The following is a 136395-nucleotide window of genomic DNA, read 5'->3' on the forward strand; positions in this document are numbered from 1 at the left end:
CCTCGGTGCCTGAGGAGACATTTTCCCGCAGAAACCATCAAGCTTCATGAAGGAGAGGCGCCATTTCCCCTCAGTTCTCCTGAGCGGCTGGAGAGTAGCAGAAAAGAGTAGCAGAAAAGGAGAGTAGCCAGCCGGACTCACAGTGGGGCAAGAGGGAGGGAATGTAGGGTTGCCAACCTCCAGGTGGTATACCATACCAGAAGGGGAGTGGTACCTGGAACACACATATACATAAAGTACCACTGATACACTGAATAGAATGGTTTATGTAATTTCAAAAACGTGATTTCCAGCAAATGATTCGAGTTATGGAACCAAGCAATCTTTTGTTGGAAATCACATTTTTGCAACTACCTAAACCATTCTATTCCGTGTATCAGTGGTACTTTATGTATATGTGTGTAATCCCAGGTGGTGGCTAGAGATCTCCTGCTATTACAAGAGATCTCCAGCTAGCACCTGGACGTTGGCAACCATACTATGTGCACTGAGAGGGGTGCCTCTTCAGTTCCTTTAAGCAAGAAAATTCTTCTCCATGGCCAGCCTGTGCAGGTGCAGTCCCAGTATGGGATTGCACAGAAGAACAAAGAAGTAATGTTTCACTGGTCCAAATTCTTCCACCATTGGAGATTTTGGGCACAACCCAAGCCCCTGTCTCTGGTTGCTACCTACCTCTGCAGCCAGTGGCATGGAGAGTGGGGCTTGGGGAAAGGATCTTAACAGGAAGAGGATCTTAATTTGAAAACCCAGCAATGAATGAACTTGGCTCCAGACCTTTCAGCAATAGCTTAGAAAAAAACATTTTCTCAGGATGAACCTTCTATGCCAGTGAGGTCAAACATAAGGCCCGGGGGCCGACTCTGGCCCCTTGAGAGCTCTTATCCGGCCCACGAGATTTGGGCTGGCAAGACGTGCCCCGGCCCAACCAAGTGACATTTATGTCATATCCGTCCCTCGTAACAAATGAGTTCAACACCCCTGTTCTAAGCACTCCACTGTGCTAATACCTGATGCTTGAAAAGTCACTTTCTCGATTATAGAGTTGTAAACCTGGCTTCAGTGTTTGTCTGCCTTGATGTTTTATTTTTGTTTGTGTACAATTCACTGAAGCCTCTCAACTCAGTTCACTTAAATGTAGCTTTAGCAGGTCTCCCAGAGAACGAATCCTCTGGTGATTATTTTAGAGACTCCCCAAAATAGTTCCATATCCCTGCCAAAGTTAACAGAGTCACAGTTTCCATGAAAAACAGAGGTGCATGTCGGGGGGGGGGGGAAGGTATGGGCCTTTGGAGGAATACAGAATAAATTTGGCTTGTATTCTAGTCGTCCATGCATGTGCTGCCACCTAGCAACGATTGGTTGGATTTTAGCTTGCAAACAAGTAATTGGCAAGTATAGCAACTGTTGTACGTTTAAAAATGCAGAGACCTCAAAGCACATATTATAGGCTTCCTCTTTTTTGCGTTTTTTTAAAGTTTTTTTGTGCATAAGCATGAAGTCAATGTTAACCTTGCCTGTTCTCATTAGGGTTGCCAGCTCCGGGTTGAGAAATACCTGGAGATTTTGAGGGTGGAGCCTGAGGAGGGCGGGGTTTGGAGAGGGGAGGGACTTCAGTGCCATAGAGTCCAATTGCCAAAGCGGCCATTTTATCTAGGGGCTGATCCCTGTCGCCTGGAGATCAGTTGTAATAGCGGGAGATCCCCAGCCACCACCTGGAGGTTGGCAACATCTCATAGGCAACATTTCCCATTTTCAATTTGTTTCTTTTACAACACTGTTAATGCTGCTTTTTCAGCACATGTACACAAGTGACACCAAAATAGGCACAGATGTTACTGGCAATATGTCTACCAAAGTTTATTAGTACAGATGAGGATAAGGATGACTGAAGTTTTATCTTGGGTGTGTAGAAACGACAACAGAAATTCAAATTTTCTACCCGAACCAGATGCTAGGCTTCATTGGTCTACAGGGGAAGTAGGATTGTCCCCTACTACTGCTGCTTTTTTGTGCTTCCCACTCCCCGTCTCAGAACTGGGAGTGAAAGAGGTTGCTACCACCTGGTTTGTTCTCTTCCTGAAAGCCTGGCTCTTCCCGCATGGTCTGGGGCTTCTTTCAGACTCCTTCTTGGGTCAGGAAGGAAAGGTGCTTCTGTGGGTTCCATGTTGCTGGGGTAACATAACAACTGGGCCTCACTGAAAAACTTCCGCATTTTAAGCAGAATCTGAAATATGGTCCCAAGTCAACAGTTTAATGCCCAGAAATGTCTCCTATGCATGCTGAGTGAGAAGGTTCACAGAAGTCAGCTAAGGCAACTTGAAAATGTGCGGAAGAAAAATAAATTGCTGTTGTTGTCTTTGCCCAGGAAGATCCATCCTTGATTGATTATAGTGATATTATTTGCACTAAAGTCTCATTAGGAAAGAGCTTGGTCTTGGCTCGCTGCAGTGCCTTTCATTCTGTACATAAGAAAGGCCCTGCTGGATCAGACCAAGGCCCATCAAGTCCAGCAGTCTGTTCACACAGTGGCCAACCAGGTGCCTCTAGAAAGCCCACAAACAAGACGACTGCAGCAGCACCATCCTGCCTGTGTTCCACAGCACCCAAAATAATGGTCATGCTCCTCTGATACTAGAGAATAGGTATGCAGCATGACTAGTAGCCATTCTAACTAAAAGCCATGAATACCCCTCCATGAATATGTCCACTCCCCTCTTAAAGCCCTCCAAGCTGGCAGCCATCACCACATCCTGGGGCAGGGAGTTCCACAATTTAACTATGTGTTGTGTGAAAAAATACTTCCATTTATCTGTTTTGAATCTCTCACCCTCCAGCTTTAGCAGATGACCCTGTGTTCTAGTATTATGGGAGAGGGGAAAAAACTTCTCCCTGTCCACTCTCTCCAAACCATGGATAATTTTATAGACCTCTATCATGTCTCCCCTTAGCCGCCTTCTTTCCAAGCTAAACAGCCCTAAGCGTTTTAACCGCTCTCCATAGGACATTTGCTCTAGACCTCTAATCATTTTGGTTGCTCAGTTTTGCACCTTCTCAAGCTTTGCAATATCCCTTTTTAGGTGTGGTGACCAGAACTGTACACAGTATTCCAAATGTGGTCTCACCATAGATTTGTACAAGGGCAGTATGATATCAGCAGTTTTATTCTCTATTCCTTGTCTAATTATGGCTAGCATGGAATTTGCCTTTTTTACAGCAGCCATACACTGGGTTGACATCTTCATTGAGCTATCCACTCCCACCCCAAGATCCCTTTCTTGGTCTGTTGCTGCCAGCACAGATCCCATCAGTGTATATGTGAAGTTGGGATTTTTTGTCCCAATATGCATCACTTTACACTTACTCACTTTGAATCTCATTTGCCATTTTAATGCCCATTCTTCCAGTACGCAGAGATCATTCTGGAGCTCTTCACAGTCCAATTTTGTTTTAACCACCCTAAATAATTTGGTGTCATCTGCAAACTTGGCTACTTCACTGTTTAACCCCAACTCCAGGTCATTGATGAACAGGTTGAAAACCACCGGTCCCAACACAGATCCCTGAGGCACCCCACTGCTCACATCCCGCAATTGTGTACCTGATAGCGCCACATTTGCAGACTGGAGATCTGGCCAGAGATCTTTGAATCACCTTAATCCATGAGAAGGCAGGTTAAGCAGGTTGTGATGAAATCTCTGAAAAATCTTCATGGGTTGGTCTTTCAAACAATTGGTACATTGGTTTTGTTAAAAGAGTGACTTTAATTAGAGAGTTAAACAGAAGTGCTTAATAAAGAATAATTGTATTAAATATTTATTAGGCAAATAGGATATGGCTGATGTTATGAGTAGGAGTTCTGGTGAGTTGGGAAGGGAGCCTTCCCCTCTTTCTTATTCACCCCCATCACTTCTTCTCCCTCTCATCCAAGAAAGAGGCTGCTAGAAAAATGAGCTGCAAGCCTCATCTCCAGCCAGTTTTCTAGTTCCATCATTAAATTCTAACTCAGGCATAATAAAAGTACTGGAGTGTGATGGAAATAGAGAACTGGGGTGCCTATGTGAGAACAGATACAGTATATTGCACACACATGTATTTATAATTATATGTACATCTGTATGTATATTTATACATATGTATTAGACATGCACAGACAAATAGGACCCAAAATCTTTAACAAATAAATGTATGTCTGTCTATGAACATTAGATATACCTATATATGTTGTGATTGGTTTGGTCCACAAATTTCGTGGTACATGTGGTAAACGTCTAACAATTCCTCTTTTTACTACCATTTAAAAATAACCACCCCTTTTGATTTCAAATATCCCTGTGCACCTTTTAATAACATGTACTGTTTCATTTTTATAATGCTGTGTATACGGTGATTATATCTTAATTATTCGTGTTTCTTTTTTGCTTAAACAGTTATATTACTTATATGAATATTTTTTATTGTTTCATCTAAATGTAATTTACACATTTCTTTTCATTTCCCCCCTATTTTTTAAAATGTCAGTCTTTTAGTTACTATAAATTTATGTTCGATTCATAAAAAATCTATGATTAATCATGCAACATATAACCATCACAAACTGCTATATTATCCTGCATAATGTTTTATTCTTTTCCTCCCAAAATAAAACAGACTACTAAGCATCCTTTTTATGGTGTTCCTCAACTCTTCCAAATCATCACTTTTTAAACCTTGCAATAAAACTGCTTCAAATTCTAAACTGTGCAATAGTTGTTTTTCATACTTTCATGAGTCATTTTGTTTCTTTAAAATTCACTTTGACTTCATCTATTAAGCGTATAGCCCTGACCTGGATGGCCCAGGCTAGCCTGATCTCGTCAGATCTCCGAAGCTAAGCAGGGTCAGCCCTGGTTAGTATTTGGATGGGAGACCACCAAGGAATACCAGGGTTGCTGTGCAGAGGAAGGCACTGGCAAACCACCTCTGTTAGTCTCTTGCCATGAAAACCCCCAAAAGGGGTCACCATAAGTCAGCTGCGACTTGACGGCACTTTACACACACACACACAATCAATTGACTGAGATAAGAATTGTATTGGGGACATGCCAACATCATATGAAGTAGTATGTCAACTCTCTTCAGATCACTTGGACAATGTCTATCTGAATAAGGTAAGTTCGCTGGGATGGTGATGCCAGTAGGCAGCTTCCTGACTCCTTTCAAGCCGGGAATGCCCCCTCACTGTTCAGTGGTGCTGTGCCAGGTTTTTGCTGGCTCAGCCTCACTTTTCTCTATGGGGCAACTTTCCCCATTTTCTATTTTAAAAAAGGCTTTTTTAAGCCTTGCGGCAGCCGTGAAAATTCTTTGGAGGCACAGCGGTGGCGCCTCAGCTACGTTGCCCTCAGCCTTTACTGGAAGGATTTTCTTTTTACTTATTTGCATAGAAATATGTTATTATACAGTAAAACTATATTTGTTTACTTGAGAGGAAATTCAAGTTGAATTGGTAAGACTTTCATCTGAGTACACATGCACACAGACTAATTTTGAATGTTAATGTACCTTCTTGCATCCCACCCAGCTTCTATCTCTTGCTGTAGTGTTCCATCTGAACAAAAATCAAGTGTTTAGCCAACTTTTATTTCCCAACCTTTTCCCTGAGCCTCTGTATCACTTTTAACCTCTGGTGCTCATCTGTTAGAACCCCGTAGGTTAGCTAGAGTTGCAGGTCTCCTACCCCCAGCCCCTGTTTCCTGCTGATCCTTAGAGCAGTGGTGAGAGACAAATAAAATATGGCTGCCAGCCCTATGGTGTGACATCACTTCTGGGAAATCCTGGAAGAAATGTCATGCCTCTCTAGGAATTGCTGGAAACTCTATCGTAAAAGCATAGGATTTTACCACAGCGATTCAGTCAATTCCTAGAGAGGCATGACATCACTTCTAGGGTTTCCCTGAAAGTGACATCATGCTGTTGCTGACCACCCTCATGTCCCTCCCCCCAGTCTCTCGCTGGTTGCCAGTCCAGGCCTGGCAACTCTACCCATAACCCAATTTTAATGGCAATGTTCCATGTTGGAACTTTTGTGAAATAGAAAAAAGTGAAGAGCACCTTTGAGCTTATGAATAGTACCTTTCATTATTGCTAACTAAAGCCTGCCCCCCCATATCTGGGACTTGGGGAATTGCTTCCAAGTAAAAGGGCCCCTGCATGTCTCATTTTGGAAATGAAGTACAGTTCTAAAGAAATGCTCAGCTTGTAAAACTGATGCTACCCAGGAACTGTGCAAAGCAGTTGCTACACTAATTTGCTCTCGTGTGACCACATATTGTTGACTGACCATGAGCCAGTGATGAATTCCTCTTTTTAAAAAATGTTTCTATGCTTTAGTTAGTCACAAAAATTAAGCAGGTGAATTGTGTGTACTTTCCTTGACCTCATTGCCCACTTAGGCAGTGTGTCACAATTCTGTTACTCACTGAATGTTCCTTGCATTTTACAATCTTGAAAATCTTGAATGTTCCTTCACCTCCAATTCACATTCTGGCAACTCTAAAATGCATAACCTGGAAGTATTAAAATTCGGTTATGTCTCTGTAAACACTTGTGCTATCATTCAAGAGCGTTTTATTGCTATAAAAGACTGACGCAAACACATTTCAGTACTGCTGTGCATTTTAGCAGAAAGGAGAAATGTGAATGACACTATAGATTCCTGGTCAGGATTAACCCTATTCAGCCTCTTCTCCTCAGCTCCCATTATCATTGTGCACTACAGTGGCCAAGTCCCTCTTCGCCACCGGCAGGAGGTTTTGGGGGCGGAGCCTGAGGAGGGCAGGGTTTGGGGAAAGGAGGGACTTCAATGCCATAGAGTCCAATAGCCAAAGCGGCCGTTTTCTGCAGGTGAATGGATCTCTGATGGCTGAAGATCAGTTGTAATAGCAGGAGATCTCCAGCTACTACCTGGAGCTTGGCAACCCTATTGTGCATGCTTTTGTCTCTGTTTATTCCTGTGGTTACAAGGGCCATAACTGCATCCCACACCTAGGCTTGCCAGGCCCCGTAGCTCCACTGGCGGAAGCTTTGCAGGGCTGTGGCCGAGGTGCGTGATGCGCGCACGCACCTGTCACGGCACATGTGCGCACCCTGTGCGCACCCAGCGCACCTACATCACTTCTGGTTTTACCCGGAAGTGATGTGGACATTCTAGTGCTCTCGGTCAAAACTCTATGGTTTCCATAGAGTTTTAGCCAAGGTTGCCAGAGAGTCCACATCACTTCCGGGTAAACCTGAAAGTGATGCGCACGCTGCGTGCCCATGCACACAGTGCCTGCAGTGCCCACTGGCCCTCAGCTGGTCGGCGGGCAGCCCAGTGGATTGGCGGGATTTTACCCGCCACCACTGGGCACTTGGCAACCCTACCCCCACCCCCAGTAACATGTGCACATATTCTCCATGTGACCTTGTGACTAGTAACACTCTCACCATTCCTCACCAAAAGGCACATGGCCTGTGTGCTATGTGTTATGTGCCTAAGTAATGGCAATAATTGTTAATTATAGAGCTAAGCCAGAACAGTCTTTTAGTTCCTTTTTAACTTTCATCATTGCTGAAAAGTACTTCTGTTTTTTGGTGAGCTTTCAACTGACTTCTTGATATTTTGCATAATTCCATTCCAGGAATTGGACACTTGAAGGACATGTGCAATGCTCCCAAATAAAAATTGGTTTTTCATGCTCTAAGCAAGGCCATATCAAGAAAAAAGGGGTGGCTATTAATTCTAACTTCAAGTCACTTTTATAGGACTAAGTCAAAATTTTATATGCGGTGTGCAAAAACATGTTCTTGCTGGCTACATGATCCACCTACCCAGCATGATTATTGGGGTTCTATTGTTTGTTGCTTGGGTGCTTTTCATCATGTAATGTAAGTCTCCTTGAGCCATGGGGAAAGGGCAGGGTATAAATGTATAAATAAATATGTTTATTGGTTCTTGTAGGTTATCCGGGCTGTGTAACCGTGGTCTTGGAATTTTACACAGCCCGGATAACCTACAAGAACCAATGAACTCTGACCGTGAAAGCCTTCGACAATAAATATGTTTATGGCGTGACACAGATAATCAGATCAGGCTACATGATAAAACTACAAAGTCAAACTATGCCGAGAGAAGCACTTCTTCATGGGGATAATGTGGTAAAGCCAGTGTTGTGTAGTGGTTACAATATCCAAATTCTGGAAGGCTGAAGTTTAAATCCATGCTCAGCCATGAAGCACAGTGAGTGACCTTGGATCAGTCGCTCTCAGCCTAATATATTTCAGAATTGTTGAGGGGATAAAATGGGGGAAGGGTAGGGTTGCCAACCTCCAGGTGGTGGCTTGAGATCTCCTGCTATTACAAGTGATCTCCAGGCGACAGAGATCAGTTCCCCTGCAGAAAATGGCCGCTTTGGCAGTTGTACTCTATGGCACTGAAGTCCTTCCCCTCCCCGAACCCCTCCCTCTTCAGGCTCTGCCCCCAAAATCTCCAGGTATTTCCCAACCCAGAGCTGACAACCTTAGGGAGGGGAGAGATACGTGCATCCCTTTGAGATGGAGGAAAGGAGAGATAAAACTATGTTTATAAATATTAGCCCCCCACAGCGAATATCACCAAAATGAGGGCGGTTGCTTTTCAGAAAGTGCGATATCTCACAAACCATAACCTTTTTCATTTTGGCTTGGCCCTGGATCAGTACAGTTATCTGAGAACAGAATCTTCAGAGCGCTCTTTCTGTGCCAGATATATAAGCAGAGTGGACACTTGAAGAAACATTCCTGGCAGACTATTACTGCAGAAATGATGTAAGATATTTTTATTTGGTGTGTATTTAGAGGGCCGGGGACACATAGGTGCTTATTTCTCTCTCTCTCTCTCTCTCTCTCTCTCTCTCTCTCTCTCTCTCTCTCTCTCTCTCTCTCTTACACATGCACAAACACACACATGTATGTGCACACAATCTTTTTGCGTTACATTTTTTGTGGCTGTTGGAACATTAAGACTAGATGTCTTGATTGGTTTTGCTGGGTTTTTTTTTAAAGGTTTTTTTAAAGCACTTAACCTGATAAATTATATGCCCCACCAGACACCCACTATACACTCCTACATTAATTTCTCTATAGAATTCTTAGTGCAGGGATTCTAGTTAGACTGTTTGTGCTGAGGCCAGAGCAAATATGAATGGATCCCCTGAAATATATGGCGGAGGGAATCATTTCTCTCTGACTGCCACCCTGCCAGACAGCATAAGAAGCTGAAAGCTCAAGGCAATCTGTCTCCTTTATGTTCCAATCCACAAGGGCTTAAGTGAGACAGGTGCAGAAAATGTGTACCTTATAAGGCCAAGGCACAGGGGGATCCTGTCGCTGGCATGAAGATGGGACCTGATGTTTAAGACTGTGGAACCAGAGCAAAGGGTATAGCTTAGTGAAATGAGATACCGCCGCTTCCATCCTTAGAGAGCAGTCCCTGTCAGAGCCTCTGGCTCATTAACGATGTGTTAATCACTGTTGGTGGTCGAGAGTCAGAAATGAATCATCGCCGCTCATCTCCTAAATCCAGGATATTAACATGCAGAAACTTTCTGATCGTTCCTAGCACTGAATTCAGATGACTCTATTTTTATGCTTTCTCCGCGTTGGTTGTAAACGCTTAAGTGTGGTAAGAAATGGGTGAGAAGGAGGGGGAAGTGATAAGAAACAGAAGCATAACAGTCCATTCAGCTGAACTACTGGCACAGTAAGGAAAGATTGTTGGTGGCACTTTAAAGACTATAACTCGTTATACAAGTGTGCATGAACAAAACTGTTACAAGCACACTGAGCTTCAGTGGGCCAGAGCTCGCGTTTAGGTGGGCTATGGCCCTTGAAACTGTAGGCTGTTACTGCAGTTGTTAGTTGTTAATGTGCCTTCAGAGCTCTGTGTCAACTTTGCTGAAACAGATTGATGTCTGTGATTCTTGTATATTGGTACAATGGACATAATGGATTGGATCCAACCAGCTGTCCCACAGGTGAAAAAGGGAAGGGGAAGGTCCCCTTTATCCATCAAAAAGGCAACGCTGGGGATTTATTTATTAATGTAATAATTTATATCCCACTTTTCTCCCCAAAATAGACCCAAAGCAGTTTACAACGCTAGGAAAAAACATACACAATACAGATAACAATATACTACATACAGGCTGTGAGCCGCAGGCTAAGAGCCAAAGGGCCAAGAGCCTTTTTGCTCTTGCACTTTGGCTCATACCCAAGGGTTTATGCCTCTGTCCATGTCCAGCCATTTTATCTGGAGCTGGAAAGGGGGGAAAACACAGCCAAGACAGTGTGCAGCTGGCAAGATGTTCCCAACAACAGTCCCCCTCCCTGGGAACCAGCTTGAACAAATAGGACTATAAAGAAGTAAAACTGGCCCAAAATTGGGTGAAAAGCTGATTGCATTGAATCTGTTTTGATTGTTCAAAGCCAACCTATAATTTATCTTGCAACAGGTAAGGAAGTTGATACTGGGTATGGGTGTGTACATTAATCTTTGTATTATCTGCAGCTTGTAACCATCTTCTTATGTTTGATGGTTTCTGCTAAAGTTGTGCAACAATAGTATGTATGACTGTAGCTGATGATAATGCTCTTTGCCACAGCATTCACATGGGTTGCCAGGTCCCCCCGGCCACTGGCAGGGGATGGTGGGGAGGGTTGTCAGATCCACATTGGGAAACTCCTGGAGATTTCGAGATAGAGCCTAGGGAAGACAAGGACCTCAATGGGATATAATGCCATAGAGTCTACCCTCTGAAGCATCCATTTTCTCCAGGGGAACTGATCACTGTAGTCTGGAGATGAGCTGCAATTCCAGGGGATCCCCAGGTCCTGGCTGGAGCCTGGCATCCCTAGCATCCAATCACCTTAAGGAATTTTGCACAAGACTGTACCCTTTTTTGTTGTTGTTGTTGTTTTTTTGGCTGGGGGTTTAGAAAATGTTGCATAACGCAAGTGCTCTAGTTTTCCTGGCTAAAAAGAAAAGAGTGCCCTGAAATAGACCTGTATCACTTTCAGGCTGACCTTTTCATGCCACAGTGAAGAGTACTCTTACTATGTGATCAAATCACACCGGTCAAAAGTTTTGCTGGTCTAATCTTTCTATGGTTGTTCAATATCAAGTCTGTTGTGCACACACAGAAGCTAGAGATCTTGGATAACTTGTGACTGAGCCCTCTTGTTGTCAGCGAGATTGTTTAAAAATTTCACCATTATCAGTACATTGTTTAGAATTAATCAAGCATATAAATCTATGATACTTCTATGGGTCATGCTATGGCCCAATAGTGAATCAATCCTTTCCAGTTATGTCCTGTTTATACCATTTAGATTGCAGTCCCCATTGGGCACAGGCCAATTTGTGTTCTGTTACAGTATTGTGTAATTTGTTGTTACTAAATTAATGTGAAGACACTTCTTATTCAGTGATTAATCTAGCTAGGTGTACGGTAGCTAGGTGTACGGTAGCTTTCAACACATTCTTTTATTTCACTGTTGTGATAAGTATAATGAGACAACCTCTTGGGGTAGGAAGACGGAACCTCCTTTCAGAACATGGTATCGGGTGTTTTGGAATGCCGAATTATTTCATGTGCTTTTGTTTCGAAGAGTTACAGAAGACTCAGTATGGCCTTATTGTTTCAGTTTTGAAAGCAATCAGCCACTAATGCTAAAAATAAATGCCAGAAGAGACAAATGGATAACAGTGGCGACTGCAGTCTTCCGTTACTTATCTGAACTTGCAGCTACTGGAGCATTTAAAGAACTAGGGTGATCTCATCATCTAAGTAAAACTAGTGACATGAATTCTGAGGAAATTTTTGGGGAGCAAATTCTATAATGAAAATGTGGCCAATATTTTCCAGATATTCTCTGAATGTGCAAATATATGCCATATATTCACTGAGTATTTACTCAAATGCTAGACTAGGTTTTTTCACAGGTATGCCATAAAAAAGAAGTAGAAGAGGGGGTAATTTGGTCTCTATGTTTATCAGATGATTTTTTTCCCCAAATGGAGGTTTTGATCTGACTTGGCATCCAAACTGGAGCATGTGTGTGCTTTGGAGTCTTTACACAATGCCATCCCCTAGTTGTCCACTTTCTGGATTTCCCACTGCTTTGCTGTGATCCTGCCCAGACCTGGTTTGATAACATCTTTCAGGAAAGATCACAGTCAAAATACCTTCATATGCCATGTGCATAGGAAGGAGCACATCTTTTAAGGTTCCACCCACATCAGCGTCAATTTCCTTGCCTCAGCCCTTTGCAGCTACTATCTCCTTACCCAAACCTGTGTAGGCTTTTTAAAAAAAGGTAATTGCTAGATCACTATATTGTTATAATGTACCAATCTATTGCCATGATCGACTGGTTCCTCTGAATTCCCAGTCTGCTTTAAAAAAAAAAGTTTTTAGCCTGTCTCTTCGTGACTGTCTGCAATGAAAAGGACTAAAGACTTGCTTTTTATAAAGTAATGCTGGTAATGCAGACACATTAGTAGATCACAACAGATCGTTATAATGTTGTAATGCTATATATAGCTCAATACTAATTAAAACTATTAGAACAGAAATTAAACTTAATCCAATTTTTTTTCCAAGGCCAAAAACACATGGTACCTTAACCCACTTTATTCCTCATTTCTGCCAGGATCAAATTGACCCGGGCTGGGGGGAAACTGTACGCATTACCTGAAAAGCAGGGACAAAACTGTGTACAATTCCTGTTTAGCTTGCAACACCCCCACTCCCGGTGATTAGTCATTTCCCGGGGCAGGAAAGGCCTTCATTGGCCAATTTGAAACGACCAATCACCGGGGGCATGGGGTGTGTGCCAAACTAAACAGGAACTTCATGTCTCCTGCACTTTCTGTTTACATGGATCAATTGGCACAGTTTCGTCCCTGCTTTTCAAGGTAATGCGTACAGTCCCCCACCCCCCCAGCCCGGGTCAATTTGATCCTGTCTGAAACTGGGAATAAAGTGGGTTAGGGAGCATGCATTTTTGGCCCAAGTCTGAAAAAGCCCTCTCGTGGTGCAGCAAAGGGAAATGTATGTTAAAATGGCAGCTAATGGAGAAAATGGACTGAGGCTGTTGTACTTTGGTCACATGATGAGAAGACAAGAGTCACTGGAAAAGACAATGATGCTAGGAAAAGTTGAAGGCAGCAGGAAAAGAAGAAGACCCAACAAGAGATGGATTGAGACTATAAAGGGAGCCACAGCCCTCAATTTGCAAGATCTGAGCAAGGCTGTTAAGGATAGGACGTTTTGGAGGATATTGATTCATAGGGTTGCCATGAGCTGGAAGCGACTTGATGGCACCCAACACACACAATGGAGGAAAATGTGCAAAAAAACCTCAGAATGAAACCAGTAGTGATGACATGTAAATGGAGAATGTGGATGCAGTCCTTTACAAGTGGGGAACCTGTGAGACTTGTCAGGGAGAAATTTCGGCTCTCCCCACCGCTTGGTCCTTTGGCCAGCCACTTGTCGGCCAGCCCAACTACCTGCAGTACCACTGCCTCTACCCGTCTGGTCCATGGCCATGCAGCTCCCCCCTCTCTTTTGCTCCCTCAAAATGGTGGCCAAGGTCTTGTGATGCAACATCTTGAGATTTCATTTTTCTGTCCTTGCATTAATTTTTTTAATTGGGGGGGGGGCTTTTGTGCAAACCTGGAGGCTGATCCGGGTCTCTATAAATATACTCCCAGTCTGTGCCTGACCCCAGTTTGAAATTTAATGATCTACACACAGAGATCCTGGCTCAACATTAGATATATGATTTTGCAAGTAGGAAGGTGTTTCTTAAAATACACTTTTTTCATCGAATGAGATTTATTTACTCCTTGTATCTAGTGCTGATAACATAAATCAAGCACTCATTTCTTCAGCATTTCAAGAAGTGACATTTTACTATTCCAATATTAATCTCTTCTTCCTTGGGAACTCTATGGAACATGATTTTTTCCCCATGCAACTGTCCATCAGAACATTAGTGTATGTTTCCATTTGCAGCCTTAATGTTTGGAATGCTTTTTGATGCCTGTCTTCTCATTCCAAACCTTATATGTACTGTCTATTTTCTTTCTTGCTCTTTCTCATACAGATGCATGTGTGATGTTTCCTACTAACAAAATATTGCAAAGGATGCAATGAGCTGTGGTAGTAGCACAAATTGACTGTGTCATACTTCACCCAGCATCCTTGAAACACAAACAGATGTAATGCAAATTATGTGAGTGATGAGTGTACAGCTACACAAAGTGAACAGCAGCCCCCCCCCCCCATTTCTACATCTTTGGGGATTGTCCTGAGCAACCTCTGGCATGTGATAACAAGTAATTCCCACAGGCAAAGAGGGAGGGAAGGTTCATTTATGTATATGATTCCTCTTCTGACCACATATGTAAGTTGAAATCAATACATGTATTGGAGAAACGATAAAGTACGCTGGCTCCACCCCTGTCTATGCAATCATGAATAGTGTTCGTGATCATTAGGATGGCGCCTATGTTTGTCATCTTGGTATGCATACACACATATAAAAGATGGGATGTAAATGTAATAAATACATAGTTAAGACTGAATGTGCTATTAATTTGGGTCAGTCAATGTTTATTTCTGATTTTCACCAAAAAACATTCAGTTGGTTTTTTTTTTTTTTGCTGATTTATGGCGACTTTTAAGGTTGCCAGGTCCCTCTTCACCACCGGTGGGATGATTTGGGGGCAGAGCCTGAGGAGGGTGGGGGTTGGGGAGGGGAGGGACTTCAATGCCATAGAGTCCAATTGCCAAAGTGGCCATTTTCTCCAGGTGAACTGATCTCTGTTGGCTGGGGATCAGCTGTAATAGCAGGAGATCTCCAGCTAGTACCTGGAGGTTGGCAACCCTAGCGACCCTGTTGGGTTTTCAAGGCAAGAGACGTTCAGAGGTGGTTTTCCATTGCCTCTGCATCACAACCCTGATGTTCCTTGGAGGTCTCCCATCCAAACACTGACCAGGGCCAACCCTGCTTAGCTTCTGAGATCTGACGAGATCAGGCTAGCCTGGAGCTATCCAGGCCAGGGCTCCCTTGGGTCAGAACAAAGATTTCAAGCCCTGGATTTTGTCACAAAACTCTAGGATCACTTTTTAAAAGAAATGACAATATATGGCACATTACAAATAAACAGCATAAGCCAAAAAGGTGCAATGTATGTATATATCAAAAAATATCACAACCACAAAGTATATGTCAATAACACATATTAACAGACAGAGCAATACACAAAGATGCATCATAAGGGAGCATAAGGGTATTCTAGTTTTCTAACAATATATGGCACATGTCAAAATCAATACAGTTTGATTTTTTTTCTTTCCTTAAGTGCAGAGACATTGGTCATACTCTGAACAATTCTGCAATCATCTTTGGAGATGCATCTATAGAACACAGCTCCTGGGAAACCTGATCTTTATGTTCCCAGCACAGAGTTACTGTGATTAGGAAAGGGGCTATGTTAATCCTCTCAAAACCGGGAACTTTGGCCACAGCCTCCAAATTCCATTCTTTCTGCACGAAGCTTAGCCCAATGGCTTAATTATACAACTGTAGTGTTGTTGCGTTCCACCCTCTAACAAAAAGGAGGAATTTGGAATGCTTTGCTCAAGAGCTAGTAATAAGCTCTCCAGTACGAACCCTGGGTCTTCAGTTACTGCCAAGCCAGTGTGAGGGAACGTATCACGCAGAGCTAATTTGGAATGAATAAGGATGAAAAGATGAGAGATGTTCCTCCCCCACACACACACACACTCAATACGTTAGATATAATGATGCAATTGAAAGGAAACAAATGAGTGTGTACATTTTGACCTTTTTAAAAAACAATTTGAGATGTGAACAGTCTAATATCAGGGCAAAGACTCTAAGCTCTTTTATTTGGAATTTCCACTGAAAGCTGAAGCGCATCTTTTTGACCCGGCTTGGTTTGTTTTTAAAAAAAATCTTACTAGCTTTTTAAATGGTTTGCTTTGTTTTATGGATAATTTTTACATTGTTTATGTCCAATGGCTTGTTTTTAATGGCTTGTTTTTATAACATGATTCTGTTTTAATTGTAAGCTGCCTCAAGCAGGACTCTGAAGAGATGGCATAGGAATATATAAATAAATAAATTTGGCTTTACATCCTACAGTTGTAGATAGGGTTGCCAACCTCCAGGTACTAGCTGGAGATCTCCTGCTATTACAACTGATCTCCAGCCGATAGGGATCAAGTCACCTGAAGAAAATGGCTGCTTTGGCAATTGGACTCTATGGCATTGAAGTCCCTCCCCTCCCCAAACCCCGCCTTCCTCAGACTCCACCCAAAAAAGCTCCCGCCAGTGGCGAAGAGGGACCTGGCAAGCCTAGTTGTAGATGTTTTGGATCAGGAGTGCTATAGTAGCACATAGGGTTGGGCCTACCATTAGTTACCTTATCACAATGTCACAAAAGATAATGGCATACAACAGCATAACTACTTTAGAAGGATTCAAATTAAAATCAGATTCATTGGATAAAGTGAACTCTAATTCACAAAAGCTGTGTGCTACAATAAATGTTATTTGTTTTTAAGGTGCCAATGGATCCCTGTTTTAATTTGCTGCTACAAACTCACGCTATCTGAAATTATTCAAGGTTAGTTTAATTGCTTAATTGGCACTCTTTGGGTTTGGTTGCAGTTTCTGGGTTATCTTCATGGGCAGCTCAGGGTAGAGCACATTATAGTAATCTACCTGAGAGGTTACAAAAGCAAGGATCAACATGGCCAGACTGTTCAAGTCTAAGAAATGAGAGAGTTGGTGAACCAAATGCAACCGATAGAAGGCACCCTTGGCCACCATGCCAACCTGCTTTTCAAACAGTATTATCATTCACACAGGGCAAATAAGAATGTGCTCTACACTGAGCTGCCCATGAAGTTAACCCAGAAATTGGAACTGGTTCAGGATGTGGCAGGCCGATTATGAGGGTGGGAGGGCCAATTAGGAGGCTAGCCAACATGAACATATTTCACCTATTTTAAAATGGCTACAGTTTATTTCAGGTTCTAGTTATGGCCTTTCAAGCCCTTCATAGTTTAGAACCCACATATCTAAAGGTCCAACTCTTCCCATATGTCCCAGTGTGTCAACTATGATACTCAAGTTGCCACCTACTGTTTATTTCCCTGTTTAAGGTAATCCACCTGGCATCAACCAGCTTTTTTGACAATAGCTCTCATGAGCTCCCTGAGGAGATGAAGGGGCACCGTTCTTAGAAGATTTTAGGAGAGACTGCAAGGCCATTTTATTCACTAGGTTTCTAAAGAAGAAGAGTTGGCTTTTATACCCCCCTTTTCTCTAACTAAAGGCGTCTCAAAGAGGCTTACAATCACTTTCCCTTCCTCCCCCCCACAACAGGCACCTTGTGAGGTAGGTGAGGCTGAGAGAGTTCTGAGAGAACTGTGACTGGCCCAAGGTCACCCAGCAGGCTTCATGTGGAGGAGTGGGGAATTGAACCTGGTTCTCCCGATTAGAGTTCACTGCTCTTAACCACTACACCACACTGGTATAGGCTGTAGGCATTGGGGGGATTACTTGGGGCTTTACTGTAATTTGTATATGTTTCTTTTTTTTATATATATAAATTTTTATTGGATTTTATACTAAAAATTTTCCATTGCATTATACAACATCTATGACAATATAAAATTTCAATTCTAACCTAAAGTTGTTATAGTTCCATAACATATAATAAAGAAAAAAAAGGAAAAAAAAGAAATGGAAAATTTTGACTTCCCCTTCACCTCTATCTTCCTCTTAATAAAAAGTTCATCTCGTCGTAGTTAATCTAATCTTAATAAACTATCAATATCCTGTATAAAAAAAACCATAATCTGATAGTAAATATAACTATGCTTATTCATTATAAAAAAAACCAAAAATAATCCTCTGGATCAGATTAGAAAATATTCTTCCATTCTTCCCATTTTTAACTCATATTCACAATAATGCATCCACGCCTCCCATTCCCCCAGAAACCGAACGTCATTTTCTTCATTTAGAATAGCTGTGAGTTTTGCCATTTCTGCCACTTCAAACATTTTAACAATCCAGTCTTTTTTCTCAAGAATTTCTAGCCCTTTATTCCCAAAATGATGTCTTAATCTTAATTCCACTACATCATTAATAGCCATGCCACCCGTCCACACTATCAAAGCCTTTGGATCCAGCAATCATGTTTAAATCAATCCTTTAACCATGGTCTAATACTTCCTTCTGTAACTGAAATAGGCCAGTCAGGTATGGGAACAGGATTTCTTTGTTCTCTCTCATTTCCTCAGACAGGATACGTATCCAAAAATAACTCTTTCTGGGCTTCATCTCCATCGTGGCTTCAATCTGTATTCCTTGACCTGCTCTCTTCTTCCTTATATCCACACGTCGTTCCATGACTTTTTTAAATGAAAAGTCTATTTCTTGTATGTCTGATCTCTTTATCGCCGGCTGGTTGCTTTCTTGAACTTCTGTCTTCTTCTTTGTATCCTTGTATTCTTCCATGACTTTTTGGGCAGAAGAGTCCATTGCTTGTATGTCTGTATTTGTGGTCATCGTTTGAATTTTCAAGACTTTTATGTCTTCTATAACCAGATCCAACTTCTGATTGCCTACCTGTGATGATTGGTCAAGAGTCGTCATCATTGAAATCAGTTGAGCCATCTGTGTTGAAATCTGTTTTAATTGTTTAATTGTCGCCTCAGAATGTTTAGCAAGCATGTCCTGTATTTTTTTTTCCATGTTTGAATTCTGTAAAATTCCCTTTGATTTCATAGGAGCAGGGCTATGTATTAAGCCAAAAGAAGCTGGTAAAATACATATGCACAGACAGGGCCTTTAAAGTTCTAATTAAAAGATAATAATTCAAACATCAGCCTTATAATTTTTTCGGGTTGAAAAGAGTCGAAATTGGCTCTAGAATTGCGTTTTAAAGTTTTGAAATACCAGTGAGTTTTTTTTCGGTCGCTCTAGGTCGGGCTGATCAGGAAGTATACAGGAAGTTGCTAGTGCCGTGGACCTTCTACCGCCTCTTCTCGATGGTTGTTCCTTCAGGAATGATTTCCAAGTAACTCGAGTGCGACGCGTAATCGGTCCTACAACTACTTCCTGTTATTTTAGTTCCGATGATAGATAGGTTGTTATAGAGGGTCTTCCGTTCCAGGCGCTCCCTTACTGCAAACGTGGCAGGATATTCTTCGCCGGAAAATCAGGAAGAAAAATCACCCTCCCCTTCCCTTGGACCCATTGGTGATAGTTCTTGTCAATCAAAAGGTATCCTTCCGACTCTTTATTATGGTTTAGGCTGATCGGATTGATAAGGCTCCTGTCGCTAATCCCGATGGCTAACTCAGATCAAACTTTTTCAGTTCGGATTAAGGAGGAATGGGGGTCCCAGAAATATTCTTATCAGCCCCCCGTCTGTTCAAGTTTCCAGTAAGTAGACGAAGAGTTCTTTTGTACTCACTTGGGTGTCAAGAGGTGAGGTTCTTTTCTTTATGTAGTCCTTATGTTGGTATTAAGGTGGTGGAGGGTGGAGCTTGATGCCTAAGTTGCGTTTTGGCGATGTCCTTCCCTAGTGCCCTCGCAGGACCGGCGTCCAGGACTCCGAGGGGCTTAAAAAGCCCCCTCAGAGTACCTAGGAGGTCAAACCGCGTTTGCGGGCTGCAGGGAATTCCTGCTTTCCAACCCACTTGCAAGGGTCGGATTGGGGTATCTATGTACCCCAGAAATAACGCAAACTTGGATTTCTCCCAGGACAGCCTGGGGAAATGGAGTGCTCTCCCCAGCAGCACCACCGGAAGTCTCTGTAATTTGTATATGTTTCATTGAACCACAAAGAAAAGGTGGTATATAAACACTTCAGTATCTAACTAACTAGAAGTCACTACAACATATAGTAATAAAATATACTCTAAGTTCAGTGGAGCTTAGTCCCACGTGTAGGACTGTAGTTAATCTAAATTCAGATGCGTTGCAGGCATTTCAGTACCATTGTTTCCTTTTACTGGCATCCAAAATGGTGTCCCTAAGAGAAAGAATATCCTCTTTGCAGAGGAGCCTAACCTGCCCTTGCTTGTGGAGAAAATGTTCAACAGAAAAACCACTGTGTGAGTCAATAATCTCCATGATACGGCCAAGGTCAGTAAGACCAACAGTACAGTGGATTTGCTGAGCTAGTGCTGGATGTACAGTTTTCAGTTGCTACGATGGACAGTTTTCCTGACATCCCCAGTTTTCCTCTTCCAAGTTGTCAACACTTTTTTTTGGGGGGGGGGGGAATGGAAATACATAAAAAGATGCTTGTTTGAATCAGCCCTGCTCTCTCCACTTCATTTTTAGACCCTCTTATGTGCATGCCTCAACAACTTCACACAATAGATAATGAGAAGGTTGCTGTGTTGGCATAATTCTTGTGAGACATACAATGCTGCTGCTTTATATTCAAGCCACACACACAAAAAAGAGAAATGCAAGGTCAAAAATAGAGACCTATTCAGAGTGTTCACAGCCATCCAATGTAGTAACTCCGTGAGTCAATGGAGGATCATATATAAAAGTTTTTCTGAACTGGCTCAGAATTATTGTGTCCTTTTCAAAACACTTTTTCAGTACCATTAAATATCACAAGGAATTTTTCCACTGGTTAGGTGGGCTAGGGTAACTGAGGTGGTTTTCATTTTGATCCCCCCACCCCTTTGGCTTTCACTTCAGCCTGTAGTTTAAATCTCTTACCTGAGTCAATTGAAGCCATTTGCCCCAGGGGTCCTTGCTCGTGAAACAATGTGTCACATGACATAGACTGATCTGTAAGGGAATTACAGGACAGGGCGACATGTATTGTTAGCAATGTGTATTCCAACTCAGTTCTTATACCATATATTAGTAATCAGTTTAAGGTGGTATGCAATTGGACACTGACGAGCTAAGACTGTTGCAATGTTAAGTTGGGCATGAGGAATCTCATTCATAGTTGGGTGCTGCTGCTGCATGAGCTGTTTCCGCAGCCATTTGACTAGATGGTAGTTTTGGCTGGGTTCTTCTGGCAATGACGTGGGATGGTGCTGGTGGCTGAGCTGCCCAATATGGGTAGGGTGGTCTGGAATTGTGCCCAGCCCTGAATGCCATGTGCCCAGCCCTGATCCTAAATTTGTGGCCCCAGCGCCAACATGCAGGGCCGGACACTGGTCTCCGGCCACTGCTGCAGCAGCACCGGGCCCAAACACCGCCGGAGCCTGCCACCGGCATCCAAACACCGGCAAAAGCCGTGGCAGCATCCTGGGAGGCATTCCCTGGGCATCATGGCGCCGGCCAGGGGGCACGGCCGCGGTTAGGCAGCCTCCTGAGCCATTACGTTTTGGGAACGCCCCCCTTTTTTTGCCCAAGATACGCTTAGGCACGCCTTATTTCCTCCCCTCCAGCTACGGTCCCCGTTCCTCCCAGAGCCTCGCCGCTGATCATTTGTTTTTTCCAATCAGCTGTTTCGGGCAAGGCAGGAGGAATGGATGGGGGCCCCGCAGTTTTCCAGCCTGTTTTGCCTTCCTTGCTCATGCGTTGGGGTGGTTGTCTGGGGCTGCTTTTTTAATCCGCAGCCCCAGTTGGGCTGCTGAGGATGGCTCCCCTTCCCTTTCCCCACCTACTTCCACCCGCCCACAGCTGTCGTGGTGCAGGCAAGGAGCGAGGGCTGGAAGCTGGAAGTGTAATCTGGGGAACAGTCCTAGGTCATTCACAGTTCAGGCAAAGTACAAGATCTCAATACCGGCAAGGGAAGTCCAAGGCATTAGTCAAAGCCAGTCCAAGAAGTCAGGATACCAGGAATCCAAAGGATAGCAGGGAAACAAGGCCAGTACACAAGGAGGTTGGTGACAAGTTACTTGCACCACAGCCAAGCTTAACTGATGGCTTAAATCCCTTCCCCTGCTGCTGTAGCAGAGCCAGCTGATGCTGATTAGGCTGAGTTCACAGGTGGTGCTTCAGCCCTGTTCTTCCTCATCACTGCTACTGAGGAGGTTCTTCTGTAAAGCCTTCGGTCTAGCACTCTGCCGTCTCTGCTCCATTGCCAGACGGACCTGTCTTCTTCTCTGCTCCAGTGGCCTTGGCGAGGCCTCTGGAGACACTGCATGTTGCAAGATGTCAGGTCCAACTGGAGTCCTTGAGCTGGCAGGCTGCAGGCATGGTGAGTCATCTCCTGACTTTGGCTGATCCTCTATTCTGGCAGGCTATGGGACTTCTGCCTGAGGATGTCCCTCTGTTCTGGCTTCTATTTCCCCTTCGTCAGAGGAGGTCTCTGCAGGCTGACTCATGACAACAGCTGAGAGTGGGCGGGCAAGAGGAGCAATGGCCGGTAGATTACCCACCATGAGCAGGCACTTGGGAACCCTAATCAGGGAGACACTCACGGATTCATCCGAAACACTATTGGTTTGACCATAGTTTCACATGAACCCTAGAGCATCGTCCTGACAAGGTGACATCACTTCTAGGTCTTCCCAGGAAGTGATGTCATGGTGTTGGCATAATACCTGGAAGTGATGTTGTGGTGTTGGCATTTGTTTCCCCATTTCCTGCTGTTCCTCGGAGCAATACTGAGAGCCTGGGAGTCCAGAGTGGGAGGTCTCCCACCAAAGCAGGATAACTGGCACTGCTGTTTGGGGGAGAGATTGAGACTAGTTCCCTAGAAGTTTAATAATCAAGCTTTGAGCTTGGTTTGTTTTCCTGACAATAAGTACATGATTGAATTAGATATGGAAAAAGCGGGTTGTTGAAACTATTGTAGAGAAGTGTGTCAGGGAGAAGAATAACTAATGACCGTATAATTAATAATCAGCGCAAATGGTGGTCGTCTAAAAAAACATATTAAAGGCTAGAAGAAATTCTCAAATGGATTTATTACGATGGTACAAAAGGGGGGCAACACTTCATTGTGTTGTTGCATATGCATGGATATGAATGTTCAGTTTATACATACAGCCCTCGTTTCAGTTTGCACACAATATAGTCTAATGGCTTAAATCATGCAATTTACCAAAAGGTTTTGAGTTACACAAATGCCAAGACAGTTATAATAATGAATCTGTTACAAAATGCTATGGCCCTTTGGTTCACATAATTATTTTAATACTTTGCTGCATCGCCTGGAGTAGGCAACAAGCTCAGCAGCCTCAAGTCTATTAAGAAATATTCTGTAAGCTTATATGTAGAATACATCTTTTGTCATGCTCTCACAATTTATGATGGCTGTAATGACTGGTGTAGTCATTAGGGTGTCAGCCTAGGATCTGGGAGACAGAGGTTCAAATCCCAACTCTGACATGGAAGCTTGTTGTATGGCTAGGGTTGCCAACCTCCAGGTACTAGCTGGAGGTCTCCTGCTATTACAACGGATCTCCAGCCGTTAGAGATCAGGTCACCTGGAGAAAATGGCCACTTTGGCCATTGGACTCTATGGCATTGAAGTCCCTCCCCTCCCCAAACTCCACCCAACTCAGGCTCCGCCCCAAAAACCTCCGGCCGGTGGCGAAGAGGGACCTGGCAACCCTATGTATGGCCCTGGGCCCGCCACTCTCTCTCAGCCTAACCTACTTCTCAGGGTCAGTGTTGTGAGATTAAAATGGAGATGGGAAGGATGATGTTGTAAGCTACATTTGGGGCACATTGGGAAGAAGGGTGGGCTATAAATAAATAAAAACAAGTTCTCAGGGTACCATGGGCAGGATCAAAGTATGGGAACTGGAAATTGGCACTAAGGAACAGCTTGCAATTCCCAGTTCACCGATGACCCCTTGCCTCTGGTATTCCTTGCTCCTGTACCACCTGTCTCCCTCAGCTTCTCCACTTGCCTTTCTTAATGCTGATATGGATGTGCACTTTTTAAAACAGGCCGTTTTCTCAACCATCATGTGCAACAGATAGTAAATTTTAAAATCGCTCGGCTTAATTTACTTGAAATAACAAAAGGGACACAATGACCACTTCAGAGCTGATTTTTTGGTGTCATTTTAAAGAATACCTAGATAGCTATAGTATGTTAGACTGTAATGCTGGATCTGGGATTGTACAGTGACAGCTCTTCCTTGTACGGGTGGAATATGTCACCATTTTTTAAAAAAATTGTGATTCTGCTGAACTGTCAGCGTTGCCACCTGCCATCTTCCTCCTGAGACTATGGAAGAGAAATGGCAGGGGGGACGACAAAACTGATTAAATATTTGACCCCTTGCTGGGAGACTGCTGTGGTATGTCTGGCTGCCTCCGCTGCCTTATCTAGTTTCTGAGAATGAGGCCATTCTTATATACCAAGAAGATTGCATTAGTCTGTTGCACAGAGACTGCATCAAACTCGTGGTGTACCGTATATATTGTATATATTTCTGACATGTTCTTATTTATGTATTCCACTTTATTTTGTCATTGATGTTCTATGTTTAACTTCCAGGTACTAGCTGGAGATCTCCTGCTATTACAACTGATCTCCAGCGGTTAGAGATCAGTTCACCTGGAGAAAATGGCCTCTTTGGCTATTGGACTCTATGGCATTGAAGTCTCTCCCCTCCCAAAACCCTGCCCTCCCAAGGCTCCTCCCCAAAAACCTCCCACCAGTGGCAAAGAGGGACCAGGAAACCCTAGTGCAAAGGTGCCCTGAAATCTTCCTCCACCTTAGCATCCAACTTGATGGAGTATTCTGAGGAACTCAAAAGCTTGCATTCACTGTTTCCCAATATTTTGGTTGGCCTTTAATTTAAAAGGGTCAGAGCTATAGTAGTTAATAGGCTTACCAGGTCCCTCCTGTCCTTCGGCGGGAGGTTTTTAGGGTGGAGGTGAAGTGGGATCATGGGTGTGCGCGGCCACGATTACGTCACTTCTAGTTTACAACCAGAAGTGCTGCATCAAGAGGCCTTTACCATTCAAACTGGGAGTTTGAACTTTTTAAAGTTCAAACTTTACCACTCAAACTCCCAGTTTAAGTGGTAAACGGCCCTTTGTGACGTGTTTTACAACTGGAAGTGCTGCATCGCAAGAGACGTTTTCCATTCAAACTCCCAGTTGTAAACTGGAAGTGATGTACCGCTGCGGGCAGGAGTGCATGCACGCATTGCACGCCGACCCTCAGCTGGTCGGCAGGTACCCAGGTGGATTGGCGGGGGTTTGCCCACCACCACCTGGCACTTGGTAAACCTAGTAGCCTATGAAGTTAGCCTCGGAATGGGGAGCCCCAGGGTCAAACCATAGGTGAACTTGGACCAGTTGTTTTTGCTCAACTTAACTTATCTCACAGGGTTGTTGTGAGATTAAAATGTAAGAGGTAAGCACAAAGTCCACTGGAGATCATCTGCCACAGGATGGGTTAACAGTATCATTCACAAATTAGGTGAATTTAACCACAGGTCCCATGGCATGAGAACATAAGAAAAGCCATGCTGGATCAGACCAAGGTCCATCAAGTCCTGCAGTCTGTTCACACAGTGGCCAACCAGGAGCCTCTAGGAAGCCCCCAAACAAGATAACTGCAGCAGCACCATCCTGCCTTTGTTCCACAGCATCTAATATATTCGTCAGGCTCCTCTGATCCTGGAGAGAATAATACCTTAAAGACTAACAACATTTATTACAGCATAAATGTTTTCAATCAGATCTCGCTTCATCAGATGTTTGAAGTGTTCCTTCACAGGGCAGAAGTATTTATACGTAAAGATGTGTCAACAGAAAGGTGGCATGGGCAGTTGTTATGAAGAGAGGTCAGTTTAAAACAACATTTCATCAAAACATCATCAGTCCACTGAAGTAGATGAGGACCACTCCCAACTGTTGGCAAAGTGGGGTTAGCATAAAATAGGTCTAGTATGGGAATTGCTAGTGTTTAGGTCCGTCCCCCCACCCCCATGGATCAACATGGCTGGCTGCAATTTTTGTAAACTGAGTGTTAGTTGTATTGAGGCTTTTTGTTAGAATAATCCATCAGAGGCAACTAGTGACAAAATTCCATTCAATCGGTCTGAATTGTGGAGTATACTGGTATTGACTAATACTTGGATTGGTTCAATTTGTCTGATTGTCCTGAGCTGCTGCTAAAATCTGTGCAAAGTTAAGGTTGCCATCTAGTGGCTGTGGGTTAGACTAGTCAGCTGTAAACCCCTTTCCTTTTTCCTTTTATCCCTTAGAAGCTCCTTGATCCATTGATCTTGAGCAGCATATATCTAATGTTTGAGGGAGTAAACGCCTTTGTAGTTGGAACAGAAGATTTATAGGAGGGTAGTGATTGACAATATTGAGATGGAATGCAATGAAATATGACAGGAGATGCTTGTCTGGACACAGTCCAAGGAGATTCCAGGCAACTAAGATAGTGTTTCGTGCCTGAAAAGTTGTCTAGAAATGAGGTTGTGTTTGCAGGAATGTTTCTGGGCTGTATCAACATACATTGTGCAATTATTGCACTACAGTACTCATTTCAGACTGGAAAATCCAGTTGCAGTTTTTCCTCAATGCCAGAGCAACATCCAGGGATATGTGGATGTAGCCTTTGTGTATGCTGGTTAGGATTGTACAGTCACTCAACTTCTCCCCCCTCTCCCTCCAACAAACCCTGTATCATGACAAAGTGATGAGTCACAGGTGAGTCACCCAGCTCAGTTGCACCTTAGGGTTGCCAACCTCCAGGTAGTAACTGGAGATCCCCCGTTATCACAACTGATCTCCAGCCAATCGAGATCAGTTCCCCTGGAGAAAATGGCTGCTTTGGCAATTGGACTCTATGGCATTGAAGTCCCTGCCCTTCTCAGGCCCTGCCCCAAAAACCTCCCGCAGGTGGCGAAGAGGGATCTGGCAACTCGATTACACCTTGAATGTTGCATCTTGGAAGAGCTGGGTTGGCGCTGAATTGTCTGACACCACATTGTACCATATCATTATGCTATCCCAGGAGTAGAAGAGACTGAAGGTACAGTCTTGGAAACATAAATTGCCCTTAGCCTCTCTCTCGCTAGTCATGTTAATATCTAAAGGGCCACCTAGATGCAATCCAGGGTATCTGTGATTAAGGTTTCTTGTGTTTCTTAAAAGACTAAAAGCTACTTTGCATGTGGGGGGAGTACATTTTTGTAATACAAACCTCTCCCCATCACGAGCTGCTTTCCACCCTGGAACCAGGGCATGGGGGCAGGGGTGATTTTAGAGGTGTTTGTACGTCTTCCACAGCAGGGAAACAGGGTTGCTAACAGGCCTAGAGAAAAATGTCCTGTCCCTATAATAATGGGATGTTATTTATGAGGTGATATTATCTACCTCCATGTCATGAAAACCTTCAACTGCCCATCTATACACATTAAAGGTCTGTTAAAGGGACATAATTTCCCCCCCATGCCAGTTGGCAACCCTATAAGGAAAATATTGGGTGTAGGGCACATAAGATCAGGCTAATGCTGCAAGGAAAGGAGAATTCCATCTCCTCCAGCACCATGGTCCTGTTTTGAGTCAGTTCACTCCGCGTCTGATTTTAGCCTATAGCTTTAAAACACACAGGCATTTTCAACCACAGGACATTTTTCAGTTGGGCCTAGGGTTGCCAACTGCCTGGTAGTAAGCCTTATTTAATTTCATTTTTAGCCTTATGGGCAAAAAGAATGAAACTGTAATTGATGCACTACTTGAAAACTGTGAAACATTGATATGTGCAATTAAGAAAAAATAACTTTTTGATGTATATTGAGAGAATTTTTCATGTTTGTATTGTCTATACTATTTGTTTTGTTACACTTTGGGTGGTAATTCACATTTGTCCCATTGTTTGTCATTTAGCATTATCTATTTAATATAGTTTTTGTACTTGAAATATATATAGAGCCTTGTGCTCTTTTTTCTTGCTAACCGTTTAGCTATAGCATAGGTGTATTTTTCCTTTCAGTTCCTTTCAATTTTTCCTTTCAGTTTTCAGTTTTCCTTTCAGTTTTCCTTTCAGTTTTCAGGTAGTAGCAGGAGAGCTCCTGCTAATTCAACTGATCTCCAGCCGATAGAGATCAGATCACCTGGAGAAAAATGGCCGCTTTGGCAATTGAACTCTATGGCATTGAAGTCCCTCCCCTCCCCAAACCCCGCCCTCCTCAGGCTTCGCCCCAAAAATCTCTCGCTGGTGGCGAAGAGGGACCTGGCCACCCTTATTGGGCCTGATTCAGAATAGAAGGCAGGACTTATAATGTGAAAGACTATTCTAGCCAATACACACACAAACACACACTTTTGCATAAGAAACCCATGTATGTGTTTTATATGAGAAGCCATGTATATATCTGAAGGTTATGTGTCTCTTCTGAACCCACTGAATCCACTCTGTTCTGTCTGTACTCAAGGACAACCTATATACAAAATTCAATCGAATGGAGGGTTTGGCCCCAGAATGCCTTTAATGTGTGTGTGTGTGTGTGTGTGTGTGTGTGTGTGTGTGTGTAAAGTACCGTCAAGTCGCCGCCAACTTATGGCAACCCCTTTTTGGGGTTTTCATGGCAAGAGACTAACAGAGGTGGTTTGCCAGCGCCTTCCTCTACACAGCAACCCTGGACTTCCATGGTGGTCTCCCATCCAAATACCAACCAGGGCTGACCCTGCTTAGCTTCTGAGATCTGATGCGATCAGGCTAGCCTGGGCCATCCAGGTCAGGGCATTTGTCTCTTACTTTGGTTAAAAGGCCTGAACTGACATGTAAAAGCGAAAGAGTTGTATGTGTATAGTAACTGCCAATCCCATATACGAACTTGTATCATAGTTCGATAACCACTAGAGGGTAGTGTGGTCCAGACCTTTAGAGATCTATTTACACGAATTCAAACTGTCAGAGGCTATTATACACCCTTATCCCTATTTTTTATCCTTTGAAGAGGTTTAGGGTATGCCTTTCCCATTTTTTAGCATACACATGCCACCAGTGCTGTTCCATTCTACCCTATGCACATACATACTAGGTTAAAGTTTACATCTTTTGAAAAGGGACTACATTTTTTCACGGAGAATGCAACGGCTGTTAGCCATGTTAGCTAAATGGATACTCCAGGTTCAGAGCCTTTGTACCATTGGTATTGGAGGTCTCTCATCCAAATACTATCCAGGGATGAGGCTGGCCCTAGGTTACCCAGCAAGTTTCAATGGCAGAGTGGGGATTATGAATCTGGGTTTCCCAGATTCTAGCTCGATACTTAACCACTACACCATGCTGGCTCTCATATTACTTATGCCAAGAAGTGCAATTTTATATGCAAAATAAGTTATAAAAGTAGCATTTAATGTTGCTAAAGCAGTGAAAAAAAGCATTTCACTGCTTTAGCAACATAAAATGCAACTTTTATAACTTATTTTGCATATACAATTGCACTTCTTGGCATATCTATGACACTTAAATTCCTTCAATTGCTACAAGTGCAATTAGAAATAAGCCCAATATTAGAAAGAGCTGCAAACTGCTGCAGCCTGTGCAACCCTTAGTACAATATCTTAGTTTTTGCCATATGAAAGGAAGGGAAACAATAGTAGCTGAAAACAGAGAACGCAAAATTTGAAGTAAACAGAAGGAAGTGTATTATTTGGACAGAAAGTCGTATGCAGTTACAACAGGACTACCAGCATATTTGGACACCAAGTTAAGCTTTATAACGCTGAAAATACTGAACTTTCAACAGTGTATCATCATATACATTATAGCATACTATCTGTGAACAGAATTCGTCACAATTAAACAAAACATGTATGCTTGAAAATATCGCGTGTATCAACAATATGCACATGAATTATTCTCTAATTGTAGATTGGGTTACATCAAAATCTTAATTCTGCACATTTTTGAGTGAGTAAACCTTTGTCTTTAAAAGATTTTCACTCATTCCAAAAGAGAAAATATTCCATAGGAGGTTTTTCTTTGAGTGGTCCCACAAGTTGGGTAACCCCCCCCCCCCCAAGAAAAACCAGTTCTGGGTTGTTTCTGGTCCTTTGCATCTCTAGTGATTAGTGGGTTATTTCTCTACGGCATATCTAGACCAATAATAGCTAACTGCTTCAGTCTCCATGGCCAGATTCTCCACAAAGGACCTGGTGAGGGTAGGGTTGCCAGCCAAACACTTGCAACTGGCAAGAGGCTTGGGGTGTGTGTGAGAAAAAGCAGACCACTGTTGCACCGATGGCACAATGCTCTAGGATTCCACAAAAACTCTATGGTTTCAGTGGAATCCTAGAGCATTGCCCCAGTACAATTAGGTCACTTCCAGGTTCATGCCAGAAGTGAATTTCCCTGCATTCTCTCTCCCCCCCCCCCCGCATCTTACAAAGTGGCTGCAGGGATTAGGGCTGTTAGGGGGAGGTGACCTAAGTGAGGGGTGGAGACCCATTCATTGCAACCTCAGGCTTGGATGCCTGCTATAGTGCTGACCAGGTTGGGATCTGTGAGGCACCTGGCCTAATAAATTTGCGTGGGGGGCAGTGTGGGGTTCCTTGCTGCCTGTGTGAAGTTTTAAGCCATTTGAGTTCTACATCCATGTAAAACAGTCAAGTGAGTCTTACTGTGCTAAGTGAGACTAGTTTCTACGTGTGTGTGTGTGTGTTAAGTGCCGTCAAGTCGCTTCTGACTCATGGCAACCCTATGAATGGAAGTCCTCTAAAATGTCCTATCTTTGACAGCCTTGCTCAGATCCTGCAAACTGAAGGCTGTGGCTTCCTTTATTGAGTCAATCCATCTCTTGTTGGGTCTTCCTCTTTTCCTGCTGCCCTCAACTTTTCCTAGCATTACTCTTTTCCAGTGACTCTTGTCGTCTCATGACGTGACCAAAATACGATAGTCTCAGTTTAGTCATTTTAGCTTCTAGGGTCAGTTCAGTACAGTTCAGTTTCTACATGCCTTGACCAAAATCACCCAATGAAACTGCTGCCACCAGCTTTGATTCTTCCCGAGAGCTGCAAATTGAGTAAGTATTTCTAAACATGTAATAGAGAGAACCTTGGCCTAGTAGCTAAACAGAACTACCAGGTACGCAACATTTATTTATTAAAATATTTCTAATACATAACAAATACTAGTGGCTGGGTAGGAGGAGCATCAGTCGAAGGCTATTGCGTTGCTTGTTGGCGCTCTGCAACCATCTGGTTGGCCACTGTTAGGATTGCCAGGTCCCTCCTCACCACTGGTGGGAAGTTTTTGGGGTGGATCCTGAAGAGGGTGGGGTTTGGAGAGGGGAGGGACTTCAATGCCATAGAGTCCAATTGCCAAAGCAGCCATTTTCTCCAGGTGAACTGATCTCTATTGGCTGGAGATCCATTGTAACAGCAGGAGATCTCCAGCTAGTACCTTGTAGGTCATTTTATTGAACAAAAATACAGCAAAACTGATCTGCGTTTCTTTGTGTTATGGATCTTTTGTGGGCATCAGTATAATGAAAGTAATGTTCAGCAGATCCTTGAACAGCATGAGATGAAATTCATTTATTTATTTCGTACCTTGGCACCAGGCGGTTTGAACACTGAGTTCGATCTTTCGTGTTTTATTTAAAGCCTCAGTGTAGATTTGTGTGGTTTGGGTTATTCTGCTATGTGCCATGTAACATCAGTTTGTTGGATCCTCAATTGTATCATGTCTCGTTAAATAGGAAACCTCCTAGACATTATGTTAATTACATCTTACCGTACCTGCAGGCTATTTTTAGTAACCTTATACTGATGTTTGCTACTAAGAGTCCCTGTAAGACATGTGATGCATAGAAACCTCAGTGGTGGTGTTATAGAGTTTGGAATAGTAAAAAGTAGGTATGTTTCATTTGGCTTATAATGTCTTTAGTGTTTTCCCTGTATATATTTTATAGTATATATTTTTGCTGTATTTATAGTATATAGTATATATAGTATATATTTTTGCTGTGTTTGTGAGTTTGTAAGCTCATTTATTTTGTATATATCAGGATGATGAAGCTGCAGTCTGGTGAAAACGTTGAACCTAATCAGGAGGGCACGTTTCCTGCTATGTTATCAGTCTGAAAGAAGATCTATTTGGACTATACACAGATGTTTTTGGACATTTATCAAGTACTATCCTAATTGCACAGGGGGCATTTGTATGGACTTTCTGTTGCTGATTTACACTGGCTTGCATGTTTTACAACTGTATTGGCTAGTTGTTGTTACATTTCCTACGTGTAATGTTATATATTGTGCTGTGTATACTTAATTAAGAGATTGTATATAATTGAGCCTACGTGCTGTTTTCTTATATTTGATAGTATCCGGAGGTTGGCAACCCTAGCCACGGTGGAAAACAATGCTAGACTCCATGGACCTTTGTTTTAATCCAGCATGGGTCACTTTATGTTGTAGGGTTTTCAACACAATTGGAATATTGCATTGGTGCAACAGGGTATGGTTCCAGATCATATGATACAGTACCTTTTCTTATGTTAATGGGAGAGTTCCTGGGAATCCTAAGTAAGCCATCTTTAGTTCCATGATGGCACTAATAAATATAGATGCAATAAAATAAATAGTTGAATTACGCGTTATGTTTTTCCATCTACCTGCTGACATGTATCCAATGGCATGTAGCTCCTACCTATGATTCAGAAGTAATTAATTAGTATTTCAGTGATTGAGCAGAAACTGTTGGTTGTGCTGGGTTGTTCTTAAGGTTAAATAAAATCTATAATCACAGTACAACTACTAAATGAGACATAAGCATGACTACACAGTGAAAGATTCAAACAGTATCCTACCAAAATAATTCTTTGTGGAGGCATACTTCCTCACACATTTAGTCTGACACTTCCTGTTTTAAAATATATGTGTATAAGAAAAGGAAATGAAAGCTCTTATTCCACTTTTTTATTAATAGCTTAAGTTGAATACACTGTCATTACCCAAGTTAGCATTAAACATTATTGCTTTGGACAGAAATTACATTTTTACAAACTTGCCAATGTGATTTTTCTCACAAGAAAACATGTGGAAATATATTATCTCTTAAGCAACATAATTTGTCCAATGAGCTTTATCATTTATTTACTTAATTTATACCACCATTTTTACCCCAATGGGGACCAATTGTGGAGTATATCATTCTCCTCTCCTCCATTTTATCTTCACAACAACCCCGTGAGGTAGTCTAGGCTGGGAGTGTGTGACTGGGCCAAAGTTATCCAGCATGCTTCCGTGGCAGAGTAGTTATTCAGACCTGTGTCTCTATCATTCAAAGTGATATCGTTTTTTAGTTCAGCTTTTCTCCTGGAAAACTTTCCTGTCCACACTGTCAAGATGTTAGTTGTTGCTAGCAAGACTGCTGGTTTGCTCTGCCCAGCCTTATGGAGAATTTGCCCATAATTCTATCCTAAAATTCCAAGTATCTATTACTTTCGGATACTTTGTAAAGTGTAAACACTATAGACCTCCAGATACATATCTTAGGATGCTTTTGCACAATGATTTTTTTTCCTGCCTGGAGACCAGGAAGTCCCTGATTTAACCAGAATGTCCTTATGAAGTTGTGCTAATTCCAGTCACAACTCATGGGCTACCACTATTTAAACCAGATCAAGGAAACCTCCTGTGATTAGATTTAAAGGAGAAACTGCAAGGTGGCTGTGGGGTGGAGTGCCCATCTGGATGCCCCACATGAAGCCATTACAGGGAGGGGTGGAACTAAGCACTTTCAAAATGGTGTGATTACTGATTACTTTACAAAGGGATTACTGATACTGACTACTGGACATGCGCTTACCTGAAATATTAAGAAAATTTGACATGTATCTCTTTAAATAATAAAATTACATTTTTGAAATGGTGTTTTTCAAACATTCAGCTTTGTCAACCTCTCCTCTTCTTTTCCTTTAACGAAAAAAATCAATTTGCCATGCTTGGCAACTGCATGACATGCTTTCTATATCTGCTTCCAAAAGCGGCTGGTCATACTATCTGCAGTTGCTAGGCCATCGGTCTCCAGCGTGCTGCGTGTGAGAGTCAGGGTTGCCACTACCAATGTTTTTTGTGTGTGCTTACTTGCTTCTTGTGCAAAACACCTTTTTTTGAACACATGAAGCTGCCTTCTACTGAATCAGACCCTTGGCCCATCAAAGTCAGTATTGTCTACTCAGACCGACAGTGGATCTCCAGGGTCTCAGGCTGAGGTCTTTCACATCACCTACTTGCCTAGTCCCTTTAATTGGAGATGCCGGAGATTGAACCTGGGACCTTCTGCATGCCAAGCAGATGCTTTACCACTGAGCCACAGCCCCTCAATGCTAAGAGCCAGTCCTGGCTTTCCTCCACCACACAGGATCACAAAGTGCTTCTGAAGACCCCCCCCCCCCAGGAGGCATTGCTTCCGGGTCTTCCATTAAGAATGCTCCCAGTGTAGGATAATATGCACCTTTAGGACCTTTCATCATTTTGTGATTGCTTTTCCTATGGAAAGGTTCTCAGAGAAGGGAACAGAACAAATGGTAGCACCATGAATACAAGCTGTAAAACGCAGCACTACACACGGAACGTTTGCAAAGATACTCTGAGTACAGAACTCTTTGTACAGAAGGATTTTTTCACTGAGAGTTTTGATTTATGAAGTCGTAGTTAACTCATTTGAAGCGATGTGCAATGTGGTTTTTTTTTTTTTTGCTTATCTCTGTGATATATGAACGTGAATACCATTGACAAAGACCACTGCAGTATCTATGATTACAAACAGTTGGGAGGGTACACAAGGCATTAACTTCACAACCTTGACAAGCCCTTCCTTATGACATCATCCATTTGTATTACTGGATGGAGGTAAAGCCCAATTATTACAGATGTTTGCCCAAAATTAATAGAATCATTGTAAAACTTCAAAAAAATTAAAAACCAAATAATAGCTTGGACTTGATCATGACACTACCAGGTGTATACTGTGGTTTGTGTGTGTATTAAGTGCCGTCAAGTCGCTTCCGACTCATGGCGACCCTATGAATCAAAATCCTCCAAAACGTCCTATCTTTGACAGCCTTGCTCAGATCTTGCAAATTGGCCTCTACTAATCTTCCTCAAAATCCCAAGTGTCTGCAGGCTCAGCAAGATTGAGGACCCCTGCGCTAGGCGATCCAAGACGGATACCCCTTGCCACAAACGAGCTCGAGCACCGAGCTTAACTAGCCAAGGGGTCCCCCTCCTGTTTAGAGCCAACTGCGTCCTGATCCAAGTTTGCCTGCTTGTCTTATCAGTCCGATTCAGCCGGACAGCGTGCGTACAAAGGCTGAAGTAGTCTGCGCAAAACTCTCCTCGGAGGCTGCCTCAAGAGGAGTATGTTAGGCCGCCTCATATTGGGATAAACTGGCAAAAACGGATTTTATTAAATTATTTAGTGAGTTATAGAAATTAGCAATTTTAAAATATTTTTATATTTTATAGTAATAAATAAGTTTGAAACTGTCATAGCACTTCTTCGGAAGTCAGGTGAAGGGTCACAAAAGGTGGTGGGTGGTGGGAAAAGGGGTATCTTAATAGAGTTAATAGTGATAGTTTGAATTGTATTACTGAATATATATGGATACTCCTGGTTTTTTTTTATAATTATTATTTTTGTTGTTGTAATTTTTATGTTTTTTTATGTTGTTAAAAAATTAATAAAAATTTATAAAAAAAAAAAAAAAAAAGAGGAGTATGTTATCCTTTGCTACAACTAGGCTTTGGAAAACAACTCCGGGACTGCGCGAAGCTGACTTTCGTGGGAAGGCGGAGCAGGTGACTGCAACCCTTCCTGCTCTTCGTGCCAACGCAGCGCCCGGCCCCTTTCCTTCCCGGTTTCTCTACTGGGTGTTCCGACTGAGCCGGCTGGGAGAGGCCTTTGCAGTTTGCAGGGGGAGCCCCGCCGGCGACTCCAGGGATGTGATGGTCACCGAGGATCAGACGGCAGAGCGGTCCCGCGGGGAAGCCTGGCGCGTAAGTGTAACGTGAATACTCGTTCCTTGGTGGGGAAGTGTGTGCTCTCCCTCTGAACTCCCGCAAGCCGTTAGTTGATGCCAGATTTGGACTTCAGCCTTGCAGTTTTTTAAAAACGGGTTTGCATTGCAGCTACAGTGCAAAATTGGCATTCAGAGGTATATACTTAGAAGTTTACACCGTGAAGCAAATGAAACTAAGCCTCCTCCTCCTCCTCCTCCGCTGCTTTTTGGCTCCCTCTGGTAAGAAATGCAGACACACGCAACACACTGATTGTCTGAGGCCTCAGGAGCACGTCCTGGATTGTTCTCTGATTCAGGGAGTTGAGTAGACATCCAGTAACTAGCAGGCATACTCAGAATGAGATTGCTATTTTTAAAAAAAAATTAAGAACAACAACATACTTTCCCTACTGGGCTATACGAAAATTGGGATTCAGCATTAAAAACAAAAAACAAACAAACAAACAAAAAAACAGATGAAAACCGATGATCATAAAAAACAGCCAGACTGCATCTAGTAATGCTTGTAAATGTACCTCTGCCTGCATACTGGACCCAGCCTACTCAGTAAAACATTATTACTATTCAGTTCTAATTTGTATAGTTTTTATTTCAATAATGCTAGTGAAGAAAGCTGATAGGAAGAGAGTAGATTCCTTTGAAATGTGGTGTTGGAGGAGAGCGTTACAGATACCATGGACTGCCAAAAAAACCCAAAAACAAATCAGCAGGTTATAGATCAAATCAAGCCTGAACTGACCCTAGAAGCTAAAATGGCTAAACTGAGGCTCTCATATTTTGGTCACATTACGAGATGACGAGTCACTGGGAAAGACTATCATGCTAGGAAAAGTCGAGGGCAGAAGGAAAAGAGGAAGACCCAACAAGAGATGGATTGATTCTGTGTAGGAAACCACAGCCCTCAGTTTGCAAGATCTGAGCAAGGCTGTTAAGGATAGGACATTTTGGAGGACATTGATTCATAGGGTCGCCATGAGTTGGAAGCAACTTGACAGCACTTCACACACACACACACACACACACACACACACACACACAGTGCTTTATTTCTCATATTGCTAAACCATACTAACTATCAGACAAACTCCGGAGGCAGTTTTGTCTTTAGTTTTCCACAATTTATTGGATCCATGAAGTACTCTTTTACCCTAATTTAAAACACCTCATTCTGCCTCCCTCCATCCCAGGTCCACAAGGTGGGATGTACTAAAAAGAATGACAGGATTGTCTATTGGAAACAATGGGAGAGGCTTGAAGGCCCAGTGGAGATTATGGGAGCCAGGAATGCCAACTGACTGGCATGGGTTTATACTGGCTTATACTGAATCACATCCTTGGTCCATCAAGGTCAGTATTGTCTACTCAGACAAACAGCAGCTCTCCAGGGTCTCAGGCAGAAGTCTTTCACATCACCTATGTGCCTGGTCCCTTTAACTGGAGATGCCGGGGACTGAACCTGGGACTTGCACTGAAATACAATACAGCACAAAAAAAAGTTGCAAAGAAAATGCAGAATGGATTTTCCATTAAGGTCTCTGGGCCCAGTTAGACGACTCTGGGACTGGAATGACAGGTCGCAGAGTGGAATGATGGTCCCTGGCAATAGAATGTGTTTGCTTGGATCCAAGAAAGCCCTCACACTTTGCCATTGCAGAAGGGGAGATATTTATACCTGAAATGTGTCCTGGGGTGCTGTGAAGTCACCAGTAACCAAACATTACTGGTGGACAAAAACTTGATTGCTCTTCGATTAGCTTAGGAGTTTTAGTTAGAAAAGACGGGAACGATACCTAAGTTCTTCCTGATTGAGTTCTGCTATAGATTCGTAGATGAAGGGAGATGTTTCTCTGGAAAGAGGGGATGATTCAGAGGCATTTGATTCCTGGCTATTTTGCAACTTGATGGGTTTGTTTTCTGGACATCTGGCTATGTGGAGTAAAGATTCCAGTTCCCTGAATGGGATTTAATTATTTGAGAAGGTTACCAGGGTTTCCTTATCGGCTGCAGGAGAAAGCCAGCATGGTGTAGTGGTTAAGAGCAGTGGTTTGGAGCGGTGGGCTCTGATCTGGAGAACCGGGTTTGATTTCCCACTCCTCCACATGAGTGGCAGATACTAATCTGGTGAACCAGGCTGGTTTCCCCACTCCTACACATGAAGCTAGTTGGGTGACCTTGGGCTAGTCACAGCTCTTAGAGCTCTCTCAGCCTGACGTACCTCACAGGGTGTCTGTCGTGGGGAGGGGAAGGGAAGGTGATTGTAAGCTGGTTTGATTCTCCCTTAAGTGGTTGAGAAAGTTGGCATATAAAAACCAACTCTTCTTTTTCTAAACATATGCTGAAGAAAGTGTGTTTCTGTCTCATTGTTCCATGTTGCACCTGGCATAAGCCTGAGGGGAGGCAGGCAGACAAGCCTGGGCTTACCCGGTCAGCTCTGGAGTCTGTCATAAAGATGGATGTCAGAAAGGTTCCATTTTGTCTCTGGCTACACAGCAGTGCCTTCTTCTTGTGTGTTCACTCCAGTCCTGTACACCTCATCGGGCATGGCTGGTAGGCTAGGGCGCCCTGGCAGGGTTACAACTCTACAGTTTGTGATTCCAGTTGCAGATCACTGACTCTGTTCCACTCTGGGGACCGTCATTTCAGTCTCAGAGCACTGGGAGATTTAGGGGTGAACAGCATCCTATTTTATGTGAGCAGCCTCCTCTTTTATGTGCAGATGTGTCCCGTGAGAAATAATACTGATTTTAATCCAGGGTCACGTTAGTAACAGCACAAATCGTAGCACAAGAGTGTGCCAGGTGGCAAACCTCCCTGGCAGAGTGGTACAAAGGTTTTTCTGAATGGCACAAATGTTCACTCAAGTTCAGGTGAGTCACGTTGCCCATGCGCATTCCAGCAAGGATACAGCCACACCTTTTCCAAGTTAAAGACTGTTCTAATACAAAACTTGTGCAGACATTCAGATAAAGCAAGAGAAGATGGAACTGGATTTAAAACATTTCAAATAGGGTGTTTAATAAGAACAACCAAAATATTTTTTTAAAAATAGTGCAGACTTTATACTTTCCCAGAACTACTCATCTGGTTGCATTTTAGTCACAGCAAAGAAAGAAGGGGAGGCACCTTGGCAGAGTCCAAAAGTCAGCAGTTGGTAGCTTTCTTAAAAGCTCCATCATACTGGTTGTAGATCGGCTTTCTAGATACCCCAAAAGGTTCTGGAGTGAAGCAGCAAAATCGAGTGCCTCTTTGAAAATATAAGAACCAGCAGTTCATTGTCAGAACCCCCTTAGCACAATTTGAAACACAAATGTCCTTGTATAGCCGAGAGCAGCACAGAAATATAGTAGTCTTTATATTCACAAAGCTGAAAAATAATTTTAGGTGATGCACAAGTGCCCTTTTCAGTTAATATAATTTTGGGTCTCTCACCTCGCATATCAGACAGCATGCGCCATGTGATCCTCTTGATATGTGTGGTCACCATGTTGTGTGATTAGGGTATGTATGAGCATAGTTTCCAATGTTCCTCAAAAATCTGGGTTTCTGATTCCGTATACTGAGGCTGGAAAATATGCTTGTTCCCCTATGCACACAAAATGGTGACCACACATCTCCCATGCTCTCCTGTAGGCTCCCACACTCTCCTGGTAGGCAGAGTAGGAGCGCCAAAGTGAAAAGGTGCTCTAGCTATTGAGTCAATAAAAGCCGAATTGGGTAGCATTACCTAGTGGTGCAAGGACATGTTAGCCACCAATTTGGATCTCCAATTTGGAAATCCTTCTCCAGCTGTAATTTTGTTCGTTTGCTTGTTTTGGGTTTTCTTCCAATATAAGATCTCTTTATAACCACTGTCTTTTAAAACTACTGAAAATTTTGAGGGACAAACAGTGTTGTTAGTTGATTCAGTTGTAGAGCCTCTTTCAAGTAGCACAGGTTTAGAACCAACGTGAAACAGGGAGAGGAACTTAAAGGTATTTCCCCACAGAAGCTATTCTTCAGTATCGGCCACAGTGGTGTTGCTTGTGAGAGACAAAAAAGGTCAAGCACACTCTCAAAAGAATATTACTTCCTCTACGCCCTGCAATAAGATGGCCTGTGTTAGATCTACTGTTGTGGTAAGTGCCAGTTCTCGCTCTGAGCAAGGAGGGCATTTTGAAACATTGGGTTATTCCTATCGGTTGCTTGGGGAGGCAGGAACAAAAACCTTCAACTTCCTGTCTCCTCTTGAGGGAATAAGCCCCGCCTCCTCCTCAGTTTTGTTTCCTGCCTTGCATGGGGAAGCAGCTTTTCAGCAGAGCTCTGCTACTTTCGCTTTCTTTCCTGAACCTCACCTTGTTCTTACAAGAAGACCGGATTGCTCTTGGCATTGCCGAGCTCTTCGGATCAGCCTTCCTTGGGCCAGTCCTCCAACAGCCACTGTTGTGGTCTCACGGAGTTGAAAGAGGGGAAAGAGCCAATCGCCTCCAAGTGCAAGCATATTGCTGCATCAAAAAGGCGGGGAAAAGGCCTCATATAAGAAGAAGGCATCGAAAAAGGCTCTTGCTCCAGGCACTACAGGAAGGATTTATCCTCCTCTGCCTGAGTCGTGCACCTTGCCTGCAACTGATAATGTAGCCTTTTCCTCCCCTCCCCCAGCCAAAAAAAGAGTGGGGGAAAAGCCTCACATAAGAAGGAGGCATCAAAAATGGCTTTTGCTTCAGGCACTTCAGGATTTATCCTCCTCTGCCTGAGTCGTGCACCTTGCCTGCAACTGGTAATGTAGCCTTTTCCTCATTTACCCCCAGCCCAAAAAGAGCTGGAAAAAGGCCTCGCATAAGGAGGCATGGAAAATGGCTCTTGCTCCAGGCACTTCAGGAAGGATGTCTCCTCCTCTGCTTGAGTCTTGCACCTTGCCTGTGGCTGGTAATGTAGCACCCCCCCCCCCCGAGCCAACCAGTGGGTGGTCTCCAAGTCCTCTGTGCAGAACTGGCCTACTTAAGAGAGGAGCCTCCTAGATGGCTTGTATTCATTGCAGCTGCCTTCTCCCACTCCCTCAATCGGAGGATCCCATGGGTTGGTGCTAGTGCCTGCATGCTTGGATCCCCAGGCAAGGGCCGTATATATTGTAGGGACACCCCACAATCTTGTGTCCTGTTCTAGTTGGCCCACTAAAGCAGCAAGGAAGGCCCCCTGCCTCAGACCAGTGAGTGCGTTCTGCACAGCAGTCCCCTTGCTCCTCGACTGAGGAACATAGAGAAGGAGAATTTTTCCTTGGATGAGGAAGAACCATAAGAGAAACACACCAGGCTATTTAGCAGCAAAGACTATCAGTGTGCTGACCATTACAGCTCTAGACTTAAATAATGATCCTGATGGGTCACCAAAATAATAATAATAATAATAATAATTTTTAAAAGCCAGACAGGACTAAGCAATTATTCCATAGGCATGTCACCCCTTCTCAGGGGGTTCCTTTCCCTGGTTGCTGAGTGGGAAAAGTTTTTTAAAGTTTTTAACATGAAGACTAAAGCCTCAGAGTTGCTACAGCTCCCACTGATGGATGCTCAGGTAGCCACACTACAGTCCTCAGATCTCTTCTCAGAGGACAGCCTAGACTTTGTTGGGACGCAATAGATAGAAAGGCTGACCTTGCAGCGAGAAACGCCAGGAGTTCTCTGCTCTTGCAGTCAGTGCATCAGCAACCTCTGCTCTTATTTCTAGGGCCATTATACTGTCGACTCGTAGCTTCTCAGTTTATCCCTCCTGTTATTAAATAATAATAATAATAATAATAGCCTTAAAAGCTACCACCTTTCTGGCTTACTCTGCCCTAGATATCCTTTGCCTCCAGGGCCATGACAGCAGGCTCAGCCATTAGACGTTCCCTTTGGCTCAGATCCTGGCAGTTGGATTCCCATCCCAAAACTTTCCTAAAGGGATATCCTTCCCAAGGGGGAAAGTTGTTCTGGTGAAATTAGACAGCATCCTGGCAGAAACCAGGGATAAAAGAAAGCCCTTCTCAGGATCTCTTGATCCGGGTGGTCATTCAAATGCTGGAGGCTGCCCTTGGCTTACTTCTATATGGAGTTATCAAAATAGTGCGCAGTTGGACACACATTAGCCACAGCCTTATTCCTGTTTTCTCTCTGTTATTAAGACAAAGGGGGTTGAGATAATGTACCAGACCCCATCTGCACAACGTGCCCATAGTGCAGAAATCCTTCACAGGGAGACTTGGTGGTTTGATCACTACAGACCTTTGCCCTAGTGTAGTCTTGGCCTCCCTCATCCTCTCAAAGATCTTGTTTACACAAAACGGTTTGCAGCAACCACAGCAGTTTTTTCATGGTTCATTCCCTGGGACCAGCCCTTCAGTTTTGGGCCCTAACTTTGGCCTCCTTAGTATCCAGGATTTTTTCCAAGGCGTTTATGTCTATAGTAGCCCAGTGGGCCGAGCTCCGAGCTTCAATCCAGCTCACCCAGATCATAGTGGATCTCCAGAAAATTGCTAAGGACTTACCTGTTATACATAGGGTTGGTTCATTATGTCTCTATTGCACACCAGACCACTCCTGTTAAAACAGAGTCTGTTCTGGTGGGCCATTCCAGCAACCTGATCAGGAGTCAACAGCACTCCTGTCAGCAGCACTCCCATTACTCTTTATTTCAAATCTCCCGGTAACCAGGGTGACCAGGTGTAGGGACCCCTTCCCCGGCCAATCAGTTCAAGGTTCATGGTTTGTCATGGGAGTCTGAACATACTGTAACTCAGGGCCATCCCTAGAACACTACACAGGTGCTTCTTTCCTGTCAAGGCCAGGCTAACCGACATAGGTGGACCAGGCTAGCTTGAGTCCCTCACATCCTTGGAGCTAAGCAGGATTGTGCCCTTGTTGATTTTCCACCCTCATCAGAATAGACTACTCTCTGATAAGTCCACATAATAAACTAGGATGACACAGATCTCTTCTTTTGCTGGAGGATCAAAGAATGTACAGACACTGGGGTAACCTCCTTCCCATAGTACAGGTGGAATGATTAGGCCATCAGTTCACAGATAAATTGAGTTCCCTCCAACAGTCAATGCTCAGACTGGGCTTCCACAGGTGGGACTATCCACGCTAGCTTCTCGTCTCTATGGCCCAGAAAGGTTTTCCCGGTATCACCTCACAAGGGCAGAATGGAAGGGATGGTTGCCCCCTTGTTTTTTCCTTGGTTTAAGGTCTAACAATTGTCTTTTTCCTCTATAGAGCATTCCATGAACCTGAGAAGGTTATGACAGGAACCAGCAGTAGCTGTATTTGTGTACCTATGTGGAGTAAGGTAAAAATATGGTTTCCATTCGGGGGAAATTGGGCTATATAGGAACTGTGGAGGCTCCTGGTATGCCAGGATTAGCCCACATGGCCTGCTTTCATTCCATGGATCTGGACTGACTGCAACCGACTGCTGGGTTATCAAAAGACACTGGTAGTGACTTGAGGGAGCTTCTCCGGTCATGGAAAAGGCTTCTAACCCTTGAAGATCAATCTCCAAGAGCATATGCTCTCACTCGTGAAAAATGTGTGCCCTTTAGTGCATGCATAAGCATATGGAACCCTAGGTTATTAGGTTTGGCAGTTACATGGGGCCTTGTAGGAAGGCGTATGCCAGGGTGTCCAGTTTTCCACCTTGTGCAGACAAGTGACAACCACTGCCGCATTAAAAATCTCAGGCCAGTCCACCTTTGATATTCAGGTTCCCTTACTGGGGTCATGTCTTCATCCACTAGGTATTTTCCAAGGTTTTGTTATTTTTTTTAAAAGAAAGACAGAACCTGAAGGAGGTTACACTTAGGTGGCTCCTATTAAGTCTCATCCTGATACCAGTAGTGTCTACCCATGGGGTACCCAAACTGAGAACCCTATTGTTCCAGAAGGTTCTATGTGTGTGTATTTCTCAAAATCAAGGTAGTACCGTGCCCTGTTCCTACCTTCATCCTTTATGGAAACTGCTCAGTTTATAACGAATTCCATCTCCTTATTCTAGCATAACATAACATGTAATAACACAATACTCAACCAGCTGGTTTTTTATTTGCGCTTATATCAGTCTCAACCAATCCATGAGTAGCTCCGTTGTTTTCGATCTTGGACCTTCCAGAATGAAGGGAAAAGTTAAGGCTTGGGTCATAGTAATCTGTCATAGTATTGGACAATGTATCAAACAGGTGGTACTGCCCACTCTACACCTAGCGCAGCCCCAATTTTTTCTTCATCCTTTACATAGGCAAGCTTGACACAAGAGTTATGGTTACAACAATGTAGTCTCCTAAGTTTGCCTTAGTCAGACAATATGGAATACATTCCTTTGGTTCTGTGGATGCAGGCTCCACTACAAATGTTGGAAGAAGACTAGTATCCACCTGACAATGGGACACAGCTCTTGGAGATCCCAATGTTTCAAGATGCCCTCCTTGCTCAGAGTGAGAACGAACCTTGGATTACTTACCGTGAAGGTTCCTTCTGCTCTGAGGTAAGGAGGGCATCTTGCCCCGCCCAAAATGAATAAGATCAACAAAGTCAGTAAAATGACGATATGGTTACAAAGCTTGCCGTGCACCTTACGGGCACAGGTTGATGTTCAGGTCATGAACCATCTCAAATCAAGGTTAAGAATGTTTATAGGGAAAAGGACAACCTGGGTCAATTAGTGATCTCCTACAGTCTTTCCATTGTCCTTCTGTTTGTTTAACCGTTGGCACCTATTCTGTTTTTTGTCTAGTTAAGAATGCCTTCGACTCCTTTCTGTCTCTTCCTAGCCTGGGAAGTCTTCAAACTGAGGAAGGGGTGATTCCAGACCAGGAGACAGGAAGTTGTAATTGATCCTGCCTCCCTGAACAACCAGGGAATCACGCACTGCTCCGAGGTCTGAAGGGCATCAGGCCCATCTGGTGCAGGTATTCCAGTACTACTACACAATTCAGCTTTTTCTCAATCTGTTGATGTCAGGAAAAGAACGATGACTATTTCTCCAGCAGTTCCTCTGGAGGTAGAAAGAGTTCTCTTCACTAGGGAGTATCCTTCCACGTTTTTTGCCAGTTTCCTCCTGTTACTGTCACAACAGTCTTTTTCTAGGCTCCCTGTCCTAGGCAGAGTTTTTTGTTATAACCTGACTACGGTTTTAATGTTTGATTACCTCTACTGTGTTTATCTCTGTTGTTCCAGTCTGTATATGGTTCCTTCCTGTCCATTCCTGGCTTGGGAAGTCTCAAACTGAGGAGGAGGAGGGGCTTATTCCCTCAAGAGGAGACAGGAAGTTGAAAGTTTTTGTTCCTGCCTCCCTGAGCAACCAATAGGAATAACCCAATGTTTCAAGATGCCCTCCTTACCTCAGAGCAGAAAGAACCTTCACAGTAAGTAATCCAAGGTTCGTTCTGGCATAAAGGTTAAACATGTTATTGTCGAAGGCTTTCACTGTCAGAGTTCATTGGTTCTTGTAGGTTATCCGGGCTGTGTAACCGTGGTCTTGGAATTTTCTTTCCTGACGTTTCGCCAGCAACTGTTGCTGGCGAAACGTCAGGAAAGAAAATTCCAAGACCACGGTTACACAGCCCGGATAAACTACAAGAACCAGTTAAACATGTTATTTATTTGTTCTGCATCTTTCTTACTGCGACTCTAGGCTGGTTACAACATTTAACAATAATTCAATAAAAGAGCAATAAACAATACATGCAATAAACAGTGTGATAAAACTGCTTGATTTCTTTTTACAGTCAGGAAAACCTCAGCCCGATTCCCTTTATAAAAATGAAGCGTACGAATTGACTTGTATGTAGTACTTTGCCATGAACTTGGGCCTACTGGTAGTAAAATTCACAAAGCCACCAAAAGAGGTTCAAACGGCTTGTAAGAAAGGCCTACATGAAAGATTCTATGCGAATACTTCATCTGCTCTGCTGCCCATATGATCTACGCATCGAAATGGGCTGTAAGATTAATGAGTTCCAGACAACTTCTTTAACACCTTGTTAATTTGATGTAGCTTCACTAAAGCACCAATATGAAGGCCCAAGCCTGTTGTACTAGTTATGCAAATATTGCTAAAAAATTTAATACTGTGAAAGGGCATAGAGGAGGGGCATCATTGGGCTTGTTGGAGGAACCCATGGGTACCCCAGGGAGCATGTGGGTTTCCACAGATAGCACCACTGGGGTCTGTTTCAGGTTGGGAATATGAGGCGGGAGAAAGGCTGAAGCCCATCTTCCATGTGCACTGTGGTCGTGCTCCTAATTGGGTACCACAGGAATTGAGGACAGCCCATAATTTGTGATTGACACAGGATGGGGACCCCAGACACAACTTCTGTAATGTGTGAAGAGGCTCAACACATGCAAGGCTTTTTATCAGGACCATGTGTACACTTCTCCATCCTTCCCAGTTACTTAGTAACCGTAGTTGGCAATTAGGTTTGCCCACTGACAACAAAGACTGCTACCATATATGGAACTAGAAATGCCTGATGTTCAAGATGGATTCAGAAAAGGAAGAGGCACTAGAGATCATGTTGCAAATGTATGTTGGTTACTGGAGCGTATGAGAGAATTTAAGAAGAAAATCAGCTTGAGTATCATAGATTGCAGCAAAGCTTTTGACTGTGTGGATCATGAAAAGCTATGGCTGGCTTTAAAGGAAATGAGTGTACCATCTGATTGTTTTGATGTGCAGCCTATACTCTGAGCAAGAAGCTACTGTTAGGACAGAATATGGAGAAACAGAAGAATGGTTTCCAATTGGCAAAGGTGTCAGACAAGGATATATTTTATCTCCCTATCTCTTCAATCTATATGCAGATCATATAAGGAAAGCTGGATTAGATTTAGATGAAAGTAGAGTGAAAATTGGAGGGAGGAACATTAACTATTTGAGATATGCCAATGATACTACATTACTGGCAGAAAATAGCGAAGACTTGAAACGACTACTGCTGAAAGTTAAAGCAGAAAGTGCCAAAGCAGGACTACAGCTGAACATCAAGAAGACAAAAGTAATGAAAAATGGCTGCTGTGATGGACGTGGATGCTCCGAGTGAGGCTAATAGTAGTGCCAGTGTAAGGTTCGCAAGAAGCGTTTTGAAGTGAAGAAGTGGAATGCAGTAGCTCTCTGGGCTTGGGACATTGTGGTTGACAATTGTGCCAGAAACCACATTATGGATCTGTGTATAGAATGTCAAGCTAACCAAGCATCGGCTACCTCTGAAGAATGCACTGTTGCATGGGGCATTTGTAATCATGCTTTCCACTTTCATTGCATCTCTCGCTGGCTTAAGACTCGGCAGGTGTGCCCATTAGACAATCAAGAATGGGAGTGCCAGAAGTATGGACATTAGTAAGGAAGAGAAGATCGCCAAGTTCTAATGTTCTTGCATCAGTTGAGGTTTTGCCTGCAAGAGGGGTCATTCTTGGGAATCCTCCATGTGCTGTTATACATTTGTCTTGTCTCTTTCACACTAATACAGACATTGTGTATGTATAGTAATTAAAAAAAAGGCTGGTTGTCCTAGAAAAAAAAGAAGACAAAAGTAATGACTATAGGAAAATTACTCAACTTTAAGGTTGACAATGAGGAAATTGAAATTATTCAAGACTTTCTATTCCTTGGTTGCATTATCAATCAAAAGGGAGACTGCAACCAAGAAATCATAAGGAGACTGAGACTGGTATGGGCATCCGTGAAGGAGCTAGAAAAGATTCTTAAGTGTAAGGATTTGTCAATGGCAACCAAGACCAAGTTAATTCATGCAGTGTATTTCTCATTACTATATATGAGTGTGAATTGTGAGTTTGGACAATGAAGAAAGCTGACAGGAAGAAAGATTTTTTTGAAATGTGGTGTTGGAAGAGAGTTTTACGGATACTGTGCACCACCAAAAAGACAAATCAGTGGGTTCGAGATCAAATTAAGCCTGAACTATCCCTAGAAGCTAAAGTGACTAAACTGAGGCTATTGTAACTTGGGTCATATTATGAGAAGACAAGAATCACTAGAAAAGACAATAATGCTAGGAAAAGTTGAAGGCAGGAGGAAAAGAGGAAGACTCAACATGAGGTGGATTGACTCTATAATGGAAGTCACAACCGTCAGTTTGCAAGACCTGAGCAAGGCTGTTAACGATAGGACGTTTTGGAGGACATTGATGCATAAGGTTGCCGTGAGTCGGAAGTGACTTGACGCCACTTAACAGATACACAAGGGTTACTTTATTTAGGTATTTATATCCCACTTTACTCTCCATTGGGGACCTGAAGTGGCTTACATCATTGTTTTCTCCTTTATTTTATCTTCCTAACAACCCTGTGAAGTAGGTTAGGCTGAGAGAGAGAGATTAGCCCAAGGCCACATAGCAAGATTCCAAGGCAGAGTATAGAATCACACCTGATATTCCTAAACCCTAGTCCCAACACTCTGACCACTTGGAAAATGGCATGAAGAGGGAGTAGGTGCCCATGACCCCTGCCAAGGTAATCTGCCAGAAAGCTTAGCCACCTTCTCTCCAACTTCCCCCCCTTTCCTTCATGCTAACCAAAGGGATAGGAGAGAGACCAAAATAACTTGTTCACTATAGTCTTGATCCGTGTTACTCCTTTCTTACATAGGAGGCTCAGTTATTCCCTGCTATCCTTTTCTAGAAAGATTAGAAGGGAAATGTCAGGGTGATCCAGGGGGATGAGCCAAGAGGTTCCAGTGATAGGAGGGACCCTCTTACGGCAGCAGTGTTTTTTTATTTGTCTTCTCATCTGTAGGGAGTACAGTAATGAAGGGATAGATTAGAATATGCCTGTGTGTGTAGATAGGAAAAGTTGAAGGCAACAGGAAAAGAGGAAGACCCAATATGAGATGGATTGACCCTATAAAAGAAGTCACAACTCTCAGTTTGCAAGACCTGAGCAAGGCTGTTAACGCTCTTCCCTGAGCCTGGCCTTGGCTGAGGAGGGCAGTTTATCAGATTAGGATCAGATTGTATCCTCAGGGGGTCTGGAGCCCATGGCTGCAAATTGCTGACCCCACACTTAGATTTGCTCTGTAGGGGTTTTTTCCCCCAAAAGTAGATGCTAATTTTAAATATTTACCTTTTTTTTATAGGAAAATGAAGACACGTTTTATTTGCTGCTCATATTTGCCTTTCATCCTTTTATCATTCTGCATCCAGTGTGGATTAGCTGGGAGTGCTTGTAAAATCAAAAAGGGGAAGGCAGATTGTAGCCACTTGAAGTTAAAAGAAATTCCTTCTGATCTTCCAGCGAACATTACCACCTTGGATGTTTCTCATAACCAGTTAAGAACATTGCCACCTGCAAACCTTACAAAGTACAATCAGCTTGTCTTCTTGGATGCCGGATTCAACACCATCTCTAAAATGCAGCCAGAACTATGCCAAAATTTGCCTTTGTTAAAAGGTCTGAACCTTCAGCGCAATCAATTGCATACCCTTTCTGACAATGTTTTTACTGACTGTACCAATCTGAGAGAGCTTAATTTGGGATTCAACATAATAGCAATTAAAAAGGATCCTTTCAAGACACTAAAGGTAAGGTGTGGTTTTCACCTGAGAGTGGATGATATTAATATCCCCATGGTTATCCAGACTGTCAGTAGCTTTCCAGGCTCTTGAGTAGAGGTTGTTTTCATTTGTGGCTGAAACCACCCAGTTGTGGAACAGTTCACTTGTGGTACAGACTTTGTCCATATCAGGGGTCCCCAACCTTGTTGAGGTTGTAGTCGCTTTCAGAATTTTGAGGGAAAGTAGTGGGTTCCCCTATAAAATCTTTGCCACAGGGGAAAGGCAATTGCAAAATGCAAAGGCTCTATGCCATGCTGCTCTTGAAGATTGTCCAGAAGCTACAGTTGGTGCAGACTTCTGCAGCCAGAATGTTGACTGGACTAGGTTGTAGGGACCATATCATGCCAGTCATCTACAATGGCTCCCAATTTGCTTCTGGGCTCAATTGAGGATACTGGAATTGACCTTTAAAGCTTATATAGCTTGAGGCCAGCCTATCTGAAGGACTACCTTCTTCCATATAAACCTACCTGACCACTCAGGTGACCTTCAGAGGCTGAGAAAGGGCCTTCTTAGTCATAGTGCCAAACTTTGGAACTCCCTCCCCAGGGAGGGTCATCTGTTGCACTCTATCATTGTCTTCCCCAGCAGGTGAAGACTTTTTTGTTTTGTTTGGAATAACTGTTGGCTCTCCTCCCAGGCTGTGTTATTTGTGCTTATATGCTTTTATTGAATTGTTTAAACTTTAAATGCTGGTTTATTGTCTTACATTTTTTAAAGTTGAAGTGTTTTACTAGTTTGATGTTCGTTACCTTGGGGACCATATTTGGGTGGAAAGGCAATGTGGAAATGTTTTTAATGAAAATGAATAAATAATAAATGCTGGATGGTTCTTTGGAATATCCAAGCCAATCATCTTCCTACGCCCTGCAGATGCAAAGGTCTCTTACAGCGCATTCCTGAGATCTAAGGGCGAAAACCCTTAGGAGGTCAGGAAGGTGCCACGGCAGCATCTGCCCCCCCCCCCCACTGGCATCCGTGCAACTAACACAGACGTTAGTGGCCTGAACGCTGGCAGGAAGGCCCGGATGCCAGTCGCAGGGCGCTGCCATGGCAGCACCACCCCGGGACACCGATGGGGCCTTCCGGCGGCGTCCAAACGCCGTCAAAGGCTGCGCCGGCATCCCAGGAGGCATTCCCGGGGTGTTCCGGCGCCGGGCTGGGGGAGGAGCCACCTTTACTTTTGCTGAGATATGCCACCTTTTAGGTAGCGTATCTCCCGTGCAACCCTATGAGGGTTGCACAGATTTTTAACTTCTGTTGTAGCTAGTGTCATATTCTGTTGTTGCTAATGTTTCAAAGGTATGGAATTTATTGCTAAACTTGTGTTTCATTTTTCTCCTCAGAATCTGAAATCATTGGATATTTCTCATAATGCTCTACCTTCTACAAAATTAGGATCCCAGCAACAGTTAGAGAGCCTTCAGGAGCTTGTAATGTCTGAGAATAAAATAGTTGAGTTAAAGAAAGAAGACTTTCTTTTTCTTAGCAACTCTTCATTAAAAATACTGGACTTGTCATCAAATCCCCTAACTGAGGTAAAAAACTAAATAGCTGGGTTGTGGTCTTGAGAATAAAGAATAATCATAATGGGGACTTCTTGAGTTATTTTAAATTTGTCTAATAGTCTGTTGCTAATTTAACATCTTGTAGTCAACATATTAATACAGCTAGAGCCTTTGTCTATATGATTGGTAGTATAAAAATACTTGATGAACAAGTGTAATTTTTCATAAATGGATAGTATTACAAAGTTCTCAAAGAGGTGGGACATAGAGTTCATGGGAGATTTCAGTTACCCAGATATCTGTTGGAAGTCTAATTCTGCTCAAAATGAAAGGTCAAATAAATGCCTGACTCATTTTCTAGAAGATGGAGGAGGAAACAAGGGGATCTGCTATCTTGAATTTGATTGTCACCAAGAGGAAAGAACTGGTTGATGAGTGAAAGTAGTGGGCACCCTGGGTAGTAGTGACCATGTAATGTTTGAATTTAAGATATTGGTATAGGGAAAAGCAATATATAGTCGGACATATAGGTTGGACTTTAGAAAAGCTAATTTTAACAAACTTTAAATTATTCTGGGTAGAATCCCATGGTCAGAAATACTTAAGGAGAAGAGAGTTCGAGAGGTGTGGGAGTTTCTTAAAAGCGAGATATTGAAGGCACAATCACAAACAATTCCAATGAGAAGGAAAAGTGGGAGGAGCCTAAAGAAGCCAGGGTGGCTCCATAAACAACTTTCTAAAGATCTGAGAATTAAAATTTAGGAAATGAAGATGAATATAAACAAAGAATATAAACAAAAATATAAACGTATAACCAAAGATGAATGTAAACAAATAACCAGTGCTTGTAGGGAGAGCGTTAGAAAAACTAAAGCTCAGAATGAGCTTAGGCTAACAAGAGATGCTAATCACAACAAAAAAGGGGTTCTTTCGTCATGTTCTGAGCAAGAAAAAGAAGAAGTAGGCCCATTGCATGGAGAAGAAAGTGAATTTTTGACAGGTGATGAAGAGAGGAGTAGAACTGCTCAATTCCTACTTTGCTTCAGTCTTCTCTTGCAAGGGAAACAGTGCTCAAGCTGGCAAAAAGACATGATGAGGGAAGGGAGTTGCAGCCCAGAGGATAGGCATAGGGGTAGTACATAAACACTTAGTTTATTTAAATGAGATTAAGCCCTTAGGGCAAGATGAATTGGATCCAAGGCAGTAAAGGAACTTGTGGATGTAATTCACAGCCTCTCTCCATTATTTTTGAGAATTCTTGGAGAACATGTGAGGTGCCAGAAGATTAGAGGCAGGCAAATGTTGTCCCCATCTTCAAGAAGGGGAAAAAGGAGGATCCAGGTAACCCATCAGCTTGATGTCTATGCTTGGAAAGGTTTTAGAACAAATCATCAAACAGTCAGTTCTTGAGCATTTAGAAAGGATAGCTGTGATTACTAAGAGCTAGCACAGGTTCCACAAGAACAAGTCATGCCACACTAACCTTATTTCCTTTTTTGAGAGAATTACTACCTTGTTAGATCAGGGAAATGCTGTGGACATAGTATATCTTGACTTTAGGAAGGATTTTGATAAGGTTCCACATGATTTTTTTTTTTTGACAAGTTGGTAAAATGTTGTTTAGATCCTATTACTGTTAGGTGGATCTGTAACTGGTTGACCAATTGCACCCAGAGAGTGCTTGTTAATGGTTCCTCACCCTCTTGGAAAGGAGTGTCAAGTGCAGTGCCTCAGGGATCTGACCTGGGCCCTGTGTTGTTCAACTTCTTTATAAATGACATGGATGAAGGCAAAGAAGGGATGCTCATTAAATATGCAGATGACACTAATTTGTAAGGGGTAGCGAATACAGTAGAAGACCGAGTCAAGATACAGGATGATCTTGACCGGCTGAAAAACTGGGCTAAGTAACAAAATGAATTTCAACAGAGGTAAATGTAAAGTTCTATGTTTAGGTAGGAAAAATCAAATGTGTATTTATAGAATGAGGGAGACTTGTCTTGGCAGTAGTACATATGAAAAGAATCTGGGAGTCTTACAATACAATTCTGTGGAGAGTTACGCCAGTCTAAACCCACTACACTGAATGAGTCAACAGCGTGCTGCGGTAACTAAAAAGGCAAATGCATTTTTGGGCTGCATCAACAGAAGTATAGTGTCCAGATCACATGAAGTGATATCACTTTTCTCTGGTTAGACCTCGATGGGAGTATTATGTTCAGTTTTGGGGCACCAATTTAACAAGGCTGTTGACAAGCTGGAAAATGGTGAGAGGTCTGGAGACCAAGTCCTAGGAAAGGTTGAAGGAGCTGGGTATGTTTAGCCCGGAGAGGAGATGACTGAGAGGTGATACAATAGCCATCTTCAAGTATTTGAAGGGCTGTCTCATAGAGGATGGAACAGAGTTGTTTTCATTGCCCCAAAAAGTCAGACCAGAACCAGTGGGTTGAAATTAAATCAAAAGAGTTTCCGGCTAACCATTAGGAAGAACTTCCTGACAGTTAGAGCGGTTCCTCAGTGGAACAGGCTTCCTTGGGAGGTGGTGGGTTCTCCTTTTTTGGAGGTTTCTAAGCAGAGGCTAGAAGGCCATCTGACAGCAATGCTGATTCTGTGAACTTAGGAAGATCATGAGAGGGAGGGGAGGAAAGGCTGAGTCAGTGCTCGGCTCTTTTTTTTTTGTATAAATTTTATTAGGTTTTATACTATAAATTTTCCATTGCAATAAACAACATCTATAACAATATAAAATTTCAATTCTAACTTGAAGTTGTTATGATTCCATAACATATAGTAATAAAAAAAGAAAATGGAAAATCTGTGACTTCCCCCTCACCTCCATCTGCCTCTTAATAAAAAGTTCATCCCGTCGTAGTTAATCTAATCTTGATGCTCTATCAATATCATTTAACAAAAAGAAAACCATAATCTGTTAGTAAATATAATCATACTTATTCATTATAAAAAAGACAAAGAAATCCTCTGGATCAGATTAGAAAATATTCTTCCATTTTTCCCAATTTTAACTCATATTCACAATAATGCATCCACGCCTCCCATTCCCCCAAAAACCGAGCCTCACTTTCTTCATTTAAAATAGCTGTGAGTTTTGCCATTTCTGCCACTTCAAACATTTTAACAATCCAGTCTTTTTTCTCGGGAATTTCGATCCCTTTCCATTTCGCTGCATAAAGCAGTCTCGCAGCTGTTGTGGCATAAATCAAAAAGGTTCTTTGTGTTAATAAGTCGTCTGGAATCATACTCAATAACATCATTTCTGGTGTTTTGGGTATATATTTTTGTAATATTAGTCTCAATTCATTGTAGATCATGTCCCAAAAGTCTTTAGCTTTATCACAGGTCCACCACATATGATAAAAGGAACCGATTTCTTTGTTACATTTCCAACAGATAGGGGACATTGTTTTGTAAATCTTTGCAATCTTCTTAGGTGTTAAATACCATCTATACATCATTTTATAAATGTTTTCTCGCACTGACTGTGCTTTTATTCCTTTTAGGTCTTTAGACCATAGTCGTTCCCATTTATTTAAGGCAATATCATGTCCCACATTTTGAGCCCAATCGATCATAGTTGGTTTGATCGTGTCCTGCTCACAATATAATGTTAAAAGGAGATTATACATTTTAGAAATCAGTTTTGTATTATTATCTAATAGAATCCTTTGAAAAGAAGATTTTTCTTTAGAAAATCCTTTTTTGACATCTTGTACAAAAACTGATTTAATTTGATAGTATTGGAGCCATTGTAAATCGTCCTTAAGAAGTTGAAAGTCTTTTAGTGAGCATTTCTTTCCATCCCATTTAATTAGATCTTGATAGGTGATAAATTTGTCTGGTCTAAGTGGGCGCAATGTTAACATTTCTTGAGGCGATATCCACATTGGTGTTTCTGGTTCCAAAATATGTTTATATCTCATCCAAATACGGAATAAAGAGGACCTGATTATATGATTACGGAATGTTGCTTGTAATTTAATTTTATCATACCACAAGTAGCCATGCCATCCGCTTAAGTTATTATAACCTTCCAAGTCTAGCAAACGTGTATTTGACAAATCCATCCAGTCTTTTATCCATACTAAAGCTACCGCTTCAGCGTAAAGTTGAAGGTTAGGTAGTGCTAAACCTCCTCTAGTTTTTAGATCCACTAAATATTTATAAGCAGTCCTTGGTTTTTTCCCTTGCCAGATGAAATTTGAAATGTCTTTCCTCCAGGTATCAAAGTATTTAGTGTGTGATATTATTGGCAAATTTTGGAATAAAAAGAGCATCCTTGGTAGAACATTCATTTGAATCGTTGAAATACGTCCCATTAATGACAATTTTTTATTTGACCATATAATCATATCAGTTTTAATCTTACCCCATAGCTTGAGGTAATTGTTAATTATCAGATCTTTATTCTTTGCAGTAATCCAGATTCCCAGGTATTTAACTTTGTTGGCTTTCTCCCAACCAGTATATGATATAAATTCCTGTTGCTGTATTTCCGGTAAATTTTTAAATATTATCTTTGTTTTTTCTTGATTCACTTTAAAGCCTGATATTTTCCCAAAGTCGTCCAAAGTCTCCCGAAGTATGTTCATTGACTGTGTTGGATTCTCCAAAATTAACAGGCGGTCATCCGCGAATGCTCTCAACTTGAATTCATGTTTTTTAATTCTTAATCCGCGGATGTCCTCCATACTTCTTAGTTTCACACATAGCGGTTCCAACACCAACAAAAATAAAAGTGGAGACAGGGGACATCCCTGTCTAGTTCCTTTCGTGATTTGGCAATTATCTGACATTGATTCATTAACCAAAATTTTCGCCTGTTGGGAGGTATAGATAGCCGATATACCTTTCTGAAAACGATCTCCAAAATTCAATTTATCCAAAATCTGTTTTAAAAAATTCCAAGAGACCATATCAAAGGCTTTTTCTGCATCTAAAAATACAAAGGCCGCAGTTTGTTGGATGTTCTGATCATAATATTCCAATGAGTCTAATAAAATTCTTACATTGTCTTTTATTTGCCTACCTGGTATAAAGCCTGCTTGGTCTTCGTGTATAAGATCCTTAATAAATTGTTTTATCCTACATGCCAAAACCGAAGCAAAAATTTTGTAATCCACATTTAACAGCGATATAGGTCTATAATTAAATGTTTTTTCTGGATCCCTTCCTTCTTTAGGTATCAATGATATAAATGCATGTGACCAAGTCTCCGGGGATATTCCCTCGTCCAAAATTGCATTATAGAGTAAACCAAAAAAGCCAACTAGATTGTCACTGAATATTCTATAAAATAGTGCAGTAATTCCATCTGGTCCAGGTGTTTTATCCGTTTTTTGTCTCAGTATTGCTTCTTGTATTTCTTCTCTTGTAACTGGAGCTTCAATACATTCTCTCTGGGTCGTTGATAAAGCTTTCATCTGTATTGAATTTAAGAATTTATCTATTTTCTGCTTTGGAGTATTTTCTTTCTGATATAACTTGGAATAAAATGAAACAAATTCTTTTTGAATTTCTGAAGTTGAATAGACTGGTCCTTTAACAGTTTGGATTTTTGTTATAATCTTCTTTTGAAATGAATCCTTCAACTGTGTTGCTAAAAAATTTTCCTGGTTTATTTGCATATTCAAAATATTTTTGTTTAGCAAGTTTCAAATTTTTATTCATTTCCTCCATTATTGCCAAATTTAATTGGTGTTTAGATGCAGAAATCTTTATTTGAATTTCTCTTTTCTCCTCTTCCTGTGTTACCATTACCAATTTCTGCTCCAAATTTTGTAAATTCCAAAGTATATTGTTTGTAAATTGTAATTGAGTCTTCTTCCAAGCCGAATGTTTCTGTATCATAAAACCTCTCAAAACAGCTTTAAATGCATCCCAAACTGTATTCAGAGAAGTTTCCCCATTAAGATTTATTTCAAAGAAGTCTTTCATTAAAGCCTGTAATTCCTTTTGTATCTTATTGTCTTTTAGAAGTTTATCATTCATTCGCCATCTAAATGCTTGTTTATTGTTCCAATCAAAAGTAACAGGATTGTGATCAGAAAAAGTTCTAGGTAAGATATGGATTTTGCGTAGCTGAGTGAAGATTGATTTACTGGCCCATATCATATCAATTCTGGAGTGTGAATCATGTCTCGCTGAATAAAAGGTGTATTCTTTAGCCGTTGTGTTCATTGTTCTCCAAATGTCTTGTAATTCTAATTCTGAAGCCATGGTGAAGAAAGTTTTAGGTAAGCATCCGTCATTGACGTCTTTTGCTTTTGATTTTTTGTCCAAAGATGGGAGAATAATTCCATTGAAGTCGCCCATCAATAAAATTTGATCTTTTGCGTGTTGGGCTATCAAATCGTGTAGTTTTTCATAGAAGGATTTTTTCCCTTCATTGGGTGCATAAATTCCAACCACTATTGTCCTTTGTCCCAATATTTTAGTTCTGATAATTACAATTCTTCCTTCATTATCTTTATATACTAATTCTGGGCAAAGACTGGGGTGGGCATAAATTACCACTCCCTTTGTTTTAGTTTTAGCTGAGGCGATAAATGCTTGTCCAAGCACCTGTTTCTCCAAGTATTTTTTATGCTTTGAAGCTATATGAGTCTCTTGTAGACAAATTAGGGAGTATTTATATTTCTGTAAATATTTGAAAATTCTAGCCCTTTTAGTTTTCTCATTCAGTCCATTTACATTCCAAGAAATTGCTTTTGCCATGGTGTAGTATTTTTTAGCAAAATAGAAAGTCTATAATTTGGTACCTCCTTCTGCACCCTGTGCCTCTTCTTCTTCCTCTTCTTCTTCCTCCTTCTCCCCAGGTAATTCTTTGAGGTCCATTTTATATTTTCTCAGAAATTTCCCCACATCTGCTTGAGATAGAATTGTCGTTTTCACTTCCTTGTAGGTGAAAGCCAAACCTTGTGGCATGATCCAACGGTATTTGATACCATTAGCTTTCAATGTAGACACAAAGTCTTTGTAATTATTCCTCTGTGAGAGTAGATGCCTTGGAATATCCTTCAGTAATAAAAGAGAGGAATCTCCTGCTGACACTGGATTTTCATAGTGAATCTTCATAATCTTGTCTTTAACTCTGGTGCTCGGCTCTTGTGGCTCTTTCTTACATGCCCAGGGTAATACCAATTGCCACTTTGGGGTCAGGAAGGAATTTTCCTCCAGGCCAGATTGGCCAAGAATCATGGAGGTTTTTTTGCCTTCCTCTGTGCATAGAGCAGGGGTCACTCGGAGGGGGGGGAGAGTTCTGAATTCCCTGTGCTGTGCAAGGGGTGGAACTACAGGTCCGTTCCAGCTCTGTGTTTCTGTGTATAGGTATAGGGTTATATGGGATATGCATAACAAATGCATGGATTTTCACAAGTTTAATGAAAGCCAGTGTTTTAATAATGGAGATTCCACTATATTGACATTTGAAGTGGATGCATCTCAATAAGGCTTACATTATATGTAATTATTATTATTTTTCTTGCTGAAGTACTGTTTGCATATGACTCTGACAAGGATCACTACCTAAAAAGTAGTCCCAGTACCTTTAATTGTGTTTATTTGAAAGCTACTTATAAGCATGGATCAAACTAAACATGAGGTAGGAGACCCACTCACAGATCTATAGCTTCCTAGGTGGGATGAGGTCTTAGGAAAATGAAATTTTCCCTCAGATTGTTTCTATAATACCACCTTTTAAGAAATCTGATTTAGCTAGTGATAGCGTAATTTCTAAACAAGCCTTTGGACAGCCTTCATATCTCATTCCATTCTTGGGTTCTTCATTCGGAAGAGTGGTAAAGCACGTTTTGCATGCAGAAGATGCCACATTCAGCAACAGCATCACCAGTCAAAAAAGCACCTCCGGTAGCAGGTCTAAGAAAGACCTGGGAACCATTGCCCTGTCATTCTAGATGCACCAATAGTTTGAGTCAGTTTAAGGAAACTTTGTATGTTTACATATTTATGTATTTTTTATCTTTCCAGTTTCACCCAGGCTGTTTCCATGCTATTGGAGATATATTTGGTCTTAACTTGAACAAAGTTCGCCTGGGGCCTAGTGGAACAGAGAAACTTTGTTTAGAATTATCCAAAACAAGCATCCAGAATCTCTCACTGAGCCAAGTGCAACTTTTACATATTTCCAACATGACCTTCAATGGACTGCAAACAACCAATCTCACGATTTTAGACCTATCTAATAATTATTTGTCAGTGATTGAAAATGGTTCTTTTGTCTGGTTCAAAAATCTACAGACTTTAAATCTAGAGAACAATAAGATTGCACATCTTTTTTCTCGTTCCTTGGATGGATTGAATAATGTGAATTATCTGAATATGAGGAACTCCACTAACAAAAAAATTGATGATTTCGCTTTTCAGTCACTAAAAAATTTAGAGTGTCTTATTATGGATGATAATACATTTCCAGAGATTACTCCTAAAACATTTACAGGTTTAGAAAATTTGAAAAACTTGAGTTTAAGCAAGTGCGTTATCACCTTGGGAACAATAAAAAGAACAATAACAAACAGAACATTTTCATCTCTTGCTGATTCTCCTTTGAAGTATCTTAATCTAACAAGAATTAAAATCACGAACATCCAACCTGGGGCTTTCTCTTGGCTGGGAGAATTAAAAACTCTGGATTTAGAAGTAAATCAAATTAGCCAGGAGCTCACAGGCCAGGAATTTCAAGGTCTTAACAGTATTGAGACTATCTATCTTTCTTACAACAATCTCCTGACTTTGAGAAGCGATTCGTTTGTTTTTGTTCCAGGCCTTAGAAAGCTGAGGCTTAGGAAGGTAGGTTGCAGCAACCTTGACATCTCTCCCTCGCCATTCCACATATTAAAGAATTTGACAATCCTGGATCTTGGCAACAACAATATTGCTAACATGAGAGAGGATCTGTTTGATGGACTCCACCAACTTGAAATTTTGGATATGCAGCATAATAATCTGGCTCGGCTCTGGAAGCATGCCAACCCAGGTGGTCCTGTTCTCTTCTTAAAAGGCCTTCAGAACCTGCGCCTGCTTGATTTAGAATCCAATGGCTTTGATGAGCTTCCCAAAAAAGTTTTCCATGGTTTATCTAATTTAAGAAGCTTGAATTTGGGGTCCAATAATCTGAACTTGCTTCCTGGGTTAGTCTTTAATGACTTGGCATCTCTGACTTACCTGTTTCTCCAGAGGAACCTCATTACAGCTGTTGAAGAAGAAGTATTTGGTACAGTTTTTGCAAACCTGAAAGAACTAGACATGGGGTCCAATCCTTTTGACTGTACTTGTGAGAGTATAGCCTGGTTTGTTAACTGGCTCAACAAGAACAAAACGTATATCCCAGGTTTAAAGCAATATCTATGTAATACCCCGCCTAAATATCATAGTACTGTGGTGGCACATTTTGATACCTCGCCATGTGATAATGCCCCTTTCAAATTGCTCTACATTGTGAGCACTACCGTCACATTGCTCCTCATTTTTGTGGTACTCCTCATCCACTTTCTAGGGTGGCGAATAAAATTTCTCTGGAGTGTGTCTGTAAATAGAGTGCTAGGATTTAGAGAAATAGACAGATCACAGCAACAGTTTGATTATGATGCCTACATCATCCACGCCAAGAGGGACATGAATTGGGTGTTCAAGAACTTTATACCTCTAGAACGCAAAGAAAACAATGAACACACCATTCGGTTTTGTTTAGAGGAACGAGACTTTGAAGTTGGAATATCTGAATTTGAAGCCATTGTCGATAGTATCAGCAGGAGCAGGAAAACAATATTTATCGTCACCAACCATCTTTTAAAAGATCCCTGGTGCAAAAGGTATGAGAACAATTTATCGAACTGGGTTTCTGTTTGTGTTTTGTGGGGCATGTACACACAGTCCATTCCTAAGGGTGTGTGTGTGTTATGATAATGGCTGGGAGCGGTGCTGTCATGCCGCCTCCTCAGAGGCTTCCTGGCTGCCGAAAATAAATTTAACTTCTTTTAAAAAGGAAAAAAAAAAAAGGAAAATGCCCCCATAGACTTCCACAGGGCTACGTCACCCAAAAAAGTGTTGTAGCTACGCTGCTGTGAGAAGGGGCATTCCTGGGATGAAAGGGGTTAGGAAGCTGCCTAAAGGCAGCTCGGCCCCCAGGAATGCCTCCCAGGCCCCACACAGGGATTTGTGCCACTGGAATGCTGCCAGGAGGCAGCACCTGCTCCCGAGCCCTGCAATGTGGTGTCCTGGCGCCATCGTGGATGCCACCCGTGAAGGCATGTAAGTGGCCCTTATCAAGGTTTAATTGGGCACTTCTGCCAGCGTGGGGTCACGCTGGCTCCTAAGGAGCTTTGGCTCTTCCCCTTCAGGACTGCACGGTTAAACTAGTTACAAACCTACAAAACTAGTTACTTTCTGGTTTCCCAGCCATGGAACCCTGGGAATTGGAGTGTTAGGTAGCTACTGCGCATAACGAATTTTCAAACCCTCACAACACAACGTTGCATTTCCCACGGTTCTCTAAGGCAAGCCAATTCAGTTATAGAGTGCAAAAGTAGCGGTTTAAAATTGTGCTAATATGTAACATAGTGAAATTCTAAACAGAGTTACACATTACTGTCTTAACAAAGAGAACAAGTTATATTGGTAATAGAGTAACTAATCCAAAGTTATAAGAACTATCATTATTAAAAACAGAACTCTGATATCATTCAGTTCAGTAGGTTGTGATCCAGTGCATGTTGTATATAGCAGGTTCTGATTATTTATTTACTTAGAAATATTTATGCTTCCTTTCCAGGATATCTGCCCACAGCACCTTACAAAATAAAACTCAACACACCTATTTGAAACCCGGTTGATTTCTATGAAATGTACTTCAACATGTGCTTAGAGCAAGTGCCTGTGTTTATGAGCCAGGGTGGTTAAAAATTATCCATTAAGAACATTTCCCCCCACTTGTGTTCTTAAATACCTCTTATCAAATAACTGGATTGAGGATGAAATATGAATTTAATAGAAACAAGGATTTCAAAATCTACTCTCGTAATTTCTTCAAGCTGAATCCATGACTCCCTTCTCCATTATACATGTTGAATTATAACTTATATTTCTATGTAAATTGTGGTTTAAACAGCTTTGACCCAATATGTCCTACTGTGAGCAGGAACAAGTAATGATTATATTGTACTGTGCCAACCATGACTCCAAATGGTCCATGGGTTGACCAGATTTGTATTGTTAGAACTATCCTTGCAAGGTCAGTTAAAAACTGTTAAATTATTTGATTTATTTATGCATTTCTATTCTTAAGTCTGAGATTGAATTTTTAATATTTCACTACACAGTAATCAATAAAACTGAAAATAAAATTCTAACAATGTAATAGATTATAATTACAACAACCTCAGCCCCATTTTATGTACCTCATCTTTCAAGAGTACATAAAATTGTTCAATTAAAAGCTAATCAAATAAAAAAGTCTCTGCTGACCTCCTCTGTATGAGAATTCCAGATGGTCAGCACCACAGTTGAAAACACTTGGTGGAAAGATGGAGCTCTCACAGCTCATTCCTGACCTCAAAGGACGAAAGTCCTTTGGAGGCCAAAAATGGGCTGTGCCGGCGTAAGTAGCAGGTGGCTGTGCCACTTACCCCATCTGGGTTGCCACAGATGTCGGCAGGGGGACCTAGATGCTGGTCTCCTGTAGCGCTGCCCAGGGATGCCGGCTGGGCCTTCTGCAAAGCCCCACACAGCGTCCTGGGCGTGGTCCTGGGGTGTGCCGGGGCAGAGCTGCCAGCAGACAGCTTCCTGTCCCCCTTTGGCCTGGTACACCGATGGGGAGAACGGCGTTGCTGTGCCAGCTTTTTTGCTGGCACAGCCTTGCTGTTCTCAGTGGGGCAAAATGCCCTATTTAAAAAATAAAAAGCCAACAAAAGGCTTTTTAAAGCCTTTTGGTGGCCATGGAACTGCTTTGGAGGTGCCGTGGCGGCGCCTTAGCCACGTTGTCCCTGGTTGCCGAAGGCTCAGGAATGGACTGTCAGAAGGCCATGTTGGCTGGACCTTAATTGATGGGCAAGCTTACATAGAGCCAGCCCTATAAATGGAATTTTACAGAGTATTGTAAGCAGCAAGGACAGGACCTTATTACTAATATTTGTTACTTTGTCACCTCTTCACAAAACACTGCCCAGGATGTCTCATATAAAAACATCATTCAATCAGCAGTCAATCATCTGGGGATTTAACACAATTTTTTTAGAGTCCTCTTTATAAAAGCAGGTGAAACACTGAATGTACTAAAGTAATTTCACTCCTTTTGTTTATAGGTTCAAGGTACATCATGCCATACAGCAAGCTATTGAACAAAGTCGAGACTCCATCATACTGATTTTTCGACATGACATTCCCGATTATAAACTGAACAGCGCTCTTTATTTACGAAGAGCCATGTTCAAATCTCGCTGCATCTTGGAGTGGCCAGCACAGAAAGAACGAATCAATGCATTTTACCAGCAGCTAAAATCAGCTCTTAAATCTAACAGTCGGATACAGTGAAATTTTTAAAGGGTTGGGTTTTTTTAAGGGTTGTGTTAAAATATTTTGTATTTTTCATTTAACAGTCAAAATGCTATCCCAAAGATATGATTTGATTACAGAGAAAAATTACAACTATCTCCCAGGAATTTTCTTATGGTGCCACCAAACATGAAAAATAGTGAATGGCATAACTCACTCTGGGCCAAAATGGATATGAAACAGAAGGCCCTTCTCGAAATAGGATCCAAGTACCTGGGAAGTTTCTTCTCCTGGTACGATCCCATACAGAAGCTTTGCTTGGCCCACTAACTCCTTTTGACCATTCTGATGCCTGCAAGGTCCATTCTGCTGTTTTCTGCTTATGAGCTTTTTCTGTGGCTGTTCCAATGTTATGAAATAGTCTTCTGGAGGAAATTTGAAGGTCTGTGTTCCTTTTGAAGTTTTTAGAGGGCTTTCACTCCTAGAGCCTTTGACTCCTCAAGACGATTGCTTTGTTTGGTGCCTTAATTTTTAAAGCTTTTCTCTGATGGTGGTTTTCATTTTGTTGTTTTTAGTACTGTTTTTATTGTTGTTCTTGAGTCCCAGTTTACTGGGAGAAAGGCAGGCTTATAAATGTTTTAAATAACACAAGTAAATAGATAAATCTTATATAATAGGTCTGTCATGAGATCTGTTTGTTTTTTAAACTTCAAAAGCAGCCACAGTAAGAAGCTAATATGATGGGAAAGAGATGCTCGGGGAATGAGCATTCAGCCCTTCCCCCAAGCACCATTTAATTGACCCATCCTGTGGCTAATTGAGAAAAACATTGGGGGAACATGCCACAGAGGGTTTATTGGCCCTCAAAAAGTTCTGATGTGTACTAGAGGACAGAGTAAGGTTTCCCAACTGCCCGTTTATGGCGGGCAATCTACTGCCCATTGCTCCTGTTTGCCCGCCCACTCTCAGCTGTGGGCGGGTGGAAGCAGGTGGAGGAAGGGAGGGGGAGCCATCGGCGTGACATCACAAGTCCAACTGATTAATATTCATGCTTGTCATATGATATTGTATTCGACTAAGTTTATTTTCCATTGACTTTGTTGTATTGTTTTTGTATATCAAACGGTTTTTACCCTTCCCTCCTTTTCCTTTCTGTATCCCCTTAATTATAAAAATAAACCTTAAAAAAAAAAAAGTCCAACTGGGGCACCAGAGAAAAAAAGCAGCCCCAGATGACCACACGAACAAGGGAAGCAATGAAGGTGAAACAGGCTGGAATTTTGAAATCTTAGCATTTTTCTTCTGCCCCGGTTGCCGCCATCTTTCCTCCTATCATTTGCTCCCTTCGCTACCCCTGAAATCAACCTATGTTGTAGAAAGCAAACTGTGTGTGTGTGTGGGGGGGGGGAGGGTTGGTATTTCATTTTAGTCCTGTTGGTACTGGTAGGTGTAAAAGGAGTGTAAAGGATTCACTGCTCTACCCCCTCAACTATTCCTCTTACCAGGAAATGGGAGATTGCTCTAGATGACTTGCAACTTTGAGGGAAACTGGGATGATCAGGAGGAAGGGCTGGAAGAGGCAACAAAGCATGATTATCTTACACTCTGCTTTCTCCAGTGCCACCAGACACTTTAAGAAATGGAAGATCAATCCAAAATTTATAGTTGGGATGGGCTTGGTTGGTGACTGATGATGCCAGTTCCCAATGCTGACCCCATTTGTGCATATATGCACAACATTATACATGAGGGTTTCTCTTATAACTGTCAGCTGTAAATATGAATAAATATGAATAAAGCTTGATTTTTAAAAGATATATTTTTGGGCAATTATTAAAAGCATTAGGAAGAAAATAAATATACTGAAACAGTTTTATGTGCGTGAAACGGTAGCCTAAAGGATATCTTACAAAATACCTGAAGTGAAAATAAAGAATGTTGTTTACAGATGAGCTGGTATGGGATGATTCCTTAATTACAGTAATTGGATTATGTTCACTGTGATGCTCTCATCTCACCTTTCTGATCTTTTCAGTCCAAGTGACAAATTCTTCCATCTAGCTTAAGCCGTGAAAGACGAGGAGGCTTCAAGGGGGGTAACAGGTAATTATTCATGTTCATGCGTAATGCCAGGAAGGCCTGTAGTTTGACAGTAGAACATCTGCTTGGCATGCAGAAGATCCCAGGTTCAATCCTTGGCATCTCCAGTTAAAAAAGATCAGATATAGTAGGTAATGTGAAAAACCTCTGCTTGGGACCCTGAAGAACTGCTGCCAGTCAGAGTAGACAATTCTGACCTTGATAGACCGGTACTATAAGGCGTTTTCATGTGTTCCTGTGAAATCCCTAGTTTTCCCCAGGTAAATTACAAATTCAACTAGTTAATGGATCATTTGCTAAGTCCCTGCGGTAAAATAATAGCCTGCATGACTAGATTTGCATGCCCAAGGGTATTTGGGCTTTAGTTTTGGAAGCAGCAACCTCTCCCAATTCTGTATGATAGATCTCTTTTGAAATGAGGGGACTTTTGAAAGCAGATAGTGATAAATTGTTGGGGGACGGGATTGTCTGTCTGCCATTCAAAGAAAAAGATTCCACTGGGCATGTTCAAAGCCTTCAGTGACCCCCGCTTACTGCTTTGGGTTCCAGTCACTTGATAGAAATTAGATTTGGCATTCCAGCTGATCATGTATCAGGTACAAATACAATAAAAGCATTCATGTTTGTTGCAGAACAGATGTAGAATAAGCACGTATAAATTCCTTGGATTCTGGTGCTACATGGGGGTCTCTACAAATACAACGAAGTGAATAAATATTGTAATAGTTACTTTAAAATAAATATTAAAAGTAAAAGCCAAAATCCTGTGCATAATTATAAATATCAGAGGGACGATTGGTATTATAGCAAATCAGACCTTTTTGTGTGTGTGATGAACTGTATGGATTTTCTCACACACCTCACTGTTTCATGCTTTTCACTGTGCACATGATCAGTCTGAGAAGCCATGGTTCTGTTCCCTCCTGCACATGCTGATATCTAATTGAATGCCAATACGGTCTTCCAGATAACAGCTGGTGTATTGTGGTATACGTGTGCCCAGCCAAGGACTGAATCCTATCATTGGTTTATCAGGATCAGTAATGTCTACTGTAAGTGTCGGCAGCGGCTCTCCATGGTCTCAGGCAGAGGTCTTTCACATCACCTACTGCCTGTTTCTTTAACTCGAGATGCTGGTGAGTGAAATCTGCAATAAATCTGAATTAAAACAACCTCCCCAAAATTAAGAGAGAAATTCCAGAAAATAGTATGAATGTGGGTGGAGTTGTGGCTCACGAAAGCTCCTACCCTGCCAGAAAATATTGTTGTTAGTCTTGAAGGCGCTGCTGGACTCTGGCCCTTTTCTAAAACTGTATGCATGTAAGTGTGATTGTATGTTCGTTTATATTGAAAACTGAACAAAATTTTAAAGAGAGCCGGAGGCGGCAATCTCATGAGCCTCAGCGGGGCCGCGCTTCCAGACCAACGCGCGGGGACTGGGCTGCGCGCGCGCCCCCGCGTGTTTGTACACACCGCCATGTGGACGGCTGCTCGCAGCCCCCGGCGAAAGCCCGCCGCCTCCAGCCTGGTTCCCAGGGCCCCCGACGCGCGCGCGGCCGCCCCTTTCCCTGCCTCCTCCTCCTCCTCCTCCTCCCCCCCAACGGCCCGGGCCGCCGCTGCTAAGTGCCCACCAATGCCTGCGGCTCGCTGCGTTTTTGTTGAGCGTAGCAACCGCCTCCTCCTCCTCCTCCTCCCTGCCAGGCAACCCGAGCGCGCTGCCTCCTCCCGACGCGCCTTTGCGCCTGGGTGGGAAGGAGAAGGCGCTTTGCCGGAGGGCAGAGCCCGGGGGACACCATGAAAGTGGCCGTGCTGGACCTGGGCACCGTCTTCGCCAAGCTCTTCAAGCCCCCCTCCTCCTCCTCCTCGCCCCCTTTCTCGCCGGCCCCCAAGCCGCCGCCGCCGCCGCCCCTGGCCAAGCCCTCCTGCGCCGCGGGCAGCAGCTCCCCGCGCTTGGCGGCGCCTCCTCCGCCCAGGGAGCCGGGCGCTTGGGCGGCGCCGGCGGGGAAGCCGCTGCTCTTCTCCACCCTGCCCGGCATCGGCGAGGAGGGCGCGCCCGACCCCGACCCCCAGGGGGGAGCCTCGGCGCCCAGGTAACTAACGGGGGGTTTGTGGGCAGGGCCGGGGCTAGCAGGGGGCGGGCCAGGCGGCCGCCTAGGGCGCAGGACTGGCCTGCGGGGCGCCCTTTGGAACTGGTCCGCTTCTTGGACAAAACGCAGCTGACCAGTCATACCTTTGTAAATTTTAAGGTGAGTCCCGCAACAGTGCTGTGGCATAGAATTAACTATAGCGTCTTATAAAAAAGTTTTGTAGGAATGGTTCTTGTAGGTTATCCGGGCAGTGTGACCGTGGTCTTGGCATTCTCTTTCGTGACGTTTCGCCAGCAGCTGTGGCAGGCATCTTCAGAGGAGTCACGCTGAAGGACAGCGTCTCTGTGAGACTTCAGAGGAGTAACACTGAAGGACACAACTCTGTGAGACGCTGTCCTTCAGCGTGACTCCTCTGAAGATGCCGGCCACAGCTGCTGGCGAAACGTCAGGCAAGAGAATGCCAAGACCACGGTCACACAGCCCGGATAACCTACAAGAACCGATGAACTCTGACCGTGAAAGCCTTCGACAATATTTTGTAGGAATGCATCAGGCTTTTGTGTTTTTTCCCCCCTGTTTTTGAAAATTGCAAGAGTCCGGTAGCACCTTAAAGACTAACCAAAATATTTTCTGGTGGGATATGAGCTTTCGTGAGCCCCAGCTCACTTCTTCAGATACTCATACCCTACCTTCAAATACTCATACCCTACCTTCTTCAAAGCTCATACCCTACCAGAAAATATTTTTGTTAGTCTTTCAGGGGCTACTGGACTCTTGCTCTTTTCTACTACTGCAGACAGACTAACATGGCTACCCACTGTGAATTATCTTGCTAATTCCTGTTGCTGTGTTACCCACCCTCTCTCCCCTATTGGCAGATGCATTTCTACAGGCGCCTTAAAAGAAAAACAACAACTTGTCCCATCATAAAATGATCAGTATGTAACTAACCTTTAAAAAGGAGCTCCTTAAAATAAACGACAATCAGTTGAAATCAGTATGTAACTAACCTTTAAAAAGGAGCTCCTTCTCATATTTCAAGCTGATCATACCCATTAATATGGACCCATTAATAACAAATACACCATTACATCTCTATGGCCATCATTCTTGTCCTAAACCATCACTCTCTCTCTCTCTTACCCGAATATAATTCACAGTGGGTAGCCATGTTAGTCTGTCTGTAGTAGTAGAAAAGAGTTCTTCTCCCGTTTCTTCTCTCGTTGTGCTAGCTTTCTGTTTGCAGGGAGGCTTTGACATGGGGGGGGGGAACATTCCAAAATATGATCCTGCCCAGGATCTTCCACCTACAGTCTGAAAAAGCACAGTCCATTCTACTTTCTCAACTTTCTACCATTTTGTTCTTCTGCACTTGTGAAGTAGGCCCAATTTACTACCATGTACATGCAACCCTCTTGGTAAGCAGACTGGCTTCACCACTTGTATGGTTTTGCCATTTCCCTGATTCCCTGGGTTATTGTGGGGGGTGGTGCAGAAGTGTTGCAGCATAGTCAGGAGAAAACGGTGGTTATTTGCGTGTGGAGGTAAATTAGCACTTTGCCATTAGTTATCTGTATTCATCCTTTGTACTTGTGTAAGTAGGAAAGAATAATATTTGGAAAGAGCTACAGCTCAACTCTTCATTTGCTGGGGACAGCTCTGTTTTTTGTTTTATTTTTGCTCTTAAAATTGTAAAGGAAAAGACCACAGCTTTCAGTTTAATTAGTATGGAACAATTATACCTCATCTTCTCAACTCGCTGAATTTTTTTGCACATGACAATAAAAGTGCCCTTTGTATTTGCTGCATATCTGATTTGAATATTTTAATACATGACAGAAGCATTGCATTTTGTTGGTGTCAGTTCTGGGCCTCAAGAAATTGCCTCAATGTGGGGCCACAGTTCTGAGAAGTACTAGTTTGTTTGTTTTTTATTTAAACTGTGTCCTTATGTTGTTTCCCTGATCAAAATTGGGTCCCTGAGAATTTTTTAGTTACTATAGGGGAAAAGAAAGACTGGCACCTGTATTATTCCTGTCTTTTTCACCCTACCAGGACCTAAAGAGGCCTTGGGGACCACTTAACCTGCAAAGAGTTAAATTCTGCCTTACTCAGCGCTGCGGCCTCAATTCCTATTCGATTTCCTGTATGGCTTTTTACATGTTGCCTTTTTAAATCTAAAGGTCATTTATGGGGAATCCTTAATCAGATCCCAGTGGTGTGTGTAGTTTGGCCCTATAAATGCTGTTAATGAGGGAGAAAATTTAGATGAGCAATTGAATGTATACTACAGCCAAACGGTGTGTTAGACAGCCAAATATTATGATGCTAATAGGAGCTGCCTTAAAACAAAAGCGGTTTAAGCCTTACATATAAAAACATTCTGATGTCATTGGCTAGATTCTGTTTTAAAAGGGCTCTTCTCTGCTATTTCTTTTTGAATACAAATGAGACCATTGAAGCTGTTTAGTATAATGTGAAAATATCCCAGTCACTAAGGGCATTTTCCAAGAGCTGATAAATTCTGGCATCATCTTGCAGAATTTATAACAATCTACTGCAATATCACATATGTTAGAATATTTGATTCAGGAATTGTTTGGTTCCATTTTGTAGGTTGCAGTTATAATTTACGATGTCAGGAAGACTTAGGGCATTATTAACGTTACTTGTGAAAATGCTGTGTGGAATATGCTGCCATGCAAATACCCTGCACTTCCAATTCTGTATTTTAAGACCAAGCTGCATGCTGCCGTGACTACTAGACACTGAGTTATGGTTATGCCCTCCTTATCTGTAGTGCACCAGTTGATAATACAATTCTGCTGATGGGGACTGAGGGCAAACCAGAGAAGGCTGTTCCCTTCCTGCCTTGCTAATGAGTCTCCAACAGACTGGCTACTCTTGGAAACAGAATGGTGGTCTAGAGAAGGACCTTTTCTCTGATCCAGCATGGGGTGGTTTTAGGTTCTTAATCTGAACAGTAAGCATCTAGTGGGGAAAAATAACTTTGCTTATTAAGAGTTACCATTCAGTCTCTATACTTATTGAAGTAGTGGGCAATGCATATAATTTATTACTTTCTAACTAAACTGGTTATTAGTACAAAAGCTTACTTCAAGCGCTTAAAGGAGCCCTGTGGCCTAGAGTGGTAAGCTGCAGTACTGCAGTCCAAGCTCTGCTCATGACCTGAGTTCGATCCTGACGGAAATCGGTTTCAGGTAGCCAGCTCAAGGTTGACTCAGCCTTCCATCCTTCCGAGGTTGGTAAAATGAGGACCCAGCTTGCTGGGGGTAAAGGGAAGATGACTGGGGAAGGCACTGGCAAACCACCCCATAAACAAAGTCTGCCTGGTAAATGTCGGGATGTGAAGTCACCCCATGGGTCAGGAATGACCCGGTGCTTGCACAGGGGACCTTTACCTTAAGTGAACTTCAGTATGCATCCTTTAAGCAGCAACTGAAGGCAATTCACAAGAAGGTAAAGCAGAGTGTTCTGGAGGTATCTGTAGCCTAAGGCATATATGAGAGGCAGTTGTTACTCATTCCCAAAACGATGCTGTCAAAACACGGAAGAGCCCTGTGTTGATCAAAGAAAAGATGTGGCTACTTAAACTAACGCAAGTGGACACCTTCACTTTTCATTGTCTTCTGCTCAAGGAAGTAAATTACGAAATTTGCATATGGGTGGTGGCATGTTTGCTAGTTTGTAAGTGGATTGCCACGTGCGCCGTTGTGCCCCGTAGTTTGTGGAATAGATCCGAGCCACAATAATTTTAGATGTTGCCTGCACTGTGAAGGCTTGAGGGGATTATTGGTAGGCAGCAATGAATTAATAGAATGGCTGAGATGGTTCATGTGGAGAAAACCGCTGACAGTTGAAGCAAAGAAGTCCTGTGTGACTGGGATAAAGAGAACTGTGAATGTCAAAGGATTTGGGTGGCAGGGGCTCATGAGAGATAGCTTATTAATGCAGGCAGAGATTTTAGAGCAAGTGCACCTATGCCTTGGAAAGGAAATAACAAACTTGGGAACAGACTTGCTGGATCAGACTCCGGATTTATCCAGTCCAGTGCCTTTTTTTTTTTTAATAAGGTGGCCAATCAGATGCTCTGGAAGACTCACACAGGAGCCCACAGGGCCAAGGTTTTCTGGATAGTTGCCTCCTACCAGCTGGTATTCAGAGCTAAAAGTGCAAGAATTCATTGTGGGAGGGGGAGATAACTTGTCCCCCTGGCTGGTCCTCCTCCACATGTTGTTTCAGCCTTCTTTTCCCCTCATAGCTCCCACAGCTTCTTCCTGTACCTGTTGCTGGACCTCCAGAGTAACTGGCTGGCCACTGTGTGAGGCAGGATGCTGGACTTAGATGGGCCACAGGTCTGATCCGGCGGGGCTCTTATGTTCTTACATATAAGCTACATGTAGGGGAAAGAAGATGTTACATGTAACTTTTTGCCGAAGGTTAAAGCTGGATCAGGACCAAATTGTGCATCAAAAATGGCAGCTTGGATACACTGTGAAGCAATTCCACAATCATTTTAGCATGTCAGAACAGGTCCAAAACCATTATCTAGCAAGTTTCCTAGGACATACAAATTGGCATAGGTTAGTAAATGGCCTTGTCATCTGCTAAAGCAGTGATTCTCAAATTACAGGTAACAACCAAAAATGTGCTATGATTCCAGTGCAAGGCCAGGAGAGAGGAGAACAACTGGGGTAAGCCTGGCAGAAGAGGCTTTGGAAGACTTGAAGAAAAATTTGGGTTGGTCTATGCGTAATGTGTAAAATGCCCATGAAATACAGCTCCGTTATGCTGTATATTTATAAACACTGAACATGAGAAATAAAATATAACTTGTTCAGTGTAAACTGATCGAAGATTCCTCCATTTTACGTTGAGGAAGATAGAGTTACTTTGCAAGAGGGTCCTTAACAATTCAGTAGGTCAAAATGCATAAAGATCTCAGTGCTTTGGGCTTAGTAGGCTGGCTGCATCTCTACAAAGTGCTGTGGGCAAAGGGAGGAGGTCAAACTGCATTTTTGCCACATTAGGATAATCATTCAGTAAATTGAACGTATGTCTGTTCAACTGGAACATCTGCATAGATGGAAAGCAGGATGATTATAGGTCAGTACTGTATTACAGTTGTTGATTATACAAGGAAAACCTCACTAGTACCTGGGATTTCCTTGCATAACAAACTGATTTCCCAGAGGAACACTTTAAGAATCTCCAACTCCTACAGCAGATTGCAGAAAGATGTGTACCCATCATTGCTTTCTGTTTAGCAACTGGAGTATCAGATTTGGTCCCGGCCTCCCCAGTTGCTGACTGGTTTATTTCAAACATATCCTAATTTTGAGAATAACATTAACATATTTTTGGTTTGGAGTTCTGAATTTATTTGTCCATTGTGTGAGAAGAAGAGTTCATTAGACACCATATTTTTAGACCCAATTGAGAAGGTGTGTGGTTAGACTCATTCATTAAGGTTTGAGAGACCCAGATTCAGATGCCCATTCATTTTTAGTGTTGCCAGGAGAGAAAAATGTACTGCCCTCGTTAACAGAGATTTAATGGGATACTATTTATCTCCATGACAGGAAAAAATGTCTGTCCATTTCTGCATATTAAGCCTAGTTTCAAGTTTATTTAAAACAGTCATAGACCAGAATATAAATAAGAACACAATTAATCCATAAGTAAAATAGCTTACATACTACCAATATACATCTTATTAAAATATGAATTTACATAAGGCATCTTTATACGCCACTCTGCCTTTTCTTAATTTTAAGAACCAGCCAACCAAATTTGGCAACTTTACAGGTAATCTCCTGCTGCTTATCCGATAGCAGGATTGAAAGAAGAGACCTTCTATTTTCATGAGGGTAACATGCAATTATAGGCACAATCAGGGATTCTCTAATCTGCCTATATATTCTACATTCAAAAAGAATATGTTCTAAAGTCTCTACAGAACCATCACTGCACTCACATAGACAACTTCCATATGGCACGCCTCTATAGCTTCCCTCTAGAACAGCTGTGGGTAGCATGTTATATCTTAACAGGGTAAAAATCCTCCTATATTCCTGGTTATCCAATAACTTAATATATGGCATCATGACCATCCTATTCAACCCACTTATATCATAAAGAGGGCTCCTTAGCCTATTCATATCATGCTGTCTTTCAACATCCAATATACGGAGTTTAACAATTTCTCTTGCCTGAGCATAGTCATTTGTTTTGTAGAGTTGTTTCGACAGGCCATAGTAGCTCAGTTTTTGCTCAATCATCTTACTCCAAGCGGAGACAAAGGTATCTGCCAGGGTGAGTGAAAAAAGTTGCCCAGGGAAGTAAATCAGCTTAAGCCAGTAAAAAATGGCAGCAATCCAAACTCTAGCCTCGATTGTAACCATTCCAACCTCCAGTCGAATGGCAGCATTTGACACTCCAGTAGATACTTGGAGGATATTTCTTAAAAATTTAGATTGAGTTTTTTCAAGCAACATCTTATTTGCCATTATACAGAGTGGGGCTCCATATAATAATTGAGCCAAGGATTTCATATTAAAAAGCTTAATAGCGGCCGCCACATTCCTACCCCCCTTAGACCAATAAAATCTTTGAATAGCCCCCGCACTCATCTGAGCATTCAATGAGACTTGGGCCAAGTGGGCATTCTTCGAACCAGACTCTTGTAAAGTTACACCTAGATATTTATAGGTATGTACCTGTTCTATCGGGGTAGTATCTATACGCCATGAGTGGTTTTTTGGCCTCTTAGCAAAGGCCATTATTTTTGTTTTTGAATAATTTATCTCCAAGCAGTTCTCCTTACAGTACTGGTTAAATGCATGGAGGGCCCTTCTGAGACCAATGGGAGTTCTAGATAATATTACTGTATCATCAGCATAAAGAAGAAGATGTAGGTGTTTGTCAGCTAACTTAGGGGGATGAAACGCTGGACTTCTCAAATAATCCACAAGATCATTAATGTAGAAGTTAAACAGTAAGGGAGCCAATATACAGCCTTGTTTCACTCCCTTTAGTGTTCTTATTTCCTTATTAAGCCTAAATTAAAGGGTCAGGACTTTTTTCTCCAGGTCTGTTGGCAACCCTGTTCACTGGGTGATCTTGGGCAAATCACTTATTGCTCAGCCTAATGTACCTCATAAGGTTGTAGTGAAGATAGGGGACAGGGCCCTAGGGTTTACAGGTCCCTAGGGTTCTTGGGAGAAGGAAAAATGATATGCAGTTTAATTTGCAAGTTTAACAGCAAACATATTTTTGGGCCTTCCTTCACAAAGCTAGCAATAGACACATGTCTTATGAAATGCTTATTTGGGTTTGTTCAACTGCCATTCAGACAGCCTGTTCTTGATGAAGTTCCTTTGCATGTGTTTAATAGCAAACCAAATATTTTATTCATACCAGAAAGGTATGTGGTGAACTCCTATTGTCTCCCTATAAGAAGGAATAAGATATGGGTCTTAGAAGAGGAAAGGCTATACCTTCTCATTAGCATTTTTTTAATTAGACAGTTCCACTTAAGCTTTTAGAAGGAGCACCCTATTGAATTATTGATTACAGCGGTCCTCCTTACCCTGAGTTCCAATTCAAGTTAACCTGGACTACAGAACATGTTATTTATTTCAGTTGTTATTCAATCGTGTGTGGAATGTGTCTGCTTGTCTGGTAAAGCAAACCTTTTGGGGAAGACAGTTTCAGTATTTTAAATTTAAAAAAGGAACTCGTTGGCCAGTGCTTGAATTCACGATGTCACATGTTTTCCTAAACTGATGTGGCCTAACTAATATTTCGTATTTATTTTTTAAAACATTTGCCACCTTTTGCTCTTCAGTAGCAGTCTGATCTTTGCAGGGAAAGGTGGCAAAATAAATACTGTTAAGGAATTGATGTAGAAGTTCTGTGAGGCTGGAAACATGCATTCCATGTTATTTATGTATTTCTTTACAAAATGTACATCCTTCTTTTCTGCCCTTACAAGGGCCACCAATGCAGTTAACAATTTAAAACATACATGATAAAATACATTACAAAACTATTAAAATAAAGCCCTCTCCCAAATCTCATTAAAACAACTTTCAAAAAGAGAAAAAACAGGATTTTTTGACATGGAGAGGCTAGCCTGTTCTTGTCAGATCTCAGAAGCTAAGCAGGGTCAACCCTGGCAAGTATTTGGATGGGAGACCTCCAAGGAATACCAGGGTCGCAATGTGGAGGCAGGATATGGCAAACCACCTCTGAACATCTGTTGCCTTGAAATCCCCACCAGATGTTGCCATAAGTCAGATGTGACTTGATTGGGGGGGGGGGGAGTTAAAATACATGCAAAAATAAAACATTTATTAGGAAGGAAGGATCCTTGAGGAAATGCCAAACAAATCAAAACAGAAAACCTCACCTGGCTGCAATGAAATCCTGGCTGCGGGTTCTCCACAAACCCTTCAAATGGAAGATTTGAACATGTTCCCTCTGGTTTGAATGTGTCCTCTTGACCTGCTGCTATATGCCCAGGTTGCTAAAAACAGTGTGACGGTGGTCTCATACAGAGACATTTATGATAAAGGCATATTGATTATTTGGGCTCGTGATGAATTGTTTTCTTTTCCTGTCACGACAGTTAAGTTCACAGAAGGTCAGAAAAGAAGTGTTCAGCCTGATTTGGAAAGCAGCATCAAGATCATCGTATGAGCCAACTCTAAGGAGTTGTCGGAGGCATTTGGTCTGTTCACATTTACATCATTTGAAGAATGCATAACCGAGTATCTGAGAACACCTTAAGCACAGTGCTTTTCACAAGAGCCAGTGGACGGTCATAAGTTGTCCGGTAATCATGGTGGCAATGTGGTGTAATTAGGAATTTTTGGTCGGAGGTATTTGGACATGTAGAAAAAACGATTAATTGTAAGATCCCAAATACCCCTGAGATTGCTTTACTCGGTTATTGGCCTAACTGTAAACTGTCTTAAGTCGAAATTAACGATGATTTTAACACTTCTGTCAGCAGCCCAAACGGTTATTGCAGCTAAATGGAAGGATGTTAAATCACCTTTGATACAGAATTGGTTTGATAAAATATGGCATGTATTTGTAATGGGAAAAATCCAAGATGGTTTGGACTCCTTAAATAAGGATAGCCCTTCCAGTTTTGTAGAAAATTGGTTTCCGATAGTTCAATATTTGACTGACCTTGATAAATTTCCTTCAAATTTAATATATCATAACTGACTGTATTTTTGAATGGGAAATGTAAGATTGAGTATAGTTTACCGTTTGTTGTAGTTAATAAGGACAGTATGTATTGAATTGTAATGTATGATATGTTATATCAATTTTAAAAAATCATGGTGGCAATGCATACATGAACCAAACCATTAAATAGCAAGTATATGTTTCTCAAGGCAATGAGGTGCAATTAAAAATTTCATATTGGTAACAGAACTACACTTTCCTCAGAGCCTGAATGTGTTCCAAGAGACGAAGATCTTAACTCCTGAAAGCTTGATCTTCTTAGGGAGGAAATTATTAAGGTTAGAAGAAAGGTCCAATTCTTGTAGATAACAGCCTAAACTCTGGTGGTTATCTGGAGCAGGGATTTGCAGAGAGATACAGTGAGGTTCATAGAGTACCAAGGCTTATTTATGCAAAAAAAGTCTGTATGGATTAGTTTTATTTATTCCCCTGTCTTGCTTTCTGTATTCTTTTGTTGATGCTGTTTTATTGGCAGTAAATTGGATTTACAAATAGTTACTTATTTACATAGTACTCTTCTTAAAACTCTTTCACACTTGGCTTGTGTGTGTTGTTTTATAAGAATTCTGTATTTTATGATAGTGAATTGTAAGAATACTGTAGAGATAATACAATAAATAGAAAAGTGCTATTGGGCACTGTAAGATTATAGCCAGTTTGCTTTAGAACGTCAGCTAACTGGTGTGTTTGTACCAAACGTATAAGCTTGTTCAGATGCTTCAGCAACGTTAATTATTCTGTTTGTATGAATAAATTAATAAGCTTAATAAATGTCTGGGGCTGAAGATGGTGAATAAAGGTTAAAATAAATTAATGATGAGAAAAAAACAAAGGCACAACAAATGGCACTTCTTAAATGTGCACGATTTGTCAGCCTGGTGATAGTGAAGAAGTAATTTTATATTATTTTTGTCCTATTCCCTCCGCATTCAAGGTGGCTAACAAGTAGCCATGCCCATAAAATAAAGAATTATAATGAAAAAATACTATAAATATTAAGCGGGTACCTGGTACTTAGTTTCTTGCCTACTGAAGAAGCGATTTTGAACCTACAAGTATATACAAGGGAGTTGGTGGAAGTCGGTGATGTTATAATAATAGTAATATATATTTAGGGCTGCCCCCAGAAGAGCTCCAAAAGAAACATATTGAGAGACTGTAAGAAAGCGATACGTTAGATGTGTCAGAATATTAAAACTTCTTTATTAATAAAACATACTGTCCTTGTTATGTATTGAAGTTGCTTTTTTGAAGTTACAGTGCATCTCTTCAATGTGTATTTCTGAAATAAATAAGGAACTGTTAATTGAAATAAGGAGCAGGTGGCAGTATGTAGATAATATGTGTACAACGTTTACTGAATTATGTATTGATGTTGTATTCATAGTTCATTTCCCTTAGAGTAATTTTGTATGTCTCACTTTTTTTGCCCTCCCCACCTGTCTCCAGTCTGTCCCCAAAGGTATATAGCTTTTACTCCTTGATGGTAATTGGCTTGTTAGTAACAATGCTATGAGAAATATAAGTTTGGTTCTGGTAAGCACAATACTAGACCTGAAAGTCAATTAGAAAGAAATGCTATCTACTTTGAGCATTGTGGGAATAGTTGATGTGATTACAGAATGTTGTGTGTGCATGTTTTTCCCCAGTAATGTTACTCTTGAGATTCCTTTCCTCTAGTCAGCAGAGAGGCACGTACTGTCCAATTTTCCAGCTTTCAGTTATAAACACAGACGCTTCCTTTCCGGCTGGTAATAAATACAACAGCTTTGCCTTCTGGATTGGGTTGCTAACAGAGGTCTATGTGTTTTGGCCTGGATTAATCACCAGGATTTATTTATGTGGGGTGTGAGGGACAAGGACAGTTGCCAGAAGAGGGAAGGGCCATCATTACTCACAAGCTGGCGAGAGTGGATTTGTGGAAACCTTGTTGCTAAGAGGAGGAAGTGTGCAAATAAGCAGGGTTTAGAAACTGTTCATTTAAGAAGCTATTTAATAATATACAGAAACACTACAGATCCGCAGTGTGCATAACCTTACACTTGTAGAGGAGAAGAGAAAAATGAAAAGCCTTCAAAGAAAAACACAACCTCCGAGTCCAGCTCCTTCCCTTCCAGTCCCTTTGCTGGAGGAAGAATAATCCTGTTTTTTGGCCAAAATGATTCTTTTGTAATGAGCTGGTTGGCAAAAGGACCTTATGCATGCTGGTGCAATTCCCTTCAACACCACAGGCCCAGGGCTGCTGTCTGCATGTAGCTTTCTACTGTCATGAGTATATTCTAGCGGTATGCTGGGATTAGCAGCCACCTGGTTGCAGTGATGGAGGTGACCATTGCTCCACCACTATTTTTCTACAAGGATAAGAGATCTTCCTCCTTACTTCAATTCAAAGCAGCCAATTGGGGTTGCTAACTTGATCAGGGAAGAGGCTCTGGGGAAGAAGTGTTTCATCCCTTCATCTGTGCCTTTGAGTCATCCTTGGGCCTGATCCTTTGAATGTGCTGCTTATCAGGCTTACTAAGGGAAAAGGCAGGCACTATAAAGGTACCTAGTTTTCTGACCCCTCAGCAAGGCTGTTTGTTTCAAGGGAAGTAATTTAGATTGGGCGGCTGTTGTGGGGAGAAAGGTTTAAACCCCTCCCTTCACCAGCATGTTTTCCCAGTCAGGTCCATGGACTGATAGATATACATCATGTCACGAGGAATCACAAAAAACCCATAAAACCATATTTAAAACAGCACTGCAGATAAAATAGCTCAGTGGTGGTAATGTAAAATAAGAGCAGTGAAACCATAACACAGTTAAAAAAATGAGGTGGGAAAAATCAACTACCAAAAGTATGAAAAAGTCAATATCCAAAAGTGGAACAAACCTAGAATATGACCACATGAAACATCTCTCAGGAAATGTTGCACAGTTGGGGAAACAGAAATAGAAAAGGACTGTTCTTTGATAGACAACTGCCTTCTGATAGAAGGCAAAGGCAGAAAAGAGTTTTTTTCACATATTGGGTTGGATCCGGATTAAAAAATTTCAGTGGCAGAAAGGAACTTTCTTGCTTCCCCCCCCTCCCCACAGCTCACTTATCTGACACAAAATGTTCCTTATGTAGGATAGACGACTCTGAGGAACATTTATTTGGAATATTGATTTATTTGGAAAATTTCTGTGCTGTCTCTCCAGTGAATCTGCTTGAGGTGGCTCACAAAATATAATAAAAAAAGAAAACATCATAAAAGTTGTCAAAACCCACTGTTCAAAACACAGTTGTGCATAAAACATGAAGCCACTTAAAGCATTTCCTAGGCTATTAGGTAAAAGTGAAGGTCCCCTGTGCAAGCACCGGGTCATTCCTGACACATGGGGTAATGTCACATCCTGGCGTTAACTAGGCAGATTTTTGTTTACGGGGTGGTTTGCCAGTGCCTTCCCCAGTCATTTCCCCTTTACCACCAGCAAGCTGGGTACTCATTTTAACGACCTCGGACGGATGGAAGGCTGAGTCAACCTTGAGCCGGCTACCTGAAACCGACTTCTGTCGGGATCGAACTCAGGTCGTGAGCAGAGCTTTTGACTGCAGTACTGCAGCTTACCACTCTGCGCCACGAGGCTCTTAACAGACTATAAAATGACGTTGAAAAGACCAATCTCTTAGTTGAAAGCCTGGGTAAACAAACAGTTTGGCCTGGAGCCTAAAAGAAAGTAGTGGAGGTGTCAGGTGGCCTCACTGGGAAGGGCATTCCAGAGGCAAGGTGCCACCACTGAAAAAGCCCTGCCTCTGGAGGCAAAGCCCACATTGCCTCCAAAGACACACAGAGCAAGGCTTGTGAGGAAGATCTTAGTTGGTGGGCTGAACAGTATGGGAAGAGGCGGTTCTTAATGAGGGGGGGGGTCCTCAGTTTGAAGGAGGAATCAGTAGAAATTGCTAATTTTGTCTTGATTAGGGTTGCCAACTCCAGGAAGCTCCTGGAGATTTGGGGGTAGAGATTCAGCAGGGTGTAGTGCCATACAGTCCACCCTCCAAAGCAGCCATTTTCGCCAGGGGAGCTGATCTCTGTAGTCTGGAAATCAATTGAAATTTGGGGAGATTTCCAGGCACTCCCTGGGGACTGGCAACCCATTGACTCAGTTTTGTCACAGAACAAAATATTAGTTTAATTGTTGAATTAAATCTAGCAGAAATGTAAGGTTCAGTGATCATAATTGCAGTATTTCTCCAGAGCAATAAGAATGTTTGGTTCTGCTTGGTAATTTTAGTAATCAGCATGTGCTGTGAGGGCCCAAGTATCTTTTCTTTTGTACCTGGTACAAGCAAACTGAAATGGGCCTTCCCTGTCAGTCCCTTTCCTTACATTCAGCCTTACGACTTATTAATATTTTTGTTTTATTTCTGAAATTACATATATAGACTGTGTAGTGCCCCTTGGACCCTCAGTATGGCAAAATGTATAATTCTTTGCCCCCATCTTTGTCCCTGGGTATTGTTTAGTTGTCGTTGGCTAAAAACACACACATTCACCTGTTCTACTATGCACGTACAGTCATAAAACGTACATTTGAATTGGTAAAGTCTATCATGTATTTTCTGTTTTCCATTGCATACAATGCTGGTGTGTATGTAAACTTTGGAGGCACGTAAAAGGGAATCAGGTTCAAATAACCTTGAAAATCAGGGCTTTACAATATTTTGTTACAACTTTTACTTAAGAGTGTGAAGAAAGTTTGGTCTTTTAAAAAAAGAAATGCTGTTTTAAAAAATTGCAGCTGTTAGGTGCTCATCTTAACATTCCATGTTTAAGAAATTGAAATGTTTTTAACGAGTGATTATCCACCTTAACCATGAATGATTATAATGGAAAGTACTGTAGTTTTACATTCATGGTCAGCTGTTCTGATGAATGGTCAAGGAGCAGAAGGTGTGTTTACAAAAAACAGATAAGTTCCTTTGCAAGTTTGCTTGTGAATGAACTGATAGCTCATTCCCTACTGGTATTCTCTGGTGGCATTTTCCACTGTGAAGCAATCCTATAAGCCTTTATCTACAGGGAAGACATATTGAGTACCTCTGTTCAAAGATATTTTCTCTCTGATTAGAGCTTGACCTTAGAGGCTTCAAAAGAAAAGAATGCAATTATCCATTTTTAAAAATCACCGAGTTATCTTCTGTTGAAAGTCACAGTATGATTTAAATTGTCATCTTACTTCTGTGAGATTAAGAATTACAGTGGATGAAGTGGTGGAGAGGGATACTTGTGTGCTGTTTTTCAGGGCAGCTTGGCCTTCATTGAAATCTGAATAATAAATTAACTTGAGAAAACCCAGCAAGACATGTCATTATATTTCTATTATTCCAAGAGTGAAAACAGATACATAACAGCCTCCTTTACTAACTGGCTTGATAAAGAGCAACTCCCCCTATTTACTGAACGGAAGTATAGTTTTTTCCTCCAGGAATGCTGTCAATAGAGGGTTTTCTTAAACCAGTGGTTCCCAAACTTTTTCGCGCCACCTCCCCCTTGGTTCCATAAACTCATCCCCAGTGCCTCCTACACTATCCTATAAAAAGCATTATTCAGAATAGCGGTTTACATGACCCACTAAGGAAGGCAATACCAATAAAATTCAGAACAGTAACAATTGCACATTTATTAAAAATCCAATTAAAACAATCCGCATGGCGAAAGCTCTTAAAATTGATTTTAAACCGGAGGATTCTGGTCCTATCGATGATATAATGGATATTCTCCATAACCCTGATGTAGGCCCTATGGCCCTCCCTATGATAAAAAGCATTCTCGAAGTGGTCCATACCAACTGGGCTAAGCCTGCCTCAGTTCCCTCTTCTACCAAAAGAGTAGAGAATCTATATAAGATTCGCAGAGAAGGTGGAGAATTCCTCTACCAGCATCCCCCTCCTAATTCCGTTATAGTGGCGGCTTTGCCTGGTAAATATAGGTCAGGAGCACATTCCTCTCCAGAGGATAGAGAGGGTCGCAAGCTAGATCTCCTTGCTAGAAAAAATTATACCTCTAGTGCGGTAGGCCTCCGCATTTCCAACTTCCTTGCGGTCATGGCCAGATATCAGTACTCCCTTTGGGATCGTGTATCCCCTCAAATTTCCATCCTTCCTGACGACCAATGCCCTTTTGCGATAGCCATTCAGTCCAAGGGTATGTCTTTAGCAAGGCAGCAGCTCACGGCAGCACGCCATGTGGCGAACTCGTCCAGTAAAGCCATTGCTTCTGCCATAGTCATCCGCAGACACGCTTGGTTGCGTCAAACTGCGCTCCCCTATGATACTAGGGCACGCATCGAAAACCTTCCATTTGAAGGGACATCCCTATTTAGCGACCAAACAGATACCTTCCTGGATCACTTGAAAAAGAATAAGACAAATGCAAAATCTCTAGGGATTGCCCCTCAGGCGCCTGATTTCAAGCAGTGTTATTTTGGCCGACAAACCAACCAACCTTCCCGCCCATACCGTTTTCAAGGGTCTTTCACACAAACTTCATTCTGCCCTTCCTTTCCTCGCCCTCAGAATGAAAGGAAGTTCCAAAGCAAACCTAGGGTCCGCAAAGGCCCCAGAGGGTCTCCAGGCTGTTTCAACAAACCGAAACAGGCACGACTAGACGTGTCCGTTGTTTTTCGTGATCGCCTGTCTGATTTCTTCCATGCGTGGTTTGCAATTACCAGTGATGTATGGGTTCTGAAAATAATAAATGTCGGTTACTTCATAGAGTTTCTTATGTTACTTCCACATAGGCCCTTGGCCCGCTCTCTGTCACCGACCCCTGACCTACTTGTACAAGAGGTTGACAATCTCCTCTCTAAGGGGGCTATTTCAGAGGTTCCATCTGCCGACCAGAACCGCGGGTTTTACTCCCGCTTTTTTCTTGTTTATAAAAAGGGGGGGAAGCGCCCTATCCTGGATCTCCAGGACCTTAATGCCTTTATTAAGACCAGAAAAGTTCGTATGCTCTCGCTCCCAGAAGTGCTTTCTCTCCTGGACAGGCACATGGGGTTCGCGGTGCTAGATCTCCGCGATGCTTACTTCCACATTGCGATTCACTCAGTGTCGCCAATACCTGAGGTTTGAATGTAACGGAAAATGTTACCAGTACAATGTGTTACCCTTCGGGTTATCTACGGCCCCCAGGACCTTTACAAAGTGCCTTGCGGTCATGGTAGCTCGCCTTGCCCTGAAGGGTTGTGTAATATTTCCTTACCTCGACGATTGGCTAATCGTGGGTCCTTCTCAGTCACAGTTGGCCACGCAAGTGGATTTAATCCTTGCAGTCCTTCATAATCTGGGTCTTTTAGTTAATTTCTCCAAGTCCAAACTTGTCCCTGCACAGGTGCTGACCTTTATTGGAGCGCGCTTGGATGCCGAACAAGCCAGGGCCTTCCTCCCTATTCAAAGAGGTCGTGCCATCCAAAAATTGGTGGCCAAGTTCACTAAGAAATGCTTTCAGACAGCCTACCACATTCAGCAATTGTTAGGCCTCATGGCCTCCACCACGGCTGTGATGGAGTTTGCACGACTTCGTATGTGCCCGCTCCAAAATTGGTTCCTCCAGGCTTTCAGGCTCAATGTCGACTCCCAGTACAAATGCCTGTCCATCCCCAGATATGTCATTGCTTCCCTGCAGTGGTGGGCGTATGACATCAACATCCTCTCAGGTGTCCCCTTCCATTGTCCTTCCCCTGAGAGGTACCTGTTCACAGGTGCTTCCCTTTCTGGATGGGGTGCTCATTGTGGTAACCTTACGTCACGGGTACATGGTCACATTTAGAATCCCAGTCGCACATAAATTTATTAGAGCTTCGTGCCATCTGTCTCGCTCATTTGCAGGGCACCTGGACGGACATCACATTCAGATCGCTACGGACAGCTCCACCGCCCAGTATTATATAAACAAGCAGGGCGGCACAGGGTCCGTTCCGCTCTCCAAAGAGGTCAGCGACATTTGGGAATGGGCCATAGCTCATCATGCTACTCTCGTAGCAATTCACATCGCAGGCAAGAGCAACACGTTAGCGGACGCTCTGAGTCGCCTTCCTAATCAAACGCACGAGCTCACCTTAAGCGACGACTGTCTCCACCAAATATTCTGACAGTGGGGTTACCCGCAAGTGGACCTTTTTGCAACACACCTCAACTCCGTGTGTCGCAGGTTTTATTCGAGGGCGGGAGCCAGCCCGGGCTCATTGGGGGATGCCTCTCAGACTATTTGGAATGGGGCTCTTTTATCTCTTTCCCCCATTCCCTCTACTTCACAAGGTCCTAGCCAAGTTGAACCATGACAAGACAGATGCCATCATTGTCACTCCCTTTTGGCCCAGGAGGTCGTGGTTTGCAGTTCTCATGTCCTTCTCCCGAAGGATCCCTCCCACTTCTCCCCAGATCTACAACTCGCTGCCTGGAGGGTGCGGCCCCAGGGCAGTGGTCTGACAGGGTAGCTAAGGTCTTATTGCACTCTTTAAAGTCCTCCACGAGACGATCTTATGATGCAAAATGGAGACATTTTTCTGACTGGGCTAAAGTCAAGGATGTTTCACCAATTACTTGCCCACGGTCTGTTGTGTTTGATTATTTGCTAACCCTCAAAGATGATGGTTTATCTAATTCATCCATTAAAGTTTATTTATCCACAATTTAGGCTTTTCACCCAGACATCGACTCCTTTTCAGTCTTTTCTCATCCCCTTTCCAAAAAGTTTTTGAGAGGTCTCACTAATTTGTATCCTCCTGTCACTCCGCCCGTTCCTCAGTGAAGTCTCTCCTTAGTACTTTCTCAACTCATGAGACCTCCCTTTGAGCCACTGGCCACTTGTCAGATGGCTCTGCTATCGTTTAAGGCAGCCTTTTTGGTTGCAGTTACCTCAGCACTCTCACACTCCCCTCCTTATACCAAGTTCTACTCGGATAGGGTGGTGCTGAAGCCAAAGATCTCTTTTTTACCCAAGGTAGTATCAGCCTTCCATCTTACCCAGGACATTGTCCTCCCAGTTTTTCCCCGTCACCCATCTTAAGATGCTGATAGGGCGTTACACTCCCTCGATGTCCGAAGAGCCCTCCTTTTTTACATTAAGAGGTCTCAGAACTTTCGTAAGGACGATAACCTTTTTGTTTGCTTCGGGGGACACCGTAAAGGTCGTCATGCCTCTCCTCAGACTCTCTCGAGGTGGATCACGTCTACAATCAAATTGGCCTACGATCTTGCTCACCAAGAATGCCCTCCTATGATTAAAACACACTCTACCAGAGCATATGTGGCTTCTATCGCCTTTTCTTCAAAAATAGATCTCCGGGACGTCTCTAAGGGTGCCACCTGGTCCACGCCCTCCACATTTATGAAACACTACGCTGTGGATGTGGACTCTGCAAGAGATGCAGCCATAGGACGTGCTGTACTGCAGTCTTTATTTCGGTGACTGTCCCACACCCACCGTCCTGGTAATCGAGCTCGCTACTCTCCCAATGTGGGACTGCATAGAAGCCACGCAGATGAAAAACAGAGTTTCACTTGCCTGTAACTGTTGTTCATCTGGTGGATCTTCTATGCAGGCACACATCCCTCCCTCCTTCCCCGCTGTGGGACCTCTCCGCTAGACCAGTGGTTGGTTCCGTGGCGGCAGGTTGGAGAACTGGGGGGAAGAGTGCTCCCTCCCCCTTGGGTCATGTGACTGAGGGGCGGGGAGATTGCATGCCCCAAGGGGAGGGGGAGCACTCTTAGATTTTGCAAGAAGCTGACAAATCTTATCCGTGGCTGGCCTGTGCCTGCGCAGTCCCCAATGTGGGACTGCATAGAAGCCACGCAGATGAACCCTTCGTATGTAAGGCGAGACTGGCCAAGACCAGTCCCCAGTGTGTGCCTGCATAGAAGATCCACCAGATGAACAACAGTTACAGGCAAGTGAAACTCTGTTTTTCTGAGTAAAGGCCATCTCTTATGCAGATCTTAATATCACATAGTCCATGCTATAATAGATTTTTGATACCTGGTGCTTGATAAGATTGCATTCTTATCAGTTCTTAGAGGCACATGGACCATTTCCAAGATTTTTATTCAACCCTTTATCCCTTCTGTTTCAGGGATACTTGATCCCGTTACAGTAAATGCTTCCTATCAGATCCCAAAGAAATAAAACACCTCTACCAAGGTACTAATTAGTCTCCTTTTTGTGATAGTTAATTAAGCTGATTGCATTTTTCTTGGCTTTTATCAATTATTTATGTAAAATGTATGACCCATAATTTTCCTGTTGATACCATATTTTTCTAATCAACACATGACCTCCAGAAATATAACTAATAATAATTTTAAAATCTAGTATAATTTTAAAATCTAAATATTGCCATTATTTTCATATGAAATTCAATTATTGCATTCAAATTTTCTTACCACATTTGTGTTTATGGCTAGGGATAGTAAGATCTTCTGTTTTAGATTCTATTATTCTTGTTGCAAATCTGTTTTTGTACAGTTTTATGACAGCCATGTGTATGATTTTTTACAGTAAATGCTGTAGTACTGAGCTGGCATTCTATATTGAGCAAAGCACCTCAGATTTGAAGTTACAGGGTTTCAGAAATTGAACAAACTGTTGCTAGCCTGTACACTATCTTATTTATACCGTTTGTGTTAATGAATTAATATCTATATTTTTGGATATGGAAAAGCCACTTTAAAATCCCAATGCAGCTATAGGGCTCATTGGGTTGCACAAATGCAAGTCACTGGCTTGATTCAGATGATTCAGAAATGAACGGCAGGTTTGCACAGTGTTTCCTTCTCCCATCTTGCTTGCTGCTTTCCTTTTGGTTGCCTTCTTAACACTAGCCATATTTTGCTATGATGTCTGAATTAGCAAACTGTGGTTAACATTTTGCAAATCAGTCCAAACGGTGACTGTGAAGTCTGGTCATAGTTTGCTGATTTTCATATAGTGGCAAAATTTGTGGTGGTGGTGGAAAGTGCTGTCTAGTCGCAGCTGACTTATGGTTAGGGTTGCCAGGCCCCTCTTCGCCACCAACAGGAGATTCTTGGGGCGGAGCCTGAGGAGGGAGGGGTTTGGGGAGGGGAGGGATTTTAATGCCATAGAGTCCAATTGCCAAAGCAGCCATTTTTCTCCAGGTGAAGTGATCTCTATTGGCTGGAGATCAGTCGTAGTAGCAGGAGATCTCCAGCTAGTACCTGGAGGCTGGTAACCCTAGGCCCCACCCCTAACTGGAAGACATTGGCAGAGCCTGGGGTAGCCACACCTTCAGGCAGGCCTTTATTAAGCACAACTCAAGGCAGTCTTGGAGGACAGGCCCAGCCGTACCTAAGCAGTCAGAAGGTGGACTGAGGGTCAGGGAGAGAGGACCAAGGATGCATCAAGCCTCCTTTCTCCCCTGTGCTGAGAGGGGTGCCCACCCTGGACGCTGACCCCTCGGAGGTGGAGTCTTAGGTGTCTCAAGGTGCTCAGCAAATTTTCCTGCTCATCTCATGTTTAAAAAAATTCATTTGTTTTTTTTTAATTTTTTTAAAAGTAATCAGATAGACAGACTTTCATTTATTTATTTTCAAATAAAACATAATCTTCAATATAGAGGGTTTAAAAATATTTTAACAACAACATCAGTATTTAATCCACCAGTGTATCGAGTTCTTATGTCTTAAAAACTGAGATACCCAAAAAAAATTTTAATTGGATTTACTTGAAAAGTGCAGCACTCCAACAAATCTGCCCATTGTTTAGCAGTTTTTGAACCTTAAGTTACTGGGATTCTGATAAAAGAGTTGGCAACTGCTACCTACTAGGAACTTGAGCCGAGCCAGTAAATATTCCTTGTGCTGTTGGCTGAATTGAGGGCTTTTTTTACCTGTTCTTCAGCAAAGCTATCAGCTAAGTTACTGATCTTTATGGGAGAAAAGGAGGAAGGGGTAGTTAATGGTCTATAGGTAAAGGTAAAGGTCCCCTGTGCAAGCACCAGGCCATTCCTGACCCATGGGGTGACGTCACATCCCGACGTTTACTAGGCAGACTTTGTTTGCGGGGTGGTTTGCCAATGCCTTCCCCAGTCATCTTCCCTTTACCCCCAGCAAGCTGGGTCCTCATTTTACTGACCTCGAAAGGATGGAAGGCTGAGTCAACCTTGAGCCGGCTACCTGAAACCAATGGTCTATACACACTTGTTAAATGTGCAAGACAATAAAAGATGTCTTCACTGAAGACAATGGCCTCTTAAGTGGAGCACTGGACAAGCAAAAAAACAGTAAAATTACTTGTGGTCCTCACATTATGCTTGCACTGACCTTTGTTTACTGCTTTTGGAGGAAAAAGGATCTGAAACATCGTGCTGTTTGGTAGTGCTGCTGTGGCCATCTTGATGTTGATGTCCAGGCAATTGCCTGCCTTTTAAAAGGGCTTGGTTCTTTGTTCCTTTTATATTTGGTAGGGAGGAAAAGGCCCTGTCCTGAATAGCTCAAGCGAGCCTGATCTCCTCAGGTCTCAGAAGCTAAGCAGGGTTGACCCTGGCAAGTATTTGGGTGGGAAACCTCCAAGGAATAGCAAGCTTGTGACGTGGGGACAGGCCATGGCAAACCACCTCTGAACATCTCTTGCCTTGAAAACCCCACCAGGGGTTGCCATAAGACAGATGTGACTGGATGGCAAAAAAGGGGGGCGGGTAGAGACAGACACAATGAACACCCATCTCCCCCCCCTTTTGAGGGCTTAGAGGCAGCCTAAAGGGGTTCATTTTCAATTAAAGAAATGGGACAGAGGGAAGGACTTCCCTTTTCTCCCAGTACCACAGCCTGATCCAAATCTGTGTCCACTTTTTAACATGTCTGGAAGTCCACTAAAAAACCTTAAGCACCGTATAGTTAACTTGTTGAACCTGTTTCTCATGATTTATTGGGGAGGTATTTTACATAAATGGCCGGCTCCATAGATCTACCTGTGTCTTCGTTCAGGCACTCATACCTGTTGTTTCATACATGGATTTCCCCAGTTATTCTTTATGTAGGCTATTAACCATGTGACATAATGAAAATTGCTGAAATAAAATTGCATAAATCTGTTGGACAAAAAAGGATACTTGTTGGAAGACATATTTGTCATTATCCTGTATCTGGAGGATAAATGTACTGCTTGTTTGACCAACAAACAGGAGAAAGGGCAGAGAGTTCTTAATTCAAAAGGGTGGTAATAACAGGAATAGTTAGATCAATAGAAACTGTGAAGGGTTTATAACAGTCTTATAAAGGGAGACATCTAGTGGTGATGGTGTTACCTCAGCAGGACAGTTTATAGCAAAACAAGTTTTCAGATTCCCCATAACTATTCTCAATAGCTTTAAGTTCAAAAGCATAGTCTAAGTATTCCAACTTCAGCTAAAACAGGTAGGGGCAGTTCTATCAGCAAGCTAAGCTAAGAAAAAGATTTACATTATTTTTGGATTATTTCCAGTTCCTGCATATCAAGAAACTTGATATTTTCGCCGTCATAAAAGAGCTCTAAGACTGAACCTTATCCTTGAAAACGTTTGGGGACAATATACCTAATGTTAGTAGCAACCAAATCCCATTCAAAGCAATACAATGGAATGGAGCCAAACTTTGCTTTACATCAGAGATCTACCATTTGATCACTTTTCAGTTACCGTAACTGTAATGCTGCCAAGTTACGCTGCCAGTTTGCTTGTGGGGAATTTGTGTCTGTTATGTGTTTAACCCTTCCCAGGGCCAGTGTGGTACAGTACAGTGGTTAGAGTTTCATACTAGGATCTAGGAGACCCAGTTTCGAATCTTTCCTCTGGAAGGTTGCCAGGTGACCTTGGGTCGCTCACACACTCTCTCAGCCTAACCATCTTTGCAGGATCGCTGTGAAGATAAAATGGAAGAGAGGAGAATTATATAAGGGAGAAAGGCGTGGTATAAATAAAGTTAATTAAAATAAAATACAAAACTCAAAAATTTTATTTTATTAAATTTCTGCCTCACCCTTTTCCTGGCACAAGTCGGGCTCAGGGTGGTTAACAACCAACATAATATACAATACATAAAACATATATATATATATATACTTTGCAAGATCTGAGCAAGGCTGTCAAAGATAGGATATTTTGGAAGATCTGAGCAAGGCTGTCAAAGATAGGACATTTTGGAGGAATTTGATTCAAAGGGTTGCCATGAGTCGGAAGCGACTTGATGGCAGTTAACACACACACATGCACACACATTACAATAAAAATCTTTAAAAATTTAAATTAGCTAAAATAGCCATTCTGACTTCCATATTTGCATTATGCAGATAATGTATTTGTCTCTTGAGGGCCAAATTGCTGATGTCTCTGTGTAAGAGCACTGAGGCCCAGGTGTGTACTGCACTGGTATGCTGACACGTAGGATTGCCAGCTCTGGATTGGACAATTTGAAGGAGGACAGAGTTTGGGGAGGGACCTCAGCAGGATAAAATGCCACAGAGTCCACTTTCCAAAGCAGCCAGGGGAACTGATCTCTGTCACTTTGAGATCAGTTGTAATTCTAGGATATCTCCAGGCCCCACCTTGAGGTTGGCAATCCAAGTGACAGCACCTACTGGCCCCTGCAGCCTAATTTAACCATGACACCAGCTGAATGGTACCCTGATTGGATAAATTTATTTGGTTGGTTTTATAATACCACGTTGAAACCACTTAACACACACACACATTATTTTTAAAAATTTATCTGATTTGTATAACAAGCTTGAAGTTTTCCGTAGCCCCCGGAAACGGCCCCCGGCACCCCTATACCAGTGTAAGTATCCTTGTGCCGGCATCCATGCCCACTTAGCTGGCTCAAGTGGCACCTAATGCCAGCTTAAGGGTCATGCCACCTCCACAGTAGGTAAAGGTCCCCTGTGCAAGCACTGGGTCATTCCTGACCCATGGGGTGACGTCACATCCCGACGTTTCCTAGGCAGACTTTGTTCACGGGGTGGTTTGCCAGTGCCTTCCCCAGTCGTCTTCCCTTTAACCCCAGCAAGCTGGGTACTCATTTTACCGACCTCGGAAGGATGGAAGGCTGAGTCAACCTTGAGCCGGCTACCTGAAACCAACTTCCGTCGGGCTCGAACTCAGGTCGTGAGCAGAGCTTTTGACTGCAGTACTGCAGCTTACCACTCTGCACCACGAGGCTCCTACCTCCACAGTAGTGTCCCCCATTTTCAGGGATTGATTGATAAGTCTTGATTCAAGGGAGAAAGACCTCCGTCAATGGAGAATGACTTTTGCTGATGGAGAATTTCTCTGTTGAAGAAAAGTCTAAGTTTATTAAAGAAATTCTTCCTCTGTTGGAGGAAGACTTCATGGAAGACAGTCATTGGATCCAACCCTAGGTTTACATCACAATAAGTGTCATTTTCAGACTTCTGTGCTGTGCTTCCAAGACATGTTTGCACTGTAACAAGTTTCGGCCCTGTGTCTGCCATGCCTTTATATAGCGCCATCCATATCTAGAAAACATGGAAATCAGTATAAAGGCAAAACAAGATGTGACATTTTAAAATAGGCCCTGGGTGCATTGTTTACCCCATTTTGGAGATTTACGCGCACAGACCTCTGCACCTGCAGATCCAAATGGGGCAAATAATGCCACCACAGCTGTTCAGACTCAGGAAAATGGTTCATGCGGGGGAGTACATCCTCCCCCAGTATCATGGTCCCAGTCTGAAGTGGACCCCTGTGATGCTATACAAATTCGTTCCCCACTACTGCTTTGTGCTGCAGGGAAAGGGAGTTCCCCGGACCAGACTCATTTAAAAACGTAGTTGACCGTATACTGTATTATTTTAAGGAGTGTCAGATTTCCCTACAATCCTGTTCCCTGCTGGAGATTTGAAGGGTAACTTGGCAAATGCAACAGAAGACTTCTAGCTTTGTCACCTTCCCTTCAGTCCCCAAAAAAGGAATTTGCAGCAGCAGCATGCATCTTCTGTAGTCAAAACATCTTCTGCTCCTTTCTTCATATGTGCCAGGGCACAAGAGCCATTGTATTTTGAAGGATCACAGATGAGTGAAGACGTTGCATGAGTAATTATATAATGGTCATTAGTGTTTAGGAGGTTTGTGGTGGGAAGGAAGTGCCATAATATTAATATACGCTGAAAGAATCAGTCGGGGATCTTTTCTTTTTCTGCCTGAGTGATGAAACTGCTTGCTGACAGATGCACAGTGTGATTCTGGTTAGTCCACAGATGATATTCATGTGCTTTCAGCATCAGATCAAACATAGTAAATCAGCACAGGGCGAGACAGAAGGGACTTCTTTTGTAGTGCCGATACTCTGTTAATAATAGCAAAATGTGACCTTTACAGCTTCTGCTTCCATTGTACAAGTGCCATTCCCTTTAAATGTAGCTGTTTTGGAATTCTGCTTGCCAAAAGATGTGTTTATATCTGGCAAGAGCTCTTTGGGAAGCTCCAGGAACACGGTATGAGACAGAAGCAGAGCCAGAACTGCCTCTGCAGATATCCTTCCTCCCCCCACCCCTTTCGTATAGCACGGCACAGGCACACACACCCCTCTCTCCTGGAAGGATATGGAGGATCATGTGCTGAAATGAAATGATGGTGTGTGTGTGTGTGCATTGTGTGTGTATGAGAGAGAGTGGTAGAGCAGAGCTCCCGAGGAGGGGAGGGGCAGAGAGATGTCTTAGGCTTTTCATGTGCCTTTCATGCGTTTTGTTGGCGGGGTCCGGTGTTCCTGCCAGCTGCCCGTGGCTTCCAACCCTCGGCAGCGAGAGCTGGAGACAGAGCTGGTTGTCATAGGGTAAGTCCGAAGTTCTGAGGCTGAAATACCAAATTTCTCAAAATGGGTGTGTGTGTGTATTTTCAGCTGTCAGGCCTGGGGCTATTCTCTCACCCGCTTTTACATACAATAGCAGTAATCTCAGCCTTATTGTGTGTAAGCCTTAATCAGAATTTGTGTAGGGGGTGGGGAGAGAATGCTGGGTGCATTGTGTTGTCCCCCTTACCTATGTTCATCTAGTAGCTGTGATTAGATGTAAGTATACCACTCGCTTGTAAATACTGCATTTGCTCCAGGAGGTAAAATATCACAGTGCATGCACACAATTAAAATAATATTTTTGTAAGAAAGGTGATTTAATAATGTAGGTAAAAAGGGTGTGTGTGTTGTGTTTTCCATTCATGTTGCACTTTTACAGTGCTCGCTCTAGCAGATCTTAGACTCATACTTAGGTCTGCTCAGCAGGGCTTATTCCCAGGAAATCATTCTTAAGATTGCACTATTAATGTACTAATGGTGTCGCTCTAAGGTTTAGCAAGGCTGCTGTTTCCATTTTGGAATATTTTATAAGACAAACCAACTTACATAAGTGCTAATAAACTTGTTTGGCTTGGGTGAGTAATTAGGAGGCACATATATATCATGAAATTGTAACTGAAAAAGTTTGAATGCTCTTTAACATATTTCCTCTGTTTTAGAGCTGCAAGGATCATTAGAGAAACAAAATGTATTATTGTTAAGAAAATAATGCTGAGATTTCAAATTCATCATCCCACCTCCAGCAATATGTATATTTTATAAGCAAGTGGTAGATAATATATTTTCCTTTAAAATGTCCACTGGAAGAAGCTGTTAATCAGTAACTACCTTATGGGTAAATGAATAAGCAGACTTACAGTCTGCAGAAGTAAACAGCCCAGATAGTTGTCTAAATGCTGCCTTTGTAGAAAGTAGAAACCTGTGCCATGAAGTGGCATTATTATTGTATTTAAGGGAATTGTCTCCCTTTTAAAACGTATGTTTTGTTTTTTGCTTGTAGCAGTGGCCAATACCTGTAGTGTGTATTCAAAAACAATATTGTGTAAGGAAGTTAAAACACCTGTGTTACAAAAAGACTTATAAGGTAAAGGGTTAAGGAGCTGCTATTGGCAGGTGTTCCCTGGCACATGTACACTTGTTTACAAGCCAGCATTTGTTTCCTATAATGTGCCGGGGGTGGGGGTGGGTGGGAAGGACCTTCCATTGTCATTTTCAGGTATTATAATTTTCAAATCCAGTTTGCAGTTTTTAGGAAGGGGGTTCAAACAGATTTTTCTTCCTTTGCAAAACAGTGTACTAAAGTTGTACAAATAATGTAATTAAAATAATGATAATATATCCAAAAATAAGATTACTCATTTTTGCCTAAATATTTATTTAATATTTGTTCTTCACTTTTCTCCCTGAACAATTGCTTGCACCTCTGGCAATGCTCAAGGTTTATAGTATTAGTAACTGGAAGGGAGAAGCAAAATACGAGTACTGGCAAATATGCTCCTCCCAATCTTTTCTACTTGCTAAAAAGTACTTAAGTGTGCATCATATAAGGTATTTTAAAGCATTCAAAACTTTTCACATGTATTGTAATCCTTATAATTGTCTTGTAAGGTAGACTTGTATTATTATCACAGGATGCAGATGGGGCACTGAGGTTTAAGCTATTTCGTACATTTGTCAGAAGTTAAATTCATTCCAGGATTCATGGAGCACATGTTCTGAAACAGTTTATTCTAGATTGCACGTTAGATCCAGCACTCTTTCCTGCTCAGTCTCTGCCACTTCCCTTCCTTATTACAGCCCCTGTTTCACAAGTCTTTTTTTCCAGACAGGTCTCATGAACCCCAGGGTAGCCTTTTTGGTGGTCAAAGGGAGATGCCTTACTCACCTTTTTTCCAATGGAAAAACTAGTTGGATCAAACCCTATTAGTGCAATGCGTTGGGAGTTGGGGATTTTCTTTAAGGCGACTCTTTAGCTCCAGTTTGAAAGCAAATGCACACCTATGCATGTCTTGGCTCAATTTGAGGTGTTGTTTGTTATCTGTAAAGGTTTTCAGATGTAGTGGTGTAGTGGGTAGCATCGGACTAGGATATGTGAGACCCAGGTTGGAATCCCCACTCGGCATTGGGAGCTCCTTGGGTAACCTTGGCCAATTGGCCCACTCCGAGCCGGCTATAGGTTGTTGCGAGAGGAAGGGGCAGGCAGAGCACAGCAGCCCGGCCATGTGGCCGGCAGGGCAGGGCCGTCCTGTGGGATATGGAGCAGCCGGCTCCAATTTGGAGGCAAGCGGCGGCACCAGGGCACAATGGCAGCGCCGGGTGAGTTCCTCTGCTGTGTCTGTTGTAGAAGGCATTTGCTCAAATAAAAGAGCATAATTTGTGATGAAAGTCCTGAGGATTCTGTAAGAAAGTGAGCCTTCATTCGTAAACAGACTCTGCTTTTTTTTCTTACCGGAGACACATAATGGAACTCAAGCCATAGGCCAGTTTGGGAAGGGGAGTTCACCATTGGAGAAACATGCTTCTTCCTCCCTCCTTAAGAAGTGACCAAAATGAGTACCTCTTGCTCTACCTGTATTCCTGCATATATGTTTTATCCCACATAAACAGGATGGAAGAGAGCACGTAAGGTATATGTATGTGATTTAAATGCTGTTCGCTGATGGGGTGAATGGAATAGTCGATATAAGCATCATATTTGTGAAAATGCGAAAGTACCTGCTACCTTAAATTTTTTTATGTAGTGCTATAAACTTTTACATAAAAGTATGTTGAGGATACTTTTATTGTACGGGCACCCTTTAGTAAGTATTGTAAGCACTACAGATCCAATAGCTGGAACCTCTGAGGCCAGAATCAACCCCAAGAGGCTTACATCCTGACACAAAAAAGTGCATAAAATACTTTCTGGCAGTAGAACATGCTGGCCAGACCACTGACAGGCATGGCGGTGGGGACGGTGACAGTAATGCGGGGAGGGTTAAAATTTCTTGCCCGTCTCTTTAAATTGCCCCTCCAAAATTAATATATGTAGTGTAAAGTATGCCAAAGAAACGTCTGCTGAAGCCATGGATTCCAGGAATGCTAGCACTGTACTAGTTGTGGCTCAGAGCCTAATTTAAAAGTGAAGCCTTCCTTGTAGAGCCTTGTGCAATTTTAGCTGCCTGGTATCATGTATAAACGGGGCCTAAGTAGGTTTTAAGGGAGCGTGCAGATGTCTGCAACTATAAACCTCTTTTAAATGTTGATTTGCTCAGGGTGTGTGGTAAAGGGGTCAAAATTTTGATTCTGGGTAACGTGGAATTCATCACATCTGTTTTCTATCTCTGTTCCCCCTCTTGTGTCTTCCAGAAGAGGACTGTCCAAAGGATCTGCAGACCGTGGCTTACAAGGAAAGAGTGAAGATTCTCTTCCAGCGTCGTTTACCAAAAGTGTACAAGAAGCAATTGACAACTATACATTGTATGAATTAACTTCTGTAATGTTGATTTAAAAATTAGATCATGTGAAGTATGGCCTCAAAGAGTAGACAAGAACAATGTAAATATTTCTTTAAAACATAGAAATTAGCTTTCAGTAGTCCAGAAGTGCAGCATGAACTGTTACATATCACAAACTATCTCATCATCAGGATTCTTGGTCATGATTTTGTGTTACTAAAAATCACCCAACTTCTCATTTTATGATGTGGAAAAATTAGCAAAAGCTATGAAGTTATCTTGATTCTGGCTTCTTTTGTTTCTGTGATTCATGTAACTCCCTGTGTAAGGGTTATTTTCAACATGTCTGAAATCATCAGCGGCATTTAATAATTGCCTTTAAATTTATTCTGGTTAAGATCCAAAGAACCGTGAAGCTAGTTCCAAAAGGCTGAGGTTATGTTAGGCCCATTTCCCCCTGTTAACAGCCTCCCAATTCCCTTGTATGAACTCAAGTACATTTTAGAAAACACAGTGGCAAGAACAAAATTTCAGACTATGCTCATAATATATATCTATAAAAGCAGCAGAACAAAGAAATAGGATAGTAAACGTCTGTTGTCCATATTATAAAAGTATCTGGCTTGGATAGCAAACAGTGGAAGAAGACTTTCCTAGCTCCTTCTTACTGGTAGAGCCTAGTGAGCCCTCCACCCTATTCTGCTCCTAGGGGTAAGGGGAGGGGACCTCCATGCACAGTATCAGGGGCATTGGCAAAATTTTCGCCACTTCTTCATCAACAGGGCTGTTGTCCCACTACTGTAGGTACCATTACTGTGGTGGAAGAGTGCCTGTAGTCAAAAGTATACCTGTGAATGTAGTAGGTAGCTTATACTTTTTCACAGAGCAGGAGAAATGTTGCTCAAAGTGTTGTTTAATGCACTGCATATTTAAACTGTGCCATTAACTGTTCACTCATCTTATCCCACCAGTATCAATCAACTGCTTTTTACATATTTTAATTGCAAAAAAGTAGCTACAAGTGTTGCAATTAAAGTGTTGCATCTTAAGCCACAATTTAAATTGCCACAAAACTCTTTGTTAAAACACAGTGATCCAGGGCAGCATTTCCATGGAAGGTAACTTGTATGGCTCCCCCTTCTCGGGGAAGCCTGAAATATCCCACCCCCCACCCCCGCAAATCCTGTTTCTGGGGATCTCCCCCAGATGCAGGTTTTCAGGTTGCCATTGGAAGGGGCAGCCACAGAAATTGCAGTCCATTGGGTCCAACCCACTGTTCTTAAGGAAATATACCGTGAAACGTTATTTTTAAATTTCGTTTCTGTCCACAGTGTTTCTGTTTCATCGTTCTCATCCAGTGGGCAAACAACACCCACAGACTTGAATCGTTCCTGGTCAGGGATACGGAGTTATACAACTGGCCCATCTACTGAAAGAAGCTCGGTTTACTCCTGGAGGGACGATGTATGTTATCATTATTGTTAACCACTTTTATGTATTATCTCCTGAAAAAAAAATCTCTAAAACATCTTAGATGTCTGCCTTACATGTACACTTATACCGTGATCAAAGCTGTATTTATGTAGAAGTTTGATCAGCTTTTTGGGCTTGACGGGATCAGAAGTTGTGTGGTAAATTCCTGTAAAACATTCACCATGCAATCCTAAACAGAGTTACTCCAGTCTAAGACCATTGAAAGGAATGGGCTTAGACTGGAGCCTAAAGATTCTTTAGGATTGCACCGTTAGTGTACATATCTCAGCTATCCTTTTCCCTTTGTGTTATTGTTATCTTCATTTTCGAACATTCTCCATCTTCCTTAAGATTGCTTTTATTAATAAACAAATATCGATTTTCCCCGTCTCATATTAGTGTTCTTTGGATTCTGCTGCTACTCAGCTGTCCCCAGCACTGCCATCAACATTTGATCTTCTTTCTCTGCCTTATCTCTGATCTTGTTAGCCTTTCTCTTTTGAACTGTGGTACCCTCACCTCTTTTCCTTTGCTAGTTTCAGTCTTGTGCTCATGCATAGTGTGAGATCCACCCTCTTTCTGATATTTTATATTAATGGGTTTCTTTCTTTCGTTTGTTTTACTTTATGCTTAGGGAGTATATATTTTTTTAACTTATTTATTTCCACTATTTTTTCTATTTTCTTCTTCTAATCCAGTTTTCCATTCATCATCATGTTCTTTATCACTGTTTGGTGGATCAGGTTTCAAATGTTGTGGGTTTCTTTCTGTTCCTTCCTTTCCTTTTCTTTGTTGGTGTTCTTCCTTTGAAATATTTCCCTTCGTTTACTCTTATTTCTTTTGATAATCTTGTTCTGTTTATATTCCTCTAAACCAGCTATTTGCAAGCATCATCCTCTCTTCTTTATTGAACTCTATTGCTCCTTATAGTCTTCCTTCCTGTTGCATCTTCTTAATCTTTCATTCTCTGGTGGCACTTAACCTTTCTTGTTTTGCTGTTGTTTACTCTGTAACTAGCATCCTATTTGATCTGTAACTATTGTTCTATATGATCTTTCCCTGTGAAAATTTTAATGTCTTACTGTTAGTCGATGCCTCAGTTTTCTTGCTCCTAATTCTCTTATATCCTTTTCAGTCCGGTTTGCTCTTGTCATTTTTAAAAGCTCATACCCAGCCATAAATTTTGTTAGTCTTTAAGGTGCTACTGGACTCTTTCTCTTTTCTGTTGCATTTTTAATCATCTCTTACATGTAAATTATATGGTAAATGTTCTAGTATTTACTTGGCGAAGTAACAGTGGACTTTAACAGCCCATTCCTGAAAAGTCGGCGTGTGGAGTCGGCGGGGAAGAGGGCAGCAGCGCCTCTTCCTAAGCCGATTCGCACATGGCACGGGAACAAAAAAAGCCATTTTGCGGCTTCCCCCCCCCCAACGGGGCCAAAAGCCCCATTGAAAACAGTGAGGCTGCCCCTGCTAAATAGCAGGAGCAGCACAACTGTTCTCGCCGCCAGCGTAACCAGCCGGACCGGGATAGGAGACCGCCTAACCGGCTGCTCCTCCCCCTGGCCTGCCCTCGGAATGCCCCCCCTGTGCCAGCGTGGGCTCTGTACGCCATTGTCGGCGCCACAGAGAGGCCGCACCGGCAGAGGGGCGAGGCGCAGTCCCGCCGCCTCCTAAAAGGTTTCGGCACGATTCTGAGGAATGGGCTGTAAAAGGTCACAACTTCAAGAGTTACTGGCCTATCATAATTGAACATCAATTAGGATAAATTTAGAGGACTGTGTGTTTTCCCCTTTTCTTTGTATCCTTGCTTGACAAGACTATGTGTACTCTTTTTATTTTTGTTCATTAAACTTTATTATATTTTGAATGCTTGAATCTTGATCTCTGTAAACACACTGCCCCTATTAAGTACTGCTTCTGAAAGAGTGGTAAAGGGGAGGGGCAGTGAACATGGTTGATCACGCCATCCCTTGAATGTGATAGCTTGTATGTGTGATAGGTCGTCTCTGTACTAGCTAGAACAAGCACAGTGGAAATCAGGGCAACTTGGAGGAACCTTTAAATTGCAACACAGTGGTTGATGTGCAAATTCGTGTAGCAGGAAATACTTGTTCACATTTGTTGGTGGCAGTGGTTACTACCCAGGGAGCAATTGAGAACCACAGGGAGTAAGGGGAAGGGGTTGCTTTGCCAAGTGGGGCTTTTCTGATCTCCTGGGATTTGAGGGAATGGGGCTTGTGAGACTGCTTCTTCACAAGTAGTATAAGACATGATTTGGGAGTCTGCATTGGAAAGGGGGAATTATGCAAGGAAAAGTGCGTCTTCTCATGGCAGAGGACTTCTGAATTCAACCCTAAGTGTTTTAATGAACACATGCTTTCTTATACCACCTTTCCATAGGATTATAGTATTTAGAGCTTAATTTAAATTATTATAAACTGTATTTTAGTGGTATTTGAAGGATTTGTGCCTATATTTAATTTTATCTCAGTGACTAATGCATTTTTAGATTCATATATATATAGAAATGATGCTCTTAAAATCTTTAGGAATTTGATAAAGCTAACACACAAAGAGTGCGCCAGTTGTTTTGGGATGTGGATGAAATGCTGTTTGAAGGCAAAGTGAGTTCCCAAACTGAGAGTCTAAGGGCAGAATGTAAAGATTGGACCAACAGATCTCTTCACTTAAGGCAAGTCATTATATAACTTGATTATTTTATCTGTCTTGATGTGTAGACTGTCTCTTTCCAGAGGTATTTTCCCTCAAACATGTGTAGTCTGCTTTTTTTATTCATTAGCTTAAGCAGCAGTGAACATCATACAATGCCAGCTGTAGTCACCAAGCTGAATTCCAGTGTTTGAAGTTCTTGCCTCAGGCAGATAACCTGGAGGGGTGGCACTAAAAATTTCAAAATGAATAAATAATTCTTCTGTGCTACTGCATGTTAATATATATATATTGTGTCTGCATGTGTTTCATTAGCAATCCTTAATTTTTTTTTTTTGGGCAGGATCTTGGGGAAACAGCTCATTCTTCCTAATGATGAGGGCTTTCAGCACTACCAAAGAAGAAATGCCAACACTGTATGTTCCAGATCTTTACCTAGCTTGAGCGAGATGACTAGCAGTATGAAAGAGTATGTTGACCCTTCAATGTGAATTGTCACTTAATCCATATTCTTTATAGTATGTCTGAAAGTAATACGTATTTTAATATAGAATTATAAAAGGTGTTCCAGTTAACAAATGCATAGTGAGGGGCCTCGTGTTTCTTTCAACACTGCCCAAATAATCAGAAGTAAGAGTTCTTATAGAAAGATGCTAATCTGAAGATTCCTTATGAAAAATAGAAAGAAGTGGTTAGTTAATTCTCATAAGCAATAACTGTGGGCAGTTTATAATGGTAATTGTACAATAATGTGAATTCATTATTATTTTTGCAACTATGTAGCTGACCTGGAAAAACAAATAACTATTATTTTTTTGTAGTTAAAGGATTAATAAAAAAGCTTGGACTGTGTATTTTCTGGGTTAGATAACACGTTGGGTGCAGAGCTGTGAGTATCAGGGTTTTATGTCCATGAGGCATCTCTCCTAGTCACTAGCCCACAAGGTCCTTTCCCAAAAGTCCCTTCCCCCCCTTTCACTCAGACTTGGCAAAATTGTGACCCTTAGTTTTGGAACTACTGGAAAAACTCTATGTGGCAAATGAGGCAGGTAAAAGAAGGTATTTACCATCCAGAGAACACTAATGGCTAAGAAGGGGCAGCCTTCATGAGAATGTTGTGGGTTTCAAACCACGATATAAATCACTCATTCTGAAGAACTTCTCATTCAGTTGTGATATGGCGCTTTTTCCTTGTGTCTGTGAAAATGTGATTAGGTTATGCATTTCGGGCTCCAAACTGATCCCTGCAGCTTCTCCGGGGCACAAGTCATTCAACGCTGATTTCCCAGGGGTTCCTGTAGCTGAGTCATCTGCGTATTCATTTTTGGAAGAAGAAATCTATGATGCAGAGGGGAAAATTGAAGAGTATCTTGCATTTGACAACAAGGACCTGTAAGAGCTCTTTAAAAAAGAATATAATGGAGAATTATTAGGATAATCTTTATGAAAAGGTCATACTTCTCTGTATGAGCTGTTTTTTTTAATTGCACATGTGTCACTGTATGTAGTGGTGAAAAGGACGCCAATTTCTGAGATAAGACAGACAGAAAAACACTAGCCAGCTACATAAAGTACAGTTTTTACACATACCCATACAATGTTTTGGATGTAAATATAATAGTATAATATATGAAGGATTGCTTCATTTCATTAGAATTTAAATATGAAATAGTTGCTCAGTTTTAGGCAAATCCAGTAGGACAATATAAGCTAATAGACTGTTTATTAATAAGAATAGATAACGTTTGGTAATAAATCTTTCGTTTTCTTGAAATAGTGACGATGAGAGTTTGGAGCAAAAGAAATCTCAGCTTGCTCAAAAGAGGACTAAGCGTGGCATTCCTCCTGTTTCCCCCAATGCCTGCATCAAAGATACCGTCACTGCAGAGATATTTGATCATGTTTGGAAGAGTGTAATTGAAGTACTGGAAGAACTAATAAGAAAAAACTGGGAATCAACTATTGCAGGTAATTGAAATGATTATGGGAAAAGCACTTTTAGAAATATTGTTGAAGCTGTTAATTTCTGTATATGGCTAAAAATCCAAACTGTTCTAACTGTGGTTAAGAAATGTATAGTTATTCTGTGCTACAATATCCTTCTCGCTCTGAGGAGGAGGGCATCTTGATATGGGTGATTCCCACCAATTGCTCAGGGAGGCAGGACCAACTTTAACAACTTCCTCTCTGAGTCGCCTGAGACCAGTTTGATTCCTGCCTTGAGAGGGAGTGCACCTGGGCGGAAAAGCTCTTAGCAGTGGTTTCAATCCCCCGCCCATTTTTGTTTGACTTTCTCCTAGAACAATTCAGACCTGGAGGAGAGTCTTCTAATCTCTCCAGCCTTTCTTTCTCTTCACACCTTCTATTCACACCTCCTCTAGGCTCTGCTGCTGCTTTTGTTTTTGAGGCTTTGCTCTCCTCCTCCCCCTCTTTCCTCTTACTGGCCCTGCTATAAACCACAGAGGCATTGGAGGGATGCAGAAGAGATGAATTTTCTCATGGATAACTATGCAGATCCTTGAGCAAGCCAGGAAGGCCACAAATCAAAAGTGAAAGTGCTTAAAGATGCACCATAAAAAGGTCATCAAAACAGCACCTCAAGTGCAAATGGCTCTCTCTGTCATTTGTGTCTAGATCAAGGGAAGTAATACAGATGAGTTTAAAGGACAGCCGCGCCTCCAGCGGGCTCCGCTGGAGAGGCGCGGCTGTCCTTTAAACTAATCTGTGCCTCCCGGCCGGGAGGCGCACATGAGTTTAAAGGGCAGCCCACCCCCCTTCAGCGGGCTCCGCTGAAGGGGGGCGGGCTGCCCTTTAAACTCATCTGCACCTCCCGGCCGGGAGGCGCAGATGAGTTTCAATGACAGCCCGCCTCCCTTCAGCGGGCTACCCTGAAGGGGGGCGGGCTGTCATTGAAACTCCTGTGCGCCTCCCGGCCGGGAGGCACAGATGAGTTTCAATGACAGCCCGCCTCCCTTCAGCGGGCTACCCTGAAGGGGGGCGGGCTGTCATTGAAACTCCTGTGTGCCTCCCGGCCGGGAGGCTCAGATGAGTTTAAATGACAGCCCGCCTCCCTTCAGGGGAGCCCGCTGAAGGGAGGCGGGCTGCCCTTTAAACTGATCTGAGCCTCCCAGCTCCCCGCGCCTTTCAGCGGGCTCCCCTGAAGGGGGGGCCGAATTGGCCGAATTTATTCGCGAACTCCCGAACTCGCTGAATTCGCCCCCCCCCCCGGTTGCCCGCCAGATTTGAGTTCGGATCCGTCCGAACTGAAAATCACCGAATCGGGAAATTCGGTTGATTTTCAGTTCGGACCGAACCGAATTGACAGCCCTAGTCAGACCCCACCTTTATCCTCAGGGTGAACTCCCATACTTCTGCCTGCATCCTAGCCACCCTAAAGAGAGAGAGTGGCGCTAATTAGATCTCTTGAGGGCCCTCAGAATCTACCTCTGACGTACAGCGCCAATCAGAGAGATGGGCTCTCTTTTCATTTCGTTATCAGCAACGAATAAGGGGAAGAACGTGTCCAGATTGGCCATCAGCTATGCCATTTGACAGTGCATCTCCCATGCCTACACGGCAAGCAATGTTCCCGCTCCAACAGTGATCACAGCACACTCTGTGAGAAGTGCAGCCACTACCGCAGCCTTCGATCATGAAGCCTCAGTGGAGGAAATATGCAAGGCGGCCACATGGTCTTCAATTTCAGCATTCGTTAGACACTATAAACTTCCTTCTCCTTGTCTGCTGCCACCGTTGGACATAGAGCACTGCAGCATGGGCTGGATGATAGTTAATTCCCACCCGTCTCTTGGGACACTGCTGTTGGAAGCCCCATATCAAGATGTCCTCCTCCTAAGATCGAGAACGGAACCTTGGATACTCACTGTGAGGTTCCTTCTGTTCTGAGGTTAGGAGGGCATCTTGCCCCACCCCAAAAAGGGAGAGAGAGACAGAAAGATAGAAAGAGAAGAAAAGAGAGTAACGTCTACAAAAGGCAGAATCCTGAGTCTGATCAGTCCTACATGCTCAAGCAACAGGGGAAAATGCATGTTGGTCTAACCCTTCTTTAACTCCACTCACATCATCCCTTCATTTATCAGTTGTTTTGTTCCAACAGTCTTACCTGTTCTGGTTGTTGTTTTATCTCTGCTCTGTTCCTTCCTGTCCTCGGATTCATTAGCTCGTGAAGTAACCAAACTGAGCTTGAGCGACTCCCAACCGGGTGGACAGGTAGTTGTAAAAGTTGGTCCTGCCTCCCTGAGCAATTGGTGGGAATCACCCATATCAAGATGCCCTCCTAACGTCAGAGCAGAAGGAACCTTCACAGTGAGTATCCAAGGTTTCTTACTTCTGTACTGTTGTTGTCCTGTGCAAATGTAATGCTGGGAACTGTTGCTTGCATTAGCCTTGGTTTGCATTGGCACATATGCAACACAAAATCATGGTTAAAACTGGGACAAAGAGAAATTGCTGTGCAGGTGGAATGGTGAGGGGAACATGAAATCCTAAGGCTGGATTTGCTTTGCAAGGACCAGCATTGCATTTAGATTAGACCTATATGAAGAACTGTAATGTTGCACATCACTGCTAGCTCATATATATGTCTGATTCACTTTTTAACGACCATCCAGAGAATGACAAACAGATGGAGAAACTGAAAGCTATTGGAAATAAATTGCCACATCTGCCGGTTCCTCGTGTTACAGTAGATACATCAAGTGTGCCTCCATCAAGAGGGTCAGAGGCTCGAGTAGCATCTTTTGGCTTACACTTTGTCCCATCACAGGTAAATAAATTATGTCAATAGTCCTGTAGACCAGCATGTGAAATTCAGCTTTTCTCACCAGCAGTAGATAGCCTCTTGTGGCCCTAGGTCCCTCACATCCCCCTTGTCTCCTTGAGCTGCCAGCCATAGTGTTACCTTAAGTAGGAAGTCTCCACTTTAATTGGCAGAATTAGCTGGAGACAGAGACCAAGAGGCGGTAACTGGGATCTATAATATATGTATGTCAGGATAGTCCCGGGTGAAACTCTCAAATGAAAGTTGTACAATTAAAATATGGTTTTTAAAGAAGAAAAATAGTAAAACAAGAACTATAATTTTAAGCAATGAACATACACACACAAAGCATACAAGAGCTGATTAAGAGAAAAGTGAGGAAGTTGGATAGGGTTTCAGGGATGGGTGATAATTACCAGTCTTGAAGGGACGTCCAGGGAAAGCAGCGCTGAAGAGGAAAACAACCAGCGTTTCCAGGAGCAAAGGAAGGAGCCCACATACAAGTGGGGGTGCATGCATGAATCCAGAACACACACACACACACAAAATGAATGGCCCAAGGACCAATATTTATACCCCAAAATGGGTCCTGAGGCAGTATGAGGTAAGCTGGTAGGAAAGCCAGAGATAAGAATTGATTTCCTTTCCTGGGTTCTAACAATAAGATAGGAGAGGCTCGATGAGTTGTCAGGACCCAAGAGAATGCCTGTATCCTCTTGAATACAGAATGATTGCAGGGATGGGTGCAAATAGGGTAAACAATGGTCTGCTCAGAGCACTGATTAAATCAGGGTGACACACTGGGGATTAGCTAGCCCCATTGTCCAGCCAGGCACACCTTAGGGTCAGGGGAAAAGTTAAGCCGCCAACCTTCTTCCTGCCCAAGCTTGACACACAAGATGGATCCCACAACTCTCTTGAGAGGCAACCATTTTGGGGGGAAAAGTGTCTTGCACTTATGCCAGTCTTTGGCCCTTGTGCCTTTGTGGCACCCCTTGGGGGGGTGTCCAACTGCTTACAATAGGGTCTGTTTCTTGCCAGCTCCTTCTCCATTCACCCCCCCCCTTCTGCTTAGGTACTGCATGAGGTATAGAGCAGTTATCTGGATTCTCAACCAGCCTTCCCTTCTCAGGATTTAGGCTTGCAGATTAGCCAACAGATTTTTTTGTAAAACGTATGTACATATGTGTGTTTACACTGTACGCACACAAACATATACACAAGGCAAGCAAAGCTCTGGTTCTGCTTAGCCTCTTCTCTGAAAGAGCAGCAAAAATATGCAATGCTAGTCCAAAGGCCAGGACTGGTGTAAGTGGTTGTCAAAGTAGGATTTCAGCCAAGGTCGATAGCATGGCAGAGAGACTTCCCCTATTTTAAGATATTGGGTTGATCTGTTATTTCTCAATGGGAGAAAAAATCTGGTGAAAGTTTTAAAAAAAACACAGGAGGATTTTGTGTAGCTAACATAACATAAATGTAATATCCTGCAGTGTCTTGATAATATTTCACATAATTATTAACAACTAGTATTTTGAAAGGGCAATGGAGAGTCGATGGGCAAGTGGATTGGCTGTACAGAGGTGGATTAAAAATGTAAGGAGAAATAACTCCAGTGAACGTCGCTAAAACCCTTGGAGCACCTATAATATATCTTGTTTTCACAAAGTACAACAAAAAAGGGGTTTATTTGACATATGGTGGGTGATTAGTGGGAGTACTTTGTGTTTTATTTTTATAGCATGGTAGCCCCCACAAAACTACTTCCCCTTGGTCCACTCTCATGATGATATTCATTTACTCCATTTATATATATTTTTCTCCACACTTTTCTCCACCCTAAAGCATCTTATATAACCCTCCTCTCTATTTGATCCTCACGACAACCCTGTGAAGTAGGTTAGGCTTAGAGTGTGTGACTGGTCCAAGGCCACACTGCCAGCTTCCCTAGCTGATTGGGGGTTTGAACCTGGGTCTCCCCGATCCTGGTCCGACAACTCTGACCACTACATCGCACGACACAAAAATCACAGGCATGGTCCCACAGGTACTTTGCATGCTAGCACCACAGTTCTATGTGCTGCGTGTGTGGGAAACACCTCTGAAATCCAGGTGTCCCGTGTGATGCACCCTGTAGCCAACCATAGGGGAAATTTTGTAACAGCAGCTATATTATAAAAGTAATGTGCAAACTGGACTTCAGTCAGGTCAATAAAATAGAATATTGTCTATTTGTAAATCATTAAGAAATGTTGATATTTCTTTATATAGAAGTGATTTTTCTTTAAACATTAGTTGCTATGTACATTCCTGCTGTTCCAAGAGTGTTAATATTAACCCATTTTTTTGTTTGCACATTTTTTTTTCATGTGGGATAGAGTTCTCCTACTGAGGCTTCAGTGTCTTGATTTGTGGGTTATTTCCTTCCATCGTCTGGGTAGGCAGGACTAAGATCTTTGAACTTCCTGTCTTCCCTTTGGCGGGAAATAGCAAATCTCCCAGTTCCGTCCTGTCTCTGAAGGGTTTGCAGGTCATTAGCACAGCTCTGTGCTTAATTGGAATAGTGATTGCTCCCGGTCGTTTGTGTCAGCTCCTTGTGTCTCGTGTTAGTAAGTCCTTGTATTTTGTATCATCTTCCCTTGTATCTGTTTTTTGCCTGTGTTTGGCTGTTACTTTGTGGGTTTCTTGATCTCCGGGATAGTTTTCTCCCTGGTGAATCAAAATGGCGGACGCTGCAACCGAGAGGGAGGACGACCTCCTATCAGTGACTGACTACCAGGTCGGTCTCGTTCAGTCCGCTCCGAAGGAACCCAAACCTTCCAATGCCCGCGATTGCGGTGCTTTAGGAAGTGTGGAGCAGGAAGGCTCCGATCTAACCGCGGCGGACGCTCCCAAGGGGAAAAAGGCGTGAAAGACCAGCTCAGTTAAAAAAGCTGCGCCGGCCCTCCAGGGAGTTAAAAAACGCAAGCGAGGCCACAAATTCGGTGTAGCCCCGAGAGCCGGGAGGAGAAATCCCGCCTTCTCGAGCCGGCGGACCCCGCCAAAAGCGCCGATGCCCGGACCATCTCTTCAGGGACAAGCATTTCGTTGTGGTCAGCGGCGGCTGGTAATGTTTCTGCTGTTGGGGGCAGATCGTTTAATTTGACACCGGGCGCCTTTTTACCTCCCTCCTTCCCGGCCGGTGGCCATTTTGGGTCTTTCCCTTCATTGGGTAACCATTTCCCATCCAACCTCATGGCTTCTGGTTTCCAAGCTGTGCCGGTAAATCCAGCCACGGGAGGCCCCTTTTCGCCCCCTTCTAGCAGTAGACTGCTTACTAGTGAGGAGGCTGATGATCTAATTAACTTTGCCCTACAGAGACAATGGATGGCCTTTCAGGCTCACCAAGCCCGGTCTCAGGCCTTGGCAGGGCAGAGGGTTGTTGACTCCCCCACCTCCTCATCCAGTAGATCCCATTCTACACTAGCAGGATCGGACCCTCTCCAAAATGAGGGTCCTTCCACCACTAGTCAATGGCCCACAAAAGCGGCCTTAAAGGCCCAGACTGTGGAGCAGGAGCATGATTCCCAGACCTCCTCCCATGATTCTGGGGAGGAAAAAGAGGAAGGGGAGTTCGAGACCGATGAGGAAGAGATTCTTGGGGAAGAGCCTCAGATTTGTCTATTTAAGAGTGAGGATTATCAGTCCCTTTTAGCAAAGGCCATTTTGGCTCTGGACCTCAATGAGGACTCGTCTGAGTCGGAGGTTTCCAAGCCTAAGTTGAAACAAGGGGTAGCTGAATGCTTCCCTCGCAAGACTACAAGACATAATTTAGTCCCTTTTCCAGAATTTTTTCTTAGAGCAGTGCAGGATGAGTGGGCTAATCCGGCCTCTAACAGACAAACTCCACCTTCTATCAAAAAACTTTATACCCTCACCCCACATGCCATGAACCTTCTGAAAGTTCCTCTAGTTGATGCTCCTGTGGTGGATTTGCAAGCCCCTGGTCTTGTTCCTGAAGACGGTCTAGGATCTCTTAGAGATCAATTAGACAGGAAGGCAGAGGGCCTTACCAGGAAAGCTCATGAGAATTCAGCATTGGCTATTCAGGCAAGCGCTACAACGTCAATTTTTGTGAGGGCTTCTTTCCTATGGGTGAAGAAACTTATTCATCTAGTTCCCCCTGAACAACACAGAATTGTTGGAGGTTTAGAAAGGGTTCAGGCTGCTATTACTATGATGGCCGATGCTTCCTTAGACACGATGACTTTTACTGCTCGCTCCATGGCTTCCATGACCTCAGTCCGGCGGGCCCTATGGCTGAGAGCCTGGCCAGCGGACTTCAAGGCCAAGTCTAATTTGATGGCGTACCCTTTATAGGAAGGCCTGTTTGGTGAAAAATTGGACAAAATTTTGGTGGAAACCAAAGACAAAAAACATGTTATGCCTAAGCAATTTAAGAAAGAGTCACGAGGGCCTATGTTCCAGTCCTTTTGTGCCTCCAGACCTCAGAACAGGTTTCGTTCGGATTTCAGGAGAGGTTCTTGGAGCTCTTCCCGACCTTTCCGAAGGGGAGGAAAGTTCTCCAGAACCCAAAGTCAGCAACCACGAACCGAGAGAGGGGACAAGTTTACAAAATCTAACCCCCAGTGACGCCAGTCAGATCCCAGTTGGGGGAAGACTTCTGTTTTTCAGCTCCAGGTGGGCGGACTCAAAACCGGACCGCTGGGTATCCCAAGTCATTTCCATAGGCTACATGCTGGAATACACCACTTTCCCGAAGGATCGGTTCCTGCGGTCTCCAGTTCCCATCAAGTCAGAGAAGCTCAACAGAACTGTAAGAGCCATCCATCATCTGTTGACTATTCAAGCCATAGAACAGGTCCCCGCTCTCGAGAGGGGCCTGGGAGTGTATTCCTTTTTCTTCACAGTCTCCAAAAGGAATGGGGACTGGCGAGCCATCCTAGATTTAAAATACCTGAACAGACGGATGGCTCGGAAACATTTTCGCATGGAGACAGGAAAATCTATAGTGGAATCCCTACGCCCAGGTACCTTCATGACGGCAGTGGACTTGACAGAAGCCTATCTGCATGTGCCGATACACACCTCTCACAGACGCTTCCTATGGTTCACCTTCAGGCAGAACCATTTCCAATTCAGGGCCCTCCCCTTTGGGTTAGGTCCTGCCCCGAGGGTCTTTTCCAAGATCTTGATAACTCTCATAGCCATGCTCAGACAGGAGGGCATCCAGGTACATCAGTACCTTGACGACATCCTGATCTTTGCACGGTCGGAAGCGCAATCCAGACAACACACTTCGAGGGTAATCCAGGTTCTTCAGGATCACGGGTTTCTTATAAATTTTCCCAAGAATTCTCTGTCCCCTTCTCAGTCAATGACAAATTTAGGGGTCCACATAGACTCAGTTCAGAATGCGATTTCTCTTTCCCAAGAACGTGTTCAAAAATTGAGAAGCGCGGCCCTATCTACAGCCAGGTCCAAGAAGGCCAAACTTATGTTCCTGGCACATCTTCTGGGGTTAATGATTTCGGCAATAGGAATTGTTCCGTGGGCACGCTTCCACTCCAGACCGTTGCAGTATCAAATCCGCCCCTTCCAAAGGGACATAGCCAAGAAAAAAGACAAAACAGTTTCTCTCTCCATGGAAACACGCAAAAGCCTCCTTTGGTGGTCAGACCAAATAAACCTATCCAAGTACTCTTCTTACATACATGAGGATCCCGTCCAGATAATCACGGATGCCAGTTTGCAGGGATGGGGAGCCACTGTGTTGTCCCACAAAACCCAGGGCAGATGGACCAGGGAGGAATCTTCCCTACACATCAACGTACTGGAGTTGAGAGCTGTAAAATTGGCAGTCAGATCCTTTGCCCCCCTTCTCAGAGGGTTGCATGTCTTAGTTCGCACAGACAATATTGCAACAAAAGCATACCTGAACAAACAAGGGGGGTCACGTTCCTCTTCCCTTCATCGGGAGGCGGTACAGATATTTACCTGGGCTCAGATGAATCTCCTATCTATTCGGGCAGAGCACATCAGGGGTATTCTGAATGTGCAAGCGGACAATCTAAGCAGACAGTTCGCAGACGAAGGAGAATGGTCCTTGGACCAAGCGGCCTTCTCTCAGGTTACAACCGTCTTCGGAATGCCCTTGGTAGACTTGTTCGCCTCCGCAAAAAATTGCAAAGTAAGCAGGTTTTTCACCAGGTTTTTCCGCCCAGCAGCCAAGGGCGTAGATGCCCTACTGAGTTCTTGGCCTCAGGGGCTGCTTTACGCCTTTCCTCCCCTACCCATTCTGCCCAAGGTCCTGAGGAAGATCAGGCAGGAACGTGCCGAGGTTCTCCTAATAGCACCTTTCTGGCCCCGGCGCCCCTGGTTTGCCTCCCTACGCCAGATGTCGATACGGGACCCATGGCCAATTCCGACACAATTGGGGACCTTACGTCAGGGTCCTTTGATTCACTCAGACCCCCAGTGGTTCTCTTTGACCGCGTGGCTATTGAAAGGGGACACCTACTAGCGAGAGGCTATTCGGAAGAGGTCATAGACACCATATTAGATGCACGCAAACCTCCTACTAGGCGCATTTATAATTCTTCGTGGAAAGCCTTTGTCCGTTGGGCCAAACGCAAAAACTGGATCCTCATTTCGGTGTTCAACAGATTCTAGAGTTTCTGCAAGAGGGTCTAAAGCTCAGGCTTTCCGCATCCACTTTGAGAAGACAGATAGCGGCTCTATCCACCGTTATTCCAATGCTGGAAGGCGTCCCCACTTCCAAACACCAACATATACGCCTTTCTAAAAGGGGTCAATCAAAAACAACCTCCTGTCATACATAGATTTCCCTCCTGGAGTCTGAATTTGGTGCTTAATGCTCTCACAAAGGCGCCATTTGAACCTTTATGCACTGTTCACCTGAAATATCTTCGTATGAAGGTCCTATTTTTGATCTCAATTACTTCGGCCAGGCGGGTATCAGAAATCAGAGCCCTATCTATTCGAAAGGGTCTCTGCACCTTTCATAAGGACAAAGTCGTCCTGACTCCAGATCCTACCTTTTCCCCCAAGGTAAATTCTCCTTTTCATAGACAACAAGAGTTAAACCTAGCTTCCTTTTGCCCCAGGCCCTCAAATCCTAAAGAACGAGCCTGGCATACTCTGGATGTGCTTAGGGCTCTACGCATTTACATAGATAGGACGCAGGAGTTCCGATTGACAGACTTCATGTTTGTAGGAATCAGCAATTCCAGGAAGAGAATGAGGATGTCGGCTCCTGCCATCAGTCGTGCCCTCAGACTTTGCATTATCCATGCCTACAAGGCCACTGGAGTTCCCACTCCAGATGGTATCACAGCACACTCCCTTCATAGTGCGGCCACTTCAGCGGCCTTTGAGCGTCAGGTCCCAGTGGAGGAAATTTGCAGGGCTGCTACCTGGACTTCAGTGTCCACCTTTGTTAAGCATTATAAGGTGAATACCTGGTCCTCAGCCCAGGCGGCTTTTGGTCGTAGGGTCCGGCAGCACGTAGTGGAGTAAGGTACACTGCCCACCCATTTGGGAGCTCTTGGAGGTCCCACAAATCAAGACGCTGGAGCCTCAGTAAGAGAACAGAGCATTGTTTACTCACCGTGAATGCTCCTTCTCTTCTGAGGCGAAGGCGTCTTGCCCACCCGGCTTAGTTTTTTAGTTCTGGCTAGTGATTTGTTCAACAGTTCTTTCTCCGATTTCGAATTTTATCGCATTGGGGCTGATGTTGTGCGTTATGTATGTATGTTCACCAAGAAGCTTCATTCCTGTTATTAGTAGCTTTGCAAGTTTGAACTGAGAGATTTGCAGGCTATTTCCCGCCAAAGGGAAGATAGGAAGTTCAAAGATCCTGCCTACCCGGATGATGGAAGGAAATAACCCACAAATCAAGACGCCTTCACCTCAGAAGAGAAGGAGCATTCACGGTGAGTAAACAATGCTCCGTTTCCTGCAAAAATCTGTATTGGGTTCTTTCGTTGCATAATCTATGTGGGGTTTCCCCCAATATTTTGTGGCTTTCTGGCATGACCCTGAAAAAAAGTTAATACAGTTGGTTCTGTTTCTTTTGTTAGATTCATCGCTTTCCCAGCAATTTGTACAGCGATTTAAATGGTGTTATGACAATTCAAGCTAAACCACTGCAACAGAGGCACTCCGGCTTGGCAGAAAAGACTCTGTAAGTGTTGGAAAGACTTATGAGATCACATCTCATTCTTGCAGCATATTTAAAAAAATATCCTGCCACACGGTTCCAGGGATTCTTTAGGAACTCAGGGTACTCCGTCTCATGCTACGTTTTGTAATTTTGCCTATGCTAACTTGTATTTTCTTTTAAACATATTAATGCAGCATATACTGTTTTTTGGGGTGGTGGTGGTAAACTAGTCTTATACAAGTGGCACCCAGGTTTCTGAAAGGCTTCTTGCCTCTCTTTTTCAGGAATGAGCAAGAAGATAAGCCACAGGCCACAGGTCCCAGTGTTAGCTCAGCGCGAAATCGGCTGGGGCGGATTACTGACAGCAGTGTTCTTTCGTCTTCTCGGGTCTTGCAAGGGTCCTCTAGGAAAACGCCCGGCCATCGTAGGCTGCCGTCTATCGTCCCCGACCCATTGCGCTCAAAAACCTCCAACGTTTACAGCGACGAAGTTCTTAGGGGAACAAAACTGTAAGATGTCGTTTCTGTTTGTTACTACTGCGATCTCAGCAGTCTGCTTACCTCAAGTGATGGGGCTTCATCACGGCTGTTTCGCTATTGCATTATCGTGTCTATCACACAAGCTGAAAAACTGGCATTAGGAGCAGAATTCTTCATCTGGAGAACCACTGATTTTATTTTGTGTTACATTGTGTTATCATTAAAATTATAAAGTAAGCCTTGAAAGGTAAGTCTGCAACTATTAGTAAAAAATTTAGAAGTCGGCAGAGGACAATACTAGCTGCAGAATTCGGCAATTCTGGCACTGCTGAAGTATGATTTATTTAGAATATTTATATCTCACCTTATCTCTTTAGACTCAAGAGGGCTAACAAGGCAACATCAGGTTGGTTGCTTTTTTGCCGTCAAATCACATCTGACATGGCGACTCCTGGTGGGATTTTCAAGGCAAGAGATGTTCAGAGGTGGTTTTCCATTGCCTGCCTCCCCTGTCACGGCCCTGGTATTCCTTGGAGGTCTCCCATCTAAATACTTGCCAGGGTCGACTCTGCTTAGCTTCTGTGATCTGATGAGATCAGGCTAGCCTGAGCTATCTAGCTCAGGACAACAGCCAGTTACAGGACAGGAAAAAAACCCCAGCATAACAGTCCATCATTAAGATCAAAACCAATTGGCCTAAAATACACAGATTTGGTTTGATGAAGCTTGTATTATACACAGTCCGGATTTGGTGCCTTATTGTATGTGAGTTGAGAACTAATCATTAGATATTCGAAAAGCTTTACATGAGAATTAGAGGAAAATAAAATGTGCACAGTCAGTAGCTAGTGTGAGCACTGACTGGGTCTTGCCATGTGAACAGTAAGCAATGTGAACAGTAAGCCTTGTCATGTGAACAGTAAGCCTTCGACAATATCAGTAAGCAATGTGTTCAGGTGCATTGTGTCAAATTGTAAAAGGGCATCTTGCAAACAGGCATAACAGGTATTAAATTAATTATTAAATTAAGAACAGCTCCTCTTGCAGCAATTGTAGGAACTGAAAACAACAACACATAATTGTGTTTATCCTTATTGCTTTCCTGCAGGTGCACGGCCTTAGATCGCGTGTCCTCTCCACTTCCGCCAACAACCCGGAACAAGTTGCCACCAATAAGTTCAGAAGTTGTTGATCAATATCTTTCAGTTCCAGGATCCCGACAAGGCTTCGTAAGAGAATATACCCATTCGCTTTTTTATACCGCATTGTATCTTTAACTGAAATTTAGAAAGAATTATATTTAATCATAAATAACTCAGTCCCTCCTCAGTGCCAACCTAAGTAGACCTTTGTGAGCCCCTTGGCTTCGATGTAACAGTTTAACTCTGCTTAGGAGAGGGCTGCAAGGCATACATTTCTGTTCAGTTAGGAAGCTGAACGAATGTTCTTGCACAGGTCACTCTCTCTCTCTGCCTAACCTACCTTACAGGGTTGTTCTGTAAGTGAAAGGTAGGTGTAACAAATTGCACACACACATATCAATGTATGCACTGTTGAAGGACAAGAAACAGATATTTCAGAAAAGTGTTTTCTTTTTCAGTAATCAGTTTATTTCTGTAACTTTTATTTAAACATTATGCCAATAATGGTAGTTGTATTATTTGTAACTTTTAAAGGAACTAGTTTCAGTTTACAGCTGCGTTGACACCTTCCCTTTTTCATTTGCGGTTATTGCATCAGATTCTGTTCCCTCTTATTTTAGCAATTTCACTTCTGTACCTTCTACATGTACCTTGTTTTAGCAACTCATGTTTTTCCCCCCTTCCCGTTTCATTTACTGGGAGGGAAGTAGTCCATGCTTCCTGCGCTAGTTTTGTATCACCAAATATTAGAATTCATTGTAGATACTAGGTTATCCAGTTTGGACATGGCGGGCATAATAAGTCAAGCAAACAGTTGCCCAGCATCATAAACTGCAGTGCCCCCCCACTAACCAGACTCCTTGCCATTGCTCACTTTTCAATCTCACAACAAAAGGTAAAGGGAAGAGAAGAATGGCCACTTATGCCTATTATACGAGGGCTGTGGCTCAGTGGTAGAGCCTCTGCTTTTGCATGCAGAAGGTCCCAGGTTCAATCCCCAGCCTCTCCTATTAAAGGGACTAGGCAAGTAGGTGATGTGAAAGACCTCTACCTGAGACCCTGGAGAGCTGCTGCTGGTCAGAGTAGACAATACTGACTTTGATGGACCAAGGGTCTGATTCGGTACAAGGCAGCTTCATGTGTTCATGTGAAGTTGATAAGTTTATTGGAAAGTTAAAAAAATAACATGCAAAAAAGGCAGTTTTCCCATTGACTTTTTCCCAGAACAGATGGTCAACATTAGGAATAGCTTAGCTGGACAGAAATGAGATATCATAGTTATTATGGTTTACTTTTTGGAGTGATGGAATAAAAATGTATAGATAGAGCAGACCCTCCCCTTTGTCCATTTTTCTGATGCGCATTTTCACTTGTTCATAATCTATGATGTGGTCTCAAGGCTGTTTTTACTCCCACCCTCATGGTAATCATTGTGTTGCTCAATTTTGTGGGATACCTGGCTGTTCTGTTCCTGGAAGGCAGTCGACTCTTGCCTCTTAGTATTTGCAGATTTCACAATTCATGGTGATCCTAGGAAAAGATCTCCTGTGAATGGCAAGGGTCTACTGTAGTTCAGTGTTCTTTCCAAAAATTGCAATGACAAACAGGTGGTAGGCAGTCTTCCAAAAATAGGTCAGTTGTTCACCAGTGGACCTCAAACTAGGGCCTGTGAAGATGACTGTAATGGTTGGAGGTGTTCATAAGGGAATAGGTTTGTTGGTCCCAGACCCTATAGGGCAGGGGTGTCAAGCATAAGGCCGCTGACTGGATCCACCCCCTTGAGAGCTCTTATCCAGCCTGTGAGCCAACCAAGGCAGCCACCCCCTCCAGTTCCAGTCTGGGCTGGCGAGGCATGGCCCAGCCCAACTCGACCAAGTGACATTTATGTCATATCCGGCCCTCGTAACAAGTGAGTTTGACACCCCTGATATAGGGCTTTGAAGGTAAAGACCTGCACCTTGAATTGTGCCCACTAGCAAATTGGAAACCAGTGTAGATGGGCCAAGATGGACGTAAATGGTCCCTGTGACCCATTCCAGTTAGCATACTGGTTGCAGTGTTCTGTCCAAATTTTCCAAACACTTTTCAAGGGCAGTCCCATGTAGAGTGCGCTGCAGTAATCTAATCGAGATATAACCAAGGCATGCCCCATAGTGGCCAGAGCTTTCCTGCCCGGGAAAGATTGCAGCTGGCTAACCAGTCGAAGCTAGTAAAAGGCACTCTTGGCCACTGCTACCATCTGTTTATCCAGCAGTAGGCTTGGGTCTGAGAGAACTCCCAGACCATTGACCTGTCCCTTCAAGGGGAATGCAAACCCATCGGAAACTCCCAGACCATTGACCTATCCCTTCAAGGGGAGTGCAAACCCATCGGAAACTGGTGGCACCTTAAATCCCGGGTCAGACCTTCCTCCCATCATCTAGTAGCACTTCCATCTTTAGTTTATTAGCCCACATCCACTCCAAAAGTGCCTCCTGGCACTGGTTGAGGGTTTCTGTGGCCTTCCTTTGATAAGCTGGACATGTTGAGATACAGGTGAGTGTCATGTCCATATTGATGACAGTCCAGCCCAAATCTCTGGATGACCTCACCCAAGCAGTTCCATGTAGATATTAAAGATCATAGGGGACAAGATGGAACCTTGCGGGACCCCAAAGGCCAAGAGGCTCAGTCTCCCAGTACCACCTTCTGAAACCTACCCCTGAAGTAGGACCAGAACCACCGCAGAACAGTGCCTCCCAATCCCAGTCCAGGTAGGCAGTGCAGAAGGATACCATGATCAATAGTATTGAAAGCTGCTGAGAGGCCGAGTTGCACTCCCTCTGTTCATCTGCTGACGCAGGTCATTCACTAAGGCAACCAAGGCCCATAACCAGGCCTATACCCAGTCTGGAAGGCGTAGATTAGCCAAAAGTTAGCTCTTTTTTTCACATAAATCCCTTAAAAGCTGAAGCATTCTTATTTTAATATAATTATTACAATGTTCTGGTGATGTGATGGCCTTTTTTCTTCTTATAACTCTTCAGCACAGAAGAAGATATCCTCCAAGCAGAATATCCAGTGCAGTACCTGATGCTACTGAACGACGGCCACTTAGAGAGCGGACTGTAGTAATAGATCAGTTTTCAAGACCTAATACCACTCACACATTCCGGGTAAGTATTTGAAAGTCTGCAAACTTCAGACCAAAAACACAGAACAAGCAAACAAAAAACCTGAAAGCAAAGTATGGAAGAAACCATTCTAGTGAGAACTGTGTATAAGGTTTTTCTTGTATGACCAGTCCTGCTGGCTTGGGATCATAGAGGCTGTTCCCCCTTCCGGTATCAAAAGCATAATTTGGAAGCATGAGTTAAGCTACATCTTCTACTATGTCCTGCATTGTTAACTCAGGGCTTCAGTTTCGAAGCCTTTTTTCCTGGCCTGCACAGCGCAGTCCTAAGAACACTTTTCTGGGAGTAAGCCCCATTGAATAGACCTGACTCTGAACACACCTGCTGAGGATTGCTGTTGCATTGTCCCAAATACCAGCTGCTATCAGTATGGCTGCCAGCTCAATCTCCCCACTGTTGGTTAGGAACTGAACAAACATAAGAATATAAGAGTATCTAGTGCAGTACCCCAGTGTGGTGCAGTGGTTTAGAGCGGTGGACTCTAATCTGGAGAGCTGGGTTTGATTCCCCACACCTCCACGTGAGCGGCGGAGGCTAATCTGGTGAACTGGATTTGTTTCCCCACTCCTGCACAGGAAGCCTGCTGGGTGACCTTGGGCTAGTCACACTCTCTCAACCCCACCTACCTCACAGGGTGTCTGTTGTGGGAAGGGAAAGGGAAGGTGATTGTAAGCCGGTTTGATTCTTCCTTAAGTGGTAGAGAAAGTCGGCATATAAAAACCAACTCTTCTTCTTGTACCCTATTTTACAGGGTGCTCACCCAGATGACCCTAGACGGCCTAGAGGAGGGGCCCAGAGACTGAAGCCTACTGTTGCTCCCCAGAACAGGCATTCAGAGGGTTACTGCTACTGCATATGTCATTCTGGGCGCTTTCACACATGCTGAATAATGCATTTTCAATCCACTTCCAATGCACTTTTAACGATTGTTTGCAAGTGGGTTTTGCCATTTCACACAGTAAAATCCAGCTGCAGAGTGCATTGAAAGTGGATTGAAAGTGCATCATTTGGCATGTGTGAAAGCACTCCCTGGTTCACAACCACTGATGACGCTGTCTTCCGTGGAATCCTAATCCCCTTTTAAGGCCAACTAAACTTGTGGCCATCATTGTTTTCTGCAGCAGTAAAATCCACAAGTTAATTACATGTTGGATGAAAGTGCACATTTGTTGCTACCTTTGGAAGTGGTTTTGACGGCTCTTCAACGTTCCTCAAGAAATACTTACATCCCCATTACTCGTGGGTCATGTCCAGGTTAATGTCTAGCCTTGGTTTACTTTTTTTATAAATAAATACATTTTATTTGCGGCTAATGTGCCAGATAAAACAGTTAAAACAGAAACTGACCATACAAAGTAGATGTTTACAACCAAGGCCAACAAAATTAGGAATCACCCAATTTTACACTTCCACAGATTAGGGAACATTGAGGCGATGTAGCTTCATTGCTACGGCACAATATTTTGGAACCTGGGTGGTGATTGGTGAGCTGTCTCCCAGCAGAAACCTTTTGATATATATATATGTGTATGTAAGTATGTATGTATGTATGTATGTATGTATGTATGTATGTATATATGTATAAAAATCTGTTATCTCTTTCAGTCAGATGCAGCTCATAAAAGGTCGTTGACCTCTATGGATTTTGCTAATCATATGTGGACAGGTCAGGGAGTGCTGACAGGTAAGATTTTTATTATATTCACAAAAATGAAAGAGAACAGTAGCTCGTCATCCCCACCTAAATGCTAAATCAGCCCAAGCAACAAATAAAACAATGCTTTTCGTAGTAGCTGCATTCAGATGTCACAGAAAATCTGTTCATGATGGGCACAGGTATGGAGTCTGTTGGCTTCCCACAACCTGGGACTCACAGCTGGGTTTAAATGAGGATTTAGAACTATACGGGAAGAAGCAAGCTCCGCTTTGTCCAGGCGCCTGCATTCAGACATCATGGAAGATTGGAACAGGACAGAAGACTTCTCAAGTGATAAAACTTTCCCTTGTGCTTTATGCATGAGAAGATTGGGAAGGAAGTATGCAGGGATGGCAGTCAAATTGTGTCTATGCCTGTTGTGATATCCGAATGCGGCCACTGTAGCATTATCTCAGCCTCTTACGATCTAAAACAATTGCGCTCCCATTTTATAGAAGAGGAGACTGAAAACAAGGCTATCAGTTGAAAGAATTTCTGCATAGGTTTTCCTTGTCTAAATGAAGTATATAATTGGACACGCAACACGCTTTTTTGTTTACAGGTTCACAATTCCATGTCAAATCATTTCAGAGAAATTCATCCATCTCCAGGAGGAGATTTCAGGCTGCTTCCTAACATGGCAGATGACAACAAGCGGATCAGTACTTGGTGGGAAACTATGATGTTCCGCCTAGCGTGAAGAAGGATGAAGAACCAGTCACACAGTTTTGTGAATTAGTATTCTGGCTCCGCATATGGCCTTGTACTGAAAGTTGCTTCACCAAAAACTTCTTCTAATGAACATTAACAAAAGCAAACGGAGGCAGGGGCTAATGTCTGAAATGCAGAATAAATGTTAGTGATATTTGCTTTCTAAGGGCATACAGTAGCTTCTATGGGAAAGTGCCTTCCTGGTTCTGCTTTCGTTGTGGACCAATCCAAGTAACAACAAGAACTGAGCCAAAATTTTCCATGAGGTTTGATCATCTCAAAACTTGGATGTTCATGTTTCACTTTTCATTTAAGTGCTAAGCAGATTGTAAAGAACTCAAATGTTTCTCTGCTTTTCATCCAAATTTTGGATACGTCAAGAGACCAGACAAAGATTCCAAAGACTGATTTTAAGGCTCGAAGCTTCTGTGGAGCTAATCAACGTGAAAGGAGAGTAGAAAACTCTTGAGCCTCAGGGGCAAGAGAGCTGTGTAATCCTTGATCTTACCTGGCCAAGCTCAGGGAAGAACCTGACAGACTGAGCTAAAGATGACACAGAGAGCCTTCAGATATATCCTCTTTTCCCTCTCCTTGCCCTATGTGACATGTAACAGTACTGCACCAACCCTGCCTCACATGTTCTGGGCAGAGGACTTGAAAATCAGCCTTGGAGGATTTTTGAACATTTCCTTATGGTATCCAGGATTGGGATGAAAAACCAGAATGAAAGTGAAACAGAAACTAAGGGCCAAACTGTATGTAATGATAGATCTATGATTGGCTTTCCTGCTGTTTTTTAATCTTTAAGTTGCAGCCATGTTGGACTGTGACTTAGAGGAAGGAAGAGATTTCATTCTTTCATCTCCCCCCTCCTTTTTTTTTTTTGGTAATGTAAATCATCCCTAGGGCTGCCATTTTGACCACCAGGGAAGACAAGAGCATATCGCTGTTCTCTTCCTGTACAGGTTTTTTTTTAACTCATTATATATCAGTGCACACAGGTAACCTGTAAAGAAGAAAGGTACAAAATGACAACTGCATCAAAATTGTGTGTGCATGTGAAAGCAACCCTAAGCAGGTCTATTTGGAAGTAAGTCCAGATTTATTTAGTGGGCTTTACTCCTAAGCATTCCTAGAGTTGCAGAAGACCAGTGTGTTGCTGTCATCAGTACCATTTTGCAAACAGGATGAAATACTTTAGAACCCAAACATTCACTGAGGAATTTGGATGGGGAGAATTTTGTAAACACCCTTGGCTGCCCGCCCGGTTGCTGCACACGCTGCCCTTCCTCGTCAGCCCACATGACTGCTGCTAGAAGGCAGCAAGCAAGGAAGCACATGGCGCTGACGCCGATTTCGAGGGAGATAGAGCACTGCATATGCGCGCGCACACATATCACATGGGGTGGCGGGCACAGTCTGGCGACGCAGCCCCTACCCAAGCAGGCCCCAGCACACTGAGGCGAGGAGCATCCATGGCCATGTGGCAGTCCTCCAGATGCATTGCCAACTCTGCCGCCTCTGGCAGCTGCAGGAACTGGTCCCTCCTCCCAGGCAGTGAGTAGTGGGTCAGGGGGAGGCAAGCCTGGGCATCCCTGGGGTGGGGGAGAAGGAAGAGAGGCAAACCTGATGAGGGGAAAAGAAGAGAGGCGAACCTGATGCAGGGAGAGGGGGAAGAGATGTGAGCCTGGGGCTGGGTGTGTGTGTGTGTGTGTGCACATTATGTGCACTCAAGTCACTTCCAACTTATGGCAAATCTGTGAGCCTAACCCACCTCACAGGAGAACAATATAAGCTCATTGGACAGAAAGGTGGGGTATAAATACATAAGAGATATCATATGGTCAAACTGATCTCTCGGATATCATGAAGGCTTCACATTTACTTATGTGAGTTTGGGTTCTTCACGTTGTCGTAGATGATTGTGATAGACGGTGGGAAGCTAGATGGAGTAAACAAATCTGAAAGGGGCTGTCTTGCGGGGGGGCTTATGGGAGTGATTTTGCTTACATTTTCAGTGGTTGCAACTTGTCAACAAATAAAGCTTGGGTGTTGTACTGCAGAATGAGCAGTGCAGAAAGCAGTAATGTAAGACCATACGAATTTTCATTCAGAATCAAACCAAAGACCCAACTTACCTAACAATTGCCAACAATGGCTATGTTTGAGAAACTCATCAGGTAATCAAGTGTATCCTATCATTTGTCCCTAGACTTGTGGTATACAAAGTCTCTAAATCTGGACTTCCTCGTCTTGGCTATGGAGATCTATAGCCCATTTCCCATCAGTGCTTAAACTATTACTGAATACATATATGCTGGCATCCATCGGGATAGATTGTGGCAATTAATCCTATAGTCGTTTGTGTTTTTCTGCAGGTGATGCTTGTGGTTGTTATGGGCCAGCTGCCAATCAGTTTCATAGAAAGATACTGCATAGTAGTGTTTTCAGAGTGAGGGAGAAGGAGTACTTCCCACTTGTCCTCTCCATGCTGTGCATTCAGTGTGTTGCAGGTTTTTGAAGCCAGGGCTTGGCCAGAGGTGTGAGCCTTTGGCTCTTAGCCTGTGGTCCTGTGTGTGCTGTGCAAGTGGACTCAGCACCAGCCCAAGACACCCTTGTGGTCTATCATCTGCTTTAAGATTGTATTGGAGGCCTGTTGGGGTGTATATTTCTGTTTTAAGTTACATTTTTAAAAAAATGTGCATTGTATTTTGCTTTTGAGTCCCCTGTGTGGAAGAAAAACAGGTACTGATATTAAAATGAAATTGAAATGTGGCATGGTAATTTTTGTGTGTGTGTGTGTGCCAATGAAAGGTGTGGTTTGTAGCAAAACCAGAAAGACCGCATTGGCTTACCTAAAATCCATCCAAGCTTCAGTGGAGACACTGCCTAAGGGACACATAGCACATTACAACATTTTTCTTGGAATTTAATGTTCATTCTGCATGTAGGTTGTTACATGTCACAATTATGCACATGAAGACTTGCTACCATGAATAGAGTGAAAAACCTGTGTGTGCATCCATCACGTAGGGTAATCTACATGGAGATCCCCTTGCAGGGAAGTTTTAATGTAAAGTCTCATTCATGCGTTATGCAACTGTTTTGCTACATTTTCATGTTGTAAAATCTCTGTGCCTATTTAACGGCAACCAAGTACAATGTATGGAACATGAAACAAATACTTTGGGTGCTTAGTCATTCTTATCAGTCTTAAAAACCATGCCAGGAACAATACTGTTGCTAAAAGAGTGGCAGACTCTAATCTGGAGAACCGGGTTCAATCCCCCACTCCTCCACATGAAGCCTGTTGGGTGACCTTGGGCCAATCAAGTTCTCTCAGAACTCTCTTAGCCCACTCGGAGGCAAGCAATGGCAAACCACCTCCAAACATCTCTTGTCTTGAAAACCCTAAGGGATCACCATAAGTCAGATGTGACTTGATGACACTTTCCATAGCTTTGTGCAGGCCCATTGTAAGCATTAATGGAAAACTGAGTTTTCCCACGAGTCTTTGGTGAGGAAGCAGCCATTACAGACTATGAAAAGTAAGTACTTTAACAATCCTCCCAGGGGGACATAACTCTTGCATGTAAGATTTTTCGAAGAATAGAAGAGAGATGAGCGAAGAGGCTGATTCCTAGAAAGATTGTAGGAGTGATTGCATACTTTGCAGCCATTACATCATTAGTACTTTTATAGTTTCCCAACAGGAAAATATTAAACAGTAGCTACAAGGAAATAACACACATATAATTATAGCTGGCAGCACAAATACCAATTATTTAAAGGTGGAAAGGAGTTTAAATATAATTAATGCAAGAAGCAACTGCTGTTAGACACTGATTAATCAAAACCTGAATTAATCCTATACCTGTACATCTAATAACCAAGGACTTGACCCTGTATGGCTAAACAAATCTTCATGACAGGGTCAGACATAACTCTGATTTAGGGTTCTACAAACCTAGAGCAACCCCCAGATTTGTGGTAATTTTTTAAAAGTTGGGGGTAACTCTTAAGTTACCAGAGATATCTGTGCACGTGCAGACAAAGGCAAAGCTTCCCTGCAGCATTTGGATAACACTTTGGGTCACCCAACACACACAAAATCAGAGTTATGTGGGGTTCCTTACTGCCTCGGATTTCTTTACAGAGGATGCAGCTCCCATTCAATCAAGAAGGATTTGGTTTCCCTGATCTTAGTTTATATCATTGGGGATATCTGTTAACTTGTACTAATTACTGGGATTGCTCCTTGCACTTGGACTGTCTGTGTTGGGCTCTTTTGGAGACTTCCTGTCTGGTGCCAAGTGGAATGTGTTAGGATCTACTTACGCTAGAGTGGATCCCATTCTTCCTGCAATTTCTGCAATTAGAGAACAATGGTGCACACTGTCATGACAATATCAATTTGATCCATTTTCACATGCTAAGTTAACATTATGGGCCAATCCGAGACTTAAAAATTGGGAAGAAATATTTTTTTATGGAAGGCTTAGACCAATGGAGATTTTTTACATTGGATTAATTGATAGACTGTATTTGATGAGTTTTTGTCATTTTTTCAGCTGTCTAAATATAACTTGCCAGCTTCTGTTGAATGGCAATATTTACAATTCCAACATCTGTTGGTATCTAAATATGGCCCTGTGGTATTGTGTCTCAGAGTCCCCTTTGCTTCTGGAAACTCTGATTGAATCGATGCAGAAAATGAAACCTACAACTATTTTGCCAAAGCAATGGGATATGGCCTTAAAGTTTATACCTGCTTTCTCTTTGGATCTTAAATTCATCTTCGTGGCTTCTGTGCAGTCCCGCATGGGACTGCGCTTGCGCTGGCCAGCCGCGGAGAACTAACTAGAAAGCTTTTAGGAGCTTCAGAGTGCCTGGAGCGCTCCCCCTCCCCTCCGTCCCAGGCCAAGAGCGAGCCAGCTTCCCGCCCAATGGTCATGTGACAGAGGGGGGAGGAGCGCTCCTCCCTCAGTTCTCTCTTCGCCGCCGTGGAGAGAGCACTAGCTTTGTTTCAGAGTGTCTTTTCTGTTACCTCAGAGAAAATTTCTCTTCAGGATTTTATTTCTTTTTTGCCAATATGATCTTATTTAACGACTGTGCCAAATAGTGTGGCACAAAATAATGACTGTTACGTTTGAGAGATTTGTGCTTTTTCTTTTATTTCAGAAAAGTTTTTTTCTTCAGGATTTGATTTCTTTTTTGTCAATATGGTTTTATGTAACAAATGTGCCAAATATGAAAGGATTATAGCACAAAATAACGATGATTGTTGCTGTTTAAGAGACTTATGTCTTTTCTTTCACTTTAGAAGAGTCTTCTCTTCAGGATTTGATTTATTTTGTCAATGTGGCTTTATTTAACAAATGTGCCAAATGTACGGTAGTATGGTACAAATTAATAATGCTTGTTGTATTTGAGAGACTTGTGTCTTTTCTTCTACCTCAGAAAAAAATTTCTCTCAGCATTTGATGTCTTGTTTTGCCAATATGGCTTTCTTTATCAATTCTGTCAAATGCTGAATGAGTATGCCACAAATTAATGGTCTGTTCTGTTTCAGATGCTTGTTTTAATCTTGTCTCTTTCTCATTTTTACAAGTCATTCAGGCTGTGTTGCTCCAGTTCGAATGTCTGTAAGGAAATCCGGCTTTACAGATCTCAAACCCAAAGACTGTGATAATGACTGGATATGCTGCAGCACTAGGGGCTCTGTCCCCCATGACGTGCATGGATGAGACCTCAAAGTCGACAGGTTCTGAGAAAAGCCACGGTTGCACTAGGGGCTCGGTGTTCCGTCCCCCATGACGTGCATGGATGAGACCTCAAAGTCGAAAGGCTGCATAGGAAGCCGTTTTACTGTGGCGCTAGGGGCTCTGGCCCCCATGACGTGCATGGATGATGCCTCGACGTCGACAGGCTCCGTGGAAAGCCTGCTACCATGTTTCCCCGAAAATAAGACACTGTCTTATATTTATTTTTCCTCAACAAGACACACTATGCCTTATTTTCGAGGGATGTCTTATTTTTTATTACCTGGGGTGGACCATCAGGACTGCGCCTCGCCCCCACCGCCACACCGGGGGACCCTCCGGGAGAACCCCAATACCTGGGGAGGCAACCCCACTTACCAGGCCGGGGGAAGAGGAGGCGAGGGCGGCTGAGCCCGCCGGATGCAGAGCCGGAGGGGGAAACGGGGGGAGGCCGAGCGCCAACCTTGCACCTCAGGGAGGCAACCCCACTTACCAGGCCGGGGGGAAGAGGAGGCCAGGGCGGCCAAGCCCGCCGGATGCAGAGCCGGAGGGGGAAACGGGGGGAGGCCGAGTGCCGACCTTGCACCTTGGGGAGGCAACCCCACTTACCAGGCCGGGGGGAAGAGGAGGCGAGGGTGGCCGAGCCCGCCGGCGGCGCGGGTGGATGCAGAGCCTGGGGGGAAACGGGGGGAGGCCAAGCGCCGACCTTGCACCTCAGGGGGAAGTGGGCTGGCCCGAGGCAGACGGCACGGGTCCTGGGGGTGGGGGGACAACCCGGGGCCCCCGACAGAGGCCAAAGCTCGGCCCTGCGTTCCAGCGGGGGAGCAGGAGTCCACCGCGAGTGGCAGCAGATCGCGGGGGGAGCCGTCGGTGGGAGAGGGGAGTGGGGAGAAGACGGGGAATGGGAGTGATCGCCCCCTGGGATGTCGGGGCCCAAGCGCAGGAACGGGGAAGACTGAGCCCAATGGCCCACGGAGGGCGGGGCTCAGGGGAGTTTAGTCTCTCTCTAGCCACGCCTATCACTATGTCTTATTTTCGGGGTATGGCTTATATTGTGCAAATGCTTGGAAATCCTGCTACGGCTTATTTTATGGGTATGTCTATTTTCGGGGAAACACGGTAGTCTACAGCACGAGGGGATCAGTCCCCCATGATGTACAGAGAGGAGGTCTCGAGGTCGAACAATTCCAAGGAGGTGGGAACGCCTACTCCTCCGGGTGTTAAAGCCTTGACGTTGGCTCACCTCTGACGCACCAATACAACAGCCCCCGGGGTCTTGTTGACATCATACACTGATTCCTACTCGTGCTGAGATTAGCGCTTTCGAGTTGCCTCCATGCCGACTGTCTATTGCTGCCGAAGCGGCATCTGTTTGGAGAAGGGGAGGAGTCTTGGCAATGCAGCCCCCCCCCCCCGCTTCCCTCGACATTAGGCATCACCATCGCTGGTGGGGTAAGCAAGCTTAAGCTGAAATATTGTCCATCATGTGGGGAAGGCTTCTCAACCATGTTCTGTTACCCCCCTTTATGTTCCCAGAGCCTCTTCTTGGGGCTCCTGCTGGAATGCATACACCTCCAGGGGTGTATAGACACTCATCCTCTCTGTGACAAGTGTCTTCATACCGACCTCGAAGTTGATTTACATGGCCACCTCAGCATCAAGGAGGTAAGGCTCATGGGACATTCCATCTCATATGCAACCCATGAGAGTTCCTGCCTGTCTCACCCACGGGATTGTTCAGCTGTATTTAAAACAGTTAATTTGGATGGCATAGGCTTGGAAGATTTGATATTCTTCCTCAGATTCGAACTTGGATCTGACAAGGAGTTGTGTTATGCGAAGCCTATGGGGTGTACATTTGGCTTGCTTCTTTTTATAGCCAAGCTTTCACCTAGAAGGTGGAAAATGTATATAAAGCTGAAAGGATGATGCTGGATTCCTCTTACAGTATCCCTCACCTAGTTGATGGTTGCCGAGAGACTTCTATCTCAGTATGGGTCAGGTTCCCATTTTTTCCCGGGGGTTGCTGGGGCTACCCCTTTGACTCTGGGCAGGAGCACTGACTCTCTCATTAAGGGAAGAATATTTTCAGTGTTAGGGTTGTAATTAGCCTAAGCAACTTATGTACATTTTCTGATAAGTCCTGTGCATTCTGCGTTTACCCTGTGCATACTGCGCTTACCCAACATCAGGGGGAAATTTCCTCAACTCACAGGTTGTTTGACTTCCCAAGGACTTTTCAAGTGGCATGACTACAGATTAATAAATGCTAACTCCGGGGTATGTTAGTGCTAGGTGCTGAATGGGACTCTTAACCATCCAAGGCACCAGGTTCCCTCCATATTGAGTTAATTGCTGTTGAGGTCTCTATATTGCACTGCAAATGAACCCCTTTATTTAAGAACAGACAAGTTTTTACTCTTAAGTATTTTTCTCTTTGATAAGGGAAAATGCTGATAAGGGACTCTGACAGGGCCTCAGGTTCCTTAATATGGATCCACAGGTGCCCAATTTTCAGGAAACTTTCTTTTCGAAAGTCCTTCCTCTTGCCTGGGAGGCCTTTTTGATTGTAGTCCTGTACCTAAAGACAATTATGTTAACTGGCCATAGTATGTTACAGGCTTGTTGCACTTGTTCTGCTGCCATCAGCAGGTGGCGCTGTAGATCCGTAATTGGATTATTGGCTATTGGACAATTAATTTTACCAGTCCTGCAGTTTTGCCTGTCTGTTGTGTCCTAATCCCTGTGGGTCATTGGGTTTGCTAGTTGTTCTTCTGTAATCCCAATTGCTACCTACTCAAAGAACAGCATTCTTGGCAGCTACTTTGAATGATTTTTCTCCAAACCCTTAGTGACTCAATGGCTGGTGGTCCTTCGGTCTCTGGTAGCTGCATGATTTATCTACAAGTGTAGATCAGTTCTTAAAAAGAATCTTTTTGATCACCATAGTTAGTGGGCTGGATCCTAGGGTATCTACCTTGTGGCTTCAAAATAAAATGAAATAATATTAAAATTAAACAAACAAATAAACACACTAATGGGGTTCAGTTTGGTGAATATACCCCTCTGTGTGTATTGTGGATCATCAGCCTAAGACCATTAGACCTCTGGTAGCCAACTTTACAAAACAAGGGTTTTCAAGAAGACATTAAAAACCATACCCCCCCCCCCAAAAAATGTTTCCAGTTGTCGTCCCCTAGTATAATTGGGATTATTGCATACTCCTTTGGTTCCTGCTCCCTCCCAGACTAGTGGTACAGATCCTGTCTGACAGGGCAACTGTTATGCTGATACCACCTGAAGACATAGTCTTCCTATATCCAGAACTGTGCTGTGTTCACTCCAGTACTAAGGTTCTCGCAAGCACTTGTTCAAAAGTGTTTACCTAAATATTTCCCTTCATGAGATGACATTCTTCTTCTGGAAGTCAGGACGATCCAGTACCATTTTGTACCTTTTTTCAGCCACTGCTATGAGGGCATACAGCACGGCAACGTAAATATCTATAGCATGAAGGAGGGTTCCCTGTCCTGCTGTACCAGCTTCTTCCAGTTGCGGCAAAGGACCAAACAACACATTTCCTTCCCGGCAGTCCAGGTGGTGGGATTACAGATTTCCTGAGCAGACAGGTTTCATCAAACCACAAGTAGTCCCTCACTCTATGTTCCCTGCTTTCCCTTTTTAAGGAATACGGTTTTCCCTGGTTGGTAGAGTCCTATTATCGCAAGCGCTTATGCAAAATGTCCCTACTTTCTCCGGGACACTGGCTGCCATGAGGCCTTCAGGGAGATTTTCCAGTTCCACTGGCCATGTTTCTTTTGATGCTGCGTTTTTGTTCCCTGGCTCCACAGACCCAGGACACCAGTGATGCTCTTAGGTCCCTATTGGCCACAATGTTTTCTGTTTCCCAATCTGTAGATTACTTCTGATGGGGTTTTGGGGTATTTTCTCAAGAAGACAGCCCCTACTTTGCCACAATGTCCCTTCACTACATTGGGTGGCGTTGTCATCTCAACCATCGATCGGGAGCTACCTAGAGTTACAATGTTGTGAATAGCATTATGCATACTGCATATATGATCATCTTATGCTGCCAAGTGGGTTGAGTTTTTCGGATGATTGAGGTCAGATGGTTTGCAACCTCTTACTTCACCTTTATGTGGGGTGTCATTACTCATGCTTATTAAATGATACTACCCTGGCTGTTATTCCTGTCAAGCGCATCTGACGGCCATCTCAGCCCTCTGTTCCTGATTAATTCTTATTCAATATTTGTAGCACCAGTTTGCTAATGGTTTTGAGGGGCTTGGCTAGTCTATTTTTTTCCATACACTAATACCCCTATTATTCTTTGCTGTTTATATAGTATAGTGTCAGTTATACATAAAACTTTTGGTATAATGGCAACGTCTAATCTGTTTTTTTCTTTTATCCACTAAGGTGGCGTTCTGGTTGCTATCATTTTAACCAAAATGAGGGGGGACTTATTGGTCTGTTTTCACTTTCCATCTGGTTAAGGTAGTATTATCTAGCCTGGAGTTCAACCTAGGGTAAGGTCCCATTGCCTAACCTGTTTTATTCCAAATCCTCAGTCGCTAACTGGGCAATCTCTTCATGCACTCAGTGCCAGAGGACCATGTCTTTCAGGTTCATTACAGCACATAAACAACCTATTGGTTTGGTGCATGGAAGGCTGAAGCAGCAGCTTCTTTGGAAATCGCTTCCGGGTGGGTGGACGCCGCAAGACTTTGTGTTTATAGCAATGCTGAATTAAACTATCCACTCCAGGTGGAGGCCCCTTGCAACAGGGCTCATGCCTTTTTCACTGCTTTCCTTGCCACGACAGATCTCCAAGACTTCTGTAAAGTGGCAACCTGGTCCTTCTGTCCACATTCCTCCCGCATTGCCCTGTAGATGTGGATTCCAGGGGGGAAGCAGCTGTTTGGGAGAGTTGTCTTTTAATTTGGTGACAAGCTCACACCCGCCTCCATGGTAGGTGAGCTTGCTATTCTCCCATGCGGGACTGCACAGAAGCCACGAAGATGAAAAACAGTGTTGCACTTACCTGTAACTGTTGTTCATCGAGTGGTCTTCTGTGCAGGCACGCATCCCTCTCTCTTTTCCCCTCTGTGGGCTACTGTTTAGTTGCTATTGTGTTCTTCCACGGTGGCGAAGGGAGAACTGAGAGAGGAGCGCTTCTCCCCCCTCCGTCACATGACCATTGGGCGGGAAGCTGGCTCACTCTTGGCCTGGAACGGAGCGGAGGGGGAGCGCTCCAGGAGCTCTGAAGCTCCTAAAAGCTTTCTAGTCAGTTCTCAGCGACTGGCCTGCGCAAGCGCGGTCCCATGCGGGACTGCACAGAAGACCACTCGATGAACAACAGTTACAGGTAAGTGCAACACTGTTTTTGTGACTTATTCAGCAAAAATATATATATTTAGGATATACCGGACACCACAGCTACTCTTCAGCAAAGGACTGATTAAAGTGATACCAGTTGGCATTGTAACTCACAGGATGAATCCCTTAAATATATGCTTTGGGTATGTCCAGTCATTTGTTTTTTTTCTCGGAAGAAATTATTACTCATATCACTTTTGTATTAGAATGTTTATTGATTTTTGAGGATGCTTATATATTTTTAAACTATCTGCCCCCCCTTTTAAAAATTCTGTTTAGTTGCTGGAGTTTAGTTGAGTTTTTTCTCTTATTCTTTGTTTTTGTTTTGTTGTGTGTTTGCTTTTTAAAGAACATTTAAAAAACACAAGACAGTAGCAGCCTCCAGCAGAAGTAGTAGGTGGGGTGGGGTGGGGTGAGTTAGAGCTGGCAGTAGGATGGAGAAGCTGGAAGTGGTAGAGATGGTCGTGAGTGGGCAGTTAGCTACTGCTGGAAAAGGCAAGCAACCAGTGTGTGTTTGTGTGTGTGTGTGTGGGGGGGAGAGATTTCACTCACCTGAGAGACCTTGCAGGTCTCTTCTTGTTAAATCAAGTTACTGATGTTTAGAAATAGGAAACGCTGTTTAATATTAATGTTCTGATACCTCAATGACACTGTTTCGATTCGTTGAGGGCAGGGGAAAGGTCAAAACAGAAAACGGGACAGGCATATTCTCCAAACAACAGAGTATGTATCCCTCTTGTAACCAAAGCACAGTGCGCTCATAGGTGCACAGCATTCCCACCAATCGTTGCTCTGTCCCACTGGCCTGTGATTTCTAGATGCCATATAACCTTGTATGAGTCACGGAACTGCTTGTTCATCCCTTCTTTTCACCTGCACATTCAGCTACATCCTCCCCTGGCCCTAGAAACATATCCATGTGAACAGACCCCATGAAAATAAGGATTTTAGTTTAAACACCAAACTGCAAAGGAAAAATTAGTGGAAAGAGTTAGTTTAGAAGGAGGAGGTTAGAACGGAAAGTGAATTGGTTACTGCTTGGCTTGCATGCAATGGATCAAGATGTTCACCTGCCTGCTTGATCGGTGGAGGTTTTAAACCTTCTAAGGCTGTGTTAGAGGCACTTTCACACAGTCCAAATACTGCAGTTTCAATCCACTTTCAATGCATTTTGAAGGTGGATTTTACTGTGTGAACTGGCAAAATCCACTTGCAAACGACCGTTAAGGTGCATTGAAAGTGCATTATTTGGGCTGTGTGAAAGTTAGTTTAACAGTTAGGGAGGATCAGTGAGCGTTTCACCCTTCTAAGTCTATTGAAGTCACTTGGATTATATGGGTATCCTGCTGCTTAAGACGTCGGTGTTAGAGTCTGTTAAGCAAACTGAATGAAGAAAAGGCAGTGAGTGAAACACTGTAGGGAAAAGGACTTGGAAAGGCAAAAGACTAAGAAATTACCCAAGGGAAGTGAATTAGGTACAAATTGTATTAAAAGCAGAAAAGGTACCATGTAGAAACAGAAGTTGCGTATTTAGGATATAGTAACCATGGGATCAGTAGTTAAAGGTTACAGTTAGTACAGTAATACTTTTTTTCTTATGTTATTTTTCCCTGCTTGCTTTCTTGAGTTGAATTGTGTTCCATTTTTTAAAGATCAACAATAAAACCTTACCTGAATCAGTCCCTAAAACCAGTGCTTGGTAATGTCAATTAACATGCTAGAATGCCAATGCTCTATACTTCTGGGCTAAAGAAACTGCAAATGGTGGCACTGAATACACCATGTGACACAGAGTTAGTTCATTTTCAAATTCAGCCCAAAATCTCACTATAAGGTACCCTGAGGGTACTGAGAAAACCTTCCTTCCACTGCCTCCTACTGAGCTACCGACTTGGGTTTTACAGCTAGCTTGACAAAAGAACAAGGCTCCCGGTGAAAGTCAGAGATAGTTTTACTGAGGGGAATAATTAGCATGTTCAGCTGTCATGATAAGCATCAGTAATACAGCAACTGTGCCAAATACGGGAACACCTGTGTTGAAATGCAAATATTCTAACCGCCCACACATTGTACAGCATCCCTGAAGGAGGAGACAAGAAGCCAAAACAGGAACAATAAGAGGGTGAAGTGTTTGCAGCTATCTGAGCAGATTCCAGGTTCTAATCCTGTTGGCAGGTGCAATGGACATCAGGATAGCCAATAAACTCAACGAGTGATCTAAACATAAATCCAGAGCAAGGAGGGGGAAAGCAAGAAGGCATGTAATGGGTTCCAGGAATGGGACTTTCCTTCTCAGAAGCTATCCATGGCAGGCAAACCCTCAGTTTGGCCTAAATTATAGGCCAAAACCTTTCAATCAAAACAAAACTTTTCTTGGGTTTGAAGAAGGGGAAAGGGAATCAAGGTGAGCTAAAGATGTGCTCTTCGATTGCCTGAAGGTGAGGAAGGCATTTGCGAGTACTAGGAATATTGCCAAATACGGAAAGAGCAAAGGTCTCTGGACCCCTCAGAAACAATTATATTACTGAGCTGCATTTTATGGTGGGAAACTCCATAGTCTGTATTAGATCGTCCTGGACTAGGAAGCTCTTAAGGGGAAAATGTTAAGATATTACTTCTTTCTAAGGCTTAAGCACTAAGGTGACACAGGGTTGCCAGCTCTGGTTTGGGAAATTCCTGGAGATTTTGAGGGTCGAGTTTGGGGAGGAGAGGGGCCTCAGCAGGGTAAATGCCACAGAGCTCACCCTCTGCAACAACCATTTTCTTCAGATGAATTGATCTCTGTACTCGAGATTAGTTGTTATTCTGGGAGTTTTTCAGACCCCTCCTGAAGGCTGGCAACCTTATGACCAGATCCTTTGTACTATAGGGCTCACGAGTAATCACTGAGGGATCCTGAGCATACGATTATGCAAAATTAAACCTGGCCCTGAACTTCCTTCAGTGGCACTCAGTTTTTGCCTTGGAGATAGCCGGACACTTGTTTTCTAGACCTTATGTGAATGGCAAAGAAGTGCTGATCTCAGTCATCAGGATGGAGAGAAGAGAGAAAGGCCAACAAAATAGAAGATTGATGACAACAATATGGTAAATAGGCCATGAATATAGTATTATGGGAACTGTGTTGAAGAATCAGACTGGCTTACAGTCACCTTCCCCTCCCCACAACAGACACCCTGTGAGGTAGGTGGGGCCGAGAGAGCTCTAAGAGAGCTGTGACTAGCCCAAGGTCACCCAGCTGGCTTTGTGTGTAGGAGTGGGGAAACAAATCCAGTCAGCCAGATTAGCTTCTGCCACTCATGTGGAGGAGTGGGGAATCAAACCCGGTTCTCCAGATCTGAGTCCACTGCTCCAAGGTGTCAGACAGGCGTCAGACAGGATGTATTTTATCTCCCTATCTCTTCATTGTATATGCAGAATATTTCATAAGGAAAGCTGTATTAGATTTAGATGACAGTGGAATGAAAATTGGAGGAAGGAACATTATCAGTCTGAAACATGTCAATGATAGCACGTTAC

General features: G+C 43.0%; 2 protein-coding genes and 1 pseudogene across 2 annotated transcripts; all 3 read left to right on the forward strand.

Annotated features, from left to right (window-relative positions):
• Positions 1-47077: 47077 nt before the first annotated feature.
• On the forward strand, positions 47078-47453 carry LOC130482682 (RING-box protein 1-like; annotated as a pseudogene).
• Positions 47454-49167: 1714 nt separating this feature from the next.
• On the forward strand, positions 49168-63713 carry TLR3 (toll like receptor 3). The gene is made up of 4 exons (XM_056855497.1): positions 49168-49608; positions 50988-51179; positions 59154-60994; positions 63482-63713. Exons 1-4 carry the CDS (start codon positions 49168-49170, stop codon positions 63708-63710), a joined length of 2703 nt encoding a protein of 900 aa, XP_056711475.1. The 3' UTR covers positions 63711-63713.
• Positions 63714-67565: 3852 nt separating this feature from the next.
• Positions 67566-121659, forward strand: FAM149A (family with sequence similarity 149 member A). Its single transcript, XM_056855498.1, has 14 exons — positions 67566-67861; positions 97317-97427; positions 98737-98869; positions 101431-101573; positions 101895-102020; positions 102767-102943; positions 103329-103519; positions 106183-106337; positions 114431-114534; positions 114798-115022; positions 116101-116221; positions 119161-119289; positions 120913-120991; positions 121566-121659. Exons 1-14 carry the CDS (start codon positions 67566-67568, stop codon positions 121637-121639), a joined length of 2064 nt encoding a protein of 687 aa, XP_056711476.1. The 3' UTR covers positions 121640-121659.
• Positions 121660-136395: the final 14736 nt, after the last annotated feature.

The sequence above is a fragment of the Euleptes europaea genome, chromosome 9 (assembly GCF_029931775.1).
Source record: "Euleptes europaea isolate rEulEur1 chromosome 9, rEulEur1.hap1, whole genome shotgun sequence".
In the NCBI taxonomy this organism is placed as follows: Eukaryota; Metazoa; Chordata; class Lepidosauria; order Squamata; family Sphaerodactylidae; genus Euleptes; species Euleptes europaea.

Bases quoted from the DNA above. Each gene is read 5' to 3' on its own strand.
- TLR3 (XM_056855497.1), top strand. From the start codon at position 49,168: ATGAAGACACGTTTTATTTGCTGCTCATATTTGCCTTTCATCCTTTTA. The intron at 51,180-59,153 runs GTAAAAAACTAA...TTATCTTTCCAG, and splicing joins CATCAAATCCCCTAACTGAG to TTTCACCCAGGCTGTTTCCA. The intron at 60,995-63,481 runs GTATGAGAACAA...TTTTGTTTATAG, and splicing joins AAAGATCCCTGGTGCAAAAG to GTTCAAGGTACATCATGCCA.
- FAM149A (XM_056855498.1), top strand. From the start codon at position 67,566: ATGAAAGTGGCCGTGCTGGACCTGGGCACCGTCTTCGCCAAGCTCTTC. The intron at 103,520-106,182 runs GTAATTGAAATG...ACGACCATCCAG, and splicing joins CTGGGAATCAACTATTGCAG to AGAATGACAAACAGATGGAG. The intron at 120,992-121,565 runs GTAAGATTTTTA...TTTTGTTTACAG, and splicing joins AGGTCAGGGAGTGCTGACAG to GTTCACAATTCCATGTCAAA.